The sequence below is a fragment of the Poecile atricapillus genome, chromosome 3 (genome assembly GCF_030490865.1).
Source record: "Poecile atricapillus isolate bPoeAtr1 chromosome 3, bPoeAtr1.hap1, whole genome shotgun sequence".
Lineage (NCBI taxonomy): Eukaryota > Metazoa > Chordata > Aves > Passeriformes > Paridae > Poecile > Poecile atricapillus.
Window position 1 is genome coordinate 1,497,872 of NC_081251.1, and position 121,896 is coordinate 1,619,767.

A 121,896-nucleotide genomic window follows, 5' to 3' on the forward strand; every position below is an offset into this window, starting at 1 on the left:
TTCTTTTCCCTGGAATAATTTGGGATTTTTCCCTCAAAAAATTCATGGCATAGAATTAAAGCTTTGGTAAAAAGAAAACTTTTTATTTTTTATTTTTTATTTATTTTTATTTTTATTTTTATTTTTATTTTTATTTTTATTTTTATTTTTATTTTTATTTTTATTTTTATTTTTATTTTTATTTTTATTTTTATTTTTATTCTTTATTTATTTTTTATTTTATTGTTATTTTTTATTTTTATTTTATTTTATATTTTATTATTTATTTTATTTTATTTTATTTTATTTTATTTTATTTTATTTTATTTTATTTTATTTTATTTTATTTTAATTTATTTTAATTTATTTTATTTTATTTTATTTTATTTTATTTTATTTTATTTTATTTTATTTTATTAATTTATTTTTATTTATTTGTATTTATTTATATTTTATTTCATTTTTTTATTCCCTGGAATAATTCAGGATTCTCCCTGGAATAATTCTCAATTTTCCCCGGAATAATCCCAGAGCCCCTTCAAACTCCGGAAAAATTCCAGAAACATTCCCCTATGGAATTTAATCCCAAAAAATCTCCAAATCCAGGGATTCTTTTTACTTTCCCCCCGCTTTTTCCAGATTTTTTCCATTGTAACCGTGGCTCTTCCCATTCCCATTCCCATTCCCATTCCCATTCCCATTCCCATTCCCATTCCCATTCCCATTCCCATTCCCAGAAATGAAACACAGCCGGAATTGTCCCATCGACTGCGCTTCCGTCTATTCCAACGGGCTCCGGAGATCCGGGATTTACAGCATCCTGCCCTCGGTCCGCGGGGTTCCCATCGAGGTCCTCTGCGAGATGGACACCGAAGGTCCGGAATTCCCCAGGGATTTTGGGTCCCGCGGGAGGTTTGGCCCTGGGATGGTTCCTCAGGGAATGGGGACGTTCCCGAGGCCGCCGGAGATCCCGGGAGGGTTTGGAAAACGGGAATGTCTGGGAATTCCGGGGTGTTGGAGCGATGATCCTGCTGGGTCTCACCCAGCTCCGGTGATTTTAGTTCAAAGCAGAGGTGGAATTTTGGGAATCCTAAATCCTGGAATGGTTTGGGTTGGGAGGGATTCCCAATCCCGACACATTCCAATATCCCAGGGAGATTCATCCCAGGGATTCTCTGGGAATTCCTTCCCAAGCTCCCAGCCCCAGCTCCCCTTTCCCAGTGGAAGCCATTCCCTGGCTCCTGGCCCTGCGGCCCTTTCCCAAATCCCAGCTCTCCCGGAGCCCCTGGAGCCCCGGGAAGCGGCTCCCAGGATTCCCGGGATCCTTCCCTGATCCGGCTGCACATTCCCGGCTCTCCCAGCCTGGGATTGGATCCAGCCCCACCCCAACTCCTCCTGGAGAAGGAATTTTGGGAATTCCCTGGGAACCTCAGCACTCCAGGAAGGGTCTCCCTTCCCTTTTCCATCCCTGAATTCCATAAAAATCCCTCAGGATGGATCCTGAGTGTCTTCAATCCCGGAATCCCCAACACTTCCCAACATCCCAGGTTCCTCCAAGTCCCATCCAGCCTTTCCTGGGATGCTCCCAGGGATTCTCTGGGAATTCCTTCCCAAGCTCCCAGCCCCAGCTCCCCTTTCCCGGTGGGAAGCCATTCCCTGGCTCCCATCCTTCCTTCCTTTATCCCAAATCCCAGCTCTCCTGGACAATTCCAGGGAATTTGAATTTCGGATCCTTCCCTGAAGGCCCTCTCTGGATTTCCCCTGGATATTCCCTGGATATTACCTGGATTTCCCATGGGTTTTCCCTGGACATTCCCTGGATTTTCCCTGGATTTTCCCTGGATATTCCCTGGATTTTCCCTGGATTTTCCCTGGATTTTCCCTGGATTTTCCCTGGACTTTCCGTGGATTTTCCCTGGATTTTCCCTGGATATTACCTGGATTTCCCATGGGTTTTCCCCGGATTTTCCCTGGATTTTCCCTGGATTTTCCCTGGATATTCCCTGGATTTTCCCTGGATTTTCCCTGGATTTTCCCTGGATTTTCCCTGGATTTTCCCTGGATTTTCCCTGGATTTTCTCTGGATATTCCCTGGATATTCCCTGGACATTCCCTGGACATTCCCTGGATTTTCCCTGGACTTTCCCTGGATATTCCCTGGACATTCCCTGGATTTTCCCTGGACATTCCCTGGACTTTCCCTGGATTTTCCCTGGATTTCCCCTGGATTTTCCCTGGATATTCCCTGGATATTCCCTGGATATTCCCTGGATTTCCCCTGGATATTCCCTGGATATTCCCTGGATTTCCCCTGGATATTCCCTGGATATTCCCTGGATATTCCCTGGATTTTCCCTGGATTTTCCCTGGATATTCCCTGGATATTCCCTGGGTATTCCCTGGATTTCTCCCGGCAGGAGGGGGCTGGACCGTCATCCAGAGGCGCCAGGACGGATCCGTGGATTTCAACCGGACCTGGAATGAGTACAAGGAAGGATTCGGGGATCTCCACGGGGAATTCTGGCTGGGCAATGACAACATCCACAGGATGACGAGCCAAGGGGATTATTCCCTACGGATCGACCTGGAAGACTGGAATAACAAACACAAACACGCCTTCTACCAGGTCTTCAGGTAAATCCCGGGATAATTCCCGGGATTCCAAACCCCGGGAGGCCCTCGGGAGATGGAAATTCTGCCCGGAGGGGTTTCCAGGCTGAGCTCAGCCTCTCCTTCCCTTTCCCTTAATATATTTTATTTAATTTAATTTTTTTATTTTTTTAAATTAATTTAATTTAATTTAATTTAATTTAATTTAATCTTATTTTATTTTATTTTATCTTATTTTATCTTATTTTATCTTATTTTATTTTATTGTATTTTATTTTATTTTATTTTATTTTATTTTATTTTATTTTATTTTATTTTATTTTATTTATTTCATTTAATTTCATTTTTATCTCATTTTATTTTATTTTATTTTATTTTATTTTATTTTATTTTATTTTATTTTATTTTGTTTTATATTACTATATTTTATTTCATCCCGAATTTAAAGTTGGATGCGAGTTCGGGAATGAGCGGCGTCATCCGGCCGTGCCCAAATTCCCAATCCATGGGAAAAGTTGGGATCCAGCAGATGATCCCGGGCTTCTCCCGGGTTTTTCGGCTCCGATGGTTGAGCTCCGTGTTGGAAATCCAAGGATTTCCAGGGATTTTCCCTGGGACGGGAATCCCGATTTTTCCCAGCTGGGATTTTGGTCCTCTCCGCTCTTTGATTCCTGGGAATCCTTTGGAACCTCCAGCCCTTCCCCTCTTCCCGGGTTTTGTTTTTCCAACCCCGTCGGCCGCATCCTGGATTATTCCGGAGTGAGCTGGAGGGTCGGGATTGTCCCAGGGGATCCCCATCCCCGTTTCTCCTGGAAGTGCTCGTGGATCCAAAAATCCTGGAACGTTTTGGGTGGGGAGGGACCTCAAATCCCATCCCAGGGACACCTCCCACCATCCCAGGGTGATCCAAACTTTCCTGGGATTGATCCCAGGGATTCTCTGGGAATTCCTTCCCGAGCTCCCAGCCCCAGCTCCCCTTTCCCAGTGGGAAGCCATTCCCTGGCTCCTGGCCCTGCAATATAATTATTAATTATATATTACAATTACAATTATTAATTTTATAAATAATTACCACGATGGAATTATAAATACACTCATACAATAATAATAATAATAACAATAACAATAACAATAACAATAATAATAATAATAACAACAACAATAATAATAATAATAATAATAATAAATAAAATTAAAAATAATTGATAGTTAATAAATAACAGTTAATAATTCATAATTAGTAATTAATAGTTAATTATACATATTTAATAATACATAGTTAATAATACATAATTACTAATACCTAATTCATACTCAATACTTAATAATTAATACTTAATACTTAATAATGGATAATGGATAATGGATAATGAATAATGAATAATGAATAATTAATAGTTAATAGTTAATAGTTAATAATAATATAGTAATTATTCCACTATCTATCAATGAATTTCCATTGGGATTTTTCCCACGCCTCCCACATTCCTCCGCCGCCCTTTCCCACTCATCCCGAAATCCCCAAATTCCCGACCACACCCATCCCCAAACCTTCCTCTTCCTCCCTGACTCTCCCAGGCCAACCAATCCCAACAAAATTCCCAGAAAATTCCCAGGAAATCCCCAGAAAATTCCCAGGAAATTCCCAGAAAATCCCCAGAAAATCCCCAGGTAATTCCCAGAAAATCCACAGAAAATTCCCAAGAAATTCCCATGAAATCCCCATAAAATTCCCAGAAATTCCCCAGAAAAATCCCTAGAAAATTCCCATAAAATTCCCACAAAATCCCCATAAAATCCCCATAAAATTCCCATAAAATCCCCATAAAATTCCCAGGAAGTCCCCATAAAATCCCCATAAAACTGCCACAAAATCCTCATGGAATTCCCATAAAATTCCCATAAAATTCCCATAAAACCCCCACAAAATCCCCACAAAATCCCCATAAAATCCCCATAAAATTCCCAAAAAATCCCCATAAAATTCCCATAAAATTCCCATAAAATCCCCAGAAAATTGCCAGGAAATTCCCAGGAAATTCTCAGAAAATTCCCAGAAAATTCCCAGAAAATCCCTATAAAATTCCCATAAAATTCCCATGAAATCCCCATAAAATCCCCATAAAATCCCCATAAAATTCCCACAAAATCCCCACAAAATCCCCACGAAATTCCCATAAAATCCCCATAAAATTCCCAGGAAGCCCTCATAAAATCCCCATAAAACCACCACAAAATCCCCATGGAATTCCCATGAAATCCCCATAAAATCCCCATAAAATTCCCAGAAAATCCCCACAAAATCCCCTCAAAATCCCCACAAAATCCACATAAAATTCCCATAAAATCCCCATAAAATTCCCATAAAATCCCCACAAAATCCCCACAAAATCCCCATGAAATTCCCATAAAATCCCCAGAAAATTCTGGAATTTTCCCCCGCGCAGCATCGAGGATGAGGAGAACCTGTACCGGCTGCACGTGGACGGCTTCAGCGGCACGGTGGAGGATTCCTTCGCCTGGTACCACGACAAGCGGAGCTTCAGCACTCCGGATTCCGGGAATATCTGTGCCGAGATCTCCCACGGGGGCTGGTGGTACCACCAGTGCTTCTTCTCCAACCTCAACGGGGTTTACTACAAGGTAGGACCCGGGGGAAAATTCCGGAAGGGAAAATTCCGGAATCTTCTTCCCGCCTGGGATCCAGAGGGATGGGAAAAGGGAAAATGTTGTGCTTGGGAATCGTGGAAATGTTGAGGTTGGAATTGTTCTCCCAGGGTGGATTCCGGTGTTTTTGGTCCTCCCGGATCCGCAGGGATTTAAATCCCTCCCGGAATGGGGGCTCCACCGCGGCTGGAAAACCCTTTCCATGCGGGAATTCTATCCCATAAATCTCCAGGCCGTTCCCTCTCATCCCATCCCTCATTCCCTGGGAGATCATTCCCGATTCCCGCCCCATTTCTCCGGAGCGGGAATAAGAGGATCGCCGGAGCGATCTGGCTTTTCCCGAGATCCCTCTGCTGGAATTCCATGGAAACCTCTGGAATGGGCGGCTCGGCCGCCAAAAATTCCAGCACCAGAGGGACTTTAGGGAAAAAAACTCGGGATTTCTGGGTGATTATCCCGAAATTCTCCGCTCCCAGATTTCCGAGGGGTGGTTTTCCCCCGTGATCCCATCCCAAAGATTCTTCCAAGGTTTCCTCCTTTCTCTGCTTCCCAGGGCGGCCGGTATTCCATCAAAAACCGGCGGATGCTGGGCCCGGATGGGATCGTGTGGTATTCCTGGAAGGACACGGACTATTATTCCCTACGGAAGGTGGTCATGATGATCCGGCCGCGCTCGTTCCGGCCCCGCCTCTCCCCGTGATCCCGGGATATTCTCATCCCGCGTCCCCTGCGGAACGTTGGGAACGGAGCGCCGGGAAAGGGGTTCTGGAGGGATTTGGTGGGAATAGATCCAGCCGGGATCCAACGATCCCAGTCCTCCCATCTGGGAGATCTCCCGGGAATGTGGAGGCGATTCCTGGGAAGAGCGTTCCCAAGACTAAATCCGGTTATTGGGATGTTGGGAATCACCTCCGAGCCGATCCATGCGGAATTCCGCCGCCTCCAAGCCGATGGAATTTCCCATGGGAAGCAACGGCAGCGATCCTGGGGGAGTTTTTCCACGTGGGATTCGATGGAGCGCTGCTTTTATTCCCGAGGATTTGCGTCCCGCTTCCGAAGATCCCGAAGATCCGCGACGGCGGGATCGGCTCTGGGAGGAGCCGCGAGATCCCAGGCGCGTTCCCGGGGATGGAATCCAGGGAAAATGAGGACGGACGGTGCTCCACACCTGAACATCAAACTCTAGGAATAAAAATATTCCAAAGGAAAAGATTCCAAAGAAAAAAAAAACAACTGGGAATTTTTATTTTATTAATTTTATTTAATTTTATTTAATTTTATTTAATTTTATTTAATTTTATTTTATGTTATGTTATGTTATGTTATTTTATTTTATTTAAATTTATTTTATTTTATATTACTATATTTTATTTTTATGTTATTTTATTTTATGTTATTTCATTTAATTTCATTTAATTTTACTTTATTTTATTTTACTTTATTTATTTTATTTAATTTAATTTCATTTCATTTCATTTCATTTTTATCTCATTTTATATTATATTATTTTATTTTATTTCACTTAATCTAATTTCACTTTAATTTATTTACTTTAATTCATTTTATTTAATTTATTTTATTTCACTTAATTTTTTTTCCTTTCTTTTCATTTATTTTATTTTATTTCAATTCATTTTATACCATTTTACTTAATTTTATTTTATTTTATTTAAATTTATTTTATTTTATTTTATTTTACTTTATTTATTTCATTTCATTTCATTTTTATCTCATTTTATATTACATTAAATTATTTTATTTTGTTTTATTTCACTTAATTTAAATTAACTTTAATTTATTTAATTTAATTTATTTTATTTCATTTAATTATTTTATTTTATTTTATTTTATTTTATTTTATTTTATTTTATTTTATTTTATTTTATTTTATTTTATTTTATTTTATTTTATTTTATTTTATTTCTAATAATTTTATACCATTTAAATTTTTTTTCATTCCATTTTTATTTTAATTTAATTTTAATTTAATTTAATTTTAATTTAATTTATTTTAATTTATTTCACTCCATTCCATTAAATCCCTTTTTCCTATCCCACCATTCCTGAGGCGGAAAAACCGGAATTTCTCCCTTCCAACCCTTCCCTTCCCTCTTGGTGCTCTCCCGGTGCCTCCCTCCAGCTCTTCCAGCCTCTGTTTTCCCTGGAATGCCGTTTTTCATGGAAAAATCCATGGACGAGTTGCCTTCCAAGCATCCCACAAATAAACAATTCCAGGAAAATAAACAGACTTCCCTTTGGCTTCTCCTCGGAAGAATTCCAAGGGCTCCGGGTATTCCCAAGGCTCTCCCGGATGCGTCTCGGATCCGAAGTTCCCGTTGGATCAGCGGCCAAAATTCCAGGATTCTTCCCGGATAATCATTACCCCGCTGAAGGGTCAATTAATCGCTTAATAAGCTTCATTAATCAATAATTAATTAATTAATTGTTCCTATCCCTGTTATTGATCTGATTTCCTGCATGATTGAACTCGGCAATTCCCAAACTTTGGGAATCCCACACGGCTGCTCGGGAATGGATCCTCCCGTCCTTCCTTTCCCGCGGCTTTGATCCCAGGCGCAAATTCCGGCCTTTTATCCAAGCCCTGGGTTCCAAGAGGATCCCGGGAATCCTGGGAGCCGCTTCCCGAGGCTCCAGGGGCTCCAGGAGAGCTGGGATTTGGGAAAGGGCCGCAGGGCCAGGAGCCAGGGAATGGCTTCCACTGGGAAAGGGGAGCTGGGGCTGGGAGCTTGGGAAGGAATTCCCAGAGAATCCCTGGGAGCGCCCAAGGCCGGGGTTTGGATGGGATGAAAATTCTTCCCCAAATCCTCGCTCCTCGGGATTTCTCCGGCCACGGATTTCGGGATAATCCTGGAATCATGGAATGGTTTGGATAGGATGGAACCTTAAGGCTTTATCCCAGGTTTTTCAGGAAGGGTGGATGGATCCCCGCCCTCTTTTCCCGCTCCCTTTGGATTCAGCCCCGGGAATCCCAAACCCCTTCCCTGGATTTCTCTTCTCCCTCCCCCATGGGAATCACCCACCCTCGAAGATTCCCAGGATCGGGATTTCCTTAATCCCGGAGAGGATCAGATCCGGACACTTTGGACCCTCTGGAATGCTGCTCCTAAATTTTTGGGTGCCCTTTCCCAGTGGGGAGAAGGCGGGAAAAGATTCCCGGCGTCGCTTCCTCCTGGGAGCTGGAATTCCCGGGATCTCCTCCTGGTCCCAAGGATCGGCTCCGCTGCCGTCGGCTGTTCCATGGATACGCTGACGGATCATCCGGCTCCATCCCAGTTTTCCAATCGTGATCCGGATCCGGGATGGGAAACCTTCCAATCCCGCCCGTTTTTTGGGAAAAGAAGGAAACCAGCTCAAACTCCCACCCCAATCCTCACCCTCCATCCTTTTCCTGCCCCGATCCCGAAAAAAATCCACACGGGAAGCGCCGCAGGGATCATGGAAACGGAAGGAAAGGCCAAGGCAGTTTTATTTACATCCGTTGTGTACAAAAAGAAGGAGAGCTCCTGCCGCAATCCGCCCCCAATCCCGATTTTTCCCCCTTTCCCAGGAATCTCCCGGGGTCTCCGGGATCAGGGTGGGCACCGGGAATGAGCCGCGATTCCCTCCGGAGCCGGATGGGAGATTGGAATGTCTTATCCGGACACGGCGGAGACCCAACCCTTGGTTCGCGGGTTGGGATTTTGGGATGCGGGAACGCTTCCGGCTGGGAATGGAGGGAATTCCCACCCCTCCCGGAAAATCCAATCTTCCTTCTCCCGCTTTTCCCAGGAGGCAAAGATCCCCCGGGCAGATCCCAAAAAAACATCCCTTGGAATGCTGGGGGGGGTTTTTTTCCGCCCTCCCTGCTGTTCCCAAGGGGTTTCCATGGATACTTTTCCCTGTTTTCCGCAGGGCTCCATCCCAGTTTTGTTTTTTTTCCCGAGTTTTCCCTCATTCCCTTCCGTCCTGGTCTCCACAGCCTCATCCCGGTTCCTCCGGGAGCCAACACTTTTCCAGTGGGATAAAGGGGGGGGTGTTTCATCCAAGAATTCCCAGAGGGATTATTTTTTTTTGGGGGGGGGGGTAGATCCTTACAAAAAAACTTTGGGAATTCATGGGGGGCTTGGGAAGGACCCACGGGAGCCTCCAGCAGCCGGGAAAACACAAAAACCTTTGGAGAGAGGGAATTTCACTCCCCGACCGCCTCCGACCGTGCTGGGAGGGAGAAATAAAATAATCCCGGCCGGATCTGGGGAGAGATCCCAAATCCAGGCGGGAACGAGGGAGGGAGGGACACCGGGAGATGCCGCAGCCCAGGGATGATGGGATAATGGGATAATGGGATGGGATGATGGGATGGGATAATGGGATTGGGATTGGGATAATGGGTTGGGATTGGGCTTGGGATAATGGGATAATGGGATGGGATAATGGGATGGGATTGGGATTGGGATAATGGGATGGGATTGGGATTGGATAATGGGATAATGGGATAATGGGATGGGATTGGGATAATGGGATGGGATAATGGGATGGGATAATGGGATGGGATTGGGATTGGGATAATGGGATGGGATAATGGGATAGGATGGGATGGGATTGGGATAAAGGGATGGGATAAAGGGATGGGATAATGGGATGGGATAATGGGATGGGATTGGGATAATGGGATGGGATAATGGGATGGGATTGGGATAATGGGATGGGATAATGGGATGGGATGAGATGGGATGGGATGGGATTGGGATTGGGATGAGACTGGGATTGGGATAATGGGAGGGGATAATGGGATTGGGATAATGGGAGGGGATAATGGGATGGGATTGGGATAATGGGATGGGATAATGGGATGGGATTGGGATAATGGGATGGGATGGAGAAAACTCCGGAGGGATTCCCGCCCGCCCCCGCCTGCCCAGCACCAAATGAAAGTCACACACGACGCACATTCCCCACCATTCCCTCCCCACCCGCTCCGGATTCCCGGGATTTCCCCCAGGAATTCGCCTCCTCAGCCCTCGGCTGTCCCCTCCGGACCTGGCTGACGGGTTCGGACACCCCGAAATCCCGCCCCAATCCCTTCCCTCCCCACCCTCCCCGGAACGACGACGACGACGACGACTCCGACGGCTTCGCCTCTCGACTCGTCACATCCACGAACAAAGAAAGCAGAGGAACGTCCACCATTCCCACACCAGCATTCCCACAGCAGCATTCCCGCAGCAGCATTCCCGCGCTGTCCCGACCTGGAGCTGCGGAAGCCTCCGGCACCTCCCCGGAGCTGTCAGTCCAAGCAGCGCCTCTTTACCTGGAGGCCTCTTCCTTCAGCTCCTTGTTTTTCCGCACTTCTTCCGCGTGTTTGTCCTGCGGGATCGGGAAGGAGGAAGGGAAGGAGAAGGGGGAAGGAGGAGGAGGAGGAGGAGGAGGAGGAGGAAGAGGTGTTATTCCAGGATTCCAGGATTCCGGCATCCCCACGGCCCAGCGGCTCCGGAGGGGGTTGAAGGCACGAGGTTGATGGCGAGGGACGCTGTCCTCTCCTCCCCTGGGGTGGCTTTAAGGGCTGCTGGTGGCACTTGGGGACACTTTGTCCTCGCCCTCTCGGCTACGAGGGAGACGTCCCGGGAAGCCCCCTGGAGCTGGGATTAGCTGGGATTTTCCGGCATTATCTGGCACTCTCCGCCTCTGCCCCAACGGAGGCGCTCGGAGAAGGGCACCGGGCGGGCTCCGGATGTTTTGGAGGGAGCTGGAGGTGGTGAGGAGGGTGGGATTTTCCGTGCGGAGGTTGGGAACAGACCTGATTCGGGAGAGAGAAGAGGGCTGGAAGGGGTGGGAAGGGCTCCCGGCACGGAGCTGGGGAGCTGCCGGATCCGTGGGAAGGAAACGCGGGAAGGTCCGCCAGCCCAGAGGTGGGAAAAGTACCAGGGGAGCGGCGGGAATTCTGGGATGGAATTCCCGGAGCAGCTGTGGCGGCTGCTGGATCTCTGGAAGTGCCCAAGGAAAGGTTGGGAGGGGCTGGGAGGGATCTGGGATAGTCCAGGGAAAAACTGGAAGGGATCTGGGATAGTCCAGGGAAAAGTTGGGTGGGGTTTGGAGGAATCTGGGACAATCCAAGGAAAAGTTGGGTGGGGTTTGGAGGAATTTGGGATAATCCAAGGAAAAGTTGAGCAGGGCTTGGAGGGATCTGGGATAATCCAAGGAAAAGTTGGAAGGGGCTGGGAAGGATCTGGGATAGTCCAGGGAAAAGTTGGGTGGGGTTTGGAGGAATCTGGGATAATCCAAGGAAAAGCTGGAAAGAGATGGGAGGAAGCTGGGACAATCCAAGGAAAAGCTGGAAGGGGCTGGGAGTGATCTGGGATAGTCCAGGGAAAAGTTGGGTGGGGCTTGGAGGAATTTGGGATAATCCAGGGAAAAGCTGGAAGGGGCTGGGAGGAATATGGGATAATCCAAGGAAAAGTTGGGCGGGACTGGGAGGAATCTGGGATAATCCAGGGAAAAATTGGGTGGGGCTGGGAGGGATTTGGGATAATCCAAGGAAAATTGGAAGGGGCTGGGAGAAATCTGAGATAGTCCAGGGAAAAGCTGGAAGGGGCTGGGAGGGATCTGGGATAATCCAAGGAAAAGCTGGAAGGGGCTGGGAGGGATCTGGAGGTGTCCAAGGAAAAGTTAGAAGGGGCTGGGAGGAAGCTGGGACAATCCAAGGAAAAGCTGGAAGGGGCTGGGAGGGATTTGGGATAATCCAAGGAAAATTGGAAGGGGCTTGGAGGAATCTGGGACAGTCCAGGGAAAAGCTGGAAGGGATCTGGGATAGTCCAAGGAAAAGCTGGAAGGGGCTGGGAGGAATCTGGGATAATCCAAGGAAAAGCTGGGAGGGGCTGGGAGGGATCTGGAGGTGTCCAAGGAAAAGTTGGAAGGGGCTGGGAGGGATCTGGGATAATCCAAGGAAAAGCTGGAAGAGGCTGGGAGGGATCTGGGACAATCCAAGGAAAATTGGAAGGGGCTGGGAGGGATTTGGGATAATCCAAGGAAAATTGGAAGGGGCTGGGAGGAATCTGGGACAGTCCAGGGAAAAGCTGGAAGGGATCTGGGATAGTCCAAGGAAAAGCTGGAAGGGGCTGGGAGGGATCTGGGATAATCCAAGGAAAAGCTGGAAGGGGCTGGGAGGAACCTGGGATGGTGGAAGGTGCCAGGAGTGGAGCTGGATGATCCTAAAGGTCCCTTCCACCCCAACCATCCCGGAATTCTACAATTCCTGGGATTCCGTGACACGGGAAAAGGAAGACCCCAACCCTCCGACCTCTCCCAAACCTCCGGATCCCCCCGGGCAGGACCCACCCCAAAATCCACGCTGGGATGGGAACGGAGAAGGAAATCGGAACCCCAAGAGGCGCCATTATCCCGAATATCCCGGCCCATCCCCATCCCTTTTCCGGGCGCCCACCTTCTCCTGGAGGCGCTCCAGCATGGCGGCCAGGTGAGCCTCGCGGTTCTCCTTGTTGGACTCCATCTTGTGCGCCAGCTTCTCCTTGGCCGTCTTGATGAAGTTGTTGTTCTCCTCGATGGCCTTCTGGATCACCTCCCGCTCGTGTTCCCGCTTCTCCGCCAGGTGCTTCAGCAGCTCCGCCTCCTGGTACTGCGGACACCGCATTCCCGGGATAAATCCAACCCTTCCCCAGCCGGGAAAAGGGGGGGAATTCCCCGCCTGGAATGAGGGGTTGGGGGTGCCGGACCCACCTTTCTCCTCTCCTCGGCCGCTTCCAGCTTTTTCTGGATCTCCTCCAGGGAAGGGTCGCGGCGGCGGGGGAGGGAGGCGTTGAATTCGGGGATTCCGTCGAAGGAGGGGGGTTTGAGGATGACCTCGAAGGACTGGCCCGAGGTGCGTTTGTTGAGCTCGATCACTTCCATGTCGGAGATGACGCACCAGGTCAGGTCCACCGTGTCTGGAAAAGGAAAAGGAGCGGAATGAGCGCTGGGAATTCTCCTTCCGGGATCCCGGTGTTTTCCCGGGATCTGTGAGGTTCATCCTGATTTAGCAGAAATGTTTTCCTGAGGTTTGGGGATGGGGTGGAGGAGTGGGGACAGAAATTCCAGGATTCCATTCCTGTGGATGGAGCTGGGAATATTTGGGAGAGATGAGGGTTGGGAATGTCCCTGTCTTCCTGCTTTGGGAAGTGGGAATGATCCCTTTTCCCGTGTAAATTCCCACGGGAATGGCCTCCGGACACGGATCAGGCTGGAAAACGCGGAGCTCACAATCCAAGGGAATGAGGGAATGAAGGGTTCCCAGAACTCCTCTGGATCCCAACCCATCCATGGGGCCAGGTCGGGAATATTTGGGCGAGCTGAGGGTTTGGGGAAGCAGGAATGGGACCCTGATCCCTTTTCCAGTGTAAATCCTCCCAGGAATGGCCTCCGGACACGGATCAGGCTGGAAAACGTTGAGCCCACGCTCCCGGATGAGGGAATGAAGGGTTCCCAGAACTCCTCTGGATCCCAACCTATCCATGGGGCTGGGTTGGGAATATCTGGGAGAGCTGAGGGTTGGGAATGTTCCAATCTTCCTGCTTTTGGAAGTGGGAATGGGACCCTGATCCCTTTTCCAGTGTAAATTCCCATGGGAATGGCCTCCGGACATGGATCAGGCTGGAAAACGCCAAGCCCACGCTCCGGGATGAGGGAATGAAGGGTTCCCAGAACTCCTCTGGATACCAGACCATCCATGGATCAGGCTGGGAATATTTGGGAGAGGTGAAGGTTTTGGGAAGTGGGAATGGGACCCTGATCCCTTTTCCCGTGTAAATTCCCATGGGAATGGCCTCCGGACATGGATCAGGCTGGAAAACATTGAGCCCACGCTCCCGGATGAGGGAATGAAGGGTTCCCAGAACTCCTCTGGATCCCAACCTATCCATGGATCAGGCTGGGAATATTTGGGAGAGATGAGGGTTTTGGGAAGTGGGAATGGGACCCTGATCCCTTTTCCGGAGTAAATGCCCTTTGGAATGGCCTCTGGACATGGATCAGGCTGGAAAACGCGGAGCCCACAATCCGAGGGAATGAAGGGTTCCCAGAACTCCTCTGGATTCCAGCCCATCCATGGGGCTGGGTTGGGAATATCTGGGAGAGCTGAGGGTTTTGGGAAGTGGGAATGGGACCCTGATCCCTTTTCCCATGTAAATTCCCATGGGAATGGCCTCCGGACATGGATCAGGCTGGAAAACACCGAGCCCACGCTCCGGGATGAGGGAATGAAGGGTTCCCAGAACTCCTCTGGATTCCAGCCCATCCATGGATCAGGCTGGGAATATTTGGGAGAGATGAGGGTTTGGGGAAGTGGGAATGGGACCCTGATCCCTTTTCCAGTGTAAATTCCCCTGGGAATGGCCTCCGGACACGGATCAGGCTGGAAAACGTTGAGCCCACCCTCTGGGATGAGGGAATGAAGGGTTCCCAGAACTCCTCTGGATCCCAACCCATCCATGGGGCTGGGTTGGGAATATCTGGGAGAGCTGAGGGTTGGGAATGTTCCAATCTTCCTGCTTTTGGAAGTGGGAATGGGACCCTGATCCCTTTTCCAGTGTAAATTCCCATGGGAATGGCCTCCGGACACGGATCAGGCTGGAAAACGTTGAGCCCACGCTCCGGGATGAGGGAATAAAGGGTTCCCAGGACTCCTCTGGATCCCAACCCATCCATGGATCAGGCTGGGAATATTTGGGAGAGGTGAAGGTTTTGGGAAGTGGGAATGGGACCCTGATCCCTTTTCCCATGTAAATCCCCCTGGGAATGACCTCTGGACATGGATCAGGCTGGAAAATGCGGAGCCCACGCTCTGGGATGAGGGAATGAAGGATTCCCAGAATTCCTCTGGATCCCAGCCCATCCATGGGGCCGGGTCAGGAATATCTGGGAGAGCTGAGGGAGCTTCCCAAGCCCCTCCGGATCCCAACCCGGCTGAATTCCCAGAAAAGCCCGGAGGCGCCGTGGAGATCCCGGAATTCCCGGGGTTGGGAAGGGGGTCCCACCTTCGTAGGCGTAGCTGGGCTTGCTGAGGGGATCCGACAGGAAACAGGAGCAGAAGAGGGAGACGAGGGGCAGCTCCTTCATCTTCTCCTTGTAGGCTGGGAAAAGACAGCGGGATCGGGATCGGAGGGATCGGGATCCGCCGGGAAAGGCTCGGGAAGGGAGGAAAAGGGATGGAGGCGGTTCCCGAGCGCCAGGGAAGGGGTGGGATCAGGATCCGAGAGGTGGGGGTTATTCCGCGTGCCAGGGAATGTTTGGGATTGGGATCAGAGGGGTGGGGGGGAATTCTGTGTGCCAGTGAAAGTTTGGGATTGGGATCAGGGTGATGGGAGAGTTCCACATTCCAGGAAAAATTTGGGATTGGGATAAAAGGGATGGAGGGACTTCCACATTCCAGGAAAAGTTTGGGATTGGGATAAAAGGGATGGGGAGGCTCCGTGTGCCAGGAAAAGTTTGGGATTGGGGCCAGAGGGATGAGAGGGCTGCCATATTCCAGGGAAGGGGTGGGATCGGGATCCGAGGGATGGGGGGGGAATTCTGTGTGCCAGGGAAAGTTTGGGATTGGGATCAAAGGGATGGAGGGAATTCCACATTCCAGAAAAAGTTTGGGATTGGAGTCAGAGGGATGAGATGGCTGCCACATTCCAGGAAAAGTTTAGGATTGAGATCAGAGGGGTGGAGGGATTTCCACATTCTAGGAAAATTTGGGATTGGGATAAAAGGGATGGTGGGGCTGCCACATTCTAGGAAAAGTTTGGGATTGGGGCCAGAGGGATGAGAGGGCTGCCACATTCCAGGAAAAGTTTGGGATTGGGATAAAAGGAATGGGGAGGCTCCGTGTGCCAGGAAAAGTTTGGGATCAGGATCAGGGGGATGAATGGGTTCCCACATTCCAGGGAAAAAGTGGGATCGGGGAAAAAGGAATGGGGGAGCTCCATGTGCCAGGGAAGGGTTGGGATCAGGATCCGAGGGATTTCCCCATTCCAGGAAAAGGCCGGGATCGGGATCCAGGGGATTTCCACATTCCAGGAAAAGGCCGGGATTGGGATCCAGGGGATTTCCACATTCCAGGGAAAGGCCGGGATTGGGATCCGGGGGATTTCCCCATTCCAGGGAAAGTCTGGGATTGGGATCCACCGGAATTCCGGGAGCATCCCGGGGCAGGGATGAGGGCGGGAAAAGCCGGGATGGGGCGGGGGGTGGGTGTGTCCTACCGGCCAGAGTCATGGCGAGGAAATCCTGGGAATTCTGCAGGAAGAGCGATCCCGGGACCTGCGGAGGGAAGGGAGGGATCAGCTCAGTGGGGGTGGGGATGGGAATGGGATGATGGGAATGTGCTGGGATAACGGGATAACGGGATAACGGGATAACGGGATAACGGGATAACGGGATGGGATAATGGGATGGGATAATGGGATGGGATAATGGGATGGGATGGGATGGGATGGGATAATGGGATAGGATGGGATAATGGGATAATGGGACAATGGGATAATGGGATAATGGGACAATGGGATAATGGGATAGTGGGATAATGGGATGGGAACACACCAGGGTGACGGACACATCCCATGGGATGTTCCCGGCACAAGCGGCCCTTCCCAGCTCCGTATTCCCAACCCACACCTGGACACACCCGGACACAACCGGACACACCCAGACACACCTGGACACACCCGGAAACACCTGGACACTCCTGGACACACCTGGACACATCCAGACACACTAAGACACACCCAGACACACCTGGACAAAACTGGACACAGCCGGACACACCCAGACACAGCCGAACACACCCGGACACACCCGGACACACCCGGACACAGCTGGACAGAACCAGACACAGCCGGACACACCTGGACACAGCCGGACACAGCCAGACACACCCAGAAACACCTGGACACACCCGGAAACACCTGGACACTCCTGGACACACCTGGACACATCCAGACACACTAAGACACACCCAGACACACCTGGACAGAACTGGACACAGCCAGACACACCCAGACACAGCCGGACACAGCTGGACACAGCCGGACACACCTGGACACACACGGACACATCTGGACATATCGGGAACACCTAGACACACCTGGACACAGCCAGACACACCCAGACACACCTGGAAACACCTAGAAACACCTGGACAGAACTGGACACAGACAGACACAGCCGGAAACATCCAGAAACTCCCAGACACACCCAGACACAGCCAGACACAGCCAGATACACCCGGAAACTCCCAGACACACTCAGATACACCTGGACACACCCAGAAACACCCGGACAGAACTGGACACACCCGGACACACCTGGACACAGCCGGACACAGCCAGACACACCCAGAAACACCCGGACACACCCAGTCAGAACTGGACAAACCTGGACACACCCAGAAACAGCCGGACACGCCTGGACACACCCGGACATACCTGGACAGAACCAGACACAGCCAGACACAGCCAGACACACACGGACACAGCCGGAAACACCCGGACACTCCTGGACACACCCGGACACAGCTGGACACAGCCGGACACACCCAGACAGAACTGGACACACCTGGACACACACGGACACACCCAGAAACACCTGAAAACACCTGGACACAGCTGGACACAGCCGGACACACCCAGACACAGCTGGACACACACAGACACAGCCGGAAACACCCGGAAACTCCCAGACACAGACACAGCCGGACACAGCCGGACACACCCAGACACTCCTGGACACACCCAGACACTCCTGGACACAGCCGGACACAGCCGGACACACCTGGACACACTCAGAAACACCCAGAAACACCCGGAAACACCTCGACACAGCCGGACACACCCAGACACAGCCAGACACAGCCGGACACACCCGGACAGAACTGGACACACCGGGACACACCCGGAAACACCCGAAAACACCTGGACACAGCTGGACACAGCCGGACACACCCAGACACAGCCGGACACACATGGACACAGCCGGAAACACCCGGAAACTCCCAGACACAGACACAGCCGGACACACCTGGACACACCCAGACACTCCTGGACACACCCAGACACACCTGGACACAGCCGGACTCCTCCCAAATTCCCCCCATCCGCATCCCGAGATTCCCAGTCCTCCGCTCTCCCATTCCCGATCCTCTCCCTCATCCCGCCGGGATCGTTCCCGGTGTCTCCATGGACGCGGCAACACCCCCAGGACTCACTCCCATCCCTGGGAACGGGAATTGGGAATGGGGAAAACCGGGATAATCCCGGCTCCGCCGCATTCCCGGGGAAACGCCATTCCCAGCTGCAGGAAAACATGGAATGAGGTGGGATTTGGGGATGATTCCCGGATTTTGGGGATGATTCCTGGATTTTGGGGGTGATTCCTGGATTTTGGGGGTGATTCCTGGATTTTGGGGATGATTCCCAGATTTGGGGGATGATTCCAGGGTTTGGGGGATGATTCCCAGATTTTGGGGGAGGATTCCTGGATTTGGGAGATGATTCCTGGATTTGGGGGAGGATTCCCGGATTTTGGGGAGTATTCCCGGATTTTGGGGATGATTCCAGGATTTGGGAGATGATTCGCAGATTTGGAGGATGATTCCCTGATTGGGGGATGATTCCCGTATTTTGGGAGATGATTCCCGGATTTTGATCCCCAAATCCTTCCTTTAAAGCCGGGATCCCTGAATCCCTGCGGATCCCTCGGGAATGAGCATTCCCTAGGGAATGAGCCACACCCCAGCCATCCTGAGAAATCCCAGCCCTCATCGCCAAATCCTGCTGGGATCTGCCTCTGGAATTCCAAAAATAACCCAGAAATCCCAAAAAATAACCCAGGAATCACAAAAAATAATCTGGGAATCACAAAAAATTACCCAGGAATCACAGAAATAATCCAGGAATTCCAAAAGTGACCTGTGAATCCCAAAAAATGACCCGTGAATCCCAAAAAATAACCTGGGAATCCCAAAAAATAACCTGGGAATCACAAAAATATCCTGGGAATCACAAAAAATAATCTGGGAATCACAAAAAATTACCTGGGAATCACAGAAATAATCCAGGAATTCCAAAAAAAGAACTTGGGAATCACAAAAAAGAACTTGGGAATCACAAAAAATAACCTGGGAATCAAAAAAAAAACTGGAAATCCCAAAAAATAACCCAGGAATCCCAAAAAGTATCCCAGGAATCCCAAAAAATAACCTGGGAATCACAAAAAATAACCTGGGAATCACAGAAATAATCCAGGAATTCAAAAAAATAACCCCAGGAATCCCAAAAATAATCTGGGAATCACAAAAATAACCCAGGAATCCCAAAAAATAACCTGAGAATCCCAAAAATAATATGGGAATCACAAAAAAATAACCTGAGAATCACAAATATAACCCAGGAGTTCCAAAAAATAATCCAGGAATTCCAAAAAATTACCTGGGAATCCCAAAAATAATATGGGAATCCCAAAAAATAACCCAGGAATCACAGAAATAATCCAGGAATTCCAAAAAATATCCCAGGAATCCCAAAAAAATAACCCGGGAATGACAAAAATAATCTGGGAATCCCAAAAAATAACCCAGGAATCCCAAAAAATAACCCAGGAATCACAAATAAAATCTGGGAATCCCAAAAAATTACCTGGGAATCCCAAAAATAATCCAGGAATCACAAAAAATTACCCGGGAATCCCAAAAATAATATGGGAATCACAAAAAAATACACGGGAATCACAGAAATAATCCAGGAATTCCAAAAAATATCCCAGGAATCCCAAAAAAACGCCGGCCGCAGCTCCCGGGGGTTGCCGGCGGTTGGGAACAGGGGGAAAACGTGGGAATATCCAGCTGGGATCACCACCCTCTTTTCCATGGGAATGCTCCGATGGATTCCCGGAGCACGGATAACCCGGCTGGAAGCCATTCCCAGCGCTGCCGGAATTCCCAAATCCCGCTTTTCCCAGGGATCTCCCGAAGCTCACGCGGCACTCCCACGGGATGGAAGGTGGGGATCGCCCACCGGAGCTTCGGGAAAAACGGGATCCGTCCCTATGGATACGGCCGGCGGGGAGGGGAGCCATCCGGCCCCGTTCCCGCCGGGATCTGGGAGCTTTTCCAGGGGTTGGGAGGAGGGAATTCCCGCCCGGCCCCGTTCCCACTGGGAGCGGGGTGTGGATGCCGCTGTCACCCCAAAATCCCAGCGTGGGTGGAATGATCCCGTTCCCGAGTCTGTGATCCCATTCCTGAGCCCGTGATCCCGTTCCCGAGCCCATGATCCCATTCCTGACCAGTCAATCCCATTCCCGACCCGATGATCCTGTTCCCGACCCCATGATCCCATTCCCAACCCCATGATCCCATTCCTGACCCCACAATCCCATTCCCGATCCCATTCCCGACCAGGTGATCCCATTCCCAACCCCATGATCCCATTCCCAACCCCACAATCCCATTCCTGAGCCCATGATCCCATTCCTGACCCCAAAATCCCATTCCTGACCCCACAATCCCATTCCTGACCCCATAATCCCATTCCTGATCCCGTTCCCAACCAGGTGATCCCATTCCTGACCAGTCAATCCCATTCCCGACCCCACAATCCTGTTCCCGATCCCATGATCCCAATCCCGAGCCGATGATCCCATTCCTGACCCCACAATCCCATTCTCGATCCCATTCCTGACCCCACAGTCCCATGCTCGATCCCATTCCTGACCCCACAGTCCCATTCCTGACCAGTCAATCCCATTCCCAACCCCATGATCCCACTCCTGACTGCACGATCCCATTCCCAGCCATGAAATCCCATTCCTGACCAGGTCATTCCCAACCAGGTGATCCCATTGTCCCCTCCCCCAATCCCATTGCCCACCCCATGATCCCATTGCCCATCCCACAATCCCATTCCTGACCCCTCGATCCCGTTCCCGACCCCACAAATCCCATTCCGAAACCCAGGATCCCATTCCTGACCCCAAAATCCCATTCCTGAGCCCACAATCCCATTCCCAACCCCACAAATCCCATTCCCAACCCCACAATCCCATTGCCCACCCCACAAATCCCATTCCCAACCCCGTGATCTCATTCCCAACCCATGATCCCATTCCCAACCCCCTGATCCCATTCCCAACCCCCTGATCCCATTCCCAACCCCACAAATCCCATTCCAGGCCCCACAAATCCCATTCCCAACCCCACAAATCCCATTCCCAACCCCTGATCCCATTCCCAACCCCACAAATCCCATTCCCAACCCCTGATCCTATTCCCAACCCCTGATCCTATTCCCAACCCCGTGATCCCATTCCCAACCCCACAAATCCCATTCCCAACCCCTGATCCTATTCCCAACCCCTGATCCCATTCCCAACCCCACAAATCCCATTCCCAACCCCTGATCCTATTCCCAACCCCGTGATCCCATTCCCAACCCCACAAATCCCATTCCCAACCCCAGGATCCCATTCCCAACCCCACAAATCCCATTCCCAACCCCACAAATCCCATTCCCAGCCCCCTGATCCCATTCCCAGCCTCACAAATCCCATTCCCAACCCCACAAATCCCATTCCCAGCCCCACAAATCCCATTCGCAACCCCAAAAATCCCATTCCCAACCCCTGATCCCATTCCCAGCCCGGCGCACGTGGCCGGGAGACCGATCCCGATCCACCCCTCCCCCCCCGGGGGCTTTTCCCCTTTTCCCACCCTGAATTCCCAGGAAAAGACCCTCCCACCCCCCCATTTTTCCCAGGAAAAGGCATCCAGGGATGGATGGAGGAACGGGAAGGGATTTTTGGGAATCCTGGGAGGCTCCAGAGGGGGAAAAGCGGGATGGCAGCGCCTCCTCCCTCCCCCCACCTTTGCTTTTTCCCTGGAATAAAAATTCCAGGAATTCTGCTCCTGCCCTCCTGGGTAGGGGGAGGGGGCTCCGCTCCCAAATTTTGGGGGGCTCTGGGTGGGGCCGGGACGCAAAATCCCGGGAATGCTGAAGGTTTTCCAGGGAATTCTGAGGATCCTCCCGGGATTAAAGGGTGAGGGGCTCCCGAAAATCCGGGATCCCGGGAATGCGGAGGGTCCGCCCCGGGAATTCGGGACTCGGAGGGCGCCGGGGTAGGCGAAATCCCGGGAATTTTTTTGGGGGGGATCCGGGTCTCCCGTGGATTTTGAGGATTCAGAATCCCGGGAATTTTTTGGGGGGGATCCGGGTCTCCCGAGGATTTTGAGGATTCAGAATCCCGGGAATTTTTTGGGGGGGATCCGGGTCTCCCGAGGATTTTGAAGGCGCAGAATCCCGGGAATTTTTTGGGGGGGCGGTTCCGCTCGCTCAGGGATGCTGGAACGGGGTGGTTCCCCCAAGGATTCGGGGGATGCGGATCCCCGGAAAATTCTGGGAATTCTGGGAATACCGGGGCGGGGGGGGGGGGGTGAGGATCCCTCGGGAATTCTGGGGAAAGGCGAGGAGCATCCCCACCCCAACCCCCCCCCCCAAAAAAATAACCCAAATGAGGATTTGAGGATGAGGATTTGAGGATGAGGATTTGAGGATGAAGATTTGAGGATGAGGATGAGGATTTGAGGATGAGGATGAGGATGAGGGCGAATTCCAGTCTCTAGGAAAACGCCCCGGGAAGAGCCGGACGAGCATCCCAAAAAAACGGGATTGAGGACAAAAAAAAAAGTCCATTTTTTTTTTTTTTTGGGGGGGGGAAGGAAGCCTCCCCCAAAAACCTTTTCCCTCACCCCAAATCCATCCAAACCCTCCCTCCGGGAGCGGATCGGGCGGGAATTCCCGGAGAATTCCCGGAGAATTCCAGCGGCCTCACCTGGCGGCGGTGGTCGCGCTGCTCCTGGCGCTCTCCCGGCTCCTTTAACGCGGCTCTGGAAGATCCCGGGCGGGGGGTCCCCAGCGCCCCCCATGACATCATCGCCCGGCTCTCTGATTGGTCCAGAGCCCCCCGCGAGTCAGGGCCACGCCCGGTGACGTCACAGCCCGCAGCTATTTTTGGGGGGTCGGAGCGAAAAGGGAAAAAAAAAAAAATTAAAAAAAAAATGAGGGGGGGAAAAAAATGGGGGAAAAAAATAAAAAAAGGGTGGGAAAATGGGGGGGTTGAGGAAATTAAAAATGGGGGGGATTTGGGGTGAAAAAGGGGGATTTTGGGGGCGGAGGGACAAAGTGACAAAGGGACGTGGCGAGGGGGGCGAGGGGTCCGCGCGCCCCTCTGGTCACGTGACCGGGGACAGCGGGGCGGGGCCCAGATTTGGGGGGGGGGGGGCAGATATGGGGTGACGTCACCGGGTGGGGGACAATGGGGTGACATCGATGTGGGGGGGACAGATATGGGGTGACAGATATGGGGACAGATATGGGGGGACAGATATGGGGTGACAGATATGGGGACAGATATGGGGGGACAGATATGGGGTGACAGATATGGGGACAGATATGGGGGACAATGGGGGGACATCGATATGGGGGGACAGATATAGGGACAGTGGGGTGACATCGATATGGGGACAGTGGGGTGACATATTTGGGGGGACAATGGGGTGACAGATATGGGGACAATGGGGTGACACCGATATGGGGACATTGGGGTGACAGATATGGGGACAATGGGGTGACATCGATGTGGGGGTGACAGATTTGGTGACATTGGGGTGACAGATATGGGGACATTGGGGTGACAGATATGGGGACAGGGGGGTGACAGACATGGGGACAGGGGGGTGACATCGATATGGGGGTGACAGATATGGGGACATTGGGGTGACATCATTATGGGGACAATGGGGTGACAAATATGGGGACATTGGGGTGACATCGATATGGGGTGACAGATTTGGGGGACAGTGGGGTGACACCGATATGGGGACAGTGGGGTGACAGACATGGGGACAATGGGGTGACAGATATGGGGACAATGAGGTGACATTGATATGGGGTGACAGATATGGGGTGACAGATATGGGGTGACAGATTTGGGGGACAATGGGGTGACAGATATGGGGACTATGGGGTGACAGATATGGGGTGACAGATTTGGGGGTCAGTGGGGTGACAGATATGGGGACAATGGGGTGACACCGATATGGGGACATTGGGGTGACAGATTTGGGGACATTGGGGAGACAGATATGGGGACAGGGGGGTGACATCGATATGGGGTGACAGATATGGGGACAGTGGGGTGACAGATATGCGGTGACAGATATGGGGTGACAGATATGGGGACATTGGGGTGACAGATATGGGGACAATGGGGTGACATCGATATGGGGGTGACAGGTATGGGGACATTGGGGTGACATCATTATGGGGACAATGGGGTGACAAATATGGGGACATTGGGGTGACATTGCTATGGGGTGACATATTTGGGGGACAGTGGGGTGACACCGATATGGGGACAGTGGGGTGACATATTTGGGGGGACAGTGGGGTGACAGATATGAGGACAGTGGGGTGACATCTCCAGGATCTGGGGACATTGGGGTGACATCTCCAAGATTTGGGGACAATGAGGTGTCCCCTCCCAGACAATGGGGTGACATCTCCATGGTTTGGGACAATGGGGTGACATCTCCAAGGTTTGGGGACATTGGGGTGACATCTCCAAGATTTGAGGACATTGGGGTGACATCTCCAAGATTTGGGGACAATGGGGTGTCCCCTCCATCCCAGGGGACAGTGGGGTGGCATCTCCAAGGTCTGGGGACAATGGGGTGTCCCCTCCCAGATAATGGGGTAGTAGCTCAAGGATCTGGGGACATTGGGGTGACATCTCCATGGTTTGGGGACATTGGGGTGACATCTCCAGGATTTGGGGACATTGGGGTGTCCCCTCCATCCCAAAGGACAATGGGGTGACATCTCCAGGATCTGGGGACATTGGGGTGACATCTCCAAGATTTGGGGACAATGACGTGTCCCCTCCCAGACAATGGGGTGACATCTCCAAGATTTGGGGACAGTGGGGTGGCAGATATGGGGACATTGGGGTGACATCTCCAGGATCTGGGGACATTGGGGTGTCCTCTCCCAGATAATGGGGTGGCAGCTCAAGGGTCTGGGGACATTGGGGTGACATCTCCAGGATTTGGGGACATTGGGGTGACATCTCCAAGATTTGGGGACATTGGGGTGACATCTCCAGGATCTGGGGACATTGGGGTGTCCCCTCCCCTCTCCCAGCCCCAGGTCACATCCCAATCCTCCCCCATTCCCAAATTCCCTCCCGGACTCCTCCTCCCCCATCCCAATCGGGGCCACGGGAACAGGGATCGGCCCAGCCCCCGATCCCAGAACTATTTTGGGGCCGTCCCCGGCTCCAGGGAATCCAGGTGGAACCGGGACACCTCCGGAATGCCGAGTCCTTCCCAAATTCCACCTCTCCTTCCCCAAATCCGCCTCATCCCGGCCTATTTTCCGCCGGCGGATACGGTCACGCGCCCGGCACCTCTGGGAGCCGCCCCGCTATTTTTAGGATTTCTCCGTTACGCACTGAGCACCGGGAAAGTTTTGGGAAGGCGGATCCTTCTGGAAATTTGGGGATTTGGGGTGGGTTTGGGGGGGCAGGACGTTGGGAAGGACGGGATGGCCCGGTTGGAATCACGAATTCTGGCTCTGGAATGTTCCATTGCAGGTTGGGTGGGGCTGGGAGAAATCTGGGATAGGGGAAGGAATGGGATGGGATTGGGATTGGGATTGGGATTGGGGTTTGGGATTGGGATTGGGATTGGGGATTGGGATTGGGGTTTGGGATTGGGATTGGGATTGGGGTTGGGGATTGGGATTGGGATTGGGGATTGGGATTGGGATTGGGAATGCAGAATTGGGATGGGATGGGATTGAGATTGGGATTTGGGTCGGGATTGGAATTGGGGTTGGGATTGGGATTGGGGTTGAGATTGGAATTGGGGTTGAGATTGGGGTTTGAGATTGGGATTGGGATTGGAATGCAGGATTGGGAATTGGGAATTGGGATTGGGATTGGGATTGGAATTGGGGTTGGGGATTGGGGATTGGGAATACAGAATCGGGATGGGACAGGATTGGGATTGGAACTGGAATTGGAATTGGGATTGGGATTGGATTGGAATTGGGATTGTGGATGGGAATGAAGGATTGGGAATTGGGATTGGGATTGGGATTGGGATTGGATAAATCTGGGATGGGGAGGTGGATATTGGGGTGGAATGGGATGGGATTGGGATTGGGTTTGGGATCAGGATTGGGTTTGGGATTGGAATTGGGTTTGGGATTGGAATTGGGTTTGGGATCGGGATTGGGATTGGGATTGGGATCAGGATTGGATAAATCTGGGATAGGGGGATGTGGATACGGGAGAGGAATGGGATGGGATTGGGATTGGGATTGGGATAGAGCAGGAATGACATGGGTTGGGATTGGGATTGGGATTGGGATTGGGATTGGAATTGGGATTGGGATTGGGATTGGGATTAGGATTTCAGAAATCTGGGATAGGGGGAGCTGTCCTTGGGCTGGAATGGGATGGGATTTAAGGCCCATTCCCAAATTCATTCCACCATCCAATGATTCCGGGGGAGGGACACCTGAAATTCCCAAAGGATCCTCCTGCCATCCTTTCCCTGCTGGGAAGGATTTGGGATTCCCGTGGGAAGGACGGGAGCACATTCCCGAGGGACAAAGGCCGGGAAAGGGTCAAATCCCAGGGGCCGGGCTGGGGACAAAGAGCCCTCAGTGGCTCCGGGGACATCCCGGCCGTGCCTGGCACCGGCTGCTCCTTTGGGATCAAATCCTGGAGCTGGGAATGATGCCGGGAACAACGGGAGAAGTCCCAGTTCCCAGAATGTCCCAGTTCTAGGAGTGGATTTTTTAGGGATGGAGTTTGGGATCAAATCCTGGAGCCGGGAATGACGCCGGGAACACCAGGAAGCTCCCAGTTCCAGGAGTGGCTGATTTTAGGGATGGAGTTTAGGATCAAATCCTGGAGTTGGGAATGATGACAGGAGCAACAGGGGGGGTCCCAATTCCCGGAATGTCCCCGTTCCAGGAGTGGCTTTTTTAGGGATGGAGTTTGGGATCAAATCCTGGAGCTGGGAATGACACTGGGAACACTGGGAGAGGTCCCAGTTCCATTGTGCCTGATTTTGGGGATGGAGTTCGGGATCAAATCCTGGAGCCGGGAATGACGCCGGGAGCAATGGGAGGGTCCCAATTTCTGGAATGTCCCAGTTCCAGGACTGGATTTTTTATTGATAAAGTTCGGGATCAAATCCTGGAGCTGGGAATGACTCTGGGAACACCGGGAAGCTCCCAGTTCCATTATGGCTGATTTTAGGGATGGAGTTCAGGATCAAATCCTGGAGCCGGGAATGACGCTGGAAGCACCAGGGGGGGTCCCAGTTCCAGGAGTGGCTTTTTTAGGGATAAAGTTTGGAATCAAATCCTGGAGTTGTGAATGATGACAAGAACAACGGGAGGGTCCCAATTTCTGGAATGTCCCAGTTCCAGGAGTGGATTTTTTAGGGGTAAAGTTTGGGATCAAATCCTGGAGCTGGGAATGACTCTGGGAACACCAGGAAGCTCCCAGTTCCAGGAGTGGCTTTTTTAGGGATGGAGTTTGGGATCAAATCCTGGAGCTGGGAATGACACTGGGAATGACACTGGGAATGACACTGGGAACACTGGGAGAGGTCCCAGTTCCTGGAATGTCCCAGTTCCAGGAGTGGCTTTTTTAGGGATGGAGTTTAGGATCAAATCCTGGAGTTGGGAATGACACCGGGAGCACTGGGAGGGTCCCAGTTCCCGAAATGTCCCAGTTCCTGGAGTGGATTTTTTATTGATAAAGTTTGGGATCAAATTCTGGAGTGCGGAATGACGCCGGGAGCACCAGGGGAGGGTCCCAGTTCCAGGAGTGGATTTTTTAGGGATAAATTTTGGAATCGAATCCTGGAGCGGGGAACACTCCATGGCCGCCATCCCTGAGGATTTTCCCTCTCCATCCTGGATGCTCCAACACCGGGAATTGTTTTTTTTCCGTCCCGATCCCGACTAAAGGAGGCTCAGGAAAAGGAGCTCATGGAAATCTGGGATTCTCCAGGGAACCTGCGGGCTGTCATCCCTTTTCCATCCCCGCCGAGCCATTCCCGGGGGCTGTGGGATCATCTCCAGGGAATCCTGGGAGCCGCTTCCCGAGGCTCCAGGGGCTCCGGGAGAGCTGGGATTTGGGAAAGGGCCGCAGGGCCAGGAGCCAGGGAATGGCTTCCCACTGGGAAAGGGGAGCTGCGACTGGGAGCTTGGGAAGGAATTCCCAGAGAATCCCTGGGATGAATTCCCAGGAAAAGTTGGAGCCACCTAGGATTGGGATTGGGATTGAAAATCCCTGGATCCCATCCCAAACCATTCTGGGATTCTGGGATCAAGAACACTCAGGATCCACCCCAAGGGATTTTTATGGAATTCAGGGATGGAAAAGGGAAGGGAGACCCTTCCTGGAGTCCTGAGATTCCCAGTGAAGCCCCCGGATCCCGAAATTCCTTCTCCAGGAGGAGTCGGGGTGGGGCTGGATCCAATCCCAGGCTGGGAGAGCCGGGAATGTGCAGCCGGATCAGGGAAGGATCCCGGGAATCCTGGGAGCCGCTTCCCGAGGCTCCAGGGGCTCCGGGAGAGCTGGGATTTGGGAAAGGGCCGCAGGGCCAGGAGCCAGGGAATGGCTTCTACTGGGAAAGGGGAGCTGGGGCTGGGAGCTCGGGAAGGAATTCCCAGAGAATCCCTGGGAACGCCCAAGGAAAAGCTGGAGCAGCCTGGGATCGGGATCGGGATGGGATTTACGGCTCCTTCCCACCGGAACCATTCCCGATCCACGATTCCTGCCCCTGGGAATGCCAGCGGCTCCCAGGAATCCCGGAGAACCCCCCCGGGAGGCTCCCGCATCCCCCAAATCCCCCCCAAAATCCTTGGGATGCTCCGGATACCGCCAGGGAGGGGCGGGGCGGGGCAAAGCCGCGGTGTCGGGCGCTGATTGGTCAGAAATGACATCATCGAGGAGAGACAGCCAATGGGAAGCCGCCGTTTGTGGAGGCCCCGCCCCGAATCCTGGGTGGGTCCGGGGGGGATCCCGGGATGGGGGAGGGGCGGGAATGGGGCGGGAATTGTGGGAAAAGTGGGAAAAGTGGGAAAAATGGGAAAAATGGGAAAAGTGGGAAGAGAAGGGATGGGGGTTTTTTTGGAAGCTGGAAAATGGGATGGGGGAAAAGTGGGGAAAGAATTGGGGGAATTAATTAAAAAAAATTAATTAGAATAGAATAGAATAGAACAGAATAGAATAAAATAAAATAAAATAAAATAAAATAAAATAAAATAAAATAAAATAAAATAAAATAAAATAAAATAAAATAATTAAAAATAAAATGAAATAATTAAAAATAAAATGAAATTTAAAAAAATGAAAAAAGTAGAATTAAATGAAATGAAATAAAATAGAAATACAATACAATACAATACAATACAATACAATACAATAAAATAAAATAAAATAAAAATAAAGTAAAATAAATGAAAAAATAATCAAATCAAAATAAAATAAAATAAAACAAATTTTAAAAAATCAAATTTAAAATGATTTTTTAAATAAATGTCCCGAAAATTATAAAATGCATTTTAAAGAAATGCAGAAAGCAAATGTAAAATAAATTTGAAATAAATTTGAAATAAATGTATAAAAGAAATATAAAAAAAATTTGAAATAAATTCAAAAATACATATAAAAGAAATTACATTTAAAAGAAATGACATTTAAAATAAATGCATGTGTATAAAGTAATATAAAATAAATTTGAAATAAATTCAAAAATTAATATCCAAAAAAATACATTTCAAAAAAATGCATAAAATAAGTATAAATTTGAAATAAATTTGAGATTAAAACAAATTGCATTTAAAAGAATTGCATAAAAAATATAAAATAAATTTGAAATAAATGCAAAAATAAATATAAAATAAATTTTAAATATATAGAATGTATATAAAATAAATAGAATCATAAACCCCACAAAATGGCATAAAACAAAGATAAAAATAAACTCAACCCCCCCAAAAATCCAAAATAATTACAAAATAAATGAAAAAAAAAATTTAAAAAGTAGTTACAATCAAATAAATATAAAACATTTATATAAAACACAAAACGTCGGAATCCAGGCAGGAAAAAAGCGGGAAAATGGGCCCTTTTCCCATGGAATTGCCTGAAATTCCAAGGATTTGCCTGGATTTGGGAAAAAATACAGGTGGGATTAACTCCAGATAAAAACTCTGAATTTTCTCCGCTTCCCGACGCCACATCTGCACAGCATTCCCAGAGCTGGGAATTCATGGAAAAGCCCCTGGGAGGGATAAAACCATGGGAAAAAGGCTGGAGGAGCTGGGATGCTCCCGGGGATGTTCCCATTCCACCTGGAGGGGACGGAACCCCTCGCTCCGGCCAAATCCCGTGGGATTTTCCCATTCCAAGAGCCGGGATAATCATTGCCGTTCCCAACAGCAATTCCCAGATCCCTGAAAACCCCAGGAAAAAACCCCAGAACGGTCGAATTCCTTATCGGACAAGGAGATCCCTTCTCCCCAAAGCCTTCCCGGCTTGGATCCGCGACAGAAAAATTTGGGATTTGGGAATAAGAAGCAAGAGTTTATTAATTTTTATTAACTATAAAAACCCGAAGCGTTACAAACATTCTTTTTATCCCTGGTTTTTTTTTTTCCTTTTCGGGAAAAGCACCTGGAAAAGCTGGAGGAGCACCTGGAGAACCCCACCGGGAAGCGGGAGGCTCCTAAACCGGGATTTCCTCCCGGACGTGGACCTGGAGCGGGCAAATCCGGAGCGACTTGGCCTTGGCGCCGCCCTGGGGCCCTCCCACGTAGAAATAGGGGAAGACGACGCCTCCGAATTTCTCATGGAATGTGTAGATGTGGCTGCGGAGCTCGGCGTCGTAGAAGGACAATTCCCCCTCGGTGCAGTCCAGCTCCACCCGGATCCGCCGGATGTTTCCCGGCGCCGCCTCGGAGCGCACGGCGTTGGAGGCCCGGCACTCGTCTTTCCCGGGAATGTGGTAGATGTACCAGAATCCGGAGCGGGAATCGTGGTGGAACGCCCAGTGGGAGCCGTGGTGGGGCCGGGAGACGCCCACCCTCCAGTTGGTCAGCCCGCCCAGGTCCACCTCCCAGGTGTGGAAGCCTTCGGAGAAGCCGCGGGATCCCAGGATGCAGGGGGTGGAGGTGAAGCGCTCCGGGTTTTCCACGGAGAGGGTGTAGCCGCGGTTGGAGACGCTGGAGAGGTCCTCGGACACCGAGAGCCAGCCGGCGGCCGAGTTGGGATCCAGGCTGAACGGGACTGGCCGGGAAAGGGGGAGGTTTTTTGGGAAGCAGATGGGCGGGGATCCAGCCAGCCCTCTGTGGGTCCCTCCATGGATCCGTTCCAGGGATCCATTCCAGGGATCCGTCCATCCATCCATTCAGCCACCCATGGATCCATTCCTCCATCATTCCATGGATCCTTCCATGGATCCATCCATCCATCCATGGTTCCATCCATCCGTGGATCCATCCATCCGTCTATGGATCCATCCATCCATTTGATGGATTCATCCATCCATGGATCCATCCATCCATCCATGGATCCTTCCATGGATCCGTCCATCCACCCATGGTTTCATCCATCCATGGATCCATCCATCTGTCTATGGATCCATCCATCCATGGATCCATCCATCCATCCATCCATAGATCCTTCCATGGATCCATCCATCCATAGATCCATCCCTCCATCCGTCTGTGGATCCTTCCATGGATCCATCCATCCACCCATGGTTTCATCCATCCATCCATGGATCCATCCATCTGTCTATGGATCCATCCATCCATCCATCCATCCATCCATCCATCCATCCATCATCCATCATCCATCCATCCATCATCCATCCATCCATCATCCATCATCCATCCATCATCCATCCATCATCCATCCATCCATCATCCATCATCCATCCATCATCCATCCATCCATCATCCATCATCCATCCATCCATCATCCATCCATCCATCCATCATCCATCCATCATCCATCCATCATCCATCATCCATCCATCATCCATCCATCATCCATCCATCCATCATCCATCCATCCATCCATCCATCATCCATCATCCATCCATCATCCATCCATCCATCCATCCATCATCCATCATCCATCCATCCATCCATCCACCATCCATCATCCATCATCCATCCATCATCCATCCATCATCCATCCATCCACCATCCATCCATCATCCATCCATCCATCCATCCACCATCCATCATCCATCATCCATCCATCCATCCATCATCCATCCATCCACCATCCATCCATCATCCATCCATCATCCATCCATCCATCATCCATCCATCCATCATCCATCATCCATCCATCATCCATCATCCATCATCCATCCATCCATCCATCATCCATCATCCATCCATCATCCATCATCCATCCATCATCCATCCATCATCCATCATCCATCCATCATCCATCCATCCCTCCCTCCATCCATGAATCCATCCATCATTCCATGGATCCATCCATCCATCCATCCCTCCACAGATCCATGGATTCCACCCCTATCCATGGATTCCTCCCTAACCCACATCACCCCTGGGAATCACCAGCCATTCCCAGTTTTCCCTCCCATGTCCAAAGCCCCTCCCTCGAGCTCTCCAACCCCCGATCCAGGCCCATCCCAGCTCCACATTCCCCATTTTCCCAGACCCCCAAATCCACCCTTTTTTAGGGAAGAATCCATCTCGGCTTCTCCCATCTTCCCACCCTTGGGAATTCCCGCTCCGGCCGTTCCCGGCTCCTCACCCACGGTGATGGTGGCCAACATCTTCTTCCACACTTTGTACTGGAGCGATCCCAGGTACTTGGCCACGTCCAGGAGCATTCCCGAGGGAACGGCTTCCGGCTCCTCGGCCGTGCAGGCGATCCTAGGGATTGACCGTGGAGAAACCATCGGGATGAGGCTCCCGAATCCAGCGGGAGATCCCCGAGCTCATCCTCCCTCAATTCCAGCAAAATCTGGGATTTGATGATTCCCACAAACCCGGAAATTCCATTTCCCCTGGAGCTCCCGGGGGAACACCCAGCACCTCCCGGACTCGGAGGGGACGCTGGAATTTTCTTGGAGCTGGGATCACATTCCAGCCAGGCAGGAGAGCCCTTCCAGCCCTCGGGAAGGGCTCAGCCATTCCCAGATTCCCACGGATATTCCCGGGATCGGGACCTACCTCCGCTTGCGGTTCTTGTGGGTCTGGAAAAGAAAAGACACCGGGAATCAGATCCCGGCTGCCGGAATTCCGACCACCGACGGATCAGGCGGGGGAGGCGGGGATCAGGAGCGGAATTCCCGATGGGAATTACCTTCAGGAATGTGTAGTCGTCCTCCTTGAGGTCGGCCTGGATCTGCCCGGACTCCTTGAGCAGGGCCTGGCTCTCCTCCAGCAGCTGCTCCATCTTCCCCTGGATCAGATCCTGCTTCCGCCGCGTCTCCTCCCGGAGCTGCGCCAGCAGCGCCTGCTCCTCATCCCGCAGGAATTTGTGCAGCTTCTCGAATTCCCACTTCACCTGCCGCTCCAGCCGCGCCGATTCCGCCTGGGAATGGTGGCACCTCGCTCCAGCTGGGAATGCTGGAACTTCCCACCCCACCCATTCCCTGGAGCGCCCAAATTCCCCGGGGTCCCCGGCCAGGCAGCTCCGGAGGTTCCTTGGGATCACTGGGGGATCCTTCCCAAATTCCCGTCCCTGCTTCCCAAATCCCCACAGCTCTTGTTTCCTGGGATGGGAATGGGGCTTCACTCTCAGGATTGGGATCAATCCCACCTCTGGAAATCCCAAATTCCCTGGACTCCCCCTTCCCACAGCTCAGCAATTCCCTGGGATCACTGGGATCTCTGGGATCTTCCCAAACTCCCGTCCCCGCTTCCCAAATCCCCACTGCTCTCCTTTCTCGGGATGGGAATGGGGCTTCACTTGCAGGACTGGGATCGATCCCAGCTCTGGAGATCCCAAATTCTCCTGGACTCCCCTTTCCCAGAGCTCAATTCCTTGGGATCACTGAGATCTTCCCAAATTCCCGTCTCCGCTTCCCAAATCCCCACCGCTCTCCTTTCCCAGGATGGGATCAGGGCTCCACCCCAGCGCACGTGCAGGATCGGGATTGGGATTGGGATTGGGATTGGGATCAATCCCACCTCTGGAGATCCCAAATTCTCTGGACTTCCCCTTCCCACAGCTCAGCAATTCCCCGGGATCACTGGAATCACGCTGCTCTTCCCAAATTCCTGTCCCCTCTTCCCAAATCCCCACTGCTCTCCTTTCCCGGGATGGGATCACTCCCAGCTCCGGGCGGATCACGCACCTCGTTGTGCCGGGAGATGGATTCGTAGGAGCGGCGCACGGTCCCGAAATCCTTGGCCTTATCCCGCAGGGAAGATTCCATGTTCGCCAGCTTGGCCTGCGGGGAGGAGATGCCCTCAGGATTCTCCCATTCCCGGGATTTTCCCGTGTGGATGAACACCCCCGGAGCCAGATCCCGGCTCCATCCAACCCTTCCCCTCCGGCAGCCGGGATCCGAGCTGGGAGAGGAGCTTTGCTCCATAGGGAATCCTCCTCCATGTGGTTTTTTTGGGATATCCCATCCCTGCCTGTCTTGGTGCCGTGGGGAGCCCCGTTCCCATTTCTATTCCCATTCCCATTCCCATTCCCATTCCCATTCCTATTCCCATTCCCATTTTCCCATTCCCCATTCCCATTTTCCCCTTCTCAGCCCCACTCCTGATCCTTTTCCTGATTCCCATTCCCGATCCTATTCCTATTCCCATTTTCCCATTCCCATTCCTATTTTCATTCCCAATCCCTTTCCCATTTTCCTGATTCCCATTCCCATTCCCATTTTCCCATTCCCATTTTCCCATTCCCATTTTCCCATTCCCGATCCCATTCCCATTCCCAATTTTTCCATTTTCCCATTCCCATTCCCTTTTCCCATTCCCATTTTCCCATTCCCATTTTCCCATTCCCATTTTCCCATTCCCATTTTCCCATTCTCATTCCCTTTTCCCATTTCCATTTTTCCATTTTCCCATTTTCCCATTTTCCCATTCCCAACCCCTTTCCCATTTTCCTGACTCCCATTCCCGATCCCATTCCCATTTTCCCATTCCCGATCCCATTCCCATTTTCCCATTCCCATTTTCCCTTTTTTTTCCCATTTTTCCCCATTGTTTCCCCACTCCCATTCCCACCGGCCGAGCTTTTCCCGCCACGTTTGGAATCCAGCGGGATGAGTCAGGGCGGCGCTGGCCGTTCTCCAGCGTGTCCTGGCGCCATTCCCAGCTCCCGGCTGATTCCCGTCTCCTCCTCCTCCCCCAGCCACATCCCGTCCCTCCTTCCTGCTGGAATTCTGCAACTCCCAAATCCCCAATTTATATCCCTGGAATAACCAGCGTGGCCGGATCCGTCGTTATCCCGGTTTTTTTTTTCCCCCTGCAGGATAATTATCCGGGATAATTAAAGGGCAGGAGAGCATCCAGCAGCCGCCACATTCCCGCAGGGAAGCGTGGCTGTCTCATCCCAAATCCCAGCCTGGAAAAATCTGGGATGTCCGCAGCTTTTTGGGATGTCCATGGATCCATCCACGGATCCATCTACAGATTCATCCATCCATCCATCCATCCATGAATCCATCCATCCATCCATCCTGAGATCTATCCTGAGATCCATCTACAGATCCATCCCTGGATCCATCCCCGGATCCATCCACTGATCCACGGATCCATCCACGGATCCATCCACTGATCCACAGATCTATCCCCGGATCCATCCATGGATTCATGGATCCATCCCCGGATCCATTCCTGGATCCATCCCCAGATCCATTCCCAGATCCATCCATAGATCCATCCCCAGATCCATCCCCAGATCCACCCATGGATCCATGGACCCATCCATAGATCTATCCATGGATCCATCCATGGATCCATCCCCAGATCCATCCACAGATCCATCCATTGATTCATGGATCCATCCCAGGATCCATTCCTGGATCCATCCCCAGATCCATCCATGGATCCATCCCCAGATCCATCCCCAGATCCATCCATAGATCCACCCATGGATTCATGGATCCATCCCCAGATCCATCCCCGGATCCATCCATGGATTCATGGATCCATCCCCAGATCCATCCCCGTATCCATCCATGGATTCATGGATCCATTCCCAGATCCATCCCTGGATCCATCCACAGATCCATGGACCCATCCATAGATCCATCCATAGATCCATCCATAGATCCATCCCCAGATCCATTCCCAGATCCATCCACGGATCCATCCCCAGCTCCATCCCCAGCTCCATCCCCAGCTCCATCCCCGGATCCATCCTCGGATCCATCCACAGATCCATCCCCGGATCCATCCCCAGCTCCATCCCCAGCTCCATCCCCAGCTCCATCCCCACTTCCCCGCACCCCCCTCACCCTGAAATCCGCCGCCGCTTCCCGCACCGGCCTCATCTTGTGCCCCTGGTGCTGCTTGGAATTCTGGCAGGCGAAACACGCCAGCTCCTTATCTTCCAGGCAAAAAAACTTGGGATCCTCCCCATGGACGGGGCAGGGAGCAGCGCCGGGGCTCTGCCGCTGCCCTTCCTCCTTGAGGATCAGCTCCACCAGGTTGTTGAGGGTGTAGTTGAGGCGGAGATCTTCCAGCGAGGAGTTTTCCTTGCAGACGGGGCAGGCGTGCCGCCGGTTTTCCCAGGATTTGCTGACGCAGCCCTTGCAGAAGTTGTGGCCGCAGGAGAGGGTGACGGCTTCCCGGAAAGGTTCGTAGCAGATGGGACACAGCAGTTCCTCCTTCAGCTTGGGTCTGGAGCTGCCGCTGGAGCTGCCGCTGGAGCTGCTGCTGGAGCTGGGTTTTTCCATGATTTCCGCTCCTTCCTGCGCGCTGCGGGACGGGGATGGGACGGGATTTTCCAGCTCTGCCGCTTCTGATGCAACCGCGCTCGGTTTCCTGCCCGTGACTCAGCCGCGCCCGCTCCCCCCCGCCCGGTGACGCCGCCCCGGGGCCGCGGCCGGGGGGGCTCCGGGCAGCGGCCACGAAACCGCCCGGGACCCCCCCGACCCAGCCCCGGCCCGGTACCGAGAGAGCGGACAGCACCGGGGCTCGGGGATGGCTCCGCAGGTCCCGGTACCCCCGAATTCGGGGTTGCTCCGTGCCTGGTTTTGGATCTCCCGGTCCCGGTACCCCCGAATCAGGGTTGCTCTGTGCCCGGTTCTGGATCTCCCGGTCCCGGTACCCCCGAACTCGGGGCTGCTCCGGTGCCCGGTTCGGGATCCCCGGGTCCCGGTCCTCCCGAATTCGGGGTTGCTCCGGTGCCTGGTTTTGGATCTCCCGGTCCCGGTACCCCCGAGTCAGGGTTGCTCTGTGCCCGGTTCGGGATCTCCCGGTCCCGGTACCCCCGAACTCGGGGCTGCTCCGGTGCCCGGGTCTGGATCCTCGGCTCCCGCCCCCCCCAGCTCCTGTGCCCGGTTCTGGATCTCCCGGTCCCGGACCCCCCGAATTCGGGGCTGCTCCGGTGCCCGGTTCGGGACCCCTCTTTTCCCCCCCGGGCCAGCCCCGGTTCCCCAAACCCGGTCCCGCTGCCGTGCTCGGACCGGTGACCCCCGAACCGGGGCAGCTCCGCGGGTCCGGACCCCCAGTCCCGGGGCCGCTCCTGCGCCGGGACCCCCAACCCTGGGGCCGCTCCGGTACCCGGTACCGGTCCCCCAATGCCGGTACCCGGTCCCCCAAAACCGGTATCTGGTCCCGATCCCCCAGTCCCGGTACCCGGTCCCGATCCCCCAATCCCGGTCCCGGTCCCCCAATCCCGGTCCCGGTTATCCAATCCCGGTCCCGGTCCCGGTTCCCCAGTCCCGGTACCCGGTCCTGTCCCCCAGTCCCAGCGCCCAATCCCGGTATCCAATCCCCCAATCCCGGTACCCGATCCCGGTACCCGACCCCTCTCCCCCACCCCGGGTCCTCTCCCGGTGTCTCCCGGCCCTTCCCGGTGCCGGTTCCGGTGCCGGTTCCCCTCACCTGGCGGAGAGGACCTGGCACGGCCGGCAGCGCTCCCTCCTCCGCGGCGGCCGCCGCACGGGGCACCGCTCGCCCTCCTGCCACATCCCGGTGAGCCTCTTCCCGGTATTCCCGGTGCTCTTCTTCCCGGTGCTATTCCCGGTGTTGTTCCTGGAGCCTCTTCCCGCGGTTCTTCCCGGTGTTCTTCCCGGTATTCCTGGTGTTCTTCCCGGTGTTGCTCTTCCCGGTATTCTTCCCGGAGCTCTTTCCCGGTATTTCCGCTGTTCTTCCCAGCGTTGCTCTTCCCGGTATTCCCCCTGTTTTCCCGTTGTTCTTCCCGGTATTCCCGGTGTCGCTCTTCCCGGTGTTCTTCCCGGTATTCCCGGTGTCGCTCTTCCCGCTGTCGCTGTTCCCGGTGTTCTCCCGGTGTTCCCGGAGCCCGCTCCGGGATGAAGCCGCTCCTGGGGGCGGTTCCCGTTCCCGTTCCCGCCCCCTCCCCGCCCCACCCGGCCCCGCCCCGGGTTTTTGGGGGTTCCGCCATCCCAAAATCCCGGGTTTTTTTTTGGGAATGAGGTTCCCGATGATCCCCTCCCCCCACGCCGGGATTTTCCACACCAGGCCTTGCGCCCCTTCCCGCTTTTCCAGCCGCTTTTCCCGCTTTTCCCGCCGCTTTTCCCGCTTTTCCCGCTTTTCCAGCCGCTCCGACATCCCGGGAATCTCGCGGTGTTCCCATCCCCCCTCCCAAAAAATCCCGCCGTGGGAAGCGGGAGAAATCCAAAAAATTATCCCAGGGAAAACGAACAACAGGGAAAAAATAAAAATAAAAAATAAAAATAGAAATGGAAATAGAAATAAAAATAAAAATAAAAATTAAAAATAAAATGAAAATGAAAATAAAAATAGAAATAAAAAAATAAAAAATAAAAAATAAAATAAAAAATATAAAATAAAAATATAAAATAATAAAATAATAAAAAATAAAAATAAAAACAAAAAGCAAAATAAAAATAAAAATAAAATAAAAATAAAAATAGAAATAAAAATAAAATTAAAAATAAAAATAAAAAATAAAAAATAAAAAATAAAAAAGTAAAAGTAAATATAAAAATAGAAATAAAAAATAAAACATAAAATAAAATATGAAGTTAAAAATAAAAACAATAAATAAAAAATAAAAATAAAAATAAAAATATAAATATAAATATAAAAAAAATAAAAGTAAAAATAAAAGTAAAAATAAAAATAAAAATAAAATTAAAATAAAAATAAAAAATAAAAAATAAAAGTAAATATAAAAATAGAAATAAAAAATAAAACATAAAATAAAATATGAAATTAAAAATAAAAACAATAAATAAAAAATATAAATATAAATATAAATATAAATATAAATATAAAAAATTAAAAAGAAAATTAAAAAAAAAGTAAAAATAAAAATAAAAATAAAATAAAACAAAATAAGGAATAATAATAATAATAATAATAATAATAATAATAATAGTAATAAAGGTGTTTTTGGTTGCTGTTTTTTCCCCCCTGTGGAATTCCAAACGGTTGGAGTTGTGTTTTCCGAAGGCCGGGAATCCAAGGTTAAAGATAAAAGCGGGAATGAGGAGCTCGGAGTGCCGGGAACAGCGCGGGGGTGGAAAAATCCCTGATGGAAAAAAAACCTGGAGCCATCCTGGCCTGGAACTGTGGGAATTGCATGGGAATCGTGTGGGAATTGTGTGGGAATGGTGTGGGAATGGTGTGGGAATGGTGTGGGAATTTTATAGGAATTGTGTGGGAATTTTGCAGGAGTCTTGTGGGAATTTAGTGGGAATTTTATGGGAATTGTGTGGGAATTTTGTGGGAATTTTGTGGGAATTTTGTGGGAATTTTGCAGAAATTTGATTGGAATTTTGTGGAAATTTTGTGGGAATTTTATGGGAATTTTATAGGAATTTTGTGGGGAATTTAGTGGGGAATTTAGTGGGAATTTAGTGGGAATTGTGTGGGAATTTTGTGGGAATTTTGAGGGGAATTTTGTGGGAATTTTGTGGGAATTTTGCAGAAGTTTTATTGGAAATTTGTGGAAATTTTGTGGGAATTTTATGGGAATTTTATAGGAATTTTGTGGGAGTCTTGCAGGAATTTTGTGGGAATTTTATGGGAATTTCGTGGGAATTTTATGGGAATTTTATAGGAATTTTGTGGGAGTCTTGCAGGAATTTTGTGGGAATTTTATGGGAATTTTGTGGGAATTTTGTGGGGAATTTAGTGGGAATTTTGTGGGAATTGTGTGGGAATTTTGTTGGGAATTTTGTGGGGAATCGTAGAAATTTAGTGGGAATTTAGTGGGAATTTTATGGGAATTTTGTTGGAATTTTGAGGGAGTCTTGTGGGAATTTTGTTGGAATTTTGTGGGGAATTTTGTGGGAATTTTGTGGGAATTTTGAGGGAGTCTTGTGGGAATTTTGTTGGAATTTTGAGGGGAATTTTGTGGGGAATTTTGTGGGAATTTTGTGGGGAATCATGTAGAAACTTAGTGGGAATTTAGTGGGAATTTAGTGGGAATTTTATGGGAATTTTGTTGGAATTTTGAGGGAGTCTTGTGGGAATTTTGTTGTAATTGTGTGAGAATTGTGTGGGAATTTTGTGGGAATTTTGTGGTGAATTTTGTGGGAATTTTGTGAGAATTTTGTGGGAATTTGGGATGGGATTTACGCTTCCATCCCGGAATCTGAAAATCCACCCCAAAGTTTCGTGGCCCTTCCCAGAACTCCAAGAATTCCCTGGATCTTTGGGACAGCCGGATCTTCTCCCCATTCCCAAACTCCTCCGCACCTGGATCCAGCTTTGGGAATGGTTTATTGACCCCGGCCGGGAATCAGATCCAGGGAAATCCACGCCCGGTTCCCACCCGGAATATCCGGAATGTTCTTCCCGGTGTCCTCACCAGCCTTCCGCCGATCCCAGATATTCCTCCAGCAGAATTCCCAGCTCCGAGTTCTGCCGCTGCAGGGCGGCGGCCTCGGAAAAGAGCTCGGATCTCCGGGTCAGCACTTTGCTGGGAAAAAAAAACTGGGATGAGGCGGGAAAATCCCGGGAAAAGGTGGAATTTTCCCCGCCGGGATCGTCCCCGGGATCCACTCACTGGTATTCCCGGAGCGCGGCTCCCAGTGCATCCCAAAGTTTGAGGGTGGGCTCGGGAATGGCGGCGCTCAGGGATTCCCAGTATTCCCCGTCCTTGGAATTGTCCCGGACGTCCTGGATCTCCCTGGGGGGGCCTTCGTCCCTGGGGGTGGGAAAGGAATCCTTGGGGTGGAGAGAAAATTCCTGGGATGGGGAGGAAATTCCTGGGATGGAGAGAAAAATCCTTGGGATGGGGAGGAAATTCCTGGGATGGGGAGGGAATTCCTGGGATGGGGAGGAAATCCTTGGGATGGAGAACAAATCCTTGGGATGGAGAACAAATCCTTGGGATGGGGAGGAAATTCCTGGGATGGGGAGAAAATCCTTGGGGTGGAGAGAAAATTCCTGGGATGGAGAAGAAATTCCTGGGATGGAGAAGAAATCCTTGGGAATAGAGAAGAAATTTTGGGATGGAGAAGAAATCTTTGGGAAGGAGAGCAAATCCTTGGGAATAGAGGACGAATCTTTGGGAATAGAGAGTAAATCCTTGGGATGGAGACCAAATCCTTGGGATGCAGAAGAAATCCTTGGGAAAAGAGGAAAAGTCTTGGGGATAGAGAGCAAATCTTTGGGAATAGAGAAGAAATTCTTGGAATGAAGAAGAAATCTTTGGGAAGGAGAGCAAATCTCTGGGAATAGAGGAGAAATTTTGGGATAGAGAAGAAATCTTTGGGATAGCAAATAAATCCTTGGGAATAGAGAACAAATCTTTGGGAATAGGGAAGAAATTTTGGGATGGAGAACAAATCTTTGGGATGGAGAACAGATCTTCAGGATGGAGAACAAATCCTTGGGAATAGAGAAGAAATCCTTGGGAATAGAGAGCAAATTTTTGGGAATAGAGAACAAATTTGTGGGATGCAGAAGAAATCTTTGGGAAGGAGTAGAAATCCTTGGGAATAGAGGACAAATCTTTGGGAACAGAGGAGAAATTTTGGGATAGAGAAGAAATCTTTGGGATAGCAAATAAATCCTTGGGAATAGAGAACAAATCCCTGGGAATAGAGAAGAAATCTTTGGGAATAGAGAAAAAATCCTTGGGAATAGGGAGCAAATCCCTGGGATGGAAAAGAAATCCTTGGGAATAGAGAAGAAATCCTTGGGAACAGGGAGGAAATCCCTGGGATGGAGAACAAGCTCCGGCTTTCCCTCCCTTCCCGGCTCCTGGATCATCTCCCAGCCTCGGGAATCTCCGGATCCATCCCTGGTTGGGAAGGTTGGGAAGCTCTTTTTCCTCAATCCAGGAATTCCCAGGACATTCCCAGGATCCGGGTTTGGCTCCATCCCGGCGCCCCCAGCCCCGCTCCGTCCCCGCTCCCACCTCAGCTTGGCGAAATCCCGCAGGAATTCCTTCAGGATTCCCAGGATATCGTCTGCTCGGATGGACAGGCCGGGAATGGAATTCCCGGGGGATTGGAGCTCATCCCTCCGGGAATGGGATCCGGCATTCCCTCGCTCCTGAGCCGGATCCGTGGGATCTTCCCCTCCCGGGATGTCCTGGAGGGAGAAAAGCCGGGTACGGAATTTTCCCATGGGAAAAATCCTCCTCCCGGGAATTCCCGGGATGCTTTCCCCGGGATTCCTGGGATTTCCCCGGGCTGCTGATCCCACCTGGCTTTTGGTGGCTTTCTGGGAATCGTAATCCAGGAAATAATCCAGGAGTTTGCGCAGGTCATCCTCGTCCTCGATCCGGAGGGTCTGGAAAAGCGGGAATTCCGTCAGGAATTTTCCGGGAGCGGAGGGAGCCCCTCTGGAAATGCGGGAGCCGGGAATATCCATGGATGGGAAAGTCTGGGAATGAGCTGGAGGAGTCCTGGAGGTGCTGAGATTGTCGGGATGGGCTGGAGCCGGGAATCTGGGAATCGTGGAATGTTCTGGGTGGGAAGGGACCTCAACGCTCAGCAGGGACACCGCCCGTGATCCCGAAACTTGGATATTCCCAGGGATCCAGGGATTCTCTGGGAATTCCAGCCCAGCTGGGAATTCCTTCCTGAGATCCCAAAATCCCAAAATCCTGGCCCTGGGGCAGTGGGAGCCGTTCCCCGTCCCGGCATTCCGGGCCTTTTTCCCAAATCCCCCTCTGGCTCTCCGGGATTGGATCCAGCCCCATCCCGACTCCTCTCAGGGAAGGAATTTTGGGAATTCCCTGGGAATTGGGGACTTCAGGAAGGGTCTCCCTTCCCAGAATTCCATAAAAATCCTTCGGGATGGATCCTGAGTGTCCTCAATCCCAGAATCCTGGAATGGTTTGGGATGGGATCCCTGGATCTTCAATCCCATCCCATTCCAATCCCAGGCTGCTCCAGCCTTTCCTTGGGGATTGATCCCAGGGATTCTCTGGGAATTCCTTCCCAAGCTCCCAGCCCCAGCTCCCCTTTCCCAGTGGGAAGCCATTCCCTGGCTCCTGGCCCTGCGGCCCTTTCCCAAATCCCAGCTCTCCCGGAGCCCCTGGAGCCTCGGGAAGCGGCTCCCAGGATTCCCGGGATCCTTCCCTGATCTGGCCGCACATTCCCGGTGCTGAGATCCCGGGAGATCCGATCCCAGCTCACCTCCAGGAGGGGTCGGAGCTGCTGGACGCTGTTCCTGTGTCCCACCACCTCCCGCAGCGGCCTCAGGAATTTGTTTTCCCACAGGAATCCCTTGGGAGAAAAAAAAAAAAGCCGGGAAGAGCCGCACTGAGCATTCCCAGCCCTGATTCCAAAGGGATTCCCAAAAAAAAAACCCTGGATGGGGCTGGCTCCCGGATCCCGAGCTCACCAACTCTTCGCTCAGGAGCTCCAGCATTTTCCGGAGGGTTTTCCTGGGAATGTTGGGCTGGCTGGTGACTCTTTGCTCCGAGTTTTCCTGCTTTTCCTTCCTCCCCTCTCCACCTTTCTTCCTGCTCCTCCTCCCTTCCCGCTCCCTTTTCCCAGATTTCATCCCTGAAAACCAACGTGGAGGAGCCAAAAAAAAAAAAAACCCTTTGGATCCCTGGAAAATTCTGGAACCAGGCTGGAAAATCCCACCCGGAATTCCCAAGGATGGTTTGGGACACGGGGAGGTGAATCCCGAGGAATTTTTGGGGAATTTTCCCCACCTTCCAGCAGTTCCGTGGCCACCTGCAGGGCGTCCCGCTTTTCCCGGCGGCCTCCCAGGGGTCCCACGTTCTCCAGGAATCCCAGGGGCGGCTCTTCCCAGGGAATTCCCAGCTGCTGGACGTGGATGATCCGATCGGCATCCAGCGCCTCCCGGATCAGCGCCTTGGCCTCCTCCTCGTTGACGATCCAAACCTGCCGGAACCTCTCGGCGCTGCTCTGCGACAGCTGCCTGCGGAAAAAACATTCCCAAAGGGATCCCCCGGGATTCCCGGATTGAGGATCCCCAAAGGGATCCCCAAAGGGATTCCCGGATTGAGGATCCCCAAAGGGATCCCCCGGGACTCCCGGATTGAGGATCCCCAAAGGGATCCCCGGGGATTCCCGGATTCCTGGCGCTCCGGAGGATCCCCAAAGGGATTCCATGATTCCATGATTTCCTGATTCCTGCTCCGGAGGATCCCCAAAAGGGACTCCCGAATTCCCAGACTGAGGATCCCCGAAGGGGTTCCGTAATTCCCAGATTCCCACTCTGGAGGATCCCCAAAGGGATTCCCGGATTCCGGATCCCCGAAGGGATTCCGTGATTCCCAGATTCCTACCCCAGAGGATTCCCAAAGGGATCCCATGATTCCCAGATTCCCGGCGCTCCGGAGGATCCCTGAAGGGATTCCGTGATTCCCAGATTCCTGCCCTGAAGGATCCCCAAAGGGATTCCATGATTCCCGGATTCCTGGTGCTCCGGAGGATCCCCGAAGGGATCCCGTGATTCCATGATTTCCTGATTCCTGCTCTGGAGGATCCCCAAAGGGATTCCCGGATTCCAGATCCCCGGAGGGATTCCATGTTTCCCAGATTCCTGCCACAGAGGATTCCAAAAGAGATTCCATGATTCCTGGATTCCCAAAGGGATTCCATGATTCCATGATTCCCGGCATTCCACAGAATCTCCGAAGGGATTCTGTGATTCCCGGATTCCTGCCCTGGAGGATCCCCGAAGGGATTCCATGATTCCCAGATTGAGGATCCCAGAAGGGATTCCCAAATTCCCACTCCAGATGATCCCCAAAGGGATTCTGCAATTCCCAGATTCCCGCTCTGGAGGATCTCTAAAGGGATTCCATGATTCCCAGATTCCTGGATTGAGGATCCCCAAAGGGATTCCATGATTCCCAGATTCCTGGCACTCCAGAGGATCCCCAAAGGGATTCCGTGATTCCGTGATTGAGGATCCCCAAAGGGATTCTGTGATTCCCGGATTCTGCTCCGGAGGATCCCCAAAGGGATTCCCGGATTCCGGATCCCCAAAGGGATTCCATGATTCCATGATTCCCGGCACTCCACAGAATCTCCGAAGGGATTCTGTGATTCCCGGATTCCTGCCCTGGAGGATCCCCGAAGGGATTCCTGGATTCCCTCTCCAGAGGATCCCCAAAGGGATTCCATGATTCCATGATTCCCGGCACTCCACAGAATCTCTGAAGGGATTCTGTGATTCCCGGATTCCTGCCCTGGAGGATCCCCAAAGGGATTCTGTGATTCCCAGATTGAGGATCCCTGAAGGGATTCCCGGATTCCCTCTCCAGAGGATCCCCAAAGGGATTCCGTAATTCCCAGATTCCCGCTCTGGAGGATCTCTAAAGGGATCCCGTGATTCCCAGATTCCTGCTCCAGAGGATCCCCGAAGGGATTCCGTGATTCCTAGATTCCCTCTCCAGAGGATCCCCGAAGGGATTCCATGATTCCCGGATTCCCGGTGCTCTGGAGGATCCCCAAAGGGATTCCTGGATTCCCGGACTGAGGATCCCCGAAGGGATTCCATGATTCCCAGATTCCTGCTCCAGAGGATCCCCAAAGGGATTCCATGATTCCCAGCGATCCATAGGATCCCCAAAGGGATTCCATGATTCCCGGATTCCCCGCGCTCCGGAGGATCCGTGGGACGCCATTCCAAGAGTTCCCCACCTCATCCGGCTCCGCGTCTCCTGGAACTGCCCCGTGATCCGCCGCAGTTCCCATTCCAGGCTCCGCTTTTCCTCCTGGAATTTCTCCTCCTGCCGGGCCATCCTCTCCCTCAGGAGGCTGAGGCACGTCTGGAATCTGGGAGGGATTTGGGACAGAAATCCGGGATTTGGGAATGCCCAGAGAACCCCCCGGGAACGGGGAGGAGATTCCCGGGATGGGTTTTACCGGGTGATTTTCCGCTTCTGCAGGGATCGGATCGTGGAATTTTCCAGATCCAGCTGCCGGAGCACGTCCAGGTCGTATTCCAGCTTCACCTGGTTCAGGTGGAACATTCCCTTCATCTGACGCAGCTTCTTCTCCAGGTACTGCAATTCCCAGCCGGGAAAAAAAAAAACAAGCCCAGAATTTAGGGAAAACCCAGGGAAAATCCTGGAATTTTTGGATTTTTTTGGATTTTTTTGGATTTAAAAATCCCTCAGGATTTTTAAAAAAATAAATAAAAAAACTGCGATTAAATCCCGGCAGGGCCAAGAGGTTTTTTCCCTTTTCCAGAGGATCCAGGGGTGAATTCCCAAAATCCCACCTTGGGCAGCAATCAAATTAAATCCAATTAAACCCAATTAAATCAAATTAATCCAATTAATGAAATTAATCCACCGTCAGTTTAATTCCAGGCTCTGCCAGCTTGGAATTCCCTCCCTAAATCCCGGTTCTGGCTTCCAAGTGTTTTCCTTCCCCACCTGCGGTGGGCACAGGGAATTCCCGCTCCTCCTCCCTACGGAATTCCAGGGTTTTTGGGATGAATTTTGGGATGTTTCACATTTATTTTGGGGGGGAAAAAAAATATTCCTAAAATCCCATGGAAAACTTTCCCCGGGAAGGTTTTTCCTTCCCAAACTCTGGAATTCGGAGAGGGAAAATTATCCCCGGAGCTCCTCCCCCTTTCCACGGCTCAAGGTTGTTTTTCCAACATTTCCCTGGGAATGCTGAGCTCCCTCCCAAAACAGCTCCGGGGCGCTGGGAACATCCCACGCTTCCAACTTATCGGGAATTGAGGGTGTGGAGCTGCTGGAGCGAATCCAGGGAATGCTCCTGGGGCTGGGAGAGCCGGGAATGTGCAGCTGGATCGGGGAAAAGGGATCCTGGGAATCCTGGGAGCCGCTTCCCGAGGCTCCAGGGGCTCCGGGAGAGCTGGGATTTGGGAAAGGGCCGCAGGGCCAGGAGCCAGGGAATGGCTTCCCACTGGGAAAGGGGAGCTGGGGCTGGGAGCTTGGGAAGGAATTCCCAGAGAATCCCTGGATCCCTGTGACCAAGGAATTGGGAATCCTGAATCCCCAGGATTGGAATTGGGATTAGAATGGTTTGGGATTTAAAATCCCTGGGTCCCATCCCAAACCATTCTGGGATTCTGGGATTGAGGAGACTCAGGATCCATCCAGGGGGATTTTTATGGAATTCAGGGATGGGAAAGGGAAGGGAGACCCTTCCTGGAGTTGGGAATTCCCAGTGAAGCCCCTGGATCCCAAAATTCCTTCCCGGAGAGGAGCTGGGATGGGCTGGATCCAATGCAGGAGAGCCGGAGAGGGATTTGGGAAAAGGACCCGGAATGCCAGGACAGGGAACGGCTCTCACTGCCCCAGGGCTGGGATTTTGGGATCTTGGGAAGGAATTCCTGGCTGGGCTGGAATTCCCAGAGAATCCCTGGGAGCTCCCAAGGAAAGGTGGGATCACCCTGGGATGGCGGGGTTGGAACGGGAAGGGATTGAAGATCCACGGATCCCATCCCAAACCATCTGGGAATTCCCCCTTGGAATTCCTCAGCACATTCCTGGGAAGGCCCTGCCCATCCCCCTCCTCCGACAGCCGGGATTTTTCCCGCTGGGATTTTCCCAAAGCTCTTCCAGCCTCTGGCGTTCCCTGACCCTCCCCAGGATCCTCCCTGGCCACTCTCATCCCGCTTTTCCACCAGCCGCATTCCCGGGATTTGGGAAGCCCAAATCCACGCTCCCGCTGCCTTTGGAGCAGCTCCCGGCTGGAGCAGGATGGGAATTCCCAGCTCCATGGGAATTCCCAGCGGGAATCTCCTCCGGGAAGCGGCTGCCGGCAATTCCGGGAATTTGGGAGTGGCTCTGGAAGGAATTGCCCGGGAGCTGGAATTCCCGGAGAAGCTGTGGCTGTCCCTGGATCCCTGGGAGCATCCAAGGAAAGGTTGGAGCAGCCGGGGATGTCGGAATGGGATGGGATTTGAGGTCCCTTCCCAGCCGAGGCATTCCAGGATTCCCGGGGGTGATTCCAGGGTTTTTCCCGGCACCTGCACATCCTGTTCCAGCTGGGATTTCATGCGGTCGTAGCTCTCCGTGCTCTCGGCCTGCAGCTCGTTCAGCTGCTGCTCAAACTCCCGCGCCTTCTCCATCCGCTGCCGCAGGAATTCCAGCTGCGGGAGCGCCCGGAGCCTCAGCCTTGGATGTCCAACCTCATCCAACCTCGTCCAAACACATCCCACCTCATCCAGCCTCATCCCAGCTCATCCCACCTCATCCAACCTCTTCCAAACACATCCAATCCCATCCAACCCCATCCAACCCCATCCAACCTCATCCAACCCCATCCAATCCCATCCCATCTCATCCAATCCCATCCAACCTCATCCAATCCCATCCAATCCCATCCAACCCCGTCCAACCGCATCCAACCTCATCCAACCTCGTCCAAACACATCCCACCTCATCCAACACATCCCAGCTCATCCCACCTCATTCAACCTCTTCCAACCTCATCCAACCTCGTCCAAACTCATCCCACCTCATCCAACCTCATCCAAACCCATCCAATCCCATCCAACTTCATCCAACCCCATCCAATCCCATCCCATCTCATCCAATCCCATCCAACCTCATCCAACCTTGTCCCACTTCATTCCAACTCATCCAATCCCATCCAATCCCATCCAATCCCATCCAATCCCATCCAATCCCAGCCCATCCAGCCTCATCCAACCTCTTCCAACCCCATCCAACCCCATCCAACCCCATCCAACCCCATCCAATCCCATCCCACCTCATCCAAACCCATCCCACCTCATCCAATCCCATCCAATCCCATCCAACCCCATCCAATCCCATCCAACCCCATCCAACCCCATCCAATCCCATCCCACCTCATCCAAACCCATCCCACCTCATCCAACCTCATCCAACCTTGTCCCACCTCATTCCAACTCATCCAATCCAATCCCATCCAATCCCATCCAACCCCATCCAACCTAATCCAACCTCATCCAATCCCATCCCATCCCATCCCATCCAATCCCATCCCATCCCATCCCATCCCATCCCATCCCATCCCATCCCATCCCATCCCATCCCATCCCATCCCATCCCATCCCATCCCATCCCATCCCATCCCATTATCCCATTATCCCATTATCCCATCCCATCCCACCCTTCCCCATCCCATTATCCCACCCCAATCCCAGAAATTCCAGCTCCCTCCCGCCGCCCCGCAGGGCAGAGCCGATCCCGACATTCCAAGCGGGACCCGGGCAGGGAAGGGATTGGGAATGGGGCTGGAGCTGGGAAAGGGGCTCAGCCTGGAGAAAAGGAGGCTCCGGAGGGATCTTCCCCCCTCTGGAATTCCCGGAAAAGCCAGGAAAGTGCCAGGGGAGGATTTCTTGGATATTGGGAACAATTCCCAACATCCAGGGGTTTTCCAGCCCTGGAAGAGCTGCTGGGGGCAGGGTGGAGCCCCCATTCTCGATGGGATTGGAATCCACGTGGATTTGACCCTTTGGAGCCGGGAACAGTCAGACTGGGCGATCCCAGGGGATTTTTCCGGCCCCAGCGATTCCCAAAATTCCCGCGGGATTCACCTCCTGCTCGTTGTGGGCCCGGATGGCCTCGTTCCACCTTTTCCGGTTGTTGGCCAGCATTTCCCGGCGCTCCTCCTCAAAGGTTTTCTGTGGGAGAGATGGAAATTCCAGCCTGGGATCCCGGGAAAACGGGAAATTCCAGAGTCATTCCCAACCCCTCGCAGCTCCGCATTCCCGCCTCTTCCAGCCGGATTTCATCCCAGCACCGCAATTCCGAGGATTTTTGGGATTTTTTCTTTTTTCCCCCATAAAGATCCGGAGAAGCGGAGCGGGGTTTTTTCCCACTTTTCCCGGTTTTCCCGGGAATTGGTCACCTCCATCTGCCGGAGGTGGTGCCGGTAGGTCCTGAGCATATTCCGGGTCTGCTCTTCCATCCTCTCCAGGAGCAGCCGGATCTCCTCCGCCTGCTCCTTCAGGGCCTGCTCGTACCCCTCATCCCTGGCCTGCAGCTCCTGGGAAAAACAGGGAATGGGAGCCTGGAATCAGCCGGAATTCAGCGGGAATCCTCAGGGAAAGGGCAGGACACGGAATGATCCTGGAGCGGTTGGGAGAAGACCTCAAGGATCGGCCCAGTCCAATCCCAATCCCAATCCCAGGGTGATCCGGCCTTTCCTTGGGTGCTCCCAGGGATTCTCTGGGAATTCCTTCCCAAGCTCCCAGCCCCAGCTCCCCTTTCCCAGTGGAAGCCATTCCCTGGCTCCTGGCCCTGTGGCCCTTTCCCAAATCCCAGCTCTCCCGGAGCCCCTGGAGCCTCGGGAAGCGGCTCCCAGGATTCCCGGGATCCTTCCCTGATCCGGCTGCACATTCCCGCCTCTCCCAGCCTGGGATTGGATCCAGCCCCATCCCGACTCCTCCTGGAGAAGGAATTTCGGGATCCAGGGGCCTCACTGGGAATCTCAGGACTCCAGGAAGGGTCTCCCTTCCCTTTTCCATCCCTGAATTCTATAAAAATCCCTCGGGATGGATCCTGAGTCTCCTCGATCCCAGAATCCCAGAATTGTTTGGATGGGATCCAGGGATCTTCAATCCCATCCAATCCCAATCCCAATCCCAATCCCAATCCAAATCCCAATCCCATCCCCAATCCCAATCCCAATCCTAGGTGGCTCCAGCCTTTCCTTGGGGATTGATCCCAGGGATTCTCTGGGAATTCCTTCCCAAGCTCCCAGCCCCAGCTCCCCTTTCCCAGTGGGAAGCCATTCCCTGGCTCCTGGCCCTGCGGCCCTTTCCCAAATCCCAGCTCTCCCGGAGCCCCTGGAGCCTCGGGAAGCGGCTCCCAGGATTCCCGGGATCCTTCCCTGATCCGGCTGCACATTCCCGGCTCTCCAGCCCCGGGAGCGGCTCCGGCTGTTGCCGGTACCTGCCGGAGCTCTTGGATCAGCCGGTTCTTCTCGGCCAGGAGCTGCTGGCACTGCTCCTGCTGCTGCTCCAGCAATTCCCACAATTCCTGCGGCACCTTCAGCTCCTCGGCCGAGCCCCACCTGGAGTTGATCTCCGACAACTTTTCCGTGCCGCGCTTGGCCTCCGTCTCCAGCTTTTCCAGCCTGCGGGAAGCCGGGAATGGCGGAGCTGGGATAGGGCTGGGATTGCTCCAAGCCCGGGGTGTTTCCATTCCCTAAATCCCTTCAAGGAATCCCTTCCATTCCCTAAATCCCTTCCCTAAATCCCTTTCCTTTCCTGAATCTCTTCCTTAAATCCCTTCCCTAAATCCCCTCCATTCCCTAAATCCCTTCCTGGAATCCCTTCACTTCCCTAAATCCCTTCCCTAAATCCCTTTCCTTCCCTGAATTCTTTCCCTGAATCCTTTCCCTGAATCTCTTCCCTAAATTCCTTCTCCTTCCCTAAATCCCTTCCCAAAATCCCTTCCCGAAATCCCCAAACCCCTCCCCTAAATCCATTTCCTTCTCTAAATCCCTTCCCTGAATCCCTGCCCTAAATTCCTTCTCATTTTCTTGAATCCCTTCCCTAAATCCCTTCCCTAAATCCCAAAATCCCTTCCCTGAATCCCTTCCATTCCCTAAATCCCTTTCCTTCCCTAAATCCCTTCCCAGAATCCCTTCCCGAAATCCCAAAATCCCTCCCCTAAATCCATTTCATTCCCTAAATCCCTTTCCTGAATCCCTTCCCTAAATTCCTTCTCCTTTTCTTGAATCCTTTCCCTAAATCCCAAAATCCCTTCCCTAAATCCCAAAATCCCTTCCCTGAATCCCTTCCATTCCCTAAATCCCAAAATCCCTTCCCGGAATCCCTTCCATTCCCTAAATCCCTTCCCACCACCCCTTCCCTACATCCCTTTCCTTTCAAGAATCCCTTCCCAAAATCCCATCCCTAAATCCCAAAAACCCTTCCCTGAATCCCAAAATCCCTTCCCTAAATCCCTTCCCAACACCCCTTCCCTACATCAGGGAAATCCCAAATCCCCAAATCTCCCACGGGAATCCGGCGGCGTTCCCAAACTCCCGGCCCCTTCCCGCTCACCTCCTCAGCTTCTCCGGGCGCTCCTTTTCCCGCCTCCGCCATTCCCGGAGATCGGATTCCACCCGGACGTTGGTCACCAGCTGCGTCCCGTGGAACAGGAGCTTGGCCAGGACCTGCCGGGAATTCCGCCTTGGAATGCGCCGGCCCCGGATCCTCCCCGGCCCCGGGATGGGCGGGAATCCGATCCCAAGGATCCAGCGGGAATCCCCGTCCCCGGGATGGGTGGGAATCCGATCCCAAGGATCCAGCGGGAATCCCCGTCCCCGGGAGCTCCTCTCCCGGTTTTTGGCCCGTCGAGGAGGAAAGTTTGGGATGAGGAGGGATCCGAGGGGAAATTCCCGTCGGATCCCAAATCCCAATCCTGGGGTGCTTCTTTCCCGGTTTTTTGGCCCATCAAGGCAACACCGAACAGGAAAACAGGGATCGAGGATGGATCCAAGAGGAAATTCCCATCGGATCCCAAATCCCAGGAGGAAAACAGGGATTGAGGATGGATCCAAGAGGAAATTCCCATTGGATCCCAAAACCCGATCCTGACGTTTCTCTCCTGGATTTTCGTCCTGCTGAGGATCCAAACAAGGGATCGAGGAGGGATCCAAGAGGAAATTCCCATCGGATCCCAAATCCCAGGAGGAAAACAGGGATTGAGGATGGATCCAAGAGGAAATTCCCATCCCAAATCCCGATCCTGGGGAGTTTCTTTCCCGGATTTTTGTCCCACCGAGGATCCAAACAAGGGATAAAGCCGGATCCAAGTGGAAATTCCCACCGGATCCCGAGGATCCAGCCCCAATCCCAGTCCTGGGGAATTCCTCTCCCGATTATTTTTTGTCCATAAAAGAGCAAAATGAGGGATAAGGAGGGATCCAGGAGGAGATTCCCGGTTTTTTCCTCACCTTCCCGGTCTCCTGGATCAGCTTCAGGCTCTTCCTCTCCTCTTCCTTCTCCTCCTCCTCCTCCTCCTGCTCCACCTTCTCCCCAAGGGCTTCCCTGGCAGGAGAACAGGGAAAAGTGGGAATATTTCCCGGGAAAAGTGGGAATATTTCCCACCCCAACCTCTCCCCAATGCTCGGGAAGGGCCTGGATCCCATCCCAGCGTGGAACACCGGGATCTCTCTTGGGGGGGAGGGGAGTTCCCGGTTCCCCTCACAGGTCCGGTTCTCCCGTTCCTCACCGGTTCCCCTCACTGGCCCGGTTCCCTGGCCCGGTTCTCCTCACCAGCCCGGTTCCCCCCTTCCTCACCGGTTCCCCTCACTGGCCCAATTCCCCTCTCTGTCCCGGTTCCTCTCACGGTCCCGGTTCCCCGGCTCGGTTCCCCTCACGGTCCCGGTTCTCCTCACGGTCCCGGTTCCCCGGCCCGGTTCCCCTCACGGTTCCCCGTCCCTCACCGGCGCCGGGCATCGAGGCGGTTCCGGCGGGCGGCGATTCGCTGCTGCCGCTCCCAATCCGCCCCGGACTCGGGTTCGGGCTCGGGATCAGCCCCGGGACCGGGATCAACTCCGGTATCGGGATCAGCCCCGGGACCGGGATCAGCCCCGGTATCGGGATCAGCCCCGGGATCGGGATCAGCCCCGGGATCGGGATCAGCCCCGGGATCGGGTTCGGGATTGGGTTCGTGATGAGGTTCGGGATGAGGTTCGGGCTCTGCCGGTTCCACCTGCGCTCCCGGGGCCGCCCCGCTCTCCCCCTGCTCCATGGGGACACCTGAGCGCAGGTGAGCGCCCGCTGCTGCGCATGCGCGGCTCCCGTTGCCACGGCAACGGGGGGATGCGCCGCGCTCACTGCGCATGCGTCGGGCCAAGAGCGTTCCTCGTTGCTAAGCAACGCGCGAGGGCGTTATCGGAGCGCTGCTGCGCATGCGTAGATACAGAAGCGTCGCTGGTTGCTAAGCAACGCTACGTGGGTGTGGCCTGACCGATGCTGCGCATGCGCAATGGCGCTTCCCGTTGCTTGGCAACGGCGGGAGCATCATGGACGCCTCCCCTCCCCCCCCTTTTCCCGATTTTCCCAAATCCCGGCGCGTTTTCGTGGGAAGCACCGGGAAAAACGGCACCGGGAGAGCTCCTCCTGCTTTTTCCCGCTGGGATCCAGCCGAAAGGAGCTGGGGTTGGAATGCGGGGAGACGCTGGGATGGGATTCCCAGGGATTTCTGCGGCTGCTCCATCCCTGGAAGCGTCCATGGAAAAGTTGGAGCAGCCTGGGATAGTGGGAATTGTGTCACCGCTGATGGGATGGGATGGGATGGGATGGGATGGGATGGGATGGGATGGGACGGGATTGGGATTGGGATTGGGATGGGATTGAAGGTCTCTTCCCAAAATCAGTCCGGCATTCCAAGATAAAGAACACTCAGGATCCATTCCGAGGGATTTTTATGGAATTCAGGGATGGGAAAGGGAAGGGAGACCCTTCCTGGAGTCCTGAGATTCCGAGCGAAGCCCCTGGATCCCAAAATTCCTTCTCCAGGAGGAGTGGGGATGGGGCTGGATCCAATCCCAGGCTGGGAGAGCTGGGAATGTGCAGCCGGATCGGGAAAAGGGATCCCGGGAATCCTGGGAGCCGCTTCCCGAGGCTCCAGGGGCTCCGGGAGAGCTGGGATTTGGGAAAGGGCCGCAGGGCCAGGAGCCAGGGAATGGCTTCCCACTGGGAAAGGGGAGCTGGGGCTGGGAGCTTGGGAAGGAATTCCCAGAGAATCCCTGGGATCAATCCCCAGGACGGGGATCCCTCTCCCCATTCCCGGGATTTTCCAGCCTCCTCCAGCTCCGGGCCCATCCCTTGATCCCCGTGGCCAGCTCCAGGATTCCTGGGAATTCCATGAATTCCATGGAAGGCCGGGGAAGGAGCTCTCAGCATTCCCTGGCCTCTGCCGCCTCCGGGATGCGGGAGCGGCGGCGTTGCCATGGGGTTGCCATGGAATTTGTATCCACGGTTTCCATGGAAATGCCAGGAGGCTGGGAATGGGATGGGATGGGATGGGGGGATGGGGGGGAGCCCCCACATGGAAAAAATTCCAGGCCTTTCCCGGCCTCAGCTTCCCTCAAATCCCGCTCTTTTCCCCTTCCTGGAGATCCGAGGGAATTTTTTCCTTTCCCAGGGAATCCCTCATCCCTGGCGGGGCCGGTTTGGGATGGAGGAGGAGCGGGAATATCCCGGGCAGGGATAAATTCCCGCTGGATTTTTTGGGATATCCCATTCCCTTGGGAAAAAATCCAAAGGATTCCATCCAGGAATTCCCGAGACAGGGGGGGGAAAAACCCGGGATGATCCCATCCCTTTCCTCGCGGATGAGGAAAACCCGGAGAATCCCCCCGGGATCATCCTGAGCCCTTTCCCTCATTCCCAAACCTTTTCCAGGATTTTCCTTGGGGGAAAAAAAAAATAAAAAAATTCCCACTTCCCTAAAAACCCGTCGGGAAGGGAACGATCCAAGTTAAACCATGGAATTCTCCGCGGGGTTCTGAGGGCCGGGAAGCCCCGAATTCCTTGGAATTCTGAGCTGGGAGGGGGGGAGGGTGGTTTGGAATTCCGGCTGGAATTTTCTCTCCCGCTTTTCCTGAAGATGGCAGCAAGCACCCGCAGAATTCCCGGCGCTGGGAACGGCTCCCTCCGAACCCCGGGAAGCGGCTCCAACTTCTCCCGCTCCCAAATCCCGGCCGGATCCCTCCTCCAACAATTCCCTTGGAAAAAGTGAGTTGGTTATCCCGGTTTTTTCGGATTTTTGTTTTTTTTGGGAATCCGCAATTCCAAGCGCGAAATCCCGGCGGGGTTGTGATTCCCGGCTCTGGGTTTCCAATGGAAAAGCGGGAATTTGGGAAGCGCGCGGGGGTGGTGGCGGGGGGGGGGGAGGGGGGGGAGCGGCGGTTTCCCGGGAGCCGTTCCCGGAGCGACGGGAATCGCCTCTGGAAAAGCTGGAAAAGGGAGCATGGGATGGCTCCGCCGCCTCCTCAGCCAGCTCTCCTGTGAGGATCCGCCGGGAATGGGGTTTGGGATTCGGGATTCGGGATTCGGGACTCGGGATTCGGGATTCCCGGGATTTGGGATGGGGATGGAAGCGCCGTTTTCCCCCAGGATTTCCTCCCAAACTTGTGGGGATGAGGTTGGGAAAGGGCCGGGATGAGCGCGGCTCCTTCCCCTTCCCAACCGCCCCGAGATTCCCACCGGGAATTTTCTGGGATCCTCTCCCCCCCCCCCCCCCCCAACACACCGGGAGATTCCCGGCCTTGCGGATCCCTCCAGATCCCTCCAGATCCCTCTGGATCCCTCTGGATCCCGGAGCGTGGGAATTGCGCATCTCCGCCTGTGGGGGAGGCGCTGCCGGAGCTCGGGAATTGCTGCCGGGGATGGGAATGGGGAATATGGAGAGGGGGGGGATCTGAGAATCCACTACGGGATCCACTCGGGGACCCCTGAATCCTCTCAGGGATCCGCTTTGGGATCCGCTCTGGGATCCACTACGGGATCCGCTCAGGGATCAGCTCTGGGATCAGCTCTGGGACCCGGGGATCCATTCACTGATCCGCTCGGGGACCCCAGGATTTGGTCGGGGATCCGCTCTGGGATCCAGGGATCCGCTGTGGGATCCACTATGTGATCCGGGGATCCGCTTGGGAATCGGCTCCGGGATCAGCTCCGGGACCTGGGGATCCATTCATGGATCCACTCCAGGACCCCGGAATCCGCTCCGGGATCAGCTCCAGGACCCAGGGATCCATTAATGGATCCACTCCGGGACCCTGGAATCCACTCAGGGATCTGCTTTGGGACCCAGGGATCCATCCACGGATCTGCTCCACGACCCCGGAATCCGCTCCGGGATCAGCTCCGGGACCCAGGGATCCATTCACGGATCTGCTCCGGGACCCCGGAATCTGTTCAGGGATCTGCTCCTGGACCCACAGAGCCACTCAGGGATCCAGGGATCCACTGTGGGATCTGGTGACCTGATCGGGAATTCAGATATGGTCTCAGGGATCCAAGGATCAGCTCATGGATCCAGGAATCCGCTCGGGGATCTGCTCAGGGATCTGGGGATCCTCTCGGGGATCCAGGGATCAGCTCATGGATCCAGGGATCTGCTCAGGGATCCTCTCAGGGATCCTCAGATCCTCTCGGGGATGGGTGCAGGGATCCAGGGATCTGCTTGAGGATCTGGGGATCCACTTGGGGAGCCACCCAAGGACCCAGGGATCGCCCCAGGGATCCAGGGAGCCTCCCAGGGATTTTCTCCAGGATCCAGGGATCTGCTCAGGGATCAGCTCAGGGATCTGTGGATATGATCGGGGATCCACTCAGGGATCCAGGGATTAGCTCAGGTACCCAGGGAACCGCTCTGGGATCTGCTCAGGGATCCGGGGATCAGCTCAGGGATCTGCTCAGGGATCCAAGGACATGCTCGGGGATCCACCCAGGGATCCACGGATCAGCTCAGGTATCCAGGGAACCACTCTGGGATCTGCTCAGGGATCCAGGGATCGGCTCAGGGATCTGCACTGGGACCCAGGGATCCACCATGGGATCAGCTCAGGGATCCAGGGGCCCGCTCCAGGAACTGCCCCGGGATCCGGGGATCTGCTCAGGGATCAGCTCAGGGTTCCAGGGATCGGCTCACGGATCCAGGGATCGGCTCAGGGATCGTCCCCCGGAGAGAGGGATCTGTCCCCAGGGATCCCAGAATTCCTCCGCTCCAGGGAAGGATTCAGGTGGATTATCCAGGATCTGGGATCCCGAGGAACGGGATAAGGGAATTCCCTGTGGGGTTTGCGGGGGATGGGATCCCTTGGGATCTCTTTGGGATCTCTTTGGGATCTCTTTGGGATCCCTTCCCGGCTCTCAGGGTGTCCCAGCTGGAGCGGGGAAAGTTTGGGAGCAGAGGGGAAGGAGGAGGAGCTGAGGGATTTGGAATAATGATGGGAATAATGATGGGAATAATGGGAATAATAATGGGAATAATGGGAATAATGATGGGAATAATGATGGGAATAATGATGGGAATAATAATGGGAATAATGGGAATAATGGGAATAATGATGGGAATAATGATGGGAATAATGGGAATGATGGGAATGGAATAATGATGGGAATAATGATGGGAATAATAGGAATGGAGATGGGAATAATGGGAATGGGAATAATGGGAATGATGGGAATGGAGATGGGAATAATGGGAAAAATAATGGGAATAATGGGAATAATGGGAATAATGGGAATAATGGGAATAGAAATGGGAATAATGGGAATGGGGATGGGAATGATGGGAATGGGGATGGGAATAATGGAAATAATGGGAATGGGAATAATGGGAATAATGGGAATAATGATGGGAAAAATGGGAATGGAGATGGGAATAATGGGAATAATGGGAATAATGGGAATAATGGGAATAATGAGAATAACGGGACTAATGATGGGAATAATGATGGGAATAATGATGGGAATAATGGGAATAGGAATGGGAATAATGGGAATGGGGATGGGAATGATGAGAATGGGAATGGGAATGGGAATAATGGGAATAATGATGGGAATAATGATGGGAATAATGATGGGAATAGGAATGGGAATAATGGGAATGGGGATGGGAATGGTGAGAATGGGAATGGGAATAATGGGAATAATGATGGGAATAATGATGGGAATAATGGGAAGGAGCCGGGTGTCCCTGGACACCATTCCCAGGTGGATCCCAGGACTGGGAAGGATCCTCTGGGCCAGGAATGGAGAATCCCGCCAGGGGCTGCGGCTCCATAGGAATTCCCACTTGGAATTTATAAATCTAGAAATTCCCACCTGGAGTTTTGGAATTTAGGAATTCCCACCTGGAATTTTGGGAAGCGCCCCCCCCCCCCGCTCCCCCACCCCACCCCCGCCTTCCCCATTCCCATTGGGAATTCCCAGCCCTGGGATGAGGAGCATCCCCGCCCTCCGCTCCTCTTCCCGCTTTTCCCGCCGGCATTCCCGGCATTCCCAAAACCTCTCCGGGATCGGGATGGGGGTGGGGGATTCCTCCTCGGGCCGGAATTCCCGGAATTCCCGGGATATCCCGGGATGGGGGAGAGGCACGGGGACCGCCTCCCGCTCCTTCCCCCTTCCTTGCCCCGGCTCCTCCCGCTTTTCCCGGGAAGGATTCCCTGGGATCCGCATTCCCGGCTCCTTCCCGAAGCCCCGCGTGGAGCGAGGGGATCCCAGAGTTCGGCTGGATCCCGCGGGATCCAGCGGGATCCGATCCCAGCCTCGGGAAAAGCCCCGGGAATGGGAGCGGGAGCCGCTTCCCAAAATTCCGGGCAGGTGGGAAAAGCGGGATGAGCTCCCGGGCCGGGGGAGTTCGGGAATTCGGGAATTCCGAGCGCCGGGAATCGCCCGGGATCTGCCGGAATTTTCCCGGAGAAGGGGATTGGGAATGTTTGGGATCCCTTGGGGCATTCCAGGGATTCCAGGGATGATCGGGATCACCGGGATCGGGATATCCAGGGAATATCGGGATCGGGAAAGGCTCGGGGGATGCGGGAATGTCCCAGGGACATCCCGGGAATGGAATCGGGAAGGATTTGGGAATCTCGGGGCTGCTCCAGGTGGGAATTCCCAGGAGCCGGAAGCCATTCCCAACCTCCAGCTTTTCCAAGGGCCGGAAACTTTTTGGCTTTTTCCCGGAAATCCGGGAATTTTCCGGGTGGGATATCCGGCAGTTCCTCCACCCAGGAAGGCGGAAAAACCGGGATAACCGGCAGGGGGGTGGAAAAAATTCCCGAAAAAAAATTTCCGTGGAAAATCCCGCTGGCTCCGCCGAGTTTTCCCTCGGGAAGGATCCCGGGAAGGATCCCGGGAATGCTGGGATCACGGAGAGCCCGTTTGAGGAAGCAGCGGAAAAAAAGGGAAGGGGAAGAGGCCGAGGATCCCGACATTCCACGGGAATCCTTGGAAAACTCTGGAGTCGGGCCCAAAAAATTCTCTCCCGGCAAAAATCCCGGGATTTCCCGATGGGAAAAGTGGGAAGCACCAGGAAGGAGCCTTGGATGGGGCTGGGATGGATCCGGAGGGAAGGAAGTGCTGGAAGAGCTGCAGGGAAAACGGGAAAATGGGAAAACGGGATACAGGGAAAAGGGGATACAGGTGGAAAATGGGATACAGGGAAAAGGGGATACAGGTGGAAAATGGGATACAGGAAAATGGGATACAGGTGGAAAATGGGATACAGGTGGAAAATGGGATGAAAGAGGAGATGGGAAGCAGGGAAAAGTGGGATTCAGGGAAAACGGGAAGCTGGGAAAAGGGGATACGTGGGAAAGCAGAGAGGAGATGGGATACGGGGGGAGGTGGGGAACGGGAAAACGGGATACAGGAAAACCGGGATGAAAGAGGAGATGGGAAGCGTGGGAAAACGGGATAGAGGAGAGATGGGATGCAGGTGGAAAATGGGATGAAAGAGGAGATGGGAGCATGGGAAAAACGGGATGCGGGGAAAATGGGATGCGGGGAAAATGGGAAGCAGAGGAGATGGGAAGCGTGGGAAAATGGGATACAGGGGAAAATGGGAAGAACGGGAAAATGGGATACAGGGGGAGCAGGGAAAACGGGAAGCCGAGGAGATGGGAAGTGTGGGAATAACGGGATAGAGGAGAGATGGGATTCAGGGAAAATGGGATACAGGAGAAGTGGGATACAGGTGGAGCTGGGAAGCAGGGAGACATGGGAAGGACGGGAAAATGGGATATGTGGGAAAGCGGGAGGAGATGGGATACAGGGAGAGGTGGGGTGCAGGGAAAATGGGAAGAAGAGGAGATGGGAAGTGTGGGAAAACGGGATAGAAGGAAAATGGGAAGTGTGGGAAAACGGGATAGGAGAGAGATGGGATACAGGGAAAAACGGGATGCAGGGAAAATGGAATATGGGGAAAATGGGAAGCAGAGGAGATGGGAAGTGTGGGAAAATGGGATACAGGAGAGATGGGATACAGGGAGAGATGAGGAGCAGGGAAAAATGGGATGCAGGGAAAAGTGGGATTCAGGGAAAACGGAAAGCTGGGAAAAGGGGATACGTGGGAAAGCGGGGAGGAGATGGGATACAAGGAGAGGTGGGAAACGGGAAAACGGGATACAGGAAAACCGGGAAGCCGAGGAGATGGGAAGCGTGGGAAAACGGGATAGAGGAGAGACGGGATACAGGGAAAATGGGATGAAAGAGGAGATGGGAGCATGGGAAAAAGGGGAGGCGGGGAAAATGGGATAGAGGGGAAAATGGGAAGAACGGGAAAATGGGATACAGGGGGAGGTGGGAAATGGGAAAACGGGATACAGGTGGAAAAAGGGATAAAAGAGGAGATGGGGAGCAGGGAAAACGGGATACAGGGAAGAAAGGATACAGGGAAAACGCGATACAGGGGAAAATGGGAAGAACGGGAAAATGTGATACAGGGGGAGCAGGGAAAACGGGATACAGGGAAAACAGGAAGCCAAGGAGATGGGAAGTGTGGGAAAATGGGATAGAGGAGAGATGGGATTCAGGGAAAATGGGATACAGTGAGATATGGGGAGCAGGGAAAAATGGGATACAGGTGGAGCTGGGAAGCAGGGAGACATGGGAAGAACGGGAAAATGGGATACAGGGGGTGATGGGATGCAGGGAAAATGGGATACAGGTGGGAAATGGGAAGTTGGGAAAAGAGGACGCCTGGGAAAGTGGGGAGGAGACGAGATACAGGGAGAGTGGGGAATGGGAAAACGGGATGCAGGGGGAGATGGGAAGCAGGAGAAATGGGAAGCAGGGAGAGATCGGGAAAATGGGATACAGGGAGAGGTGGGGAATGGGAAAATGGGATGCAGGGAAAAACGGGAGGAAAGAGGAGATAGGAAGCATGGGAAAACGGGATAGAGGAGAGATGGGATACAGGGAAAATGGGAAGAACGGGAAAACGGGATGCAGGGGGAGGTGGAATGCAGGGAAAATGGGATACAGGGAGAGATGGGATGCAGGGAAAATGGGATACAGTGAGAGATGGGATGCAGGGAGAGATGAGGAGCACGGGAAAATGGGATTCAGGGAAAACGGGAAGCTGGGAAAAGGGGATATGTGGGAAAGCGGGATACGTGGGAAAGCGGGGAGGAGATGGGATACAAGGAGAGGTGGGAAACGGGAAAATGGGATACAGGAAAACCGGGAAGCCGGGAGAGATGGGAAGAACGGGAAAACGGGATACAGGAAAAAGCGGATACAGGAGAGAAAAGATGCAGGGAAAAACGGGAAGCCGAGGAGATGGGAAGCGTGGGAATAATGGGAGAAAAGAGAGATGGGCTGGAATTCCCGGAGAATCCCTGGGAGCATCCGAGGAAAAACTGGCGCAGCCTGGGATGGCGGGGTGGGAACGGGATGGGATCGAGGATCGGCGGATCCCACCCCAAACCATCCCGGGATTCCCGGCGCCCCGGGGTGGTGGGATCCCTGTGGATGATCCCTTGGGAGTCTCCCGTTCCCGGTTTATCCAGCGGGAATTCGGCTCCCGTGAGTCACCGGAATGCCCGCGTGGGTCGGGAATCGGGATCGGGAATCAGAGCTGGGAATGGCGACCCGGGATCCGGGATCCGGTTTTCCCTGGATGGCGCCAGGATTCCCACTGGGTGCGGGAATGAGCGTCTGGAGGCCGGGATGAGCTCCGGGGTCATCCCCCATTCCCAAAATTCACAAAATTCCTGTGGAATTCCCGCATCCCATTCCCACGGCCGAATCCCGGGTGAGCTCTGGCTCCCCGTTCCCGAATCCCTGCGGAATTCCCGCGCCCGGCAGCTTTGGGAACCGGGATTTGGGGTTTGGGGAGGAGCGGGAATTCCAGTGGGAAAATTCCAGCGGCACCGGGAGCGTCCGGGCTGGTGCCGGTTCCCGGTGCTGGTCCCGGTGTTGGGGGCCGGTCCCGGTTCTGGACACCAGATGTTGGGTGCTGGGTCCCGGTTCTGGTCCCGGTCCCGGTGCTGGGGGCTGGTCCCGGTTCTGATACCGGTCTTGGGTGCTGGGTCCCGGTTCTGGTCCCGGTACCGGTGCTGGGTCCTGGTTCTGGGCACTGGGTGTTGGGTGCGGGGTCCCGGTTCTAGTCCCGGTACCAGTGTTGGGTGCTGGGTCCCGATTCTGGTCCCGGTATCGGTGCTGGGTCCTGATTCTGGGCACTGCGTGTTGGGTGCGGGGTCCTGGTTCTGGGTCCCGGTTCTGGGTCCCGGTTCTGGGTTCCAACACCATTGCTGGTTGCTGGGTCCTGGTTCTGATCCCGGTGCCGGCGCTGGGTCCCGGTTTGAGTTCTGGGTCCCGGTTTGACTTCTGGGTCCCGGTTTGAGTTCTGGGTCCCGGTTCCAGTTCTGGGTCCCGGTTTGAGTTCTGGGTGCCGGTTCTGGGTCCCGGTGCCAGTGCCACCGCCGGGTGCTGGGTCCCGGTGCTGGTCCCAGTCCCGGTGCCTCTGTCAGGTGCCAATTCTGGGTCCTGGTGCCGGTTCCGGTCCCGGTGCCTCTGCTGGACTCCGGGTGCTGCTTCTGGGCGCCGCTGCCACTGTCGGGTGCCAAATCCTGGTCCCGGTTCCGATTCTGGGCGCTGCTGCCACTGTCGGGTGCCGGGTGCCGGGTCCTAGTGCCGGTCCCGGTTCCGCAGTCAGGTCCCGGTCCCGGTGCCGGTTCCCGGTTCCGCAGTCAGGTCCCGGTCCCGGTGCCGGTTCCCGGTTCCGCGGTCGGGTCCCGGTGCCGGTTCTGGTTCCCGGTTCCGCGGTCGGGTCCCGGTGCCGGTCCCGGTTCCACAGTCGGGTCCCGGTTCCGAAGTCAGATCCCGGTGCCGGTGCCGGTTCCGCGGTGGGGTCCCGGTGCCAGTTCCGCAGTCAGGTCCCGGTGCCAGTCCCGGTTCCGCGGTCGGGTCCCGGTGCCGGTCCCGGTTCCACAGTCGGGTCCCGGTTCTGCAGTCAGGTCCCGGTGCCGGTGCCGGTTCCGCGGCCGGGTGCCGGTGCCGGTTCCGGTGCCGCTGCCGTTCCCTCTGCGCACCCCTGCCAGTCACAGCAGGAAGCGCCGCCGGCGCGCGCTCGGCGCGGGGACAGCGGCGACACCGCGGGGCCACCTCGGGGCCACCTCGGGGCCACCCCAGGCGACACCGGGACCACCCCGGGGCGACACCGGAACCACCCCGGGACCACCGGGACCACACCGGGACCACCGGGACCAGCCCAGGGAACACCGGGGCCAGCCCAGGGAACACCGGGACCAACTCAGGTGACACCGGGACCACCGCGGGCGACACCGGGACCAGCCCGGGTGACAGCGGGGCCACCGCGGGTGACAGCGGGGCCACCCCTCCGTGAGTGCCGCCGTCCTCCCCCCGCATTCCCGGGGATTTCCCGCATTCCCGGGAGTTTCCCGCTGCCCCTCCTCCCTCCCTCCCTCACCTGGCGGCGGATTCCCGGGAAAAGCCAATCCCGGAGAATTCCCGAGGGCGGGGAGGGGACCCGAGCGCCACCCGGGTGACAAAGGTGTCACCACCGAGGTGCCACCGAGGGCTGCCACCCCGGGAGGCGACACCGGGAGGGGACCCGCGGCTCTCCGCGAGCCACCGGGGCCACTTCCTGGTGCGGGAGGTGGCCCCGGGGCCCGCGGGGACCTTCCCGGTGCCACCGCCGCGGGGAGGCGACACCGGGGGACGGGAGGGGACACCGAGGGGACACCGAGGGGACACTGGGGGACAGGAGGGGACATTGGGGGGGCGGGGAGGGGACGTTGGTGGCGCCGGTGGCAGCGCAGGGAGGAGGCGACACTGGGGGACAGGAGGGGACACCGGGGGGACACTCGGGGACACTGGGGGACACTGGGGGACATTGGGCGACACCAGGCGACACTGGGGGACAGGAGGGGACACTTGGGGACACGAGGGGACATTGGGGGGGGCGGGGAGGGGACGTTGGTGGCGCCGGTGCCACCGCCAGGAGGAGGCGACACTGAGAGACATTGGGGGACACTGGGGGACAGGAGGGACACCGAGGGGACAGGAGGGGACACTGGGGGACATTGGGGGACACGAGGGGACAGTGGGGGACATTGAGAGACAGGAGAAGACACTGGGGGACACTTGGGGACATGGGGGAACACCGAGGGGACAGGAGGTGACACTGAGGGACATCGGGGGACAGGAGGGGACACTGGGGGACACTGGGGGACATTGAGAGACAGGAGAGGACACTGGGGGACACTTGGGGACATTGGGGGACACTGGGGGACACTGGGGGACATTGAGAGACAGGAGAGGACACTGGGGGACACTTGGGGACATCGGGGGACACTGAGGGACACTGGGGGACACCGAGGGGACAGGAGGTGACACTGGGGGACATCGGGGGACAGGAGGGACACTGGGGGACAGGAGGGGACACTGGGGGACACTGGGGGGCACTGGGGGACAGGAGAGGACACTGGGGGACATCGGGGGACAGGAGGGGACACTGGGGGACAGGAGAGGACACTGGGGGACATCGGGGGACAGGAGGGGACATCGAGGGACACTCGGGGACATCAGGGGACACTTGGGGACATCGAGGGGACATCAGGGGACACTGGGGGCGGGGAGGGGACGTTGGTGGCGCAGGTGGCAGCGCCGGGAGGAGGCGACACTGGAGGACAGGAGGGGACACTGGGGGACACTGGGAGACACTGGGGGACACTTGGGGACACTTGGGGACATGGTGGGACACTGTGGGGGCGGGGAGGGGACGTTGGTGGCAGCGCCGGGCTCGGTTTCGTTTCCTCCGCGCCCGCGGTTGCGTCACGGGGTGGGGGGGGGGGTGGCCCGGGAAGTGTCCCCAAGTGTCCCCAAGGCGGGGGGGAGGTGACACTTTTGGGGGGAGGGGTCAGGGTGGCACCAGGGGCGCTTTTCCAGGTTTTTTATGGAAGTGGGAGGAGCGCGGTGGGAATTTGGGGACACGGGGGGGGGGGGGGATGGGATTGTCCCTGGTGTCCCTCGTGAGGGGACGTTGGTGTCCCCTGGTGTCCCCTGATGTCCCCTGGTGTCCTCTGATGTCCTTTGGTGTCCCCTGGTGTCCCCTGGTGTCCCCTGATGTCCCCTGGTGTCCCCTGGTGTCCCCTGGTGTCCCCTGATGTCCTTTGGTGTCCCCTGATGTCCCCTGGTGTCCCCCAGTGTCCTTTGGTGTCCCCTGATGTCCCCTGGTGTCCCCCAGTGTCCTTTGGTGTCCCCTGATGTCCCCTGGTGTCCTTTGGTGTCCCCTGGTGTCCCTTGATGTCCCCTGATGTCCCCTGATGTCCCCTGGTGTCCTTTGATGTCCCCTGATGTCCCCTGGTGTCCTTTGATGTCCCCTGGTGTACCCTGGGTGTCCCCTGATGTCCCCTGATGTCCCCTGGTGTCCTTTGATGTCCCCTGATGTCCCCTGGTGTCCTTTGATGTCCCCTGGTGTCCCCTGGGTGTCCCCAGATGTCCCCTGATGTCCCCTGGTGTCCCCTGGTGTCCTTTGATGTCCCCTGGTGTCCCCTGGTGTCCCCAGATGTCCCCTGGTGTCCTCTGATGTCCCCAGGTGTCCTCTGATGGCCCCTGGTGTCCCCTGGTGTCCTTTGGTGTCCCCTGGTGTCCTCTGATGTCCCCTGGTGTCCCCTGGTGTCCCCTGATGTCCTTTGGCATCCCCTGATGTCCTTTGGTGTCCTTTGGTGTCCCTTGATGTCCCCCTGGTGTCCCCTGGTGTCCTTTGGTGTCCCCTGATGTCCCCTGATGTCCCCTGATGTCCTTTGGTGTCCCCTGATGTCCCCTGGTGTCCCCCAGTGTCCTTTGGTGTCCCCTGATGTCCCCTGGTGTCCCCTGGTGTTCTTTGGTGTCCCCCACTGTCCCCCACTGTCCCTTGAATGTCCCCTGGTGTCCCCAGCTCCGAGGCGCCGCCGGGAATTTTCCTTGGGATAATTTTCCTTGGGATTCCTCCCCTTCCCACCCCTGCTCTCCCCTCGCCTCCCTCACGGGAACGGAAAAATCTGGGAATGAGAGGAAAAAATCCGGGAATATTCCTGTCCAGCATTCCCTAAAAAAAAAACCCCGGCGGGATTTGGGGTGGTTTTGGGATTTTTGGGGTGGGATTTGGGGACAGGGTGGGGGAGGTGACCCGGCTGTCACCCGAGTGTCACCGGGGGTTGTGCAAAGGCTGCGGCTTCCGGCGGGGCCCGGCCCCGAGGGGCCCCAAAAACCCAAAAAAAACCCCAAAAAACCCCAAAAATCCCCCAAAAATCCCCCAAAAACCCCAAAAATCCCCCCAAAACCCCCCAAAAATCCCCCAAAAACCCCAAAAATCCCCCCAAAACCCCCCAAAAATTCCCCCAAAAATCCCCCCAAAAATCCCAAAAAAATCCCCCCAAAAAACCCAAGAACCCCAAAAAAACCCCAAAAACCCCCCAAAATCCCCCGAAAAAAAAAAACCAGCAAAAAACCCCCAAAATCCCAAAAACCCCCCCCAAACCCCAAAAATCCTCCCCAAAACCCCCCAAAATCCCCCCCAAAAAAAGCCCAAAAAACAAAAAAAACCCAAAAAACCAAAAAAATCCCCCAAAACCCCCCCAAAAACCCCCAAAATCCCCCAAAAAACCCCAAAAAACCAAAAAAAAATACCCAAAAAAAACCCAAAAAATCCCCAAAAAACCAAAAAAGCCTCAACCCCCCCCTAAAAAAACCCCCAAAAAATCCAAATCTCCCAAAAACCCCCAAAATCCAAAAAAAACCCAAACCCCCAAAAAACCCAAAAAACCCAAAAAATCCCAAAAAACCCCAAAAAACCTCCAAAAACGCTGAAAATCCCCCGAAAAAACCCCCAAAAACCAAAAAAAATTCCCAAAAAACCCCAAAAATCCCCAAAGTGGAAAAAAAAATCCCTGAAAAAAGCGGAAAATGGAAAGATCCCGCAATGCGATGTGGGGGAGGGGAAGATTCCCGTCCCCATCCCGCTCCAATCCCGGCAATTCCCGGGGTGATCCAGCCTTTCCTTGGGGATTGATCCCAGGGATTCTCTGGGAATTCCTTCCCAAGCTCCCAGCCCCAGCTCCCCTTTCCCAGTGGAAGCCATTCCCTGGCTCCTGGCCCTGCGGCCCTTTCCCAAATCCAAGCTCTCTCCCAGGATTCCCGGGATCCCTTTTCCCGATCCGGCCGCGCATTCCCGGCTCTCCCGGGAGGTTTAATCGTTAACCCGGGATCCAGGAGCGGCCGGACGCGGAATTCCACATTCCAGAGGCTCCCGGGGGCCCGGAAAAGCCAAGCCGGGAAAGGGGAAATCCTCGGGAATCCGGGAAATCTGGGAAATCCGGGATCCCTCGGGATCCTCCCGGGGTCCATTCCCAGGGGGTTTTCCATGGGGAATGGGGGATGGGAGCCGGAAGTCGGGAATTCTGGGGGGGATTTGGGATTTTCTGGGAGTTTTGGATTTGATCCCGGGAAAAAAACGCGGAGGAAATTGGTGGGAATGGGGGTGGGGGAGGGGAGGTGGCACCGTGGGGGTGACAATGACACTGGAGAGGTGACAATGACACGGGGGTGTCACTGGAGTTGACAATGACACGGGGGTGTCACTGGAGAGGTGACAATGACACGGGGGTGTCACTGGAGTTGACAATGACACGGGGGTGTCACTGGAGAGGTGACAATGACACGGGGGTGTCACCATGGAGAGGTGACAATGACACAGGGGTGTCACCATGGAGAGGTGACAATGACACGGGGGTGTCACCATGGAGGTGACAATGACACGGGGGTGTCACTGTGGGGGTGACAATGACACGGGGGTGTCACCATGGAGAGGTGACAATGACACGGGGGTGTCACTGGAGAGGTGACAATGACACGGGGGTGTCACTGTGGGGGTGACAATGACACGGGGGTGTCACTGGAGGTGACAATGACACGGGGGTGTCACCATGGAGAGGTGACAATGACACAGGGGTGTCACCATGGGGGTGACAATGGCACGGGGGTGTCACCATGGAGAGGTGACAATGACACGGGGGTGTCACTGTGGGGGTGACAATGACACGGGGGTGTCACCGTGGGGGTCACAATGACACGGGGGTGTCACTGTGGAGGGGTGACAATGACACGGGGGTGTCACCATGGGGAGGTGACAATGACACGGGGGTGTCACCATGGAGAGGTGACAATGACACGGGGGTGTCACCATGGAGGGGTGACAGTGACACGGGGGTGTCACCATGGAGAGGTGACAATGACACGGGGGTGTCACTGGAGAGGTGACAATGACACGGGGGTGTCACCATGGGGGTGACAATGACACGGGGGTGTCACCATGGAGAGGTGACAATGACACGGGGGTGTCACTTAAGAGGTGACAATGACACGGGGGTGTCACCATGGAGAGGTGACAATGACACGGGGGTGTCACTGGAGGGGTGACAATGACACGGGGGTGTCACTGGAGAGGTGACAATGACACGGGGATGTCACTGGAGGGGTGACAATGACACGGGGGTGTCACTGGAGGTGACAATGACACGGGGGTGTCACTGGAGGGGTGACAATGACACGGGGGTGTCACTGGAGGTGACAATGACACGGGGGTGTCACTGTGGGGGTGACAATGACACGGGGGTGTCACTGTGGGGGTGACAATGACACGGGGGTGTCACCATGGAGGGGTGACAATGACACGGGGGTGTCACTGTGGAGGTGACAATGACACGGGGGTGTCACCGTGGGGGTGACAATGACACGGGGGTGTCACTGGAGAGGTGACAATGACACGGGGGTGTCACTGGAGAGGTGACAATGACACGGGGGTGTCACCATGGAGAGGTGACAATGACACAGGGGTGTCACCATGGAGAGGTGACAATGACACGGGGGTGTCACCATGGAGGTGACAATGACACGGGGGTGTCACTGTGGGGGTGACAATGACACGGGGGTGTCACCATGGAGAGGTGACAATGACACGGGGGTGTCACTGGAGAGGTGACAATGACACGGGGGTGTCACTGTGGGGGTGACAATGACACGGGGGTGTCACTGGAGGTGACAATGACACGGGGGTGTCACCATGGAGAGGTGACAATGACACAGGGGTGTCACCATGGGGGTGACAATGACACGGGGGTGTCACCATGGAGAGGTGACAATGACACGGGGGTGTCACTGGAGGGGTGACAATGACACGGGGGTGTCACTGGAGAGGTGACAATGACACGGGGGTGTCACTGGAGAGGTGACAATGACACGGGGGTGTCACCATGGAGAGGTGACAATGACACGGGGGTGTCACTGGAGAGGTGACAATGACACGGGGATGTCACTGGAGGGGTGACAATGACACGGGGGTGTCACTGGAGGTGACAATGACACGGGGGTGTCACTGGAGGGGTGACAATGACACGGGGGTGTCACTGGAGGTGACAATGACACGGGGATGTCACTGGAGAGGTGACAATGACACGGGGGTGTCACCATGGAGGGGTGACAATGACACGGGGGTGTCACTGGAGGGGTGACAATGACACGGGGGTGTCACTGGAGAGGTGACAATGACACGGGGGTGTCACTTTTCCATTCCTCAATTCCCAATTCCCATTCCCCCCTCTCCATTCCCATTTTCCCATTCCCCATTCCCCATTTCCCATTCCCCAATTCCCATTTTCCCATTCCCATTTCCTCTTTTCCTTTTCCCCATTCCCCATTCCCCATTTCCCATTCCCAATTCCCATTTCCCATTTCCCATTCTCCATTCCCATTCCCAATTCCCATTCCCATTCCCCCTTTCCCATTCCCATTTCCCATTCTCCATTCCCCATTCCCCATTTCCCATTCCCCCCTTTCCCATTCCCATTTCCCATTTCCCATCCCGATCCCGTCTCTCCCTCATTCCCGCAGGGAAGGGATGCTCCTCTCCTAACGCCCCGGCCCTCCCTCGGACCAGCGCCATTCCCGACCCCCGGAGCAGCTCTTCCCGCCGCCTCTCCGGGATTCCCGACACCATGGGGACGCCGGATCGGGATCCCCCCCGGGATTCCCCCCGGGATTCCCAGCGGGATCAGGAGGAGACGCGGATCCTCAAGGTTTGCTTCTACAGCAACAGCTTCAACCTGGGCAAGAACTTCAAGCTGGTCAAGTGCACGGTGGCCACCGAGATCCGGGTATGTGGGATCGGGAATGCCGGGATCGGGAATGCCGGGATCGGGAATTCCGGGATCAGGAATTCCGGGATCGGGAGGTTGGGCTCGGATCTGGCTCCTTCCAGCCACGTTTCCCGCCTGGCTGGAGACGTCGGGAATGTTGGGATGGATTTTGAGGTTCCCTGGTTCCGTGATTCCCGTGGTTCCCATCATTCCTGTTTTCCCAGGAGTTGATCCGCTCCATCCCGCAGAGCGGCTGGATCGGGCCGGGATTGGATCTCCATGAATCCCACCCAAACCATTCCCCATTTCCCATTATTTCCCATAATTTCCCATTTCATTTCCCATTTCCTCTTTCCCCTTCCCCATTCCCCATTTCCCATTATTTCCCATCATTCCCCATTTCCCATCCTTTCCCATCATTTCCCGTCATTCCCGTTTTCGCAGGAGTTGATCCGCTCCATCCCTCAGAGCGGCCGGATCAGGCTGGGATTGGATCTCCACGAATCCCACCCGAACCATTCCCCATTCCCCATTCCCCATTCCCCATTTCCCATTTCCCATTTCCCATTTCCATTTCCTATTCCCCATTTCCCATTTCATTCCCCATTTCCCATTTCCCATCATTTCCCATTCCCCATAATTTCCCCATAATTTCCCCTAATTTCCCATCATTTGCCATCATTTCCCATCATTTCCCATAATTTCCCATCATTTCCCATCATTTCCCATCATTTCCCATTTCCTTTCCTGTTTCCCATTTTCCATTTCCCATTATTTTCCATTATTTCCCATTTAATTTCCCATCATTTCCCGTCATTCCCGTGTTTTCCCAGGAGCTGATCCGCTCCATCCTGCAGAGCGGCCGGATCTGGCCAGGATTGGATCTCCATGAATCCCACCCAAACCATTCCCCATTTCCCATTCCCCATTATTCCCCATCATTCCCCATTATTCCCCATCATTTCCCATTTTTCCCATAATTTCCCATCATTTCCCATTTCCTTTCCCATCATTTCCCATCATTCCCGTTTTTCCAGGAGTTGATCCGCTCCATCCTGCAGAGCGGCCGGATCAGGCCAGGATTGGATCTCCACAAATCCCACCCAAACCATTCCCTATTCCCCATTCCCCATTTCCCATTTCCCATTCCCTGTTCCCCATTTCCCATTTCATTTCCCATTTCCCATCACTCCCCATTTCCCATTCCCCATTTCCCATCATTTCCCATCATTTCCCATCATTTCCCATCATTTCCCATCATTCCCGTTTTCCCAGGAGTTGATCCGCTCCATCCTGCAGAGCGGCCAGATCGGGCCGGGATTGGATCTCCACGAATCCCACCCGAACCATTCCCCATTTCCCATTCCCCATTTCCTATTTCCCCATTCCCATTTCCCATCATTTCCCATAATTTCCCATCATTTCCCATAATTTCCCATCATTTCCCATCATTTCCCATTTCCCATCATTTCCCATTTCCTTTCCTGTTTCCCATTTTCCATTTCCCATCATTTCCCATTATTCCCCATTTCCCATCATTTCCCGTCATTCCCATGTTTTTCCAGGAGTTGATCCGCTCCATCCTGCAGAGCGACCGGATCGGGCCGGGATTGGATCTCCACGAATCCCACCCAAACCATTCCCCATTTCCCATTATTCCCCATTATTCCCTATCATTTCCCATCATTTCCCATCAATTCCCATTTCATTTCCCATCATTTCCCGTCATTCCCGTGTTTTCCCAGGAGGTGATCCGCTCCATCCTGCAGAGCGGCCGGATCGGGCCGGACATCCGTCTGTCCGGCTGTTACGGCCTGCGGCTGAAGCACGTCAAGTCGGACGAGATCCACTGGCTCCATCCCCACCTGACCGTGGGAGAAGTCCAGGAAAAATACGAGTGCCTCCACCTGGAAGCCGAGTGGAGGTGGGAACGCCGCTCCGCCTCTCCCGGAATTCCCGGGAAAAGCGGGATGGGGTCCCGAGGGAGCGGCTCCCGGGTTTTTTTTTGGCGCCATCCAGGTACGACCTCCAGATCCGGTACCTGCCTGAGGATTTCATGGAGCGCTTCCAGGAGGACAGGACCACGCTGCTCTACTTTTACCAGCAGGTAGATTCCTGGGATTCCCGGGATTCCTGGGATTCCTGGGATTCCTGGGATTCCTGGGATTGTGGCACGGGGAAGTGGATCCAGATCCTGGATCTCCTGGGATTCCCAGGAGCGGATCCAGATCCTGGATCTCCCGAGATTCCCAGTTTTTGTGGCCCTGGGGAGCAGATCCGGATCCTGGAATTCCCGAGATTCCTGGGTTTTGTGGCCCTGGGGAGCGGATCCGGATCCTGAATCTCCCAGGATTCCCAGGAGCAGATCCAGATCCTGGATCTCCTGGGATTCCTGGGTTTTGTGGCCCTGGGGAGTGGATCCGGATCCTGGATCTCCTGGAATTCCTGGGTTTTGTGGCACTGGGGAGCAGATCCAGATCCTGGATCTCCCGGGATTCACAGGAGCGGATCCGGATCCTGGATCTCTCAGGATTCCCAGGTTTTGTGGCCCTGGGGAGCGGATCCGAATCCTGGATTTCCCAGGATTCCCAGGAATGGATCCAGACCCCAGAATTCCCGAGATTCCTGGGTTTTGTGGCCCTGGGGAGCGGATCCGGATCCTGAATCTCCCAGGACTCCCAGGAGCAGATCCAGATCCTGGATCTCCTGGGATTCACAGGAGCGGATCAGGATCCTGGATCTCTCAGGATTCCCAGGTTTTGTGGCCCTGGGGAGCAGATCCAGATCCTGGATCTCCTGGGATTCCCAGGTTTTGTGGCCCTGGGGAGCAGATCCAGATCCTGGATCTCCTGGGATTCCTGGGTTTTGTGGCCCTGGGGAGCGGATCCAGATCCCGGAATTCCCAAGATTCCTGGGATTTGTGGCTCTGGGGTGGTTCATGGAGAGCAGATCCAGATCCAGGATCTCAGGATTCCCGGGTTTTTTGGCCCTGGGGTGGCAGTGGGGAGTGGATCCAGATCCTGAATCTCCTGGGATTCCCAGGAGCAGATCCGGATCCTGGATCTCCCGGGATTCCCAGGAGTGGATCCAGATCCTGGATTTCCCAGGGTTCCCAGGTTTTTTGGCTCTGGGGTGGTTTATGGGAGTGTCCCTGTCATTGTCATTGTCCCCTGTCACCACCCCTGGGTGTCCCCTGAGTGTCCCCAGGGTGTCCCCAGGGTGTCCCCGGTGTCCCCTGAGTGTCCCCGGGGTGTCCCCTGGGTGGTGACAGTGCTGCCCCTGGGTGTCCCCGTGGTGTCCCCAGGGTGTCCCCAGTGTCCCCTGAGTGTCCCCAGTGTCCCCTGAGTGTCCCCAGGGTGTCCCTGGGGTGTCCCTGGTGTCCCCTGAGTGTCCCCGTGGTGCCCCATGGCTGGTGACAGTGCTGTCCCTGGGTGTCCCCTGAGTGTCCCCAGTGTCCCCTGAGTGTCCCTGGTGTCCCCTGAGTGTCCCCTGAGTGTCCCCAGTGTCCCCAGGGTGTCCCCTGAGTGTCCCCGATGTCCCCTGAGTGTTCCCGGTATCCCCTGGGTGGTGACAGCGCTGTCCTCAGGGTGTCCCCGGTGTCCCCTGAGTGTCCCCGGGGTGTCCCTGGTGTCCCCTGAGTGTCCCCGGGGTGTCCCCTGAGTGTCCCCAGTGTCCCCTGCGTGTCCCTGGTGTCCCCTGAGTGTCCCCGGTGTCCCCTGGGTGGTGACAGTGCTGTCCCCTGAGTGTCCCCTGAGTGTCCCCAGTGTCCCCTGAGTGTCCCCTGAGTGTCCCTGGGTGTCCCCTGAGTGTCCCCGGTGTCCCCTGGGTGGTGACAGTGCTGTCCCCTGGGTGTCCCCTGAGTGTCCCCGGTGTCCCCAGGTGCGCAGTGAGTACATGCAGAGCTACGCCAGCAAGGTCAGCGAGGGCATGGCCCTGCAGCTGGGCTGCCTCGAGCTCAGGTACGGCCACGCGGTGTCCCCAAGTGTCACCTGAGTGTCCCCAGGTGTCACCTGTGTCCCTGTGTGTCCCCAGGTGTCACCTGTGTCCCTGTGTGTCCCCAGGTGTCCCCAACTGTCACCTGTGTGTCCTCTGTGTGCCCCTGTGTGTCCCCAGGTGTCCCCAAGTGTCCCTGTGTACCCCTGTGTATCCTTTGTGCATCCCCAAGTGTCCCCAAGTGTCCCCTGTGCATTCCCTGTGTGTCCCCAAGTGTCCCCAAGTGTCCCCTGTGTGTCCCAGGGGATGGGGAGGGGAATGGGGAGAGGTGGCACATGTGGGGGACACGGGGACATGGGGACATGGAGGGACATGGGGACATGGAGGGACATGGGGACACATGGGGACATGGGGACATGGGGACATGGGGACATGGAGGGACATGGGGACATGGAGGGAGATGGGGACATGGAGGGACATGGGGACATGGGGACATGGAGGGACATGGGGACATGGAGGGACATGGAGGGACATGGAGGGACATGGGGACATGGAGGGACATGGGGACATGGAGGGACATGAGGACATGGGGACATTGGGACATGGGGACATGGAGGGACATGGAGGGACATGGAGGGACATGGGGGACATGGAGGGACATGGAGGGACATGGGGACATGGAGGGACATGGGGACATGGGGACATTGGGACATGGGGACATGGAGGGACATGGGGACATGGAGGGACATGGGGACATGGGGACATGGGGACATGGAGGGACATGGGGACATGGGGACATGGGGACATGGAGGGACATGGGGACATGGAGACATGGGGACATGGAGGGACATGGAGGGACATGGAGGGACATGGAGGGACATGGAGAGACATGGAGGGACATGGGGACATGGGGACATGGAGGGACATGGAGGGACATGGGGACATGGAGGGACATGGGGACATGGAGGGACATGGGGGGACATGGAGGGACATGGGGACATGGAGGGACATGGAGGGACATGGAGGGACATGGGGACATGAATGGACATGGGGACACATGGGGACATGGAGGGACATGGGGACATGGAGGGACATGGAGGGACATGGAGGGACATGGGGACATGGATGGACATGGGGACATGGAGGGACATGGAGGGACATGGGGACATGGAGGGACATGGGGACATGGGGACATGGGGACATGGGGACATGGAGGGACATGAAGGGACATGGAGACATGGAGGGACATGGGGGGACATGGGGGGACATGGGGACATGGAGGGACATGGAGGGACATGGGGACATGGAGGGACATGGAGGGACATGGAGGGACATGGGGACATGGAGGGACATGGAGACATGGGGACATGGGGACATGGAGGGACATGGAGACATGGGGACATGGGGACATGGAGGATGTCACCAGGACATGGGGACATGGGGACATGGGGACATGGGGACATGGAGGGACATGGGGACATGGAGGATGTCACCGGGACACGGGGGGACATGGCGGGACAGGGGACCCGCGTGTCACGGTGGGATGTCCCCGTGTCCCTCAGGAGGTTCTACAAGGACATGCCCCACAATGCGCTGGACAAGAAATCCAACTTCGAGTTCCTGGAGTGAGTCCAGCCCCGGAGACACAAGGGGCGGGGGGGGGCTGCTGAGGGCCTTCCTCATCCTCCTCATCCTCATCTTCCTCATCATCTCCATCTTCATTATCATCTTCATCCTCCTCCTCATCTTCATCATCCTCCTCATCCTCCTCATCTTCATAATCCTCCTCATCTTCCTCATCTTCATCATCTTCATCTTCATCATCCTCATCATCCTCCTCATCTTCATCATCCTCACCATCTTCATCATCTTCCTCATCTTCATCTTCCTCATCTTCATCCTCCTCATGTTCATCTTCTTCATCTTCATCTTCATCATCTTCATAATCCTCCTCATCCTGTTCATCCTCCTCCTCCTCCTCCTCTTCATCCTCTTCATTCTCCTCATCCTTCTCATCCTCCTCATCCTCCTCATCTTCATCATCTTCATCATCTTCATCATCCTCTTCATTCTCCTCATCCTCCTCATCCTCCTCTACTCCTCATCCTCCTGTGGTTCCTCATCTTCCTCATCATCTGCAGCTCCTCATTTTCCTCATCCTCCTCATCCTCCTCATCCTCCTGTGCTTCCTCACCTTCCTCATCCTCTGCAGCTCCTCGTCTTCATCACCTTCCTCATCCTCCTCATCCTCTGCAGCTCCTCATCTTCATCATCTTCCTCATCCTCCTCGTCCTCCTGTGGTTCCTCACCTTCCTCATCCTCTGCAGCTCCTCATCCTCCTCATCCTCCTGTGGCTCCTCGTCCTCCTCCTCATCCTCCTGCTGCTTCTCATCTTCATCCTCCTGCTGCTTCTCATCTTCCTCATCCTCCTGCTGCTTCTCATCTTCCTCATCCTCTGCAGCTCCTCATCCTCCTCATCCTCCTCATCCTCCTCAGGCTCCCTTGTCTCCTCCTCCTCCTCATCCTCGGGGAGGAAGACGGGAACCACGGGATCGGGGAATTCCCACTGACATTCCCGGGATCGGGGAATTCCCACTGACATTCCCAGGATTGGGAATTCCCGCTGACATTCCTGGGATCGGGGAATTCCCGCTGACATTCCCGGGATCAGGAATTCCCGCTGACATTCCTGGGATCGGGAATTCCCGCTGACATTCCCGGGGAATTCCCGCTGACATTCCCAGGATTGGGGAATTCCCGCTGACATTCTTGCGATCGGGGAATTCCCGCTGACATTCCCGGGATCAGGGAATTCCCGCTGACATTCCCGGGATCGGGGAATTCCCGCTGACATTCCCGGGATCGGGGAATTCCCACTGACATTCCCTGGATTGGGGAATTCCCGCTGACATTCCCGGGATCGGGAATTCCCGCTGACATTCCTGGGATCGGGAATTCCCGCTGACATTCCTGGGATCGGGAATTCCCGCTGACATTCCTGGGATCGGGAATTCCCGCTGACATTCCCGGGGAATTCCCGCTGACATTCCCGGGGAATTCCCGCTGACATTCCCGGGATTCTGTGCTCCGCAGGAAGGAGGTGGGGCTGGACCTGTTCTTCCCCAGCCAGATGCAGGAGAACCTGAAGGTGAGAGGGACACGGGGGGGGGACACCTGGGGACACCTGGGGACACCTGGGGGACATCTGGGGACACTTGGGGACACCCTGGGGACACCTGGGGACACCTGGGGGACATCTGGGGACACCTGAGATACACCTGGGGACACCTGGGGACACACCTGGGGACACCTGGGGACACCTGAGATACACCTGGGGACACCTGGGGGACATCTGGGGACACTTGGGGACACCCTGGGGACACCTGAGATACACCTGGGGACACCTGGGGACACACCTGGGGACATCTGGGGACACCTGGGGACACCTTGGGGGACAGCTGGGCACACCTGGGGACACCTGGGGACACCTGGGGACACTTGGGGAGACCTGGGGAGACCTGAGGATATCTGGGGACATCTGGGGACACTTGGGGAGACCTGAGGAGACCTGGGGAGACCTGGGGATATCTGGGGACATCTGGGGACACTTGGGGACAGCTGGGGACAGCTGGGGACATCTGGGGATACCTGAGATACACCTGGGGACACCTGGGGATACCTGAGGAGACCTGGGGACACCTGGGGAGACCTGAGGAGACCTGGGGACACCTGGGCACACCCTGGGGGACATCTGGGGACACCTGGGGACAGCTGGGGACACACCTGGAGACACTTGGGGACACCTGGGGACATCTGCGAACACCTGGGGATACCTGGGGACATGAGAGAGCATGGCCAGGTGTGTGTCCATGTCCGTGTGTCCGTGTGTGTGTCCGTGTGTCCGTCTCATTCCCGCTGTTCCCTCTGTCCCTGTCACTCTCCCATCCCGTTGTTCCTCTTCCCGCTGTTCCGTCCCGGATCCGGCTGTTCCCGGTGTTCCTGGTGCCTGATTCCGTCCCTGCTCCCGGTGCTGTTCCCGGTGGCATTCCCGCTCTTCCTGGCGCTGTTCCCGGTGTTCCGGGTGCTGTTCCCGCTGTTCCCAGCACCATTCCCGGTGCTGTTCCCACTGTTCCTGGCACTGTTCCCGGTGCTGTTCCCACTGTTCTCGGCACCATTCCCGGTGCTGTTCCCGCTGTTCCCAGCACCATTCCCGGTGCTGTTCCCGCTGTTCCCGGCACCATTCCCGGTGCTGTTGCTGCTGTTCCCGGTGCCATTCCTGGTGCCATTCCCGGTGCAGTTCCCGGTGCTGTCCCTGGTGTTCCTGGTGCCTGATTCCATCCATGTTCCCAGTGCTGTTCCCGGCGCTGTTCCTGTTGCTAATCCCGGTGCTGTTCCCGGCGCTGTTCCCGGCACTATTCCCAGTGCTGTTCCTGCTGTTCCCAGCTCTATTCCCGGTGCTGTTCCTGCTGTTCCCGGTGCCATTCCTGGCACCATTCCCTGCACTGTTCCTGGTGCCGTTCCCGGTGCTGTTCCTGGTGTTCCTGGTGCCTGATTCCATCCATGTTCCCGGTGCTATTCCCAGCTCTGTTCCCAGTCCTGTTCCTGTTGCTAATCCCAGTGCTGTTCCCAGCGCCATTCCCGGTGCTGTTCCCGGTGCTGTTCCCGGCGCTATTCCTGCTGTTCCCAGTCCTGTTCCCGGTCCTGTTCCTGTTCCTAATCCCAGTGCTGTTCCCAGCGCCATTCCCGGTGCTGTTCCCGGCGCTATTCCTGCTGTTCCCAGCTCTATTCCCAGTGCTGTTCCTGCTGTTCCCGGTGCCATTCCTGGCACCATTCCCTGCACTGTTCCTGGTGCCGTTCCCGGTGCTGTTCCCGGTGTTCCTGGTGCCTGATTCCATCCATGTTCCTGGTGCTATTCCCAGCTCTGTTCCCAGTCCTGTTCCTGTTGCTAATCCCGGTGCTGTTCCCGGTGCTGTTCCCGGCGCTATTCCTGCTGTTCCCAGTCCTGTTCCCGGTCCTGTTCCTGTTGCTAATCCCGGTGCTGTTCCCAGTGCTATTCCTGCTGTTCCCAGTCCTGTTCCCGGTCCTGTTCCTGTTGCTAATCCCGGTGCTGTTCCCAGTGGTATTCCTGCTGTTCCCGGTGCCATTCCCAGTGCCATTCCCGGTGCCGTTCCTGGTGTTGTTCCCGGTGTTCCTGGTGCCTGATTCCATCCATGTTCCCAGGGCTATTCCCAGCTCTGTTCCTGTTGCTAATCCCAGTCCTGTTCCTGGTGCTGTTCCCAGTGCTATTCCTGCTGTTCCTGGTCCTGTTCCTGTTCCTAATCCCGGTGCTGTTTCTGGCGTTACTCTTGGTGCCATCCCTGATGTTCCCGGTGCTGTTCCCGGTGCTGTTCCTGCTGTTCCTGGTGCTGTTCCCGGCTCTGTTTCTGGCGGTATTCCAGCTGCTATTCCCAGTGCTATTCCTGGCTCTGTTCCCGATGCCATTCCCGCTGTTCCCGGTGCTATTCCCAGTGCCATTCCCATTGTTGTTATTCCCGGTGTTCCCAGCTGCGTTCCCGGCACTATCCCCATTGCCATTCCCATTGTTGTTATTCTCGTTGCCATTCCCATTGTTGTTATTCCCGGCGTTGTTCCCGGCGCCATTCCTGTTGTTGTTGTTATTCCCAGTGTTGTTATTCCCGGTGTTATTCCCATTGCCATTCCTGTTGCTGTTCCCGGCTGTGTTCCCATTGCCATTCCCATTGTTGTTGTTGTAATTCCTGTCGTTGTTGCCATTCCCATTGTTGTTCTTGCCATTCCTGGTGTTGTTATTCCCATTGTTGTTATTCCTGTTGCCATTCCCGTTGTTGTTGTTGTCGTTATTCCCGTTGTTGCCAGTCCCTGTGTTGTTATTGCCATTCCGGCTGTTGTTGTTGCCATTCCGGTTGTTGTTATTCCTGTCGCCATCCCCGTCGTTGTTGTTGTTCTTCCCATTGTTGTTGCCATTCCCGTTGTTGTTATTCCCGCTGTTGTTGCCATTCCCATTGTTGTTATTGCCATTCCAGGTGTTGTTGTTGCCATTCCCGTTGTTGTTATTCCTGTCGCCATTCCCATCGTTCTTGTTGTTATTCCCATTGCTGCCATTCCCTTTGTTGTTATTATTCCTGTTGTTGCCATTCCAGTTCTTGCTGCCATTCCGGTTGTTGTTGTAATTCCCAGTGTTGTTGTTGTAATTCTGGTTGTTGTTGTTGCCATTCCCGTTCTTGTTGTTATTCCCATTGTTGTTATTCCTGTCGCCATTCCTGTTGTTGTTGTTGTTCCCGCTGTTGTTGCCATTCCGGCTGTTGTTGTTGCCATTCTGGTTGTTATTCCTGTCGCCGTTCCCGTTGTTGTTGTTGCCATTCCCATTGTTGTTATTCCCGTTGTTGTTATTCCCGTTGTTGTTATTCCTGTTGCCATTCCTGTTGTTCTTGTTGCCATTCCTGTTGTTGTTATTGCTATTCCAGTTGTTATTGTTGCCATTCTGGTTGTTATTGTTGCCATTCCGGTTGTTGCTGTAATTCCCAGTGTTGTTGTTGCAATTCCGGTTGTCATTCCGGTTGTTGTTATTCCGGTTGTTGTTGTTGTTTTTCCTCTCTGTTGTTGCCATTCCGGCTGTTGTTGTTGTTGTTATCCCGGTTCTTGTTGCCATTCCCGTTGTTGTTATTCCTGTCACCATTCTCATTGTTGTTATTATTGTTGTTCCTGCTGTTGTTGCCATTCCGGTTGTTGTTGCCATTCCCCTTGTTGTTGTTATTCCCGTTGTTGCCATTCCGGTTCTTGTTGTAATTCCCAGTGTTGTTGTTGCAATTCCGGTTGTCATTCCGGTTGTTGTTATTCCGGTTGTTGTCGTTGCCATTCTGGTTGTTGTTGTTTTTCCCCGCTGTTGTTGCCATTCCGGCTGTTGTTCCTGTTGTTATTCCTGTTGTTGTTGCCATTCCCGTTGTTGTTGTAATTCCCAGTGTTGTTGTAGTAATTCTGGTTGTTATTCCGGTTGTTGTTGCTGTTGTTGCCATTCCTGTCATTGTTGTTGTTGTTATTCCCGTTGTTGCCATTCCTGTTGTTGTCATTCCGGCTGTTGTTGTTGTCATTCCGGCTGTTGTCATTCCGGCTGTTGTCATTCCGGCTGTTGTTGTTGTTGTTGTGGTTCCCAGCCGCGGCAGCTGCGTCGGATGATCCAGCAGACGTTCCAGCAGTTTGCGCAGCTGCGCGAGGACGAGTGCGTCCTGAAATTCCTGCTGACCCTGGGAGCCTGCGCCCCCATCGAGCAGGAGAGCTTCCGCTGCCAGCTCGCCGTGGGTGACATTCCCAGGATTATCTGGGATTTGGGATTTGGGATTATTTGGGATTTGGGGATTTGGGATTTGGGATTTGCCGAGTGTGTGCTGAAATTCCTGCTGACCCTGGGAGCCTGCGCCCCCATCGAGCAGGAGAGCTTCCGCTGCCAGCTCGCCGTGCGTCACGTTCCCGGGATTATCTGGGATTTGGGATTTGGGATTATTTGGGATTTGGGGATTTGGGATTTGGGATTTGCCGAGTGTGTGCTGAAATTCCTGCTGACCCTGGGCGCCTGCGCCCCCATCGAGCAGGAGAGCTTCCGCTGCCAGCTCGCCGTGCGTCACGTTCCCGGGATTATCTGGGATTTGGGATTTGGGATTATTTGGGATTTGGGGATTTGGGATTTGGGATTTGCCGAGTGTGTGCTGAAATTCCTGCTGACCCTGGGCGCCTGCGCCCCCATCGAGCAGGAGAGCTTCCGCTGCCAGCTCGCCGTGCGTCACGTTCCCGGGATTATCTGGGATTATCTGGGATTATTTGGGATTATTTGGGATTATTTGGGATTTGGGGATTTGGGGATCTGGGATTCGGGATTTGGGATTTGGGATACACCAAGTGCGTGCTCAAGTTCCTGCTGACCCCATGGAGCAGGAGAGCTTCCGCTGCCAGCTCGCCGTGCGTGACATTCCCGGGATTATCTGGGATTATTTGGGATTTGGGGATTTGGGATTTGGGATTTGGGATTTGGGGATTTGGGATTTGGGATTCGGGGATTTGGGATTTGGGATACGCCGAGTGCGTGCTCAAGTTCCTGCTGACCCCATGGATTTGGGGATTTGGGATTTGGAGATTTGGGGATTTGGGATTTGGGGATTTGGGGATTTGGGGATTTGGAATTGGGGATTTGGGATTGGGGATTTGGGATTATTTGGGATTTGGGGATTTGGGATTTGGGATATGCCGAGTGTGTGCTGAAATTCCTGCTGACCCTGGGAGCCTGCGCCCCCTTCGAGCAGGAGAGCTTCCGCTGCCAGCTCGCCGTGCGTGACGTTCCTGGGATTATCTGGGATTATTTGGGATTTGGGGATTGGGGGATTTGGGGATTGGGGGATTTGGGGATTGGGGATTTGGGGATTTGGGATTTGGGGATTTGGGGATTTGGGATTTGGGGATTTTGAGATTTGGGGATTTGGGATTTGGGATTGGGGGATTTGGGATTTTGAGATTTGGGGATTTGGGATTTAGGATTGGGGGATTTGGGATTTTGAGATTTGGGGATTTGGGATTTGGGATTTTGAGATTGGGGGATTTGGGATTTGGGATTCGGGATACGCTGAGTGCGTGCTCAAGTTCCTGCTGCCCCCATCGGGCAGGAGAGCTTCCACTGCCAGCTCGCCGTGCGTCACATTCCCGGGATTATTTGGGATTATTTGGGATTTGGGGATTTGGGATTCGGGATTTGGGATTTGGGGATTTGGGATTCGGGGATTTGGGATTTGGGATACGCCAAGTGCGTGCTCAAGTTCCTGCTGACCCCATGGAGCAGGAGAGCTTCTGCTGCCAGCTCGCCGTGGGTGACATTCCCGGGATTATTTGGGATTGTTTGGGATTTGGGGATTTGGGATTTGGGGGTTTGGGGATTTGGGATTTGGGGATTTGGGGATTTGGGATTTGGGGATTTTGAGATTTGGGGATTTGGGGTTTAGTATCTGAGATTTGGGATTTGGGATCTGGGGATTTGGGATGAGGTGGGGTGGAGTTTGGTGGGAATGGGACAGGTGTTATGGAGATATTATGGGATGGGATGGGAAAATGGGATGGGATAATGGGATGGGACAGTACAGAACAGGATAATGGGATGGGATGAGGACAGTGCTGGGATTTTACAGAAACAGAAGGGGACCTTTGGGATCATCCTGATCCTGAATTTCTGGCCTCTCCTGATCCCGAATTCCCGGCCTCTCCCGCTCCTTTGGGATGATCCTGATCCCGAATTCCCAGCCTCTCCTAATCCCGAATTCTCAGCTGGTCTTGATCCCGAATTCCCGGCCTCTCCCGCTCCTTTGGGATCAGCCTGATCCCAAATTCCTGGCCAGTCCTGATCCCGAATTCCTGATCTCTCCTGATCCCTTATTCCTGGCCTCTCCCGTTCCATTGGGATCATCCTGATCTCGAATTCCTGGCCGGTCCTGATCCCGAATTCCCGGCCTCTGCCTCTCCTTTGGGATTGTCCTGATCCCGAATTCCTGGCCTCTCCTGATCCCGAATTCCCGGCTTCTCCTGATCCCAAATTCCCGGCTGGTCCTGATCCCAAATTCCCGGCCGGTCCTGATCCCAAATTCCCGGCCTCTCCTGATCCCGAATTCCCGGTCTCTCCTGATCCCGAATTCCCGGTCTCTCCTGATCCCGAATTCCCGGACTCTCCTGATCCCAAATTCCCGGTCTCTCCTGATCCCGAATTCCCGGTCTCTCCTGATCCCGAATTCCCGGTCTCTCCTGATCCCGAATTCCCGGCCTCTCCTGATCCCAAATTCCCGGCCGGTCCTGATCCCGAATTCCCGGTCTCTCCTGATCCCGAATTCCCGGCCGGTCCTGATCCCAAATTCCCGGCCTCTCCTGATCCCGAATTCCCGGTCTCTCCTGATCCCAAATTCCCGGCTGGTCCTGATCCCAAATTCCCGGCCTCTCCTGATCCCGAATTCCCGGTCTCTCCTGATCCCGAATTCCCGGTCTCTCCTGATCCCGAATTCCCGGCCTCTCCTGATCCTGAATTCCCGGTCTCTCCCACTCCCTGCGCGCGCAGCAAGGGTGGAACATCACGGTGGATCTGGTCATCGGCCCCAAGGGGATCCGCCAGCTCACCGCCAAGGACTCCAAGGTGGGAATTCCGGCCGGGAATCGCTCCGGACATGGCCGATCCCGCTCACCTCGGATGGAATTCCCGATGGATTCCCCCCTCCCGTGTTTTCCCAGCCCACCTGCCTGGCGGAATTCCGGGATATCCGATCCATCCGCTGCTCGGCGGCCGAGGACGGGCAGGCGCTGCTGCAGCTGGCGCTCAGCGGGAACCCCCAGGTCAGGAGAATTCCCGGGAACGCCGAGCGGGATTTCCCGGGATTTCCCGGGATTGAGCTCCGTTTCCCGCCCGGTGCCGGGAATGCTTTGCGTTGTCCTGGGTGGCCGGGAATAGCGGGATTGGGGGTGAGGGAAAAGCGGGATGGATGGGAATTCCCGGAATTCCCAAGTCGCTGGCGATCCGGACGTCGTCGCTGGCGGAGGCGGAGAACATGGCCGACCTCATCGACGGCTACTGTCGGCTCCAGGGGGACTCGGAGACGTCGCTGATCGCATTCCCGAGGAAAGGTGGGAATGCCGGAGGGACGGGATGGGATAACGGGATTGTGGCGGGATCCCGTGGGATGGCGGGATCCTGTGGGATTGTGGGATTGTGGGATTGTGGGATGGGGTGAGGTGGGGTGGGATGGGATTGGGATGGGGTTTGATGGGATAACAAGATGGGATTGGGATTTGGGATTTGATGGGACTGGGATGGGATTGGGATGGGATTGGGATGGGATTGGGATTTGGGATGGGATTGGGATTTGGGATTTGGGATTTGATGGGATTGGGATGGGATTGGGATGGGATTGGGATGGGATTTGATGGGATGGGATTTGGGATGGGATTGGGATTTGGGATTTGGGATTTGATGGAATTGGGATGGGATTAGGATGGGATTGGGATTTGATGGGATTGGGATGGGATGCAATTGAAATGGAATTGGGATGGGATTAAGATTTGATGGGATTGGATGGGATTGGAAATGGGATTGGATGGGATTGGGATTTGATGGGATTGGGATGGGATTGGGATATGATTGGGATGGGATAATGGGATGGGATTTGGGATTTGGGATTTGGGATTTGGGATGGGATTTGATGGGACTGGGATGGGATTGGAAATGGGATTGGAATGGGATTGGGATGAGATTTGGACAGGATTGAGATGGGATTGGGATGGGATTGGGATGGAATTGGGATTGGATGGGATTGGGATTTGGGATTTGGATGGGATTGGGATGGGATTGGGATTTGATGGGATGGGATTGGGATTTGATGGGATGGGATTGGGATTTGATGGGATAATGGGATGGGATTTGGGATTTGGATGGGATTGGGATGGGATTTGGGATTGGATTAGGATTTGATGGGATGGGATTGGAAATGGGATTGGGATTGGGATTGGATGGGATTGGGATTGGGATTTGGGATTGTGATTTGGGATTTGGGTGGGATTGTGATGGAATTTGATGGGATTGGGATGGGATCGGGATGGAATTGGGATCTGGGATTTGGGATTGGGATAGGATTGGGACAGGATTGGGATTTGATGGGATGGGATTGGGATGGGATTGGAAATGGGATTGGGATTGGGATGGGATTTGATGGAATTGGGATGGGATCGGGATGGGATTTGTGATGGGATTGGGATTCGGGATTTGGATGGGATTGGGATGGGATTTGATGGGATTTGGATTGGATGAGATTGGATGGAATTGGGATGGGATTGGATGGAATTGGGATGGGATTGGGATTGGGATAGGAAAATGGGATGGGATTGGATGGGATTGGGATGGGATTGGGATGGAATCGGGACGGGATTGGGACAGGATTTGATGGGATCAGGATGGGATCAGGACGGGACCTTTCCCTTCCTTCCCTGCAGACCGGGAGAAGCGGATCAGCCTCCCACAGATCCCGGCCCCGTGAGTGATCCCGGCCCTTTTCCCGGGATTCCCGGCCCCGGCGCAGGGTTGGGATCCCGCTGATCCTGCTGATCCCACTGATCCCGCTGATCCCGCTGATCCCTCTGATCCCACTGATCCCGCTGATCCCTCTGATCCCTCTGATCCCACTGATCCCTCTGATCCCACTGATCCCGCTGATCCCGCTGATGCCTCTGATCCCGCTGATCCCGCTGATCCCACTGATCCCGCTGATCCCTCTGATCCCTCTGATCCCTCTGATCCCGCTGATCCCTCTGATCCCTCTGATCCCACTGATCCCACTGATCCCTCTGATCCCACTGATCCCTCTGATCCCTCTGATCCCACTGATCCCTCTGATCCCACTGATCCCGCTCCTCATCCCCCATCCCGCTCCCTGAGCCTCTTCCCGCTTTCAGGAATCTGGGAGAGAGGAATTCCACCGTTTCCCACAGCGCCAGCGGCGGTGAGCTCGGCTCTGCCCCTTCCCAAAATCCCGCGGGATTCGGGATCGCGGGATTCGGGATTCCGGGATTTGGGGATTTTGGGATTTGGGAGCCGTTCCGAGCGGGATTTGGGATTTGGGGATTTTGGGATTTGGGAGCCATGCCAAGCTGGATTTGGGACTTGGGGTTTGGGATTTGGGATTTGGGGATTTGGGATTTGGGGATTCAGGATTCGGGGATCTGGGATCTTGTGATTTGGGAGCCATTCCAAGCAGGATTTGGGATTTTGGGATTTGGGATCTTGGGATTTGGGATCTTGGGATTTGGGATCTTGGGATTTGGGATTTGGGAGCCATCCCGGGGCCACAGGATTCGGGATCTTGAGATTTTGGAGCCATTCCATGCGGGATTTGGGATTTGGGGTTTGGGATTTGGGAGCCGTTCCGAGTGGGATTTGGAATTTTGGGATTTGGGATTTGGGAGCCATTCCGTGCAGGATTTGGGATCTTGGGATTTGGGATTTTGGGGTTTGGGACCCATCCTGGGGCCATGGGATTTGGGATCGTGGGATTTGGGAGCCATTCCAAGCAGGATTTGGGATTTGGGATTTTGGGATTAGGGACCAGTTCCATGCAGGATTTGGGATTTGGGATTTTGGGATTTGGGATTAGGGACCAGTTCCATGCAGATTTTGGGATTTGGGATTTTGGGATTTGGGATTAGGGACCAGTTCCAAGCAGGATTTGGGATTTGGGATTTTGAGATTTGGGATTAGGGGCCAGTTCCATGCAGGATTTGGGAGATCCAAACTCCCCCAGCTCTTTTCCGGAGGGTTGGGATGCATCCGAGCATCCCGGAGGAGCGCCGGATCCTCCGGAGCTGCCGTCGGAGCTCCCCCACCCGCTGAGCTTCCCGATCCCGCTTTTCCCGCTTCCCGTTTTCCCGCAGATTCCGAGATCTACGCCGAGATCCTGGACGAGTCCTCGCGGCCCAGATCCGGAGGTTGGCGCTTCCCTCGGGAATTCCCCACGGGACAGCCCCGAATCCTCCGGGACCAAATTCCCGCCCCGTCCTCAGCAAAGCTCTGGGAAGGTCCCGGAGGATCCGTGGGGGAGGATCCCTGGACCCCTGGGGATGGAGAGGGATCCCGGGATGGATCCCTGGGGATGGAGAGGGTGGGATCCATGGAATGATGGAAAGACCGGAATCCCTGGATCCCTGAGGATGGATTGGGCAGGATCCCTGGATCCATGAAGATGGAGAGGGATCCCAGGCTGGATCCCTGGGGATGGATTAGGTGGAATCCACGGATCCCTGAGGATGGAAAGAGCAGAACCCCGGGATCCATGAGGATGGAGAGGGTGGGATCCATGAGGATGGAGAGGGATCCCAGGATGGATCCATGAGGATGGAGAGGGATCCCAGGATGGATCCCTGGGGATGGAGAGGGTGGGATCCCTGGATCCTTGGAATGATGGAGAGTGTGGGATCCATGGATCCTCATGGACGGAGAGGGCAGGATCCCTGGATCCCTGAGGATGGAGAGGGCAGGATTCATGGATCCATGGAATTATGGGGAGGGCAGGATCCCTGGATCCATGAGGATGGAGAGGGATCCCAGGATGGATCCCTGAGGATGGACGGGGCAGGATCCTTGGAATTATGGAGAGGTTGGGATCCATGGATCCATGAGGATGGAGAGGGCAGGATCCCTGGATCCTTGGAATGATGGATTGGGCGGGATCCCGGGATCCATGGAATGATGGAGAGGGATCCCAGCCTGGATCCCTAAGGATGGAGAGGGTGGAATCCTGGGATCCCCGGAATGTTGGATAATGCCAGATCCCAGGACCCTCACGGTCGGACAGGATCCTTTCCCCAGTTTTTCCCGGACGGATTCATCCCAGGGAATAAAATCCGGGATAATAAAATCCAGGATAATTAATAAAATCCGGGATAATAAAATCCGGGATAATAAAATCCAGGATAATTGATAAAATCCGGGATAAGAAAATCCAGGATAATTAATAAAATTCGGGATATTAAAATCCGGGATAATAAAATCCAGGATAACAAAATCCGGGATAATTAATAAAATCCAGGATAATAAAATCCGAGATAATAAATCCGGGATAATAAAATCTGGGATAATTAATACGAGATGATAAAATCCGGGATAATTAATAAAATCCGGGATAATAAAATCCAGAATAATTAATAAAATCTGGGATAATAAAATCCGGGATAATAAAATCTGGGATAATAAAATCCGGGATAATAAAATCCGGGATAACAAAATCCAGGATAATTAATAAAATCCAGGATAATAAAATCCAAGATAATAAATCCGGGATAATAAAATCCGGGATAACAAAATCTGGGATAATAAAATCCAGAATAATTAATAAAATCCGGGATAATAAAATCTGGGATAATTAATAAAATCCGGGATAATTAATAAAATCTGGGATAATAAAATCCGGGATAATAAAATCCAGGATAACAAAATCCGGGATAATAAAATCCGGGATAATTAATAAAATCCGGGATAATAAAATCCGGGATAATAAAATCCAGGATAACAAAATCCGGGATAATTAATAAAATCCGGGATAATAAAATCCGGGATAATAAAATCCAGGATAACAAAATCCGGGATAATTAATAAAATCCAGGATAATAAAATCCGAGATAATAAATCCGGGATAATAAAATCCGGGATAACAAAATCCTGGATAATAAAATCCGGGATAATTAATAAAATCCAGGATAAGAAAATCCGGGATAATAAAATCTGGGATAATAAAATCCAGGATAATTAATAAAATACAGGATAATTAATAAAATCCGGGATAACAAAATCCGGGATAATAAAACCCAGAATAATTAATAAAATCCAGGATAATAAAATCCGGGATAAGTAATAAAACCCAGGATAAGAAAATTCGGGATAATTAATAAAATCCGGGATAACAAAATCCAGGATAATAAAATCCGGGATAATAAAATCCAGGATAATTAATAAGATACAGGATAATTAATAAAATCCGGGCTAACAAAATCCGGGATAATAAAATCCAGGATAATAAATCCAAGATAATAAAATCCGGGATAATTAATAAAATCCAGGATAAGAAAATCCGGGATAATTAATAAAATCCAGGATAAGAAAATCCGGGATAATTAATAAAATTCAGGATAATAAAATCCAGGATAATAAAATCTGGGATAATAAAATCCAAGATAATTAATAAAATACAGGATAATTAATAAAATCCGGGATAACAAAATCCGGGATAATAAAATCCAGAATAATAAATCCGGGATAATAAAATCCGGGATAATTAATAAAATCCGGGATAATTAATAAAATCCGGGATAATAAAATCCGGGATAATTAATAAAATCCGGGCTAACAAAATCCGGGCTAATGAATAAAATCCGGGATAACCATTCCCGCCTCCCCGCAGCCCAACCCTTCGGAATCTCCCGCGACGCCGTCGCCCTGGGCCGCATCCTGGGAGAAGGATTCTTCGGAGAGGTTTTCCAAGGAATCTACAGCGCTCCCGTGAGATTCCCGCCCTTCTCCCCGGCCCCCAGCCCCCGCCGGGCGGAAATCCGGGATTTGGGATGCGCCATTCCCGCTTTTCCCGTCTCCCGGCAGGGCGGGGAGCGCGTGGATGTGGCCGTCAAGACCTGCAAGGAGGATTGCAGCCCGGAAAACCGGGAGAAGTTCCTCAGCGAAGCCGGTATTCCGGGAATTCCCGTGGGGCTTTTTGGGGATCCTGAGGGGGATTTTTTGGGATCCTGCTGGAGATTTTTGGGATCCTGAGGGTCCTGGTGGGGTTTTCTGGGATCCTGAAGGTTCTTCCAGGGTTTTTTAGGATCCTGAGGGTTCTGGTGGGAATTTTTTGGGATTCTGATGGATTTTTTGGGATCATGAGGGTCCTGTCAGGGTTTTTTGGGATCCTGAGGGTCCTGATGGGGATTTTTGGGGATCTTGATGGATTTTTTGGGATCCTGAAGGTCCTAATGGGGATTTTTTGGGATCCTGAGGGTCCTGTCAGGGATTTTTGGGATCCTGGGTGGCCTGGTGGGAATTTTTTGGGATTCTGATGGATTTTTTGGGATCCTGAGGGTCCTGTCAGGGATTTTTGGGATCCTGAGGGTCCTGGTGGGGGTTTTGGGGATTCTGGTGGATTTTTTGGGATCCTGAGGGTCCTGTCAGGGTTTTCTGGGATCCTGAAGGTTCTGCCAGGGTTTTTTGGGATCCTGAGGGTCCTGGTGGGAATTTTTTGGGATTCCGATGGGTTTTTTGGGATCCTGAGGGTCCTGATGGGGATTTTTTGGGATCTTGATGGATTTTTTGGGATCCTGAAGGTCCTGATGGGGATTTTTTGGGATCCTGAGGATTCTTCCAGGGTTTTTTTGGGATCCTGAAGGTCCTGATGGGGGTTTTTGGGATCCTGAGGGTCCTGATGGGGGTTTTTTGGGATTCTGATGGGTTTTTTGGGATCCTGAGGGTCCTGTCAGGGTTTTCTGGGATCCTGAAGGTTCTGCCAGGGTTTTTTGGGATCCTGAGGGTCCTGGTGGGAATTTTTTGGGATTCTGATGGATTTTATGGGATTCTGAGGGTCCTGGTAGGGATTTTCTGGGATCCTGAGGGTCCTGTCAGGGATTTTTGGGATCCTGAGGGTCCTGTCAGGGTTTTTTGGGATCCTGAGGGTCCTGGTGGGGATTTTTGGGATCCTGCTGGAGATTTTTGGGATCCTGAGGGTCCTGGTGGGGTTTTCTGGGATCCTGAAGGTTCTTCCAGGGTTTTTTAGGATCCTGAGGGTTCTGGTGGGAATTTTTTGGGATTCTGATGGATTTTTTGGGATTCTGAGGGTCCTGGTAGGGATTTTCTGGGATCCTGAGGGTCCTGGTGGGTTTTTTTGGGATCCTGATGGATTTTTTGGGATCCTGAGGGTCCTGACAGGGATTTTTGGGATCCTGGGTGGCCTGGTGGGAATTTTTTGGGATTCTGATGGATTTTATGGGATTCTGAGGGTCCAGTGGGAATTTTTTGGGATCCTGAGGGCCCTGGTAGGGGTTTTTTAGGATCCTGAAGGTCCTGCCAGGATTTTTTGGGATCCTGAAGGTCCTGATGGGGATTTTCTGGGATCCTGAGGGTTCTGGTGGGGGTTTTTGGGATTCTGAGGGTCCTAATGGGAATTTTTTGGGATTCCGATGGGTTTTTTGGGATCCTGAGGGTCCTGTCAGGGATTTTTGGGATCCTGGGGGGCCTGGTGGGGATTTTTTGGGATTCTGATGGATTTCTTGGGATCCTGAGGGTCCTGTTGGGGTTTTTTGGGATCCTGATGGGTTTTTTTGGACCCTGAGGGTCCTGCCAGGATTTTTTGGGATCCTGAGGGTCTTGATGGGTTTTTTGGGATCCTGAAGGTCCTGATGGGGATTTTCTGGGATCCTGAGGGTTCTTCCAGGGTTTTTTGGGATCCTGAGGGTCCTGGTGGGGTTTTTTTGGGATCCTGATGGATTTTTTGGGATCCTGAGGGTCCTGTCAGGGTTTTTTGGGATTCTGAGGGTCCTGGTAGGGATTTTCTGGGATCCTGAGGGTCCTGGTGGGAGTTTTTTGGCATCCTGATGGATTTCTTTGGATCCTGAGGGCCCTGTCAGGGTTTTTTGGGATCCTGAGGGTCCTGGTGGGAATTTGTTTGGGATTCTGATGGATTTTTTGGGATCCTGAAGGTCCTGGTGGGGATTTTTTGGGATCCTGAGGGTCCTGGTCGGGGTTTTTGGGATCCTGAGAGTTCTGCCAGGGTTTTTCGGGATCCTGAGGGTCCTGCTGGTGTTTTTTTGGGATAAGATCCTGTTCAGGGCTCGGAGCGGGGGGTGACACAACCTTGTCCCGGCATCTCCCGGTGGCTTTTTGGGAACAAGGGACCTTTGGAATCTGGGATGGAGGAAAAGGGATCGGATCCAGGCCCGGAAACCCGGGACAGGATCCCAATCCCACCCCCAGATCCCGGGATGGGATTATTGGATGGGAACCTGTTGGAATCCCTGGATGAGGATATCGATCCCTAAAAACCCAATTGATCCGATTCCCGTGGGGCAGGATCTGGGATTGATCCCATTCCCGTGGCATGGAGTGGGATCCCAGGATTTATCTCCTTCCCCTGGCATGGATTGGGATCCCAGGATTCAGAATGGGATCCCAGAATTCATCCCTTTCCCCTGGCATGGATCGGGATCCCAGGATTCAAACCGGGATCCCAGAATTCATCCCTTTCCCATGGCTCCCATGGAAAATGGATCCCGGGATCGATCCCTTTCCCGTGGGATGGGAACCTGTTGGAATCCCTGGATGTGGATACTGATCCCTAAAAACCCAACAACCCCTTGGGGAAAAACCCCAAGACAATTCTTCCACCCCATCCGGGTCGGGATTCATCCCGGAATCCCGGGAATCCCGATGATCCCAGCTGGGAATCCCGGGAATCCCAATGATCCCAGCTGGGAATCCTGGGAATCCAGATGATCCCATCTGGGAATCCCGATGATCCCGGCTGGGAATCCCGATGATCCCGGCTGGGAATCCCGGGAATCCCAATGATCCCGGCTGGGAATCCCGGGAATCCCGATGATCCCATCTGGGAATCCCGGGAATCCCGATGATCCCGGCTGGGAATCCCGGGAATCCCGATGATCCCAGCTGAGAATCCCAATGATCCCAGCTGGGAATCCCAGGAATCCCGATGATCCCAGCTGGGAATCCCGGGAATCCCGATGATCCCAGCTGGGAATCCCGATGATCCCAGCTGTGAATCCCGGGAATCCCGATGATCCCAGCTGGGAATCCCACATTCCCCGCAGTGCTGATGAAGAAGCTGGACCACCCCCACATCGTCAAACTCATCGGCATCACCGAGGACGAGCCCACCTGGATCGTCATGGAGCTCTATCCCTACGGAGAGGTGCGGTCGGTCCCCTTTTCCCGCCTCTCCCGGGCAGCCTTTCCCGGATTTCCCTGGGGAATTCCGGGGGCTGATCCGGGCGGGGATGCGGCAGCTGGGGCAGTTCCTGGAGCGTCGTCGTGCGGAGCTGGCGGTGCCCAGGCTGGTGCTGTACGCGCTGCAGGTGGGGAAGGCCCTGGCCTACCTGGAGGCGCTCAGCTGCGTCCATCGGTGAGGGAAACGGGAGTCGGGATGGGAGAATTCCGGGATGGGGATGGAATTCCGGGATGGGAGGGAAGGAGGAGGTGGGCTCAGGGAAGGATGGGGGGGTGGGAATTAATTGGGAAATGGGGAGGGGGAATGGGGAATGGGGAGGGGGAATTGGGGGAAGGTGCGTTGGTCATGGGAGGGGTGGGGGGTTCTTCATCTTATCCCGTTGTCCCATGATCCCATTATCCCATTATCCCATTATCCCATTATTCCATTATTCTGTCCCATCCCATCCCATTATCCCATCCCATCCTGTTCTCCAGTTATCCCATTATCCCCCATCCCGTTATCCCTTTATCCCATTATCCCATGATCCCATCCCATCCCAAGATCCCATCCCATCATCCCATATCCCATAATCCCATATCCCATTATCCCATCATCCCATTATCCCATTATCCCATTATCCCATTATCCCATTATCCCATCATCCCATTATCCCATTATCCCATTATTCCATTATTCTGTCCCATCCCATCCCATTATCCCATCCCATCCTGTTCTCCAATTATCCCATTATCCCCCATCCCATTATCCCTTTATCCCATTATCCCATGATCCCATCCCATCCCAAGATCCCATCCCATAATCCCATATCCCATAATCCCATATCCCATTATCCCATTATCCCATTATCCCATATCCCATAATCCCATATCCTATTATCGCATTATCCCTTCTCAATCCCATCCCATTATCCCGCTGTCCCATTATCCCGTTATCTCACCTCATTATCCCATTACACCATTATCCCATAATCCCAATCCAATCCCATTCCATTATCCCATTATCCCATTATCCCATTATCCCAATATCCCAATATCCCATTATCCCATTATCCCATGATCCCATTATCCCATGATCCCATTATCCCATTATCCCATTATTCCATTATTCTGTCCCATCCCATCCCATTATCCCATCCCATCCTGTTCTCCAATTATCCCATTATCCCCCATCCCATCATCCCATATCCCATAATCCCATATCCCATAATCCCATATCCCATTATCCCATTATCCCATATCCCATAATCCCATATCCTATTATCGCATTATCCCTTCTCAATCCCATCCCATTATCCCGCTGTCCCATTATCCCGTTATCTCACCTCATTATCCCATTACACCATTATCCCATAATCCCATTCCAATCCCATTCCATTATCCCATATCCCATTATCCCATTATCCCATCATCCCATCAAAATCCCATTATCCCATATCCCATCCCATATCCCATATCTCATATCCCATTATCCCATTATCCCATTATCTCATTATCCCATGATCCCATTATCCCATATCCCATCATCCCATCCCAATCCCATCCCATCATCCCATCCCATCCCATCCCATTATCCCATTATCCCATTATCCCGTTATGCCATTATCCCATCATCACATTATCCCATATCTTATTATCCCATTATCCCATCCCAATCCCATTATCCAGTCATCCCATCCCGTTATCCCATTATCCCATTTTCCCGTTATCTCCTATCCCATTATCCCACCCCAATCCCAGTCTCATCCCATAATCCCATCATCCCATTATCCCATCATCCCATTATCCCATTATTCCATTATCCCATTATCCCATTATCCCATAATCCCATTATCCCATCATCCCATTATCCCATTATTCCATTATCCCATTATCCCATTATCCCATTATCCCATTATCCCATTATCCCAATATCCCATTATCCCATATCCCATATCCCATTATCCCATTATCCCATGATCCCATTATCCCATTATCCCATAATCCCATTTTCCCGTTATCCCCCTATCCCATGATCCCCTCTCCCCCGTATCCCCTACCCCACCCCGCTCTCCCAATCCCCGGAATTCCCAGAATTCCCGTTATTCCCATTATAATTCCCGTTATTCCGGCAGGGACATCGCCGTGCGGAACGTCCTGGTGGCCTCCCCGGAATGCGTCAAGCTGGGAGACTTCGGCCTCTCCCGCTACATCGAGGACGAGGAATATTACAAAGGTGGGATCCGCTGGGATCCGGGGGGATCCGGGGGGATCGGGGCTCCCAGGGATCCCTCCGGAGCCGGGGGAAGATCCCCGGGATCTGGAGCATTCCCGGATCCTTCCAGCTTCCGTCAGCCGCCTTCCCATCAAGTGGATGGCGCCGGAATCCATCAACTTCCGACGCTTCACCACCGCCAGCGACGTCTGGATGTTCGGTGCGTGCTGGGATCACGGGCTGGGGCGGGATCCGGGATCGGGAGCATTCCCGTGGGGCGGGATCCGGGATCGGGAGCATTCCTGTGGGGTGGGATCTGGGATTGATCCGATTCCTGTGGGCTGGGATCCGGGATCGGGCAGTTTCCCATGGGGTGGGATCCCAGGATTGATCCACTTCCCATGAGCCGTGATCCGGCATTGATGCAATTCCCGTGGGCTGGGATCTGGGATTGATCTGATTCCTGTGGAGCGGGATCCGGGATTGATTCAATTCCCATGGGCTGGGATCCGGGATTGATCCCATTCTTGTGGGGTGGGATCTGAGATTGATCCCATTCCTGTGGAGCGGGATCCGGGATTGATCCGATTCCCGTGGGGCGGGATCCGGGATTGATCCGATTCCCGTGGGGTGGGATCTGGGATTGATCCAATTCCCATGGCATGGAGTGGGATCCCAGGATTTATCCCCTTCCCGTGGCACGGATCGGGATCCCGGGATTCAGAATGGGATCCTGGAATTCATCCTTTTCCCATGGCTCCCATGGAAAATTGATCCCAGAATTGATTCCTTTCCGTGGGGTGGGATTGGGATCCCAGGATCGATCCCTTTCCCACACCATCCACAAGGAGAAATCCCGCTCCGGAATTCTGGATTATCCCAATGTTTTTTTTCCCCTGGGATGATCCATCCTTGGGAAGGGCTCCCATCCCCCCACCACCAGGCCCTTCCTCCTCCTCATCCAAAGATTTCCAGGAATTTTTGGGATGAATTCCACCCTCCCTACTCCAAACATCCCTAAAATCCCCATCCCTAAAAACCCCAATCCCTAAAATCCCCAATCCCTAAAATCCCCAATCCCTAAAATCCCAGTCCCTAAAACCCCAGTCCCTAAAATCCCCCATCCCTAAAAAACTGCCCCTTCTGGACTCAGCCAGCCCCAAACCCCAATGTGAAAATCCCGGAATTCCCTGGAATTCCCTGAAATTCCCCGGAATTTTCCCAGAATTCCCTGGAATTTTCCCTGTAATTCCCCAGAATTTTCCTGGAATTCCCTGTAATTTTCCCCAGAATTCCCTGTAATTTTCCCCGGAATTCCCTGGAATTTTCCCCATAATTCCCTGGAATTTTCCCATAATTCCCTGCAATTTTCCCATAATTCCCCGTAATTTTCCCGGAATTCCCTGTAATTTTCCCCGGAATTTTCCCGGAATTCCCTGTAATTTTCCCAGAATTCCCTGTAGTTTTCCCCGTAATTTCCCCGAATTTTCCCGTAATTCCCTGGAATTTTCCCGTAATTCCCCGTAATTCCCTGGAATTTTCCTGGAATTCCCCGGAATTTTCCCGGGAATGCCGTCTGTCTGATCTCCCTGGGCCGTGTCCCGCAGCCGTGTGCGTGTGGGAGATCCTGAGTTTCGGGAAGCAGCCGTTCTTCTGGCTGGAAAACCGGGATGTGATCGGAGTCCTGGAAAAGGGGGATCGGCTCCCCAAGCCCGAGCGCTGCCCGCCCCTGCTCTACGCGCTCCTGACGCGCTGCTGGGACTACGACCCCGGGGAAAGGCCCCGCTTCCAGGAGCTGGTCTGCAGCCTCAGGTGAGCCCGGAATTCCATGGAAAAGCGGGAATGGGGATGAAAAAATCTGGGAAAAGTTTCAGACCAGGGGTTTTATATGGAAAAGTTTGGGTTCTGAGTCCTGGGAAGGGAAACGTTCCCATTCCAAAAGAATCCTCCAAGCCCAAATTCCAGGAGCTGCTCTGCAGCCTCAGGTGAGACGGGAATTCCATGGAAAAGCGGGAATGTGGGGGGGAAAATCTGGGAAAAGCTTCTGATCGAGAGTTTTTATGGAAAAATTTGGGTTCTGAGGCTTTCCCGGGAAGCGAAACATTCCCATTCCAAAGGGTCTCCAAGGCATCAGAGACCCTTTGGAGATCCTTTCCCAGGAAATTCTGGGAATTCCAGACAGGAGGGGTTGGGAATGTTGTGGAAAAATCCGGGAAAAGATTCGGATTGGACATTTTTCAATGGAAAAATTTGGGTTCTGAGTCCTGGGAAGCGAAACATTCCCATTCCAAAAGAATCCTCCAAGCCCAAATTCCAGGAGCTGCTCTGCAGCCTCAGGTGAGCCCGGAATTCCATGGAAAAGCGGGAATGTGAGGGGGAAAATCCGGGAAAGGATTTGGGTTTTTTATGGAAAATTTGGGTTTTGAGGCTTTCCCGGGAAGCGAAACATTCCCATTCCAAAGGGTCCCTCCAAGGCTGGGAATTCTGGAGAGGAGGGGGTGGGAATGGGGATGAAAAATCCGGGAAAAGCTTCAGATCGCGAGTTTTTATGGAAAATTTGGGCTTGGAAGAGCATCAGAGACCCTTTGGAGATCCTTCCCAAGGAAATTCTGGGAATTCTGGACAGGAGGGGCTGGGAATGTGGTGGAAAGTCCGGGAAAATCTTTGGATCGGGAGTTTTTATGGAAAATTTGTGTTCTGAGCCTTTCCCAGCAAGCGAAACATTCCCATTCCAAAGGGTCCCTCCAAGGCTGGGAATTCTGGAGAGGAGGGTTGGGAATGTGGATGAAAAATCCAGGAAAATCTTTGGATCAGGTGTTTTTTTGGAAAATTTGGGCTTGGAAGAGCATCAGAGACCCTTTGGAGATCCTTCCCAAGGAAATTCTGGGAATTCTGGACAGGAGGGGTTGGGAATGTGGTGGAAAGTCTGGGAAAATATTTGGATTGGGGTTTTTTTATGGAAAATTTGGGTTTTGAGCCTTTCCCGGGAAGCGAAACATTCCCATTCCAAAGGGTCCCTCCAAGGCTGGGAATTCTGGAGAGGAGGGTTGGGAATGTGGATGAAAAATCCAGGAAAATCTTTGGATTGGGGGTTTTTTTGGAAAATTTGGGCTTGGAAGAGCATCAGAGACCCTTTGGAGATCCTTCCCAAGGAAATTCTGGGAATTCTGGACAGGAGGGGCTGGGAATGTGGTGGAAAGTCCGGGAAAATCTTTGGATTGGGGGTTTTTATGGAAAATTTGGGCTTGGAGGATCATCATTCCCTTTGGAATGGGAAGGGGACGGAAGAGCTCCACTTCCCGGGATAAAGGGAATCACCGGGAATTCTCCTCCCGCATTTCACCCGGGAATCCTCTGCCCCTCCCATTCCCTGCTGCTTTCCCGAGGAAAATTCGGGATGCGAGGCGGGAATTCCCGGGATTCTCCCCTTTCCACAGCGACATTTACCTGATGGAGAAGGAGCTGGCCCAGGAGCAGGAGAGGAACCAGCGGCACCGCGCTCCCAAAATCCTGGAGCCGCCGACATTCCAGGAGCCGCCCCCCAAGGTCGGGATCGGGGCTCCCCCGGGATTCCCGGCCGGGAATTCCCGGATGGGATCCGGAGGAATTCCCGGGGGTTTTTTTTTCCCGCTTTTTCCCGCAGCCCAGCAGGCCCCTGTACAAGCCGCCATCCCAGAATAATCTCCTGGCTCCCAAGCTGCAATTCCAGGTGAGGCCCCGGAGAAATTTGGGAATTCCCCACGGGAATTTGGGCTGGGAAAATCTGGGAATGTGGTGGATTTTGGGATGGCCTCCGCGTCCCTCCAGGAATCCCGGAGTCCTTGAGGTTGGAAAAGCTCTTGGAGACCTTGGAGTCCAAGGCATTCCCAAAAAATCCGCCTGGATCTGAATCCCTCCAGGAACGGGGATCCATCCGTGGATTTTCCATGCGGGAATTATTCCCGATAAACCCTGGAGCAGCCGGAACGGAACTCCAGTTCCCATCCCTCGTTTTCCTGGGAAGCAAATCCCAATCCCGCCTGGCTCCACGGGGAATTCTACAGGGAATTCCAGAGGGAATTCCCCCAGGCTGAGCTTCCCCAGCTCCCTCCACCACTCCCGATTTTTCGGGATGAGCTCCACAGGGAATTCCAGAGGGAATTCCAGAGGGAATTTCTCCAGGCTGAGCTTCCCCAGCTCCCTCCACCACTCCTGATTTTTCGGGATGAGCTCCACCGGGAATTCCAGAGGGAATTCCAGAGGGAATTTCTCCAGGCTGAGCTTCCCCAGCTCCCTCCACCACTCCCAATTTTTCGGGATGAGCTCCACAGGGAATTCCAGAGGGAATTCTACGGGGAATTCCAGAGGGAATTCCAGAGGGAATTTCTCCAGGCTGAGCTTTCCCAGCTCCCTCCACCACTCCCAATTTTTCGGGATGAGCTCCACAGAGAATTCCAGAGGGAATTCTACAGGGAATTCCTCCAGGCTGAGCTTTCCCACCACTCCCAATTTTTCGGGATGAGCCTCCAAATCTCCCAGGAAACCGGAAAGAACCAAACATTCCAAGTTCACCACGAGTCCAACCCTGGCGCCATTCCCGCTTTTCCCGCTTTTCCCGCTCCGCGCTAAATCCCGGTTTTTTTCCCCCCTGCGCGGGCTCCTCTCGCTGCCGCCGCCGCTCCCGCGCAATTCCCGGAATTCCCAGGTTCCGGAGGGGCTCTGTGCCAGCTCTCCCGCCCTCGCCAGTCCCGCCGAGTACCAGACTCCGGCCAATTCCCGGCGCTCTCCTCCTCCTCCCGGCCGCCACAGCGCCTTCAAGCGCCGCAGCATGAGGGTAAGCCCGGAATTCCCGCCGGGATCCCGCATGGAATTCCCAATCCTCCATCCCCCTCCGGATCACGCTTCCCGCCGCCGCTTCCCGCTTCCCGCTTGGATCCATGAGAAATCCCCTTCCCGACGGACAAATCGATCTTTGGGACGTTCTCCTTCTTGTAATTCCGGGGTTTTCTGGCATTTCCGGGGAATTTTGGGCAGAAATTCCCGAGGGGAGGGGATTTTTTCCCCAAATCTTCATCCCAAAATTCCTGCTGGGAGCCGGGATGCTCCGAGGTGTCGCTCCGGGAATGCCGATCCCGTCGGGATGAGTCGCTTCCCGCTGCGTCGGAATGTGGCTGCCTCTCCTTCCTGGAAATCCCTTTTCCCTCCTTTTCCCTCTTTTTCCCTGGTTTTTCCCACCTTTTTTTCCCGGATTTTCTCCCATTTTCCTCCCCTTTCCGTCTCCTTTTCCCACTTTTCCCCTTTCTCCCCTTTTTTCCCTCTTTTTCCCCCTTTTTTTCCCTTTTTTCTCCTTTATCCCAAATTTCCCCCCTTTTCCCTCTTTCCCCCCTTTTTCCCATTTTCTCCACCATTTTCTCCTTTTCCCCCTTTTCTCCCCTTTTTTCTCCTTTATCCCAAATTTTCGCCCTTTTCCCCCCGTTTTTCTCCTCTAACCCCATTTCCCATTTTTTTTCACATTTTTTCCCTTTTTTTCCATTATTTTCCCATTCTCTCCCCATTCCTTTCCCCCATTCTTTCCCCATTTTTTCCCACTTTTCCCATTCCTTCCCAATTCTTTTCCCATTCTTTTCCCCCCTTTCCCCATTATTTTCCCACTTTCCCCAATTCTTTTCCCCATTCTTTTCCCATTTTTTCCCACTTTTCCCCATTCTTTTCCTGTTTCCCACTTTTTCCTCGTTCTTTTCCCACTTTTCCTCATTCTTTCTCCATTCTTTTCCACATTTTTCTCCATTTTTCCCATTCTTTCCCTGTTTTTTCCCATTCTTTCCCCATTCTTTTCCCATTCTTTTCCCATTCCTTTCCAATTCTTTCCCCATTCTTTCCCCCATTCTTTCCCCATTTTTCCCCACTTTTCCCCATTACTTTCCCCATTCTTTTCCCACTTTTTCCCCATTTTTTCCCCATTCTTTCTTCATTCCTTCCCCATTTTTCCCCCCTTTTCCCATTCTTTTCCTATTCTTTTCCCATTTTTTCCCCATTTTTCCCCATTCTTTTCCCCCTTTCCCCTGTTCTTTCCCCCATTTTTTTCCCCATTCTTTCCCCATTTTTCCCCTTTCCCCATTTTTTCCACATTCTTTCCCCATTCCTTTCCCCCATTCTTTCCCCATTTTTTCCCACTTTTTCCCCATTCTTTTCCCACTTTTTCCCCATTTTTTCCCACTTTTTCCCATTCTTTACCCATTTCTCACTTTTTCCCCATTCTTTTCCCATTCTTTCCCCATTCTTTCCCCATTTTTTCCCCATTTTTTCCCCATTCTTACCCCATTTTTCCCACTTTTCCCCATTCCATCCCAATTCTTTCCCCACTCTTTCCCCCATCCTTTCCCCATTCTTTCCCCATTTTTCCCACTTTTTCCCATTCTTTTCCCATTCTTTCCCCCATTCTTTCCCCATTTTTCCCCACTTTTCCCCATTACTTTCCCCATTCTTTCCCACTTTTTCCCACTTTTCCCCCATTTTTTCCCCAATTTTTCCTCATTCTTTTCCCACTTTCCCCTGTTCTTTCCCCCATTCTTTCCCCATTCTTTTCCCCATTTTTCCCCCATTCTTTCCCCATTTTTCCCCTTTCCCCATTTTTTCCACATTCTTTCCCCATTCCTTTCCCCCATTCTTTCCCCATTCTTTTCCCACTTTTTCCCCATTCTTTTCCCATTCTTTCCCCATTCTTTTCCCATTCTTTCCCCATTCTTTTCCCATTCTTTTCCTTATTTTTTCCCCCTTTTCCCCATTCTTCTCCCACTTTTCCCCCATTCTTTCCCCATTCTTTTCCTCCTTTTCCCCCATTCTTTTCCCCATTTTTTCCCCCATTCTTTCCCCTCACTTCCAATTCTTTCCCCATTTCCCCCCAATCTTTTCCCATTCTTTTTCCCATTCTTTTCCCCATTTTTCCCCCATTTTTCTCTCATTCTTTCCCCATTCTTTTCCCACTTTCCCCCATTCTTTCCCAATTCTATTCCCGTTTTCCCACTTTCCCCCAATCTTTCCCCATTTTTCCCACTTTTCCCATTATTTCCCCATTCTTTTCCCATTCCTTCCCAATTCTTTCCCCATTCTTTCCCCATTTCCCCCCACTTTTTCCCCATTCCTTTCCCACTCTTTTCCCATTTTTTCCCCACTCTTTCCCCATTCTTTCCCCATTCTTTCTTCATTCCTTCCCCATTCTTACCCCATTTTTCCCCACTTTTCCCCATTCCATCCCAATTCTTTCCCCACTCTTTCCCCCATCCTTTCCCCATTCTTTCCCCATTTTTCCCACTTTTTCCCATTCTTTCCCCCATTCTTTTCCCATTTTTCCCCCACTTTTTCCCACTTTTTCCCCATTCTTTCCCTCATTCTTTCCCCAATTTTTCCCACTTTCCCCATTATTTCCCCATTCTTTTCCCATTCCTTTCCAATTCTTTCCCCATTCTTTCCCCCATTCTTTCCCCATTTTTCCCCACTTTTCCCCATTACTTTCCCCATTCTTTTCCCACTTTTTCCCCACTTTTTCCCCATTTTTTCCCCCATTTTTTCCCCATTCTTTTCCCACTTTCCCCTGTTCTTTCCCCCATTCTTTCCCCATTCTTTCCCCCATTTTTTCCCCATTCTTACCCCATTTTTTCCCACTTTCCCCATTCTTTCCCCATTCTTTCCCCATTCTTTTCCCCCATTCTTTCCCCTTTTTTTTCCCCATTCTTTCCCCATTTTTCCCACTTTTCCCATTATTTCCCCATTCTTTTCCCATTCCTTTCCAATTCTTTCCCCATTCTTTCCCCCATTCTTCCCCCATTTTTCCCCACTGTTCCCCATTACTTTCCCCATTCTTTTCCCACTTTTTCCCCATTTTTCCCCATTCTTTCTTCATTTCTTCCCCATTTTTCCCCCCTTTTCCCATTCTTTTCCTACTCTTTTCCCATTTTTTCCCCATTTTTTCCCCATTTTTTCCCCATTCTTTCCCCATTTTTTCCCCATTCTTTCCCCATTTTTCCCTTTTCCCCATTTTTTCCACATTCTTTCCCCATTCCTTTCCCCCATTCTTTTCCCATTTTTCCCCACTTTTTCCCCATTCTTTTCCCATTCTTTCCCCATTCTTTTCCCATTCTTTCCCCATTCTTTCCCCATTCTTTTCCCCCATTCTTTCCCCATTTTTTTCCCCATTCTTACCCCATTTTTTTCCCACTTTTCCCCATTCCATCCCAATTCTTTCCCCATTTTTCCCCCATCCTTTCCCCATTCTTTCCCCATTTTCCCCACTTTTTCCCATTCTTTTCCCATTCTTTCCCCCATTCTTTTCCCATTTTTTCCCACTTTTCCCATTCTTTCCCCATTCTTTTCCCATTCCTTTCCAATTATTTCCCCATTCTTTCCCCCATTCTTTCCCCATTTTTCCCCACTTTTCCCCATTACTTTCCCCATTCTCTTCCCACTTTTTCCCACTTTTTCCCCATTTTTTCCCCCATTTTTTCCCCATTCTTTTCCCACTTTCTCCTGTTCTTTCCCCCATTCTTTCCCCATTCTTTCCCCCATTTTTTCCCCATTCTTTCCCCATTTTTCCCCTTTCCCCATTTTTTCCACATTCTTTCCCCATTCCTTTCCCCCATTCTTTCCCCATTTTTTCCCACTTTTTCCCCATTCTTTTCCCACTTTTTCCCCATTCTTTTCCCATTCTTTCCCCACTCTTTCCTCCATCCTTTCCCCATTCTTTCCCCATTTTTCCCCTTTCCCCACTTTTTCCCATTCTTTTTCCATTCTTTCCCCCATTCTTTCCCCATTTTTCCCCCCTTTTTCCCCATTCTTTCCCCATTCTTTTCCCCCTTTCCCCCCATTCTTTTCCCCATTTTTTTCCCCATTCTTTCCCCATTTTTTCCCACTTTCCCCATTATTTTCCCACTTTCCCCCATTCTTTCCCCCCATTTTTTTCCCCATTCTTTTCCCCTCTCTTTCCCCCCTTTCCCCCCCGTTATTTCCGGTCCCTGATCCCGATCCCTGCTGGCATTCCAGGAGGAGGATTTCCAGCGGCCGCGGAGCCGGGAGGAGGCTCAGGAGCTGCTGGAGCTGGAGCGGCTGCGGGTGGAGCGCGCCATGGAGCGCCAGCAGCGCGAGATGCTGGAGGACGAGCGCTGGCTGCGACAGGAGGTCCAGAGCCTGGTGGGTCATTCCCAAAAATCCCAAATCCTTGGGAATCGCCCCACCCTGGAGCGCCCCGAGCCGGGAAAAGATTCCCAACCCATCCCCGGTGGATTGGTTCCCACCCGATGGGTGGTTACGGATTTTATTTGGATTCTCTGGGAATTACAGCTCAGCCCTCTCCCAAATTGATTCCCAAATTCCTCCCCCTTTTTCCCAGGGAATTCCCTCCATTCCCGGCTCTCCCAGCCTGGGATTGGATCCAGCCCCATCCTGACTCCTCCTGGAGAAGGAATTTCGGGATCTGGGGGCTTCCCTGGGAATTGGGGGCTCCAGGACTTCCCTTTTCCATCCCCAAATTCCATAAAAATCCCTCAGGATGGATCCCGAGCGTCCTCGATCCCAGAATCTTGGAATGGTTTGGGATGGGATCCAGGGATCTTCAATCCCATCCCAATCCCAATCCCAGTCCCAATCCCAGGCTGCTCCAGCCTTTCCTGGGACGCTCCCAGGGATTCTCTGGGAATTCCTTCCCAAGCTCCCAGCCCCAGCTCCCCTTTCCCAGTGGAAGCCATTCCCTGGCTCCTGGCCCTGCGGCCCTTTCCCAAATCCCAGCTCTCCCGGAGCCCCTGGAGCCTCGGGAAGCGGCTCCCAGGATTCCCAGGATCCTTCCCTGATCCGGCTGCACATTCCCGGCTCTCCCAGCCTGGGATTGGATCCAGCCCCACCCCCACTCCTCCTGGAGAAGGAATTTTGGGAATTCCCTGGGAATCTCAGGACTCCAGGAAGGGTCTCCCTTCCCTTTTCCATCCCTGAATTCCATAAAAATCCCTCAGGATGGATCCTGAGTGTCCTCGATCCCAGAATCCCGGAATGATTTGGGATGGGATCCATGGACTTTCCATCCCATCCCATCCCAATCCCGATCCCAGGCTGCTCCAACTTTTCCTTGGACACTCCCGGGGATCCAGAGGCAGCCGCAACTTCCCTGGGAATTCCATCCCGGCTTTCCCAGGGAAGCAGGAGGTGGAAGAACCATTCCTGCCTTTTCCATCCCACTTTTCCATGGAAAAACGGCTCCTCCTGCAGCCAAACCTTTCCCATCCCCACCAAACCCTGAGCAGCTCCGTGATCCAAAGGAATGTTTGGAATTCTGGGCCCTTTTAAAATATTTTAGTTTTGTTTTTTCATATTTTGGGATTTTCAGGAAGCAAATTTGAGGTTCCTGGGCAGAATTCCCCTTCCCATCCCACATTCCCAGATTTTGAGCTGCTCCTTTCCTGGGAAATGTTCCGTGGCTCTCACAGAAATGAGGAAAATCCATTTTTTCCCTCATTTTTCCTTATTTTTTCCTTATTTTTTCCTTCATTTTTCCTCAGTTTTCCCTCATTTTTCCATCATTTTTTCCTCAGTTTTTCCCCTCATTTTTTCCTCATTTTTCCTTAATTTTTCCCTCATTTTTTCCTCATTTCTTTCCTCATTTTTCCCTCATTTTTCCTCATTTTTTTCCTTATTTTTCCCTCATTTTTTCCTCATTTTTCCTTATTTTTCCATCATTTCTCCCATATATTTCCTTCATTTTTCCTTCATTTTTCCTCATTTTTTTCCTTATTTCTCCCTCATTTTTTCCTCATTTTTTCCTCAGGTTTTCCTCATTTTGTTCCTCATTTTTCCCTCATTTTTTTCTTATTTTTCCTTCATTTTCCTTCATTTTTCCCACATATTTCCTTCATTTTTCTCACATTTTTCCTCATTTTTCCTAATTTTTCCTCATTTTCCCCATCTTTTTTCCTCGTTTTTTCCTCATTTTTCCCTAATTTTTTCCTAATTTTTCCCCATTTTTCCCTCATATTTTCCTCATTTTTTCCTCATTTTTTCCTTATTTTTCCCTCATTTTTTCCTCATTTTTCCTCTTTTTTCCCTCATTTTCCCCTCATTTTTTCCTCATTTTTTCCTTAATTTTTCCCTCATTTTGTTCCTCATTTTTTCCTCATTTTTTCCTCATTTTTTCCTTTTTTTTCCCTCATTTTTCCTCATTTTTCCTTAATTTTTCCCTCATTTTTTCCTCATTTTCCCCTCATTTTTTACTTATTTTTCCTTAATTTTTCCCTCAGTTTTTTCCTCATATTTCCTTATTTTTCATTAATTTTTCTTCATTTTCCCCACATTTTTTCCCCTTTTTTCCTCATTTTTCCCTCATTTTTTCCTAATTTTTCCCCATTTTTCCCTCATTTTTTCCTCATTTTTTCCTCATTTTTTCCTTATTTTTCCCTCATTTTTTCCTCATTTTTCCTCTTTTTTTTCCCTCATTTTTTCCTCATTTTTTTCCTTCATTTTTTCCCTCAGTTTTTTTCCTCATTTTCCCTCATTTTTTACTTATTTTTCCTTAATTTTTCCCTCAGCTTTTTCCTCATATTTCCTTATTTTTCATTAATTTTTCCCACGTATTTCCCTCATTTTTTCCTCAGATTTTCCTCAGGTTTTTCCTCATTTTTCCCTCATTTTTTTTCCTCGTTTTTCCTTATTTTTCCTTAATTTTTCCCACATATTTCCTTCATTTTTCCCTCATTCTTTCCTCATTTTGCTTCATTTTTTTCCCTATTTTTCCCTCATTTTTTCCCTCATTTTTCATTCATTTTTCCTTCAGTATTTTCCTCATTTTTCCCTTATTTTTTCCTCATTTTTCCTTAATTTTTCCCTTATTTTTTCCTCATTTTCCCCTCATTTTTTACTCATTTTTCCTTAATTTTTCCCTCAGTTTTTTCCTCATATTTCCTTATTTTTCATTAATTTTTCCCACGTATTTCCCTCATTTTTTCCTCATTTTTCCCCTCATTTTTCCCCATTTTTCCCTCATATTTTCCTCATCTTTTCCTCATTTTTTCCTTATTTTTCCCTCATTTTTCCCTCATTTTTCCTTCAGTTTTTTTCCTCATTTTTCCCTTATTTTTTCCTCATTTTTCCTTAATTTTTCCCTTATTTTTTCCTCATTTTCCCCTCATTTTTTACTTATTTTTCCTTAATTTTTCCCTCAGCTTTTTCCTCATATTTCCTTATTTTTCATTAATTTTTCCCACGTATTTCCCTCATTTTTTTCCTCAGTTTTCGCTCATTTTTCCCTCATTTTTCCCTCATTTTTTCCCTCAGGCTTTCCTCAGGTTTTTCCTCATTTTTCCCTCTTTTTTTCCCCTCATTTTTCCTCATTTTTTCCTTCATTTTCCCCACATATTTCCTTCATTTTTTCCTCATTTTTTCCTCATTTTTCCCTTATTTTCCCCCTTCACCCCTTTTCCCCTTTTTTCCCTTTTTACTCCTTTTCCCCTCTTTTTTTCCCCCCTTTTTCCCTTTTTTCCCATTTTCCCTCATTTTTCCCCTTTTCCCTTTTTCCCCCTTTCCCTCCTTTTTTCCCCTTTTTCCTCTTTCCCCTTTTTCCTCCTTTTCCTCCCCAATTTTTCCCCCCAAATTTTTCCCCATTTTCCTCACTCCACTTTTCCCTCTTTTTCCAGGATCCCAAGGTTTTCCTGACCAACAACATTCCTCCGGTGAGTCATCCCAGAGATCCCGGGAAATCCCTTCCTGTTTTCCCGTTGTTGTTTTTTTTTTTCCCGGGAAAATATCCCAAATAATATTTTATTTTATTTTATTTTATTTTATTTTATTTTATTTTATTTTATTTTATTTTATTTTATTTTATTTTATTTTATTTTATTTTATTTTATTTTATTTTTTTTATTATTTTATTCAATTTAATTTAATTTAATTCAATTTAATCTTATTTTATTTTATTTTATTTTATTTTATTCAATTTAATTTAATTTAATTTAATTTAATCTAATTCAATTTAATTTAATTTAATTCAATTTAATCTAATTTTATTTTATTTTATTTTATTTTATTTTATTTTATTTTATTTTATTTTATTTTATTTTATTTTATTTTATTTTATTTTATTTTATTTTATTCAATTTAATTTAATTTAATTTAATTTAGTTTAATTTAATTTAATCTAATTTAATTTAATTTAATTCAATTTAACCTAATTTAATTTAATTTAATTTAATTTAATTTTATTTTATATTATTTTATTTTATTCAATTTAATTTAATTTAATTTAGTTTAATTTAATCTAATTCAATTTAATTTAATTTAATTTAATTTAGTTTAATTTAATTTAATCTAATTTAATTTAATTTAATTTAATTTAATTCAATTTAACCTAATTTAATTTAATTTAATTTTATTTTATTTTATTTTATATTATTTTATTTTATTCAATTTAATTTAATTTAATTTAGTTTAATTTAATCTAATTCAATTTAATTTAATTTAATTCAGTTTAATCTAATTTTATTTTATTTTATTTTATTTTATTTTATTTTATTTTATTTTATTTTATTTTATTTTATTTTATTTTATTTTATTCAATTTAATTTAATTTAATTTAATTTAGTTTAATTTAATTTAATTTAATCTAATTCAATTTAATTTAATTTAATTTAATTTAATTTAATCTAATTTTATTTTATTTTATTTTATTTTATTTTATTTTATTTTATTTTATTTTATTTTATTTTATTTTATTTTATTCAATTTAATTTAATTTAATTTAATTTAGTTTAATTTAATTTAATTTAATCTAATTCAATTTAATTTAATTTAATTCAATTTAATCTAATTTTATTTTATTTTATTTTATTTTATTTTATTTTATTTTATTTTATTTTATTTTATTTTATTTTATTTTTATTTTAATTTTTATTTATTTATTTATTTATTTATTTATTTATTTATTTATTTATCCATTCCTTTGGGAAAACCCTCCGGAAAAAAACTGGAAATCCCCGGTTGGGGGAGGGGGTTGGATCCTTCCCAACATCCCGGATTTCCTCCAATTCCCGATTTTTTTTCCCGCCTTTTTTCCAGCTGCTCCCGGAGAAGGAGACGGATTACAGTGAGTCGTTCCCGCCTCGGAATTCCCGCTTGGAATTGGCCGGGAATGAAATCCCAGGAATGAAATCCCGGGAATGAAATCCTGGGAATGAAATCCCGGGATTCCCGGCCATTCCTGCCCGTGGGGTCGGGATGGGGCGGGGAGGTTGGATCCCGGGATTCCGCGGCATTCCCGCTTTTCCTTGGGATGATTTTTCCCTTCCTCTCCAGCGCAATTCACGGGGCCCCCCCAGAAACCTCCGCGGCTCGGAGCTCAGGTGAGAGCCGGGATCCTCCTTTTCCCGCCGCCGGAATCCAGCGGGATGGGAATTTTTTCCCTCTTTTCCCAGCTCCGGAGGGGCCCGGCGGGATCGGGATCCTGGCTGGGAAGTGCCTGAAGCTTCCCAAAAAAAATTCCGGAATGGTTTGGGTGGGAAGGGACCTCAAAGATCGTCCCAGGGACACCTCCCGTCATCCCGGGGTGATCCGGCCTTTCCTTGGGAATTGATCCCAGGGATTCTCTGGGAATTCCTTCCCAAGCTCCCAGCCCCAGCTCCCCTTTCCCAGTGGGAAGCCATTCCCTGGCTCCTGGCCCTGCGGCCCTTTCCCAAATCCCAGCTCTCCCGGAGCCCCTGGAGCCTCGGGAAGCGGCTCCCAGGATTCCCGGGATCCTTCCCTGATCCGGCTGCACATTCCCGGCTCTCCTAACCTGGGATTGGATCCAGCCCCATCCCGACTCCTCCTGGAGAAGGAATTTTGGGGTCCCGGGGCTTCACTGGGAATCTCGGGACTCCAGGAAGGGTCTCCCTTCCCTTTTCCATCCCTGAATTCCATAAAAATCCCCCGGGATGGATCCTGAGTGTCCTCGATCCTAGAATCCCGGAATGGTTTGGGATGGGATCCCTGGACTTTCCATCCCATCCCAATCCCAACCCCGATCCCAGGCTGCTCCAAGCCCCATCCCACCCCTCCCAAGGACCGGGAACCCCCGGGGTCGCCCATTCCCGGTTTGTTTCATTTCCCGGGATCCGTCTGATCCCGCCGTGTCCCCGTTGCCGGGCAGCCGGCGGCGCAGCCGGAGCGCCGGGATGATCCGGTTTACGGGAACGTCACGGATCTGGTGCGGGCCGTGCTGCGGCTGAAGAACGAGATCGGGCTGGTGCCTCCCGACGGATACATCCTGGTGGTCAAGGTAAACCCGGGATCATCCCGGAATTCCCCGGGAAAAGGGAGAGGGAGGTGGGGGGTCGGGATCCTGCCAAGGGGAACGGCCCGGGGGAGGAATTCCCGCTTTTCCAGCTCCTTCCTGGGATCTTGGGATGGGGCGTGGGGGGAATCCCGGAATTCCCAGCTTCTCCATTGGATTTTGGGATTGGTGGTGGGAGAAATTCCCACTTTTCCAGCTCCTCCATTGGATCCTTGGATCAATTCTGGGAGCAATTCCCACTTTTCCAGCTCCTCCATTGGATCCTGGGACCAACTCTGGGAGAAATTCCCGCATTCCTGGTTTCTCCATTGGATCCTGGGATCGGTGGTGGGAGCAATTCCCACTTTTCCATCTTTTCCTTGGGATCCTTGAACCAATTCCCGATTCCTCCCTTGGATCATTGGATCAATGGCGGGAGAAATTCCGGAATTCCTGGTTTCTCCATTGGATCCTGGGATCAATTCTGGGAGCAATTCCCACTTTTCCAGCTCCTCCATTGGATCCTTGGATCCATGGTGGGAGAAATTCCCACTTTTCCAGCTTTTCCTTGGATCCTTGAACCAATTCCCAGCTCCTCCATTGGATCCTGGAATGAATGGTGGGAGCAATTCCCACTTTTCCAGCTCCTCCATTGGATCCTTGGATCCATGGTGGGATCAATTCCTGCATTCTCGGCTCTTCCATTGGATCCTGGGATCAATTCTGGGAGCAATTCCCACTTTTGCAGCTCCTCCATTGGATCCCTGGATCAGTGCTGGGAGCAATTCCCACATTCCCGGCTTTTCCTTGGGATCCCTGAGCCAATTCCCAACTCCTCCCTTGGATCCTGGGGTCAATTCTGGGAGCAATTCCCACTTTTCCAGCTCCTCCATTGGATCCCTGGATCAGTGCTGGGAGCAATTCCCACTTTTCCAGCTTTTCCTTGGGATCCTTGAGCCAATTCCCGGCTCCTCCCTTGGATTTCCCTCCCCTCTCCCGCTTGGAATCCTCCCCTCATCCTCCCCGGCCATTCCCACCGGGAATCCACCTGGATCCGCGCCCGGGATCCATCCCAACCCTCCCTCCCTTCCCGCAGGACATCGGCCTCTCCCTACGGAAACTCATCGGGAGCGTCGACGAGATCCTTCCCGACCTCCCGCCCTCTTCCCGCACCGAGGTAGGAAATCCGGGAATAACTCCGGGAATGACGACACGGGGAGCGGGGAATTCCCACCTTCCCCCATCCCAATTCCCAAAAAAAAAACCCCAATTCCCGCAGATCGAGGGCACCCAGAAGCTGCTGAACAAGGACTTGGCCGCCCTGATCGGGAAGATGCGGCTGGCGCAGCAGAATTCCGGGACTTCCCTGCGCTCGGAATTCCAGCGGCAGATGCTGACGGCTTCCCACGCCCTGGCCGTGGACGCCAAGAACCTTCTGGATTCCGTGGATCAGGCCAAGCTCCGGGCCAAGCCGGGCTCGGAATGACGGAGGAAAAGCGGGAAAAGACAAAAGGCGATGGAAGAAAAGCCGGAGCGGCCGCCGGCGGATCCGTGGGATCCGTTGGATTCGCCGCCGTTGTTTTTCCCGCTTCCCGTGGGTTTTGTTTTTTCTGTCGTTCCCCTGCTGCTCGTGTCTGCCGGTGTCGCGTTCGCTCTTGGGCTGGGAGGCGTCCGTCTGTCCGTCTGTCCGTGTGTCCGTCCGTCCGTCCGGGGCGGGGGGGTTTCCCGGGAAAAAGAAGATTTCCCAGGAAAAATAAGGGGTTTTCCCAGGAAAAGGAAGGAGTTTTCCCGGTGGAAAAATAAGGGGTTTTCCCAGGGGAAAAAGAAGGAGTTTTCCCCAGGAAAAGAAGAGGTTTTCCCGGGAAAAGAAAGGGGTTTTCCTGGGGGAAAAAGAGAGGGGTTTTCCCAGGAAAAATAAAGAGTTTTCCCAGAAAAAGAAGGAGTTTTCTCCAGGAAAAGAAGGAGTTTTCCCGGGAAAAGAAAGGGGTGTTCCTGGGGGAAAAAGAGAAGGGGTTTTCCTGGAAAAGAAGGGGTTTTCCCGGAAAAGAAGAAAGAGTTTTCCCGGGAAAAAGAGAGGTGTTTTCCCAGGAAAAAGAGAGGGGTTTTCCCAGGAAAAATAAAGAGTTTTCCCGGAAAAAGAAGGAGTTTTCTCCAGGAAAAGAAGGGTTTTTCCTGGGAAAAAGAGAGGAGTTTTCCCAAGAAAAGAGGGGGGTTTTCCTTGGGAAAAGAAGGGGTTTTCCCAGGGGAAAAAGAGGGGGGTTTTCCCTGGAAAACAAGGGGTTTTCCTGGGAAAAAGAAGTTTTTCTGGGAAAAAGGGAGGGGGTTTTCCCAGGAGAAGAAGGGGTTTTCCCGGGGGAAAAAGAGAGGGTTTTTCCAGGGAAAAATAAGGAGTTTTCCCAGGAAAAAGAGAGGAGTTTTCCCAAGAAAAGAGGGGGGTTTTCCTTGGGAAAAGAAGGGGTTTTACCGGGAAAAAGAGGGGGGTTTTCCTGGAAAAAAGAGGGAGTTTTCCCGGGAAAAAGAGAGGGGTTTTCCTGGGAAAAGAGAGGGGTTTTCCCAGGGGAAAAAGAGGGGGGTTTTCCCGGGAAAACAAGGGGTTTTCCTGGGAAAAAGAAGTCTTTCTGGGAAAAAGGGAGGGGGTTTTCCCAGGAAAAGAAGGGGGTTTCCCAGGAAAAAGAAGGAGTTTTCCTGGGAAAAGGAGGAGTTTTCCCAGGAAAAATAAAGAGTTTTCCCGGAAAAAGAAGGAGTTTTCTCCAGGAAAAGAAGGGGTTTTCCCGGGAAAAAGAGAGGAGTTTTCCCAAGAAAAGAGGGGGGTTTTCCTGGGAAAAGAAGGGGTTTTCCCAGGGGAAAAAGAGGGGGGTTTTCCCTGGAAAACAAGGGGTTTTCCTGGGAAAAAGAAGTTTTTCTGGGAAAAAGGGAGGGGGTTTTCCCAGGAAAATGAGGGGTTTTCCCGGGGGAAAAAGAGAGGGGTTTTCCCAGGAAAAGAAGGGGTTTTCCCGGGGGAAGAGAGGGTTTTTCCAGGGAAAAATAAGGAGTTTTCCTGGGAAAAATAAAGAGTTTTCCCAGGAAAAAGAGAGGAGTTTTCCCAAGAAAAGAGGGGGGTTTTCCTTGGGAAAAGAAGGGGTTTTACCGGGAAAAAGAGGGAGTTTTCCCGGGAAAAAGAGAAGGGTTTTTCTGGGAAAAGAAGGGGGTTTCCTAGGAAAAAGAAGGAGTTTTCCTGGGAAAAGGAGGAGATTTCCCAGGGGAAAAAGAAGGGGTTTTCCTGGGAAAAGAGGGGGGTTTTCCCGGGAAAAGAAGGGGTGTTCCTGGGGGAAAAAGAGGGGGTTTTCCTGGGGGGGAAAAAAAGGGGTTTTCCTGGAAAAGAAGGGGTTTTCCCGGGAAAAAGGAGGAGTTTTCCCAGGAAAAGAAGGGGTGTTCCTGGGGGAAAGAGAGGGGTTTTCCCAGGGGAAAAAGAGGGGGGTTTTCCCGGGAAAAGAAGAGATGTTCCTGGGGGAAAAATGAGGGGTTTTCCTGGGAAAAAGAGAGGGGTTTTCCCAGGAAAAGAAGGGGTTTTCCCGGGGGAAGAGAGGGTTTTTCCAGGGAAAAAGAAGGAGTTTTCCTGGGAAAAATAAAGAGTTTTCCCAGGAAAAAGAGAGGAGTTTTCCCAAGAAAAGAGGGGGGTTTTCCTTGGGAAAAGAAGGGTTTTTACTGGGAAAAAGAGGGAGTTTTCCCGGGAAAAAGAGAAGGGTTTTCCTGGAAAAAGAGAGGGGTTTTCCCAGGAATAAGAAGGGGTTTTCCCTGGAAAAGAAGGGGTTTTCCCTAGAAAAAAGAGAGGGGTTTTCCTGGGAAAAGAGTGGGTTTTCCTGGGAAAAGAGAGGGGTATCCTGGGAAAGGGGAGGGGGGATCCCCGTGGCTGCCGGCACCTCCTCGGATCCGTCCCCTGAGCGCGGGCGGCCGCGGGCGGCACGGCGGGAAAAGGAGACCCGGAGCGTGCCGGGAGCCCGGGACACGGAGCCTTGGGGAGGGGGGCGGGAAAACGGGAATTCCAACCGGGAATTCCAGCTGAGAATTCCAACTGGGAATTTCAAACCGGGATTTCAAACCAGGGATTCCAACCGGGATTTCCAGACAGGATTTCCAACCGGGATTCCAATGAAAATTCCAATTGGGATTCCAACAGGGATTTCCAACCAGGATTCCAACTGGGGATTTCCAGCTGGGGATTTCCAATGAAAATTCCAATTGGGATTCCAACCTGGAATTCCAACTGGGATTTCCAACCAGGATTTTCAACTAGGATTCCAACTGAGATTCCAGCCAGAATTTCCAACTGGGGATTTCCAACCAGGATTTCAACGAAAATTCCAACAAAAATTCCAACTGGGATTCCAATGAAAATTCCAATTGGAATTCCAACTGGGATTTCCAACTGGGATTTCTAACCAGGATTCCAATGAAAATTCCAATTGGGATTCCAACCAGGATTTCAAACTGGGATTTCCAACTGGGATTTCCATCCGGGGGTTTCCATCCGGGATTTCCAACCGGGATTCCAATGAAAATTCCAATTGGGATTCCAACTGGGAATTCAAACCGGGATTTCCAACCAGGAATTCCAACGAAAATTCCAACTGGGATTTCCAAACGGGATTTCCAACCAGGAATTCCAACTGAGATTCCAACTGGGATTTCCAACCAGGATTTCCAATCAGGATTCCAATGAAAATTCCAACTGGGATTCCAATGAAAATTCCAGTTGGGATTCCAACCAGGATTTCCGACCGGGATCTCCAACCGGGAATTCCAACAGGGAATTCCAAGGGGCATTTATCCAACGGCATCCGTAGGGAAGAGTGGATTTAGAGCGCGGGATCCGCTTCCAGAGGCTGCGGAATGCGGGGATGGATGGACGGGAATCCCTGGGATGGGATGAAGCTGGAGAAGGGCGCCTCTTCCAGCCGCGTTTTTCCTGAGTTTTCCGTCGGCTCCGTCGGCTTTGCGCTTCCGGTTGGGAGCCGGGCGCTTCGGGCTTTTCCCCAGCGTTTTTCCCGCAGTTTTTTCCCAGATTTATTCCCATAAACCAAAAAATCCTGCCAAATCCCGTCCCCTGGAATTTCCTTGGGAAGAGGGAGGGTTGGGATAGCGGGAATGGGATCGGGGTTCCCGCTCCGAGTGGGGCTTTTCCGGGAAAACAAAAAAGTTGGGATGAGTTTGGGGCGGTGGCTCCTCATTCCCAGGGTTTGAGGGAGCTGGGAAAACTCGGCCTGGGAAAAGGAAAAAAAGGAGGATCCCGAGGGAGCTGCTGCCTCTGGAATTCCCAGGCGGGATCGGGATCTGCTCCCAGGGAATGAGGGATGGGATGAGAGGGAACAGCCCGGAGGTTTCTGGGATTTTTGGGAATAATTCCTGCTTGGAAAGGATTTTCCTCATTCCCGGATGGATTTAAATCTGTGTGGATCCCACAAAAACCAGGCTGGGCCTCGAAGGGCCGGAATCCATCTCCGAGGGATTTCCTGACCCAAAGAATTCCATAATTCCCAGATTTTCTCGGCGCCCAGGAAAACCCAACCTCCCCCCAGGAGCAGCCACAGCTTTCCCATCCAGGAGCTCCCGGATCCGGGATGAATTCCGGGATGAATTCCGGGATGAATTCCGGGATGAATTCCAGGATGAATTCCGGGATGAATTCCGGGATGAATTTCGGGATGAATTCTGGGATGAATTCCGGGATTTCACTCAGGAAAACCTTCCTGGAAAGTTTTCCCAGTCAGTTCTCCAAGAAGGAAAACGGACCAGGAAAAAAAACCCAAATCCGGATTTTTCTCCAAGCTTGGAAAAAAGGGAGGGGCCTGGAGGATTTGTGGGATCTGGGAATGAAAAGCTGGATTGCAGATCCAGGAGATTCGGGATTTTGGGATCTGAGGTGGGATGGGGAGGACGGGGATGGATCCAGGAGCGCAGATTCCCGGCGCCGGAGATCCCAGGTGGGGTTTTCCCAGATTCCGGGGGGGAATTCCTGTGTGGGATGGGCTGGAAGGAGCCGCTTGGTTCCGGGGGGTTGGAGATGGGAAATGCCGGGATGGGCGGAGCAGGGATCTGCTGGGATGGCGGGATCACGGGATCACAGGATCACGGGATCGCGGGATCGTGTCCCTTCTGCACGGATCATCCACAGCGTTATCCCTATCCCAGGATTTCCTGGGATTGAGGGATCATGGAATCACGGGATTGTAGGATTTGGGGATCATGGGATTGTGGGATCACAGGATTATGGGATTGTGGGATCACAGGATCATGGTATTATGGGATTTTGGGATTATGGGATCACAGGATTATGGGATTGTGGGACCATGGGATCACGGGATTGTGGGATTTGGGGATTGTGGGATTCTGGGATCACAGGATTATGGGATCATGGATCATGCCGGTGTCCCTTCTACACAGATCATCCGAAGTGTTATCCCTGTCCCGCGATTTCCTGGGATTGTGGGATCGTGGAATCATGGGATTATGGGATCATGGGATCGTGGGATTTTGGGATTGTGGGATTATGGGATCAGAGGTTTATGGGATCACAGGATTATGGGATTGTGGGATTTGGGGATTGTGGGATTCTGGGATCACAGGATTATGGGATTGTGGGATCATGGATCATGTCGGTGTCCCTTCTACACAGATCATCCACAGCCTTATCCCTGTCCTGCGATTTCCTGGGATTGTGGGATCATGGGATGACGGGATTGTGCGATTTGGGGTCATGGGATTGTGGGATCATGGGATCACGGGATCGTGGGATTGTGGGATCATGAGATCACAGGATTATGGGATTGTGGGATCATGGGATTATGGGATTGTGGGATCACAGAATTATGGGATAACAGGATTATGGGATTGTGGGATCATGTCCATGTCCCGTCTGCACAGACCATCCAAAGCGTTATCCCTGTCCCGCGATTTCCTGGGATTTTGGGAATCATGGGATCACGGGATTGTGGGATCATAGGATCACAGGATTATGGGATCACAGGATTATGGGATTGTGGGATCATGGATCATGTCCATGTCCCTTCTGCATGGATCATCCAAAGTGTTGTCCCTGTCCAGAGATTTCCTGGGATTGTGGGATCATGGGATCATGGGATCATGTCCATATCCCTTCTGCACCATCCGAAGCGTTATCCCTGTCCCACGATTTCCTGGGATTTTGGGATCGTGGGATTATGGGATCACGGGATTAAGGGATCACAGGATCACAGGATCCTGGGATTATGGGATCACAGGATCCTGGGATTAAGGGATTATGGGATTATGGGGTCATGTCCATGTCCCTTCTGCACAGATCATCCACGGCCTTATCCATGTCCTGTGATTTCCTGGGATTGGGGGATGATGGGTTCATGGGATGATGGGATGATGGGATCATGGAATTACAGGATCATGTCCAGGTCCCTTCTGCACCATCCGAAGTGTTATCCCTGTCCCATGATTTCCTGGGATTTTGGGATCACGGGACCATGGGATTGTGGAATCATGGGATCGTGTCCTTGTCCCTCCTGCACAGACCATCCACAGCGTTATTCCTGTCCCACGATTTCCTGGGATTTTGGGATCATGGGATCACAGGATCATGGAATTATGGGATCATGTCCATATCCCTTCTGCACCATCCAAAGCGTTATCCCTGTCCCACGATTTCCTGGGATGGTGGGATCACGGGACCATGGGATCGTGGGATTATGGGATCGTGTCCTTGTCTGTTCTGCACAGACCATCCACAGCGTTATCCCTGTCCCGCAATTTACTGGGATTTTGGGATCATGGGACCATGGGATCATGGGATCATGGGATCATGTCCATATCCCTTCTGCACCATCCACAGCATTATCCCTGTCCCACGATTTCCTGGGATTTCGGGATCACGGGATTAAGGGATCACAGGATCATGGGATTATGGGATCATGGAATTAGGGGATCATGTCCCTGTCCCACAGTTTCCTGGGATTTTGGGATCATGGAATTACGGGATCACGGGATCATGGGATCATGTCCATATCCCTTCTGCACCATCCGAAGCGTTATCCCTGTCCCACGATTTCCTGGGATTTTGGGACTGTGGGATTATGGGATGATGTCCTTGTCCTTTCTGCACAGACCATTCACTGTCCCACAGTTCCCTGGGATTTTGGGATCACGGGATCGTGTCCATATCCCTTCTTGATGGACAATCCACTGTCCCACAGTTCCCTGGGGCTTTGGGATCATGGGATTATGGGATCACGGAATTATGGGATCATGGAATTAGGGGATCACGTCTATATCCGTTCTGTGCGGACAATCCAAAGCGTTATCCCTGTCCCACGATTTCCAGCGATTTTGGGATCGTGGGATTATGGGATCACAGGATTAAGGGATCACAGGATTATGGGATTATGGGATCATGGAATTAGGGGATCATGTCCCTGTCCCACAGTTTCCTGCGATTTTGGGATCATGGGATCACAGGATCATGGGATCATGGGATCATGTCCATATCCCTTCTGCACCATCCGAAGTGTTAGCCCTGTCCCACGATTTCCTGGGATGGTGGGATCACGGGACCATGGGATTATGGAATCATGGGATCGTGTCCTTGTCCCTTCTGCACAGACCATCCACAGCGTTATCCCTGTCCCGCAATTTACTGGGATTTTGGGATCATGGGATCATGGGATCATGGGATCATGGGATCACGGGATCATGGGATCATGTCCATATCCCTTCTGCACCATCCAAAGTGTTATCCCTGTCCCACGATTTCCTGGGATTTTGGGATCATGGGATCATGGAATTAGGGGATCATGTCCCTGTCCCACAGTTTCCTGGGATTTTGGGATCATGGGATCACAGGATCATGGAATTATGGGATCATGTCCATATCCCTTCTGCACGATCCGAAGCGTTATCCCTGT

At 52.4% G+C, this 121,896-nt stretch overlaps 5 protein-coding genes and 1 long non-coding RNA gene across 9 annotated transcripts in view; 2 read left to right on the forward strand and 4 right to left on the reverse strand.

The window, feature by feature from the left end:
• Positions 1 to 6,470, forward strand: part of LOC131577588 (angiopoietin-related protein 7-like) — a 10,161-nt gene extending 3,691 nt beyond the window's left edge. Inside the window, 4 exon segments of the mRNA XM_058835585.1 lie at positions 717 to 854; positions 2,397 to 2,613; positions 5,037 to 5,232; positions 5,810 to 6,470. Of these exon segments, the coding sequence (XP_058691568.1) occupies positions 717 to 854; positions 2,397 to 2,613; positions 5,037 to 5,232; positions 5,810 to 5,956 (698 nt within the window). The 3' untranslated portion in view covers positions 5,957 to 6,470.
• Positions 6,471 to 10,406: 3,936 nt separating this feature from the next.
• STMN4 (stathmin 4) lies at positions 10,407 to 23,256 on the reverse strand. Its single transcript, XM_058835430.1, has 6 exons — positions 23,107 to 23,256; positions 16,491 to 16,548; positions 15,279 to 15,374; positions 12,988 to 13,193; positions 12,695 to 12,886; positions 10,407 to 10,620 (listed from the first exon to the last, which is right to left on the reverse strand). Exons 1-6 carry the CDS (start codon positions 23,206 to 23,208, stop codon positions 10,561 to 10,563), a joined length of 714 nt encoding a protein of 237 aa, XP_058691413.1. The 5' UTR covers positions 23,209 to 23,256; the 3' UTR covers positions 10,407 to 10,560.
• A 7,670-nt stretch (positions 23,257 to 30,926) lies between these two features.
• On the reverse strand, positions 30,927 to 38,817 carry TRIM35 (tripartite motif containing 35). Of its 3 annotated transcripts, none has more exons than XM_058835277.1 (7): positions 38,433 to 38,817; positions 36,866 to 37,301; positions 34,718 to 34,813; positions 33,721 to 33,951; positions 33,588 to 33,610; positions 33,166 to 33,287; positions 30,927 to 31,653 (listed from the first exon to the last, which is right to left on the reverse strand). In XM_058835277.1, exons 1-7 carry the CDS (start codon positions 38,516 to 38,518, stop codon positions 31,094 to 31,096), a joined length of 1,554 nt encoding a protein of 517 aa, XP_058691260.1. In that variant the 5' UTR covers positions 38,519 to 38,817; the 3' UTR covers positions 30,927 to 31,093. The 3 variants fall into 3 exon arrangements, with proteins under 3 accessions (XP_058691260.1, XP_058691259.1, XP_058691261.1); XM_058835276.1 differs by having other exon boundaries at positions 30,928 to 31,653; positions 36,839 to 37,301; positions 38,433 to 38,804; XM_058835278.1 differs by having other exon boundaries at positions 30,929 to 31,653; positions 36,839 to 37,301; positions 38,447 to 38,470.
• A 2,279-nt stretch (positions 38,818 to 41,096) lies between these two features.
• Positions 41,097 to 54,759, reverse strand: DRC1 (dynein regulatory complex subunit 1). Its single transcript, XM_058834365.1, has 16 exons — positions 54,359 to 54,759; positions 53,867 to 53,960; positions 52,971 to 53,083; positions 51,853 to 52,036; positions 50,807 to 50,944; positions 50,493 to 50,579; positions 48,936 to 49,058; positions 46,850 to 46,989; positions 46,625 to 46,759; positions 44,662 to 44,891; positions 44,343 to 44,506; positions 44,135 to 44,224; positions 43,197 to 43,283; positions 42,907 to 43,082; positions 41,548 to 41,688; positions 41,097 to 41,460 (listed from the first exon to the last, which is right to left on the reverse strand). The coding sequence occupies exons 1-16, from the start codon at positions 54,757 to 54,759 to the stop codon at positions 41,346 to 41,348; spliced, it is 2,418 nt and encodes an 805-aa protein (XP_058690348.1). The 3' UTR covers positions 41,097 to 41,345.
• Positions 54,760 to 71,777: 17,018 nt separating this feature from the next.
• PTK2B (protein tyrosine kinase 2 beta) lies at positions 71,778 to 114,753 on the forward strand. 2 transcript variants are annotated; one of them, XM_058835275.1, is made up of 30 exons: positions 71,778 to 72,091; positions 73,819 to 73,997; positions 74,093 to 74,180; positions 75,953 to 76,032; positions 77,569 to 77,631; positions 79,100 to 79,154; positions 83,176 to 83,316; positions 86,103 to 86,177; positions 86,273 to 86,374; positions 86,545 to 86,662; positions 88,025 to 88,064; positions 88,484 to 88,530; positions 89,459 to 89,512; positions 91,981 to 92,078; positions 92,175 to 92,259; positions 95,387 to 95,487; positions 95,582 to 95,697; positions 97,637 to 97,737; positions 97,847 to 97,936; positions 99,324 to 99,528; positions 101,154 to 101,262; positions 101,360 to 101,425; positions 102,401 to 102,529; positions 106,732 to 106,878; positions 110,364 to 110,399; positions 111,781 to 111,808; positions 112,018 to 112,064; positions 112,850 to 112,978; positions 114,069 to 114,149; positions 114,252 to 114,753. In XM_058835275.1, the coding sequence occupies exons 1-30, from the start codon at positions 71,933 to 71,935 to the stop codon at positions 114,456 to 114,458; spliced, it is 2,976 nt and encodes a 991-aa protein (XP_058691258.1). In that variant the 5' UTR covers positions 71,778 to 71,932; the 3' UTR covers positions 114,459 to 114,753. The 2 variants fall into 2 exon arrangements, with proteins under 2 accessions (XP_058691258.1, XP_058691256.1); XM_058835273.1 differs by lacking the exons at positions 88,025 to 88,064; positions 88,484 to 88,530 and having other exon boundaries at positions 71,783 to 72,091.
• On the reverse strand, positions 79,171 to 79,448 carry LOC131577417 (uncharacterized). Its single transcript, XR_009277204.1, has 3 exons — positions 79,390 to 79,448; positions 79,283 to 79,347; positions 79,171 to 79,200 (listed from the first exon to the last, which is right to left on the reverse strand). It is a non-coding gene; the product is annotated as an uncharacterized LOC131577417 (long non-coding RNA).
• Positions 114,754 to 121,896: the final 7,143 nt, after the last annotated feature.

What these genes read in the sequence shown, in the direction of transcription:
- PTK2B (XM_058835275.1), top strand. Translation starts at nt 71,933, where the DNA reads ATGGGGACGCCGGATCGGGATCCCCCCCGGGATTCCCCCCGGGATTCC. An exon ending in CTCGCGGCCCAGATCCGGAG is followed by an intron (nt 89,513 to 91,980) that starts GTTGGCGCTTCC and finishes GCCTCCCCGCAG; the next exon opens with CCCAACCCTTCGGAATCTCC. An exon ending in AAGGAATCTACAGCGCTCCC is followed by an intron (nt 92,079 to 92,174) that starts GTGAGATTCCCG and finishes GTCTCCCGGCAG; the next exon opens with GGCGGGGAGCGCGTGGATGT.
- STMN4 (XM_058835430.1), bottom strand. Translation starts at nt 23,208, where the DNA reads ATGATGTCATGGGGGGCGCTGGGGACCCCCCGCCCGGGATCTTCCAGA. An exon ending in GCCCAGCTACGCCTACGAAG is followed by an intron (nt 13,194 to 15,278) that starts GTGGGACCCCCT and finishes TTCCTTTTCCAG; the next exon opens with ACACGGTGGACCTGACCTGG. An exon ending in TGGAGCGCCTCCAGGAGAAG is followed by an intron (nt 10,621 to 12,694) that starts GTGGGCGCCCGG and finishes CCGATCCCGCAG; the next exon opens with GACAAACACGCGGAAGAAGT.
- TRIM35 (XM_058835276.1), bottom strand. Translation starts at nt 38,518, where the DNA reads ATGTGGCAGGAGGGCGAGCGGTGCCCCGTGCGGCGGCCGCCGCGGAGG. An exon ending in TGCCAGGTCCTCTCCGCCAG is followed by an intron (nt 37,302 to 38,432) that starts GTGAGGGGAACC and finishes CCCGTCCCGCAG; the next exon opens with CGCGCAGGAAGGAGCGGAAA. An exon ending in CACAAGAACCGCAAGCGGAG is followed by an intron (nt 33,288 to 33,587) that starts GTAGGTCCCGAT and finishes GTCAATCCCTAG; the next exon opens with GATCGCCTGCACGGCCGAGG.
- DRC1 (XM_058834365.1), bottom strand. Translation starts at nt 54,759, where the DNA reads ATGCGCAGTGAGCGCGGCGCATCCCCCCGTTGCCGTGGCAACGGGAGC. An exon ending in GAGACGCGGAGCCGGATGAG is followed by an intron (nt 44,892 to 46,624) that starts GTGGGGAACTCT and finishes TTTTTTCCGCAG; the next exon opens with GCAGCTGTCGCAGAGCAGCG. An exon ending in AGCTCCTGAGCGAAGAGTTG is followed by an intron (nt 44,225 to 44,342) that starts GTGAGCTCGGGA and finishes TTTTCTCCCAAG; the next exon opens with GGATTCCTGTGGGAAAACAA.